This window comes from Pinus tabuliformis, chromosome 8 (assembly GCF_031772625.1).
Source record: "Pinus tabuliformis cultivar Carrire ecotype Pingquan chromosome 8, CPIR1, whole genome shotgun sequence".
NCBI classification, from domain to species: domain Eukaryota; kingdom Viridiplantae; phylum Streptophyta; class Pinopsida; order Pinales; family Pinaceae; genus Pinus; species Pinus tabuliformis.
Genome location: NC_142294.1, coordinates 1,975,000,714 through 1,975,142,313, shown reverse-complemented (window position 1 = coordinate 1,975,142,313; position 141,600 = coordinate 1,975,000,714). Strand labels below are relative to the sequence as shown.

The 141,600-nt window shown below is 40.3% G+C and overlaps 1 protein-coding gene across 1 annotated transcript; it reads right to left on the bottom strand.

The window, feature by feature from the left end:
• Positions 1-47,493: 47,493 nt before the first annotated feature.
• Positions 47,494-107,371, bottom strand: LOC149244362 (uncharacterized). The gene is made up of 23 exons (XM_089371518.1): positions 107,303-107,371; positions 107,051-107,206; positions 106,739-106,945; positions 91,576-91,704; positions 62,707-62,901; positions 53,142-53,205; positions 52,910-53,042; positions 52,701-52,758; positions 52,154-52,408; positions 51,842-51,946; positions 51,658-51,747; positions 51,390-51,551; positions 51,203-51,262; positions 51,009-51,107; positions 50,648-50,826; positions 50,101-50,359; positions 49,731-49,847; positions 49,551-49,637; positions 49,276-49,437; positions 48,995-49,054; positions 48,801-48,899; positions 48,434-48,612; positions 47,494-48,162 (listed from the first exon to the last, which is right to left on the bottom strand). The coding sequence occupies exons 1-23, from the start codon at positions 107,369-107,371 to the stop codon at positions 48,006-48,008; spliced, it is 3,081 nt and encodes a 1,026-aa protein (XP_089227644.1). The 3' UTR covers positions 47,494-48,005.
• Between the last annotated feature and the right edge of the window lie 34,229 nt (positions 107,372-141,600).

Below are 141,600 nucleotides of genomic sequence, written 5' to 3'. Positions count from 1 at the left end.
CATGCTGGTGCCTTGTCTATCAAAGTCTGCCCCGGCTCTCAGGCCGCCTGAACCTCCACAGTGTGTTGTTCATTTCGCTTTTGTTGTGCTACGCGCTTAGCTTCAGCCTTCTACTTTTGGATAGTGGCCTCATTGCGCCCCACCGCATCTGGTCTGCGCCATTCTAGTGGCCAGGTATCCAACACCGCATCAATGGCTTCGTCAATGGCAAGGAAAGGGAGTTGTTCCATGTCTATTCAGGGTCCTTGCATGCCCGGATGTAGACAAAGTGCATGTCCGCTTTAAACTCGGCAATGTGCTTCACATTGTCATATATTTCGTTGGACAGACGAGGTTGCTGGGTGATCCATTGTCGAACGTTTGCATCCATCAGTATCCAGAAAATCTTAATGCCCTGGATTCTTGCAACGTCTCTTATCACCCATAGTGACACATATTTGGTGGCTTCTGGCCAATCCTAGTCCAAGGAGGGAAACTGGCTGTCTTCAGGTAAGTCAGTGGTAACCAGCACAATGGACAACAGTAGCCACACATAGTGGAAGGTCTTTCCCTACTCTTTGACCTCCCTACAATTGGTCAGGAACTCTTCACAAAGGAATTATGCCCAATTGAACCATTCTCCAGTTGTGCATTCCTCAACGAGCGCAATGACTATCGTTGGAACCTCATTGCCACGACATTTCTGCATCACTTTCCCTGCCAGCAACTAGATAGCAATGCAGACTGCCTTTTCTGAAATACTATCAATAACATACCCTCACTGCCCTTTCTCAAGCTTATATTTCTTTTTCAGGGTTTCTGTCATCGTCACATCGCCACTCTTATCGACAATTTCCCTGATGTCTCTTCCTTCGCAGGGAAGCTGTGAGATCCTATGAATGAGTTCTGCCGTGATGTGGATGGGTTTGCTAATCCATAAGTATCCATCATGTACTAGATAGAGCAACTGTCTGATGACCAATATTGTAATAGGGGGCCAGAGAAAGTGGGGAATGGACAAGAGACAAAGCAACTCGGCTTTCTCCACCTTTCGCAGCCATTCCTTTGGCTAAAGTGTCATAGTCGTCCCTTCTGCACTCTGCTCCATCAATTTGCTAGTCACCAAATGGGGAAATTTTGTTGTATCTGCAAGGTCCCAGTCTTCAAATTTCATCATTGAAATACGGCCAATCACTGTGCTTTCATTTGGAACCCTTTTTGGAAGAGACGGGGTGATGAGTATATTGTCAACGTCAGCCAGATTGGTAGGGACCTTAGCCTTTCCTTTTTGCTTGGAGGAACATACTTGGGTCGTCACACTGGCTGGATAGTATCCTCGTCGGGGTTTATTTCTTCTACATATGTCGGAGATCCCTCTTCCTCCTCGTCACTTTCAATTGTAAATTTTGCACTTTTCTTCCATTGTGAGCTTGCTAAGCGCGGATTTCACAATGACCTCCTTACTGGTCCTAGTATCTGGGGTCCTTCTTGGTCCGCAATGTCCTGGGTGATTTAGGGAGTTTGGCTGCCTATGGCGTGGGATTCTATGGAATCTCCTTGGTGTGGTTTATCAACCTGAGGAATGACTCTCAGAATTCCTTGGGCATTGCCTGAAACCACGGGCTTTCTTCCATTAGTTTGTCATTCATCTTTCTCTCGGCTTGAACCCAGGGCATCCTATCCTTTGAATGATAAAGCTATATTGTGTGCCCATTTACTTGTTTGTTATATATTATTTCAAATTCAAAGTCGGTCATTCACCCTCTTCGTGGCTCATGAATGCAATTTTTGCGGTTATCCTTATGCCTTAATTGCCCGCCGCCAGCTCCTCTGTGTCTTAAATGGGACATCTTATCATGAACAGTAACTGCAATAGTCACCTTCCATCCCTCCCCCGTGGCAGCGCAGCCCCTGGTACACGGATGTGTCCTATGCCTGTGACCGACCTTGCGTCCCGCGGCCAAATTGCGTAGCTTTCTTACAACATATTTTATAGTTTCACGCCCTCTTCCAACTGCATGGAGTGCTGAGACTGGGGCTCCTACAGATAGTCAGGTGGTCGCACCCGTCGTGCAAATCTTTTGCTTCCCTACTAGCTCGGGCTGCGGGCACCATTTGCGTTCCATTGAGTCTAAGATCGTATTGTAGTATATGCTTCCTTATGCCCGAGGGTGCAGTCGCAATCATGCTAGTAGGGTCACGGCTTGTCCTACTAGTGTAGGAGAGCTAGCCATGTCTAGTCCCCTCAATAGCTCTTTCGCATGGCCAATGTGGGTGACTTCTAATTTTATTTTATCAATTTCTTCATCCATCCTCGCACTTTTCTTTCGTAGGCTGGCCCCTGTTTCCTCTAACTCGTGAAGTTTCATTTTTCTGCATCGAACAGCTTCCCATAACTGTCGAATCCCTTCACATAGGTCTTCGTGTTCAGGTCGAACTGTAGGGGTAATGGCCCGTCTGGCCATGGATAGAGTTCTCTTGGCATACCCTACTCTATGTACGGTCTTATCGACCCAGCAAACCACTGTTACATGCAGATTTCATTGGGTAAGTGGTTGCGCAACGTACAACCATACCCTTCATTGTAGATGGATGACCACCTTGCTCCAACGTGGCTGCCACGCATGTCCTTAAATCCGTACCTAGAACCGCCTTCTACCTCTCAGCTTCCTCTATGCACACCACCTTGGTGCGCGCGATGCTTTTTTCGACATAGCAAGCTGCTTCTGGGCTACGATTGAGGTGCCAGGGTTGATGAACTGCCCTCATTTGTTGCATCATTACCCATTGGCCATTGTCTTACTTCAGTGGTCATGCGTCACAATGATCTAATCATCATATTATAGTTGAGTGTTATGACTTCATGCAATAGATTCTGCCATCGTTCAGTCTCCTCATCTGAATCCGATGTGCAGGAACTATCGCACTCCCATGAGATTCTTCCATCCTCTGTGGGATTCACCCAATCCTGATCTTGCACTATTATCTGGTAGATGCAGTCCAGTTCATCGTCACTGTCCTCATCGCGCACCGGTTTGGTGTAGCGTTCTCCTTCAGCTGGGTCTAGCGGAACTATTACCCGTAGTGACTTCTTTTCGAACGTCATTTTCTGTCTTTTTAAGTTGATGACCCCATTCATGTCTGTGGCCCAATCGATTCCTAGAAATGCAAGGTAGGGATTACTGTCATCAACAATTTCTATTACCTCAAAGTCTGTCTGCATACTTATGCCTTCAATGTCCACTGTCACCCCTTACAATCGCCCCATTAGTAAGATCTTTAGCTAGTTGGCCATCCTTAGTTGAATAGGAGACTACTGCAGTGCAGGCCTACCCATGCCTTCCCACATTTGCTTAGGCAACCCTAAATCCATAATGACCTAGTCCATTTCATACTCGGCGATTTGCGCTGTCATTTGCATCTCCCGTCCAATTCGCAGAGCATGTCTTCCCAGTTTTTGGACTACGTGCGGCTTGCTCGACCCTGCGCACTTAGTGATCAGCTCTTGTAGTCCTTTAACGGTTTTACTGTCACACAAAAGCTTCATGCATGTCTCTAAAAAGATAGTAAGCATAGAGGGATCAATCCCTGGCTCAATTGGGTATCTTCTACCTGGAGTAGAGACTTCTGTGAATCTCTTCTGAGCTTCCTTAGGCGTCTTCTTCCCCTGTTCCTCCTCAAAGTCAGGTTCCCTTGTACGGGCATCGTGCCCTTTCACATCTTCTGCAAACTCTTTCCGTGCATCTCCTCCTGTGGTTGTGCCACTCCTCAGTACCATGTTTATGCTGGGGTCTTCTTCGTGTGGTTCTGACCTCATCATTTGGACATTTTGAGTTGAAGTGGGCTGTAACACTCCATTTCATGCATCTGGGCAATTAATGTTGGACAATCTACCATTTCATGGTCAAACTGCTCACAGTATGGACAAGATACCCTGGTTGGGTTAGTGCAGTCGCGAGCGTAGTGTCCTGGTCCTCCACAGTTATAACAGATCAGCTATCCACACCCTCACCCCAGACCCATTCCTCTTCCTCGATCGTGTCCTTGAAATCCCCCGCGTGGCCCTACGACTGGGTCGAAACCTCGTGCTTCAGTCTACACTCAGTAGGCTAGGGTCCTTTCCATCATTAAGTCATAACTTTGACACGTTCGCTCATCATGACCCACTAATCTACAAAAGTTGTAATATAGCTGCTGCAGGGTCTGGGTATACTTCTACAACAGGTGGTAGTTGTCTATTGCGTGCTTTCCACCCACTTGACAAATCGCGCACCAGAACATGGGTGCCGCACTTGGCCTTGCTTGTACCTCCAACTTTAATGGCATCCCCCCCCCGCCAGATAGTTCACGAAGACGGGGCAGTGGTCCTTGTCGTGTCCTTGACTTTTGCATTTAATGCATCCTACCTCTGTACACACCTCCAACTGAGATGCCCTTTCTTGCTTCAAGCTTTGTATTTCTAAGCTTAGGTTTTGCAGTTGTGCGTGGTTTTGCTGAACTCCCAACCCTGGATCTTGTATTGGAGTTTCGTGCAACCTCATTGATGTCTCTAATGCTTTAGCTTGGGTTGAGATCTTTTGCTATGATAGCGCCATCCTCAGATGTGGTGTCAAGGATGCCACAAACCATCCACAGTGATGTGCATCCGTCAATGTCATGTTAGCCTCACGGATGGTGCTTTTCAATCGCTGATCTAGATCCCATGGTGTTTCACCTAGTAACATCACGATTTCTTTGAACCCAATGACCAACTGTGCCTCTAATTTTTGCCGACCAAATTCTTTGCTTAATGGATCCTGGATCGCCTCTATTCCCGCATTCAGATGATCGCTTGAGTACTTTATATTCCACGTCAACATGTGGTCCTCCAGCACACTAACCAGAGTAGCCTTTTTGATGTTATCATCCGTTATGCCTTAGGCTTCCCATACAGCCCTTACCACAAACCAGAACTAACCTGCTTCCTCATTTCCTACACCCTTAAATACTGGCAACTTGACTACACTCGCCATCCCAACCTTTAGTGGTGGCAAAGGTGGAGTCAGTGAAGATGTATTTGATGTAGATGAATTAGGTGATGGCATGGATGGAGGTGGTATCAGTGGAAACCACCCCTTAATCAACGGACTGCACTTCTTGGAGAGAACCCCACGAGCTCCTCCTCACTTTCTCGTGAAATAGAAATCAGAGGACTATTCTCTAATCCTTCGGTTCCTCGGTAACCTCTTCCACTCCGCGTTATGCCAGACATCAATAAATGCACATAATCTGTTTTTCACACAACAACATTTTAATCCAAGTATTCAACGATTTGATATACTTATCTTGTGATCCTTGGAGAAAGCACCTTTCTGCTTCACTATAACTCACAGTTGTGTCTATCGCAAACTCAGTGATAAACCCTCCTATTACCTAATGCAACCAATGATCTAGTCTGCATGTGATTTTATCTTCCGATGCTTCTAGCTGGCGCACCAATTCTGGAGTCCACACAATAGGTTTATCTAATTTGCACCTCCCCATGCTATCGGCTAACCTTGTGATCCACTCATATAACTCTATCGGAAATGTTGCGAAGAAGATCTTGTGGATATCTATGTATATGTAATGATCCAACCACTCTTCCTCCGATATTCGCAAGTTTCTGTTTTCCTAAACCACGAACTCGTGAAGCTTCTAATCCAACCAATCTTCAAGCTCTTTCTTTGTAGGGTTCTAGTGTTCTGACATCAGACATCCCTTAGGCAGATTCAAGTCCTGACAATGGAACCATTTGTTGGCTTATATGGGCCTGACCCAGGTTTGGAAGAGTTATTTAGCCAAATAAATCCCGTAGCTACCGGCCCTTTCAGCAACAACCCGCAGAGTGCGGACTGAGGTCTCACCCGAGGTAGTAGAAGAGAGTGCTAGAACCAAGTTTCCGCACCCTTGGGATGTCTTGATGTGTTCTAGAGGGTTCACGCACTGTTCCAGGGCCTTACACCACTGTGCTTCCACGTAGATCCGAAACCGGCCAATTCCTTAATACTTATTATTTAATGAGTTGTTATAGATTAGATTTACTTTTTATGGTCTTTAAGCAAACATTTAATAGAGATAACCAGTGCGCACACCCAGAAAAGATATAGATTTTCATAAACTCCTAACATAAGCATAAACGCACATATCACACAGAAATATCAACCATAAGTTAACCAAATCCACAATGTTTTTGATTCAACACAGTATTTCAGAACCAACTTATCTTTATTCAACTCTTTCACCAATACCTCCAGATCTGTCATACGCACTCAGTTGTAGGGGTCCACGCACATAACTGCTGACTCTACTAGGCCTCTGCGCACAAAGTTGCAGAGCCTCTATCTACCCACCAACACCCTGGACTCGATCTTACAGACGCTCCAAAACGTCTTGCCTCATAAACCCATTACAATTCAGATCAATAATGCATATTAAAACTAACTGCCTCCTAACCATAGAGCCTTGCTCTATTTATACATTTCCAAGGTCCACGGACCATGGGCAGGCTAACTCAATTTACATAATTTTTGGGTAGACAACCCTCTGACTTGACTCATTACACTTCGCACTCTGTGCATCTCGCGGAGCCTTTACCATATCTTTACCCAAAATTTCGGGCTTTGAGCCCCAAAACCATTACGCAAGGCTTCTGCTACGCAACACATGTGTGACAATAAGAACAATAAAGTAAAATAATTTGAGATTGATCATAATGAAGACTTTTTGTAATTGACTACATTATTATTAATCACATTTTCTATCATTCAACACTATTACATTGTCACTTTGCATTCAAAATTTTTATTTCATCATTTTTCACCGTCCAAGTTATTAATAGTCTCCATCATCTCATCAAACTGAAATAACTCAGAAAATTTAAAATTAAATGACTAGATTAATCTTAGATATTTTTGGCATATTTAAAGTGATCAAAAGAATTAGGATTAATATTAGACATATTTAGCATATTTAAAATGATCAAAATAATAATGACGCTCAACGAATTTTGTGTGAAAACACGACTGGAACCAACCTAGATCCATATTAACCCCAAACCTATCAAGCACCGAGAGAGATCAAATCTCTTGGGGTGCAAACCTTGTTTCTAAGGTCCACGGACCATGGGTAGGCTGAATCAATTTACATAATTTTTGGGTGGACAACCCTCTGACTTGACTCATTACACTTCGCACTCTGCGCATCTCGCAGAGCCTTTACCATATCTTTACCCAAAACTTCGGGCTTTGAGCCCCAAAACCATTACGCAGGGATTCTGCTACCCAACAAATGTGTGACAATAAGAACAATAAAGTAAAATAATTTGAGATTTATTATAATGAAGACTTTTTGTAATTGACTACATTATTATTAATCACATTTTCTATCATTCAACACTATTACATTGTCACTTTGCATTCAAAATTTTTATTTCATCATTTTTCATCGTCCAAGTTATTAATAGTCTCCATCATCTGATCAAACTGAAATACCTCAGAAAATTTAAAATTAAAAGACTAGATTAATCTTAGACATTTTTGGCATATTTAAAGTGATCAAAATAATTAGGATTAATATTAGACATATTTAGCATATTTAAAATGATCAAAATAATAATGACACTCAACAAATTTTGTGTGACAACACACAAATGGAAGCAACCTAGATCCATATTAACCCCAAATCTATCAAACACTGAGAGGGATCAAATCTCTTGGGGTGCAAACCTTTCCTCAAGTACAAAAAATTGAGGAAAGGTTTGCACCCCAAGAGATTTGTTGACACCTAATCATCACGATTGGGTGAATAAATATAATTGATGTAAATAGATAATAAGAAATATGAACAGTCATCGGGAGATGAAGTGAACAGTCTCCCTCATGTATATAATAAAGACCAACCTGAAGGAATAATATGAATTGAATTTTGTGGAGTTACTACCTGGCCTGACATGGTATCAGAGCAAGTCCTATTTTTAGTATTCCTGCCCTTGTAACTCCATTTTCTGCCTATTTTCCTATTCTGCCCATATTTCAGAACTGACACCCCTGACCTGGTAACAACAGGTTATCAGAGGGAGTTTTTCGAAAAGCGTTCTCCGCATGATTGAACGTCCTCGGCTGAAATCCTGCGCTCATCTCTTTACAGTCTACCGCCTTTGATTTTCAAGATGTTGGTCACGGTTGATCGAACTCATGCCATAGTGTGAGTCATTTTAATTATACACTCATCTACATCATCTGCAGCCTCCATCCATCCTAGTGTGAGAGGCCAACCAGGAATGCCTCTGCCACTTCTCGCAGCACCGCTAGTGTAGAGAGTCGGAATCGAACGTTGCTCTTCTTGAAGTCACGGGCGATTTCTTTCAGGAGTTGGGTACCCTTATGATGCTTTAACCTCTCACGCAGGGTGACAATAGTAGACTTCATCATTGCTGCACTTTCCCTCGCACCCTTTGTTTTCCTCGGAGCCTTCGGTGCCTTCCTTGGATCTGTATGGAGTGAATCACGAGATCTAGTTCTGTATGGAGGAATGCTATGGTCTCAGAGGTCTAGTGTTGTGAACGCTATGCTCTCATGCTGTATGGTATCTGGTTCTGTATGGAGTAATGCTATCGTCTCACGTTGTATGGTATCGCTGCTAATATGATATATACCTCTATTGAAAGCGCTATACAGTTTTTGTGTATTTACGCTTTTTGTATTTACGCTGACATATATTTCAGCTACTCCAGAATATATTTAGGATGGTATATTTAGGCTGCCATATATATACACAGTTACTCATCATATATTTACGCTGCCTGTCATATATATTCTATACTTTAACGTTGTCCAGTTGAATGCATATTGACATTTGAATTTGTTGTCTGATCATATCAGAATTATATGTTTTTCCCATTAGGAGTAAAAAAAATTTGCAACAAAAGTTTTTTGATACAGTGTGCATCCAATCATATCCATTATGGGAATAGTTCTCACTCACAAGGAGAACTATCCTGAGTGGTCCTGGATGATAAAACACACACTCCTTTTCAATGAGTTGTGGAAAGGAGTGTGCATTGGAGACAGAGACAAAGAGCTAGAACAACCTAACTCAAACCAAGAGCTTTCCATTTGGGAAAGTAGGAACAACAAAGCTTATGCATTAATCGCAGCATCTGTAAATGAAGAGGTGAGTCGCCATATTTCACCATTTTCAACTGCTTTTGAAGCCTTACAAAAGCTAAAAGAACTCTATGACTCACATTCTACACTTGAAGTTGTTCAACTCATGATTAAACTCTTCACTCTTGAATTGCAAAATAATGATCCTCTTACTCTTGCATCCGAAGTAAAGTCTATAATGCATGATATCAAAGTCACTAACGTCGAATTGGATATTCCTCTTATCACTTCTCTCAAGGCACTTTATCCTACTTACTCCAATTATCTTAATTCATTACAAGCAAAAGGAAATCTCAGAGATATTACTTTTGACTCTCTTGTGAAAAAATTTGCTGAAAGAGAGAAAGCTTTTGGAAAGAAGATAGCCCCTAAATCTTTTGAAGAGGCTGTGTGCCTTGCTCATAAAGAAAAGAATCCTACTCAAGATTCTTCTAGAGGAAGAGGTGGTCGAAGAGGAAGAGGAAGATACTTTAGAAGCAAGGGGGTAGACACTCTCAAGGAGAAAAGGCAGATTTTCACTGCGTACGCTACAAAAGAAATGGATCACATGATGCCTCTACATGCAAGTTACCATGGGACAAAATTGAGCAACAAAGAAACCAACAGAAAGTTAAAACTAATGACACAGATAAAGGTAAAGCACCTAAATCTGCTCATTATGTGGTGGCACAATGTAATATTGGAGTAAATGAAGATTTATTTAATGCTTCACTTGCTTCTTGGAAAAATGATTGGTTACTTGATTTAAGAGCAACTTGCCACATGACTCATAGAAAAGATTATTTTGAAGAATTTACTGGCAATGTTGATGGAGCAGTATACTTTGCAGACCAATCAAAAATCAAGCCATCAGGGCTTGGCACAATCAGGCTTAAATTGCCTGATCTTCCAGAATTTCTTCAACAACATGTTCTATATCTCCCACAGCTGAAGAGAAACTTGCTATCCTTGGTCCACATCCGCCAGCAAGGTCACTCTATTCATATGTTTGATGGCAAGCTTGAGCTGAGAAAAGCATCTAACCACTCACTTGTCATGAGGGGAATAGAAGAAGAAATGCTTCTCAAGCTACAAAGTACCTCTGCTCATGCACAACATTTCTCATACAATTCTCATTATGAAGAAGGTACACTTCCATCAAGTTTATTATGGCATGCTAGATTTGGATATTTGAACTATGACAGCCTCTGCTTGTTGAAGAAGAATTATGTTGTTGGTTTGCCTACAATTCCTAGGAAATTTAAGGAATGTGATGCTTGCATTCTAGGAAAGCATAACAAACAGTATTTTCATGATTCACATTCAAGAGCACATAGAAAACTTGAACTCATTCATTCAGATTTATGTGGTCCAATGCTTGTTCCTTCTACAAATGGAAATAAATATATGATGATATTTATTGATGACTACACCAAAATGTGTTGGGTTTATTTATTGAAGAACAAATCTAATGCTTTTCAAACATTCAAGAACTTTCATAAATGGATTGAAAATGATGCACAATCTCATATTGGGTCTATTCCCACTGATAATGGAAAAGTATACACATCAAATGAATTTGAAAACTATCTTCGCCAACATGGGATCAAACATCAAACAACTGTGCCTTATAATCCCTAATAGAATGGTGTAGCTGAAAGAATGAATAGGAAAATCTTAAATATGGTACGCTCCATGCTCTTCTTCAAAAATGTAAAAATAATGTTTTGGGCTGATGTTGTTCTATGTGCTACATATATAAAGAATAGATGTCCATCTAATGATATTAGAAACAAGACTCCATATGAAATGTGGTATGGGCATGTTCCTTCGGTAAAGCATATCAGAGTCTTTGGTTCCACCTGTTATGCCTTGATACCAAAGGTACATAGAAATAAACTTGGTGCAAGAAGTCGTAAGTGTATCTTCCTGGGGCATTCAAACACCTCCAAAGCATACCATCTCTATGATGAAGTCAATAAAAAGTTTGTTGTATCTAGAGATGTAATTTTTCTTGAATCATCCAAAACTGACAATGTTGTTGAGCAGCAACTTGATCGCTTGGATAGATTCGCAAATGAAAAATCATTTCAAGAATTTGATAATCATATTCCACATCTTGAAGGGGGGATTCCTATGCTAGATCAACATGTGGAATCTTCTTCTGAAGAACTCTCTCCCCTGCATGAAACTCCAACAACAGATGATGCTTTAAGTGATGTGATTGATAGAATTGGGAGATTCAATCTTGATTCAGTCCCAACTCAATCAATGGAGCAGCCTGGACCATCTGAGAAAGGTCCCCAAAAGTGGCTGACAACGACACTTGAAAGTGTTCATCCTAATGAGGTTGGAAAGACAGGAACTAGAAATTCAAACCGGCAAAATGGAGGTGATGTAGATGACTCTAATTGACCTGTTGATATGGATGTTTCTTATGATTGTGAATTGAACTTGTCTACAGATTTTGAACCAAATTCCTTCAAAGAAGCTACTTCTCATGATGAATGGAAAGAAGCAATGCAAAAGGAGTATGATGCCCTCATAAATAATGGCACTTGGAAGCTGGTTGATCCTCCATTAGGAACCAAACCAATTGGCTGCAAGTGGATCTACAAGAACAAGTATAAAGTTGATGGCTCACTTGACAAGCACAAAGCCAGGCTTGTGGAAAAAGGTTTTGCACAGAAGGAAGGGGTTGATTATGAGGAGACTTTTGCCCCCACAACAAAATGGGCTACAATCCGAACACTCTTTGCCCTAGCAGCTCAAAACGGTTGGAAAGCCCATCAAATGGATGTAAAAACTGCTTTCTTGAATGGAGATCTAAAAGAGAATGTTTTTATGTCCCAGCCTGAAGGATTTGTTGTGAAAGGACATGAACATAAAGTATGCAAACTTGTGAAATCCTTGTATGGCCTCAAACAAGCACCACGAGCCTGGTATGAAAAACTAACTGAGCATCTTCTGAAACTCAATTTCAAACATTATGATCTTGATGATGCAACTTTTCTTGTCAATAAAGTTTGAAAAACAGTTGTATATCTTGTGGTATATGTAGATGATCTTTTGATGACAGGGAACAATGAAAGCTACATTGCATCCATAAAGAAGGAATTGGGGAAAAGTTTTGAAATGACTGATTTGGGCTATGTTCATTACTATCTTGGTATTGAAGTAACTCAACATCCGAATTCCATATTTATTTCTCAAAAGAAATACATTGGATATATGTTGAACAGGTTTGGCATGATATAATGCAATCCTCTTACTACTCCAATGGAACAAAATTTAAAGCTCACATCTATTGAAGGAAAAGAATTTGAGGATGCAACAAATTATAGACAACTTGTAGGAAGTCTCAATTACCTAACTACTACCAGACCAGACATTTCGTTTGCTATTGGAATCCTCTCCAGGTTTATGAAAAATCCTTGTGAAGGACATTGGTCAGCTACAAAAAGAGTTCTAAGGTACTTGAAGGGAACTCAAGACTTTGGAATCAAGTATACACAGGTGGACAACTTCAGTTTGATTGGATACTCTGATTCAGACTTCAATGGAGACAAAGAAACTGGGGTATCTACTTCAGGATATGCTACGAGTCTTGGATCAGGAGCTGTCTCCTGGAGATCACGCAAATAATCAGTTCCAGCAGATTCCACAACAGAAGCAGAATACATGGCAGTAGCTAAGGAAACAAAAGAAATTGTGTGGCTCAGGAAAATTCTTGAAGATTTGCAGGTAAAACAAGTACAATCAACTCCACTCATAATTGACAATACCTCTGTAATAAAGTTGGCCAAGAACCCAAAGTTCCATGATCGAACAAAGCACATCAGTACTAAATATCATCTGATTCAACATAATGTTGAGGCCAAAATAATCCATCTCCGTCATTGTTCCACTAATGAGCAAATTGCAGACATCTTCACCAAAGCGCTTGGAAGAGAAAAGCTTGAACGATTCAGAATGATGCTTGGACTCACTAACATCCCTTCAGATTAAGGGGGGAATGTTGACACCTAATCATCAGGATTGGGTGAATAAATATAATTGATGTAAATAGATAATAAGAAATATGAACAGTTATCGGGAGATGAAGTGAACAGTCTCCCTCATGTATATAATAAAGACCAACCTGAAGGAATAATATGAATTGGATTTTGTGGAGTTACTACCTGGCCTGACAAGATTTGATCCCTCTCGGTGCTTGATAGGTCCAAGATTAAGATGGATCTAGGCTTGTTTTTAATGTTGTAGTATATTAATTTTAATGATAATACACTTCAAAGTGAATAAAAATTATTAGTGAAAGTATCAATATTAGTATGTGAAAATATTAATATTTGTATGCTAAAGATGGGAGTGAATTACATTCCATATTAATATCTAACTACATTGGATATATTCTGAATTCAATTATAGGAAACACATTGCCAAAAATCTTGAGATAATAAAAGAAAATAAAATGAATATAATAAATCTATAGATGTCAATATAGTAAGCATATATTTTCATACACAAGTATATGGTTGACGCATATTACCGAAAGAAATTATATAATGAGTTATATTATCAAACTTAATTCTATAGACAATTACATGTGAGTATAGCTACATTTTAACACCTGCCTATCATGCATCGAGAGGGATAAATCTCTTAGAGTGCAAAAAAAATCACAAATTTTCAGAATTTGATGTTTTTTTCACCTCCAAAATTTGAAAAGATAAAACTGTAATGATAGATTACTTTTATTCATTCCATTTACTATCAAAAAATAATAACCATAGATAGAACTAAATTACCGCCATTTTTTACTCTAAATATGTTAAGCAAACAACATGAATCCAACTTTGTAATAAGAGCTACAAACACACATTATAATGAAAAAAGAAAAGGTCCCACAACATTGAATGCAATAGCAAATACCCTCTACATACTTGTTGGTAACCTTTGCATATAGGTTGGTCATTGGTGTACCTAAGTGAGATTGCTATGAACCTTTATTAGTCCCTACCTCTAGCATGGTGTTGGCATTTTGGCACAGGTGTGGCGCTATGATACAGGTGTTGTCCTTGATGACAACTCTCTTTTTTATGACAGATCTCTGTTCAGATTACAGAATGAAGAAAAATCTCATATACGCAGGTTAATTAAGTCTAAGTTGCGTATACACGCAAGTGATCTGCATACTAAGTAGCGTATACGCAGGCGAGCTATATACTAAGGCGCGTATACACGCATATGCATGAACAGAAAAGGGCATATATGTCGGGAAGCTTCCCTTTGGTCCGTGGTAGTTAGTCCTCGGTACTTGAGCCTATGTATTTGGACCAAAGTATCTCGACAGACGTGTTGATCCCTAGTTTCTAAGTTGATGGTATTGGATTTCTATGGTTTGGCCCTTGGTATTGAGCAAGGCCTAAGGCTATATAAGGAGAAGAAGATCATTAGGCAAAGACATCTTTTGAAAAGGCTTGAATATCTGAAAAAGAAAGAGATCTGGTATGCAGGTTCTGGGTTGCTTGATCTAAGCTAAGGAGAGATCACTTCGGTTGATGGAAGACTAGATCTAAGGATAGATCGGGATCTAATGATTTGAAATGCACTATTATGATATGGTTGATTATGCGTATTTCTAGATCTGCATACTGATGCAATGTTATGTTCTGGGTCTAACTGATGTCTGGTACAGCTGCAAGTTGAGAGAATTTATTTTAAGATCTGTACGCAGGTTGGCTTCGGTAAAAGAGCGTGTATACGCGGGTTTCTCTCATTGAAGTAGCGTATATCTTTTGGAGCTTTATTTTTGGGTTACAGTTGGGTCTGACTGTTATTGCAGAGTTCTGTAGTCTACTCTGTGTTCTGGTAACTGGTGTTTGACAGGGTTTCAGTGGTTCAGTGATTGATGATGCTAGTATTGGATGTTTTGTGCTTCAATGATCCGTTGTGAAAGTTGAATGATTTGTGGTCTTCAGATTGTAATGTTGTGCTTCAGGAATATCCAGTCTGAAAATGTATGAAAGGTGGTACCTGAAAGAAAGAAGATTGTAGGTCAGCACCTACGTACTAGTATCTTGGCTAGTACAAGAGCAAAGGGGGTTGGAGCTCCCTTCCAAGGAAGTTTGGAGAACGAGAGAAGGTTGTAGCCTGCGTACTGGTATAAGGCTGCACCAGTACAAAAAGATTGTAAACTGAAGTTTCATATTAAAGAAAGATAGAGACGACTTGCAGCAGGTGGTTTTCACCCACATTGGGTTTCCACCTTATATCATGGTGTTCATGTGTGTGGTTTTTGTGTGATCTGTTCTACTGCATCTGTTTACTCTTAATATGGTGAATAATGTCCTTATGCACTTAACTGAAGATAAACTGACTAAATTATAAGATTTCTGGTTATACGTTGTTTTCCTTAGACACAGTTGCGTGTACACGCTGGTTCACTTAACTAAAGTAGCGTATATGTTTCTGAACATTGAAAAAGTTTTATAGTTCTGATAATACTGATTCACCCCCCCTCTCAGTATTATTTCCAACAATTGGTATCAGAGCAGGTCCTTCAGAGAAGCTTGACCGCTTGAAGGTAGATCGTTCATCATGAGCAACTACGAGAAAGAAGCATCAATCAGGCCACCGGTTTTTGATGGGACAAACTTCAATTATTGGAAGGTAAGAGTTACTACATATCTTCAATCTCTTGGTACAGAAGTTTGGAACATCGTAGAGACAGGCTACACTTTTCCTTCAGCTACTCCTACAGATCCAGCCGAGAAAAAGAAATATGAAACAAATGCGAAAGCAGTCAATACTCTATTGGGATGCATCTCTCAATCAGAATTCATGAAGGTAATGCACTATAAATCTGCAAAAGAAATATGGGATAAAATGGTCACGAGCTATGAAGGAGACGATCAGGTAAAGCGTGCTAAACTTCAAACTCTCAGGATTAAGTATGAGACTCTCAGAATGTATAATGATGAAAGTGTGGCTAACTACTTCCTTAGGGTAGATGAGATTGTCAATTGCATGCAAAACTTGGGTGAAGAAATAAAAGAGGCTATTGTGGTTGAAAAGATTCTAAGATCTTTGTCCCCCAAGTTTGAATCTAAAGTGTCTGCCATAGAAGAAAAGGAAAATTTGCAAATTCTTACTATGTCTCAGCTTCACAGAATTCTAACCGCTTATGAAATGAGAAAGGGAGGTCCATCAGACAGAAGAGAAGCTGCCTTCAAGACTTCAGGCAAAGAAGATTATTATGAAGCAAGTCACCTGCCAGAAGATGAAGAAGAGGAATCAAATTTCGTCAGAAATCTTCAAAGGGGTTCTGGAAGGTTCAGAGGTAAGTTACCTTTTAAATGCTTTGCTTGTGGAAGAGTAGGTCATTATGCTGCCAAATGTCCTCACAAAGATAAGAATGACAAGGGAAAGGAACCTGTTAAATGGAACAAGAGACAATATGAAAAGAAGAAAAGCTACTACACTCATGAAGATAGTGATGGACTTTCAAATAGTGATGAAGATGAACAAGGTAATAGATATAAACTTTTAATGGCTTTTGAAGATGATGACTACATGGATGCTATAGATGTAGAAGGCTTTTATGAAGAAATGAAAGATCTCAAAGTTCGTTTAGAAGAGAAGAGTGCTATTATTGATTCTCTACAATGTCAACTAGATGAAAAGGAAGAACATCTTGAAAAATTGGAATGTGAGATTGTTTGTCTTAGAAAGGAGATTGAGAAAACCAAAGCAATTAATCTTAAGTTTGTTAAAGGATCTGAAACCTTGGATGAGATTATCAATGTGCAGCGATCTCCTCTGATCAAGACAGGTCTTGGATATAATGGAGAAACATCTCAAGCCTCTACCTCTAAAAGTTATCTTGATGCAGCAAGGAGAAGCGAGCAAAGGCCAATTAAAAGTCATCAGGTGAATCAGGGACAGTTTGCCTCAAGAACAAATAAAGACCATCAAGAAATTAGGGGACAAACTGCCTTAAGGACAAACAGAAGCTACAATCAGCCACAGGTAAAATCTTCCCAATTTGCTCCAAGAATGAATAGAAGCTACAATCGGTTGGATGATAGATCTGATTATCGCAGAAGTTTCTTTAATGGCCAATGCTTTTCTTGCCATAACTTCGGTCACAAAGCAGCTCAATGTGTTGCCTACAAAACAATCATGACTAGAGAAGCTCAAAAGCAAGGGAGAATGACTGGAACCATGAAAAGGACTTATAACAACTTTTCGGTTCTTGAAAATGAAGTTGAATGCTCTATTTGTAATAACTTTGGTCATGAAGACTCTGAATGCAGGAGCAGGTTCCGGAAGACAACTCAGAAGGAACAAACCTCAAATGTTAGAACATGGAGAATAAAAGAATCACAACCAGAAAGATGTGGGATAGCCTTTTATGCAGAAGGTCAAGAAAGTCTATGGTACATTGACAGCGAATGTTCGAAGCATATGACAGGGGACAAAGAAAAGCTTGAGTCATATACCGCATTAGAAAAAGGGAAGAAAGTTTCTTTCGGGAATGATATCTCTGCAGCCATAAAAGGAAAAGGTATTGCTCCGTTGAAAGAGGAGGTCAAAGCAGGAAATGTTTTATATGTTGATGGATTGAAGCATAATCTTCTGAGTGTCAGTCAGATGTGCGATCAAGGAACTGAGGTAATATTTAGATCAAATGGATGTTGTGTTCGTGATCTTGATACAGGTAAAACAGTGATCAAAGGAAGAAGGACTCCAAATAATCTATATATCTTTGAGGAAAGACAACAATGCTACTTAAGCAAGGATGATGAACATTGGCTATGGCATCGGAGGTTGGGGCATCTAAGCTTTTCACAAATAAGGAAAGCATGCAAATATCAGGCAGTTCGTGGTCTTCCAGATATCAAAATTCCAGACAATACCATATGCAAATCTTGTCAGTTTGGAAAGCAAACCAGAACTAACTTTCCAGAGAAGGAAGGATCAGCTAACATGCCTCTCGAGCTAGTCCATACAGATGTATGTGGTCCATTTAGGAAGAGGACACCTCGAGGAGAAGAATATCTGATATTATTCATTGATGATTTCTCCAGATTTGTTTGGTTAGGGCTCATGAAGCACAAAGATGAAGCATTCGAAAAATTCAAATCCTTCAAAGCCTTGGTTGAAAATGAATCAGGACACAAAATTAAGTGCCTCAGATCTGACAGAGGTGGGGAGTTTACCTCAAACGAATTTTTCGATTTCTGTGAAGAACATGGGATAAGAAGAGAATTCTCTACAGCTAGAACTCCTCAGCAAAATGGGGTTGTGGAAAGAATGAACAGAACAATCCAACAAATGGCTCGTGCTATGCTGGATGAATCAGGTACTCCTGCAACCTTCTGGGGTGAAGCTGCACATGCTGCGGTTATTATTCTTAACAAAACAAATGTCCGAGTAAACAGCACTCAAACACCTCATGAGCTCTGGAGTGGTAAGACTCCTTCGGTGAAGCACTTCAAAATCTTTGGGAGCAAATGCTATATTAAGAATACTGATGAGCAACTTGGCAAACTTGAACCAAGAGCAGATGAGGGAATTCTTCTTGGTTATTCTCCACATAGCAAAGCATACAAGTGCTACAATAAAAGACTTGGCAAAATTGTTGACAGCATTGATGTAGTGGTTGATGAGAAGGGATATATTCCTAGGCAAGTTCATCATGAAGACATTGAAGAATATGAAGGCTACCCTCAAAGACGGAATGATGAAGAAGAAGAACCTCAAGAAGAAGAAGAACCTCAAGAAGAACCAGAGGAGCAGACAAGAATAGAAGAGAAGACTCCATCTAGATATGTTCAAAAGAATCATCTGGAATCTCAGATTGTGGGGCAGAAAGAAGCAGGAGTACAAACAAGAAGGACACTTGCAGAAGCTTCAAGCTATTTGGCATTACTCTCCTCCACTGAACCACAAAATGTGAAAGAGGCATGCAAAGATGAATGTTGGGTCAAAGCAATGGATGAAGAACTTGAGCAGATCGAAAAGAACAACACTTGGGAATTAGTTCCTAGACCAAAAGATAAGAATGTAATTGGAACAAAATGGGTCTTCAAGAATAAATTGAATGAAAATGGAGAAGTAATTAGGAACAAGGCCAGACTTGTTTGTAAAGGGTATGCACAGCAAGAAGGAATAGATTTTGAAGAGACCTTTGCTCCTGTGGCAAGACTTGAGGCTATCCGAATGTTCCTTGCTCTCTCAAGCTTTCAAAACTTCAAGGTATTTCAAATGGATGTGAAATCAGCCTTTCTGAATGGAGACTTAGAAGAAGAAGTATATATTGAGCAGCCAGATGGTTTCATTCTTGGGAATGATCCAAACCTTGTATGCAGATTGAAAAAGACTCTCTATGGACTCAAACAAGCTCCAAGGGCTTGGTACTATCGGTTGGACAAATATCTTCACCAACAAGGCTTTTCAAAAGGATCAGCAAATAGCAATCTCTATATAAAAGTTGAAAATAACAAATTGCTAATTCTTGTTGTTTATGTAGATGATATTATCTTTGGCAGCAATGAAGAGACTATGAGTCAAAATTTTGCCTTGGTTATGCAGAAAGAATTCGAAATGTCACTACTTGGAGAATTGACATATTTTCTTGGATTGCAAATCCAACAAAATGAAGGAGGTATCTTCTTGTCTCAAACCAAATACCTCAAGCAGATCTTGAAGAAGTATGGCATGGAAGAGTCAAAGCCAGTATGTACACCCATGGTTACAGGATGCAGCCTCAGTGCAAATGATGAATCAGCAGCAGTTCACCAACCCACTTATAGATCCATGATTGGGAGTTTGCTTTATTTGACAGGTACCCGACTAGATATTACACATGCAGTAGGAATTGTTGGAAGATTTCAAGCCAACCCAAAGGAAACTCATCTTCAGGCAGTCAAAAGAATCTTCAAGTATCTTCAAGGGACCCAAAACTATGGCTTATGGTATCCTAGAAATACAGATCTCACTCTTCATGCTTACACAGATGCAGATTGGGCTGGAAGTGTGGATGATAGGAAAAGCACAAGTGGTGGTGCTTTCTTCATGGGTTCCAGATTAGTATCTTGGTTCAGCAAGAAACAGAGTTCGATTGCCTTATCTACAGCTAAAGCAGAATATGTGGCTGCGGCATCTTGTTGCACACAACTTCTTTGGATGATGCAGACCTTGCAGGACTTTCAAATCACTTGCACTCCACCAGTCTCTATCTTATGTGATAATACAAGTGCAATCAGCATTTCAAAGAATCCAGTCATGCACTCAAAGACCAAGCACATACCAATCAAGTACCATTTTCTTCGGGAACAAGTGCTTGAGCAGAAGGTCAAGTTGGAGTATGTTCCTTCTAAGGAACAAGTTGCTGATATTCTCATAAAACCACTACCCAGGGAAACTTTTAAATATCTCAGACAAAAGCTGGGAGTAGTTGATGCTTCATCCTGCTGTTAAAGCTTGTCTGTTCTATAGAAAAGTTGGTATACGCAAGTTACGTAAGGGATATCCGCGTATATACACTGAAATATGCGGGGTAAGTCGCGTGTATGTTGTACGCATGTTGCAGAAAGTATATCCGCGTACATACGCAGGTTTATGCAGGATAAATCGCGTATATGGTGTTCTGAACAGCAAGGGCAAACTCTGGTTTGAAAAGGTCTGAGATGGGTATGTCAGAATTCTTCAGACACAGTTTCAGGAGGTGCAGCAGGCACAGGTTCAGGGGGAGCAGCTTAAAAGTCTCATAAAGCATTGTTGGCATTTAGATGTTTTGGTTGTTGGTTTCAGGAGAAGGAGCTCAGAAAGAAATCGTGGTTGCTAATCTAAAAGATGTTTATCAGATGCTGCTGGTGACTTTCATAAGTCTTGGTCTAGATCTGTTGTCTCTCTGTCATGTATCTCTTTTGTGATATCTCTTTTATGGTGTCAAGGTCATGTAACGGCCTATTTTGGTTTCCCCACTATGCCTGGGATGAATGATGTAATATAATTGGTTGTTTCTGATGTATCCCCTCTTGGTAGGGAGTATGGATGTATGTATTGAGTCTTTTGGTGATAGGAAGGTCCCTTATGGTGTATAAGTCTTGGTTCTTGTTGAAGAACATCTTTTGCAGATCTGGCCTACAGTCAGGGGGAGCATGATTCAGCACAGCCAAGCAGAGGTATCAGCATGTACTCAGGGGGAGCACAGCCCTTTGCCCTTGATGACAAAGGGGGAGAATGATTCTAAGGATCTTGAGGTTGCCATCAAGTCCAAAGGGGGAGATTGTTGGCATTTTGGCACAGGTGTGGCGCTATGATACAGGTGTTGTCCTTGATGGCAACTCTCTTTGATGACAGATCTCTGTTCAGATTACAGAATGAAGAAAAATCTCATATACGCAGGTTAATTAAGTCTAAGTTGCGTATACACGCAAGTGATCTGCATACTAAGTCGCGTATACGCAGGAGAGCTATATACTAAGGCGCGTATACACGCATATGCATGAACAGAAAAGGGCGTATATGTCGGGAAGCTTCCCTTTGGTCCGTGGTAGTTAGTCCTCGGTACTTGAGCCTATGTATTTGGACCAAAGTATCTCGACAGACGTGTTGATCCCTAGTTTCTAAGTTGATGGTATTGGATTTCTATGGTTTGGCCCTTGGTATTGAGCAAGGCCTAAGGCTATATAAGGAGAAGAAGATCATTAGGCAAAGACATCTTTTGAAAAGGCTTGAATATCTGAAAAAGAAAGAGATCTGGTATGCAGGTTCTGGGTTGCTTGATCTAAGCTAAGGAGAGATCACTTCGGTTGATGGAAGACTAGATCTAAGGATAGATTGGGATCTAATGATTTGAAATGCACTATTATGATATGGTTGATTATGCGTATTTCTAGATCTGCATACTGACGCAATGTTATGTTCTGGGTCTAACTGATGTCTGGTACAGCTGCAAGTTGAGAGAATTTATTTTTAGATCTGTACGCAGGTTGGCTTCGGTAAAAGAGCGTGTATACGCGGGTTTCTCTCATTGAAGTAGCGTATATCTTTTGGAGCTTTATTTTTGGGTTACAGTTGGGTCTGACTGTTATTGCAGAGTTCTGTAGTCTGCTCTGTGTTCTGGTAACTGGTGTTTGACAGGGTTTCAGTGGTTCAGTGATTGATGATGCTAGTATTGGATGTTTTGTGCTTCAATGATCTGTTGTGAAAGTTGAATGATTTGTGGTCTTTAGATTGTAATGTTGTGCTTCAGGAATATCCAGTCTGAAAATGTATGAAAGGTGGTACCTAAAAGAAAGAAGATTGTAGGTCAGCACCTACGTACTACTATCTTGGCTAGTACAAGAGCAAAGGGGGTTGGAGCTCCCTTCCAAGGAAGTTTGGAGAACGAGAGAAGGTTGTAGCCTTCTGCAGGTTGTAGCCTGTGTACTGGTATAAGGCTGCAGCAGTACAAAAAGATTGTAAACTGAAGTTTCATATTAAAGAAAGATAGAGACCACTTGCAGCAGGTGGTTTTCACCCACATTGGGTTTGCACCTTATATCATGGTGTTCATGTGTGTGGTTTTTGTGTGATCTGTTCTACTGCATCTGTTTACTCTTAATATGGTGAATAATGTCCTTATGCACTTAACTGAAGATAAACTAACTGAATTATAAGATTTCTGGTTATACGCTGTTTTCCTTAGACACAGTTGCGTGTACACGCTGGTTCACTTAACTAAAGTAGCGTATATGTTTCTGAACATTGAAAAAGTTTTATAGTTCTGATAATACTGATTCACCCCCCCTCTCAGTATTATTTCCAACACATGGGACTATAGCGATCGATCGATTTCAAAACTAAGCCAACGGAAATTTTTGCATGCCAAGCTACCTTGCCTACCTCATGAATATAAGTTAATTGCATGAGTCACTGAATGCACCTACAATGTTGTTAATGCAAAGGAGAGAATATAGTGAAGCAAAGCCACATGGTTTAAAATAAGCATGTATAATATTAATACCCCATGTCTAAAGTTTCCAACAATTCCCCTATGTGCAGATTAAATTATTGAAAGTTCCCAAGGTTCATGATTTGAGTACATAAGTGTTTTTGTGAAGATTTCATGGTGGGTCCTTGTGAGAGCCATGTGGAAAGTAAAATAGGTGAGATAATAAGGAATGCCTATGGCACCTGAGAAAGCCAATGAGATAATTTTTAGATTTGGTCTTGTCAGTCCTCCGTCGGAGATCAAAACTCTTTCTGCATTTCATTTTTAGGTGTCTCGCTCCATTCGCTCAACTGCATTCTGCTAGGGGCATGCCATAATCTGACAGAAGGGTCTTGCCAGTGATTACCCCTCATGCTTTGTACCTCCTAGCTCAAGTCTGTTCATCAAAGTTCATTAAATGACAGTCAATATTTGGTATTTTAATGGGAAAAAAATCATATCAGTCATAGGTCTAGGGTTTCATAAGTCGTGTTTTCAGAGTACCCAAACAAGCTAATAGGCCAGAGGGAGGTTCAACAAGTTTCATCTCCAGATTTTCATCATCCATAATGCTCAAGGGTGATTCCTCTTCAAAACTCTGTTTTGAAGAGGAAATTGTCAAATTAATGTTTATGATAAATATGTAAAGTTCTCCAACATGAAGCACTTGAAAAGCTGGTTCTGGTCATCCTTTTCCAAATGCCATGACAGCTACTCCTGCAAAAAATTGCCAAAAATTTCATCATTTTAGTCAAAAATCCAAAAAGAGAATGTGAAATACAGAGTTGTATTAAGTTGTGGAAAAAGTGCCAAAATGAAACATTGCAAAGTGGGTTTTGAAGAAAAAAAAATCAAACCCATGACTCCATGCCTTTATATAGATTTTCTCATAAGAATCAAAGTCATTTTACATGCCAAGGTCGGAGAGAAATCATTTCAAAGGAATTTGGTGAGCCAGCACGCGTTTTGGGTGAGGTTGGAGGTGTCTTGACAGGCGCGGCGCATACAGTAGGTGGCGCAGCGCACTGGGCCAGCGCGGTGCATTGGGCGCATTCCTCCAGTGCTAATTTCAACGGGCACGGCGCACAGGTAGCACGCGACGCATAGAAAGAGCGGCATAGCACATACAGTATAACACCCCAAAAATGCACGAAAATCCTCTAAATCGCCATTGAATTCCTTCGATGTGCCAGATTTCAAACATTTCACAATAGCAGTCCAACACAGTCTTGCAACCCGCATTCATTTCTCCAAGCAGTTTTCACAACATCAATTATGTCATTTGATTATTCATCCGACTATGAGGTGGAAACTCATAGTGACTCACCCACGGAAGAACGTGCACCCTGGAGGCCTCACGAACGTGGCAGACATGTTAGAGAAGAACTGACTACCCTCACAGAATTGCAAGCTTTCCCTTTTGCCGTCTCTTGTTTTCGGTTTCAGTCATGCTATGAGTTTTGTGAAAAGGTTGCAAATGTTCAATTCCACCATGAGTTGGCTCGCCTATTTGTTCTACATTTACATGGTGCTTAAGTTACTTTGGTAGGGGTTACTTTCACACTTACATCGGACTCTATTTCATTAGCTACCGGCATGCCTAATATTGGAGAGCCATGGAACAAGAGACAAAAGGTTGACCGACAACATTATGAGCCATATGTTAAACCTGCTTTCTTGAGGTAGCTTAAGAGGGTATTTCCCTTCCGATATCTTAAAGATGAATATGCCCCTCTAATGAAGTTAATTATGAAGTATTTCAGTTGTGAAGACTGTTTCTCCCGGTTATATGCTTATCACATCAGGTTGCTCATGCATTTCACCCAGGTACGCATGATGAACATCCCATATTTCATATGCTGAAACATAGAGAGGATGACCGCCCTTGTGCAACACAAGACCCCTGAGCAACAGTTCAACAGCATTTGTCACTTTGCTCTCATCAAGATTTTGGTGGTGCATCAGCTTGATTTACAGGGTATCACTTGGGATGATTTCATCTCTCGTGACTTCTTCCGAGCTTCACAGGGACCTTCAGAGACTAGATTTGAGACAGGGGAACCTTCTCATCAATATGAGCACCATGATACCGCCAGTGTGCTGGTATTCGTCACATATCAGAGGGGCACTAGACAATTGTTTGCAGCAGTAAAGCGATTGTTATCTCCACCCGGGGTGGAAGGGGCCTCGCTTCCGACATCAGCACTACAGGTATAGGACAGAGGTAAGGAGCCAATGCATGATGAGGGGCCATCAAGTGAACAAGAGACCGACTTCGTTCTCCTTCATGATGATGATACAGATACGGATCCGCAAAGTGCACAGCTTAAAGAGATCATCCAGGAGCAGCAAACAGAGATCCAGGCCTTATCCCTTGACTTGGAGAGAGCCAAATGGAATATGAAATATCTGGAGCAGAGGAACAAACAACTTTAGGATCGGCAAGCTGAGATAGAGTTGCAACTAATCAAGGAAAACTGGCAACACATCATGGCAGCACAAGGTAGACCTATGGAGCAAAGAGATGAGGACTGGGAGTATTTTTTAGAGAAAGTGAAAGTTCACTTGAAGCAGTTGTTGGAGAAGGATAATAGGGAAAAAGCAATGCTGAGGCGCATGACTCACCATTACATGGCCCGAAACATGAGCTCCAAAGCGAGAATCAGGAGCCTAAAGGCGAAATTGAGGAAGGTGACAAAAAGACAAAAGAGGCAAAAAGAGAAAGATTGGCTTCGAATCTTGGATGAGGCTTCTTTGGTCCAGCATGACATGTGATAGAGAAGGTACAGCCCAAATTTCAAGAAATTTGGAGCACATTTTTTCATTTTGAAATTTTGTGCACAAAAAAGAACTTTTTTCTCCCTTTGCGCCGCGCCACCTGCCACGCGCTTTCGCTAAGGAGCTCCAAATGACAAAAAGTTTATATTTTTTTATTTTTCATGGAAAATTACAACTTCTGGTGCATGGCCAAGAAGTTTGGGTCAATTTTGAGTCCTTAGGAGGTCAAAAACACCCAAAAAATGACCTCTCTACCCCTATTTTGACACACAGGAAGCAGTGTTGGGAGATTGCAGTTTTGAAGGGGAAAATGGAATCCAAATTCAAAAATTCCACTTGATTTGGAAAGTAGACAGGTAGGGCTTTCCAACAAGAACACTTGGGCTCAATTTGGACTACAGGAAGTGCCTCAAAACCCGCTCCAAAGTGGCACAACGCATACATATTTCAGCGCGGCGCACAGAGACCCAAAGGCCAAAATCACTTCCGCTCCGCGAGAATTCGATTTGCAATTTTCTCCAAATGTGCCCATTCATTGAAATTACATTTTTCTCGGCATCAAAGGAAAATTTTAAAAGACATTTTCATTAAAGTTTGGCTTCTATCCAAGTGGCAAAGGAAGGCGAGCAGTCACCAAAAAAATCTACGCTACATTTTGTTTTTTTTGTAACGCTGCACCTATCGCTAATGGTTGGCTTTTCATTTCCAGTTTGTAATGATTTAAAAAAACTCCCCAACTTTGGGTCGATCCAATTTTTGATAGTGAAGCTTATTTATTGTATGAAAAACCATTTGCAAAGGGTTGGTTGGAGTTTCTGGGAAACGGTGGGAGAGAAATTCAGTTACTCACTGTACATTTTGACAGAGAATTAATGAAAGGTTGCAGCTCTGGTTCATGAGATTATTGTGGCGTGAGTTTAGAAAATGTATTTTCTTTCTATTTCATATGTATTTCGTTATGTTTCACTGTTCATTCATATTCATTTCCAGTGAAAGCTTCTAAGTAAGAAAAGGTAGAATTAAGTTTACTGCTCTGCCTTGGGAAAGTTTTCACGTTCTATGTTTTCTTCTGTTGAAAAGGATTCATGTATTTATGCCCTTTTCACCCTCTTAAACAATCTCTCCACTTCATATTATTTCAAATCTAATTGCTATACTTTCTGCCTGTCTTGCCTCACAAAATAATTTGCGTCTTTGAGTTAAATTCTCTGCTCATGTTGTTCCTTGGTCCCATACATCCCAGAAAACTCAATCATTCATCAAAATACCTCTTTCATATTTATTTACCTAGCCTAAAATCAATATCCATTTTTAGGTCATTCTCAAACCCTATTCGTTTAATTTTCACTGAGCGTGACCCGGAGAGAGCCCTCTCTTGTTCTGGTAGGGCTAGCTACCAGACTGAGCGTGGTTTGTGGTTACCCTGAATTTTGCCTTCCTTCAGCCTAAGGCATATTTAGGCTCTAACATAGTGGCGACTCTGCTGGGGATGAAATTCTTTGTTTGTTAGTCTTCTTCATTGCGTAAACGGCAGGCTTAACCTACAAACACCCCATACTTTTGATAATTCTAAGCTTCCGGATGATAAGTTTAGGATTTGATAGGCTGAGTAAGTTGTTCATGTCCTTTTGATTTTTTGAAAATAGCACGCTGGCTTCAAGAAGATATACCAGAGCTAATCTAGATCCAGATCCTCCTCATATCTACGAAAAACCCCAATTTGATTCCAAGACTTCTTCATCAAGAGAGCTCTATAACTCCCGTGTTCAAATCCCATTCATGTCCTGACATTTTTGAGTATCTTGAAGAGCTTGATTTTGATGAGTGGTTTGAAATATCGTTGTTCGAGACCAAATCCGAAAGGGCTGTTGACTCTATTGTCCCCAATCCACAGTTTCTTGCAGACCTAGAAATTGAAAGGGCTAACCGGTCAATTGATAATTATATTGTGACACAACTTCAAACTCCAATTGTTAATTCCCTACAAACTGCACACACTCCTCCAACACCTCCAAGACCAAACCCACCAAGAGTGATGGCTGCCTGTTTTGCAACTCTTGTGCTGCCTCAAGTTTTAGATGATATGCCTGCAGATTATCAAAGCAAAATTCCTTTGTTTGATGGCACTCCTAACAACATTACCACTCAGCAACATGTGGACAAAATGGTAGATTTCTGTGACCTTCATGAGATTGATGCAGAGAATGTGACAATGAGACTCTTTTTACAAAAATTTGCAGGTGAAGTTAGGAAATGGTTCATGTTGAAATTTGGTACCGGAGGACAGGTGGTTCCCTTAGGCTTTGATCTTTGGCCTAGGGAAAAGTGTCCAAAAGAATTTAATTTTTCTCCTAAAGTGACTTTATAATTTTATAAAGTTAAATCTAATTTACAAGTGACTTTAAGTGATAAAGTTATTAAGTCTAATTTTAAAGTGACTTTTATAAAGTCAATGAAAAATTAGAAAGGAAAAGTGACTTTGGAAATAAATGACTAAGTGGGTCTTTATTAAAGTGGGGTGAATTAAAAAATAGAAAGTGAGATTTAAATGAGCATTTAATCTCAACCATTGATCTAAATCTATTTCAGCCATTGGATTTAGAGATCACCCAAAAGTCACTTGGATCACCCAAAAGTCACTTGGAGTTATATTAAAGGAGGAAAAGGAGGAAAAGGTCATTCATTCTTTCATGAGCAAATTGGGAGAAGGAGAGCAAGAGAGCAAGAGAGATTTCTGAGCAGGAAGGAGAAGGAGACAGCAGCTTGGCACACATTCCAAGGCAGCAGTTGAGCAGATTTGTACAGCTGATTCAGCACATAGTGAAAGGCAGATTTTTGCACAAAAATCGAGGAGAAGTTTGCTGATTTTTCTGCACACAAAACGGAGGTCGTACAGCATTTATTGCTGTCCTATTTGCTGTAATTTCCAGATTGCTGTGAGGCACGGGAAAGGAGATAAGTTGTAAATTTGCTTGCTGATTTTTTGCTGAATAATTCTCACTGTAAAAAGACAATTTTCAGAAATAAAGAAGAGCTCTCAAACTGGTTTTCCCCAAGAGTTGTAGGGGGTTTTTCCAGGGTCAAGTTGACCAAAAATATCAGTGTTTTAATGTGTTTTAATGGCTGTTTTTAATTGCTGATTTTTAATTCTGCAATTTCTAGCATTCTGAAAAATTTCCAGAATTTGTGTTTTCAGCAATATTTATTTTTTTCAGTCTGTTAAATGTATGGTTATGGGAATGAGCATTTAACTACATGGGAGAAATAAGGAGAAACTGAAAACCGGGGTGGGAAAACAGAAATTTTTACATGGTATCAGAGCTTGAGTGCTGAAGGGCAGTTTGGGACAGCAAAAGGAAAAATTACAGTTGCTGATTTTTCACTCAGAAAATTCCAGCAAGCTGATTTTTTCATAAACAACAGTTTTATCTTTACTACAGCAGTGCTATTTTTCAGTTTTAGGACAGCAGGATGTCATTGGGATTGAGGGTGGAGGATAGGCTGGATGGGCATATAAATTACAGCGTTTGGAAGGAGAGAATGCAGAGTATCTTTGAGGAGGCAGAAGTCTGGGATATCATGGTGCATACCGCACAGAACCCTGTTGTTGTGCCCACTGATGTTACTCAGTTGGCTGAGTATAAAAAGAAGAACAATAAGGGTAAGAGGCTGATTCTAGACGGAATCAAAGACCATTGCATTCCTCATGTGAGAGGAAAGAGCAATGCCCATGAGATGTGGATAGCATTGTCCAATCTCTACCAGAGTACCAATGAGAACCGGAAGATGGTCCTGAAGGAGAAGCTAAAGAACATTAAGATGGGTAATGATAGTGCAGCTGGATATCTCACAAAGATTACCAATGTGAGAGATGAGTTGGCAACGATTGGAGAGGCCATTCCATCCACTGAGTTGGTGCGTATTGCAGTGAATGACCTCCCCCGTTCATGGTTGAACTTTGCTGATGGGGTTTGTGCACGTGAGACCCTTCCCACATGGGAGAGGTTTTGGGATGATTGCATTCAGACAGAGATCAGGAAAGGACAGCTTGGGGCAGCCAAGCCAGTTGAGCAGGATGAGGATGTAGCACTGGTGGCAGGAGGCAAGAAAGGCAAAGGGAAGAAGCAGGCTTCCACAAGCAGTGGTGGGGGCAAAGGAAAAGGTAAAGGTAAACCGGGGAACACACAGAAGGACTATTCCAAGGTGAAGTGTTGGAATTGTCAAAAGATGGGATACTATGCAGTTGTGTGTCCGGAGAAGAAGAAGAAGAAGGGAAAGAACCAGGACGTGGCAGCTTCAGCTGAGATTGAGGACTTTGCAGGTCGTTTTGACCGGGAGTTTGCGTTCACTACATGTGAGTCCTCTAGTGCAGGATCACCTGCCACACAGGTTCAGAGGGAGCATGCTTTTCCCTCGATTAGCGGAGCATCTACAGGTATTTGGTATGTGGACAGTGGGGCTTCACGTCACATGACAGGAGTCCGTGAGTACTTCTCAGAGCTTTCAGAGAGTGGCACTGATATTGAGGTAGTACTCAGTGATGACAGAGTTGTTAGAGCAGTCGGGGTGGGGACAGTGACATTTCAGAGGGAGTCCAAACCTCCCTTGAAGGTGTCAGAGGTTCTTTATGTGCCAGGGATGAGGAAGAACCTCATATCCTTCTCAGCTTTGGAGGACAGAGGATATGATGTACTGTTCAGGGGAGGACAGGTGTTGATGTATCCCAGGGACACTCCAGCTGATTCAGCTAGAGTGATAGGTGTACGCCATGCAAAGGTGTACAAGTTTGCATTTCAGCCCCTTTTGGCATTGAGCAGTAGTACCGACAGCAGAGCTAGCAGTTCTGAGCTGTGTGAGATTTGGCACCGCAGGATGGGACATATGTATCATGGAGCCTTGAGGACATTGCGGGAGATCACTACAGGTGTGTCAGATTTCAGTACTGATCACTTTGATACTTGCAGAGGTTGTGCGATGGGCAAATTTGCCAAATCCCCTTTTCCCAGCAGTGACAGCAGAGCGACGGGGATACTTGATTTGATTCATTCCGATGTGAGCGGTCGGATGTCTCATGTTTCCTTGAGTGGGTATGAGTACTATGTTTTATTCATTGATGATCACTCCAGGAGGACCTGGATTTATTTCTTGAAGACCAAGAGTGAGGTCTTCAAGCAATTTCAGGAGTTCAGAGCTCTTGTGGAGACACAGACAGGCCGAAAGATCAAGTCCTTGAGGTCGAACAATGGAGGAGAGTACACCCTTGGAGAGTTTGTTGACTATTGTGCGGAGGCAGGCATTAGGAGGGAGTTCATTGTTCCTTACAACCCCCAGCAGAACGGGGTTGCGGAGAGGAAGAACAGATCCATCATAGAGGCTGCCAAAGCTATGTTACATGATCAGGGGTTGCCATTGTTCTTGTGGGCAGAGGCCTGCAACACAGCTGTTTACTTGCAGAACAGGAGTCCGCATCGTGCCTTGGGGCACATGACTCCGGAGGAGGCTTTCTCTGGGAAGAAGCCTGATCTTGGTCATCTTCATATCTTTGGATGCATTACATACTCCTATATACCCAAGGAGAAGAGGACCAAACTAGAGCCCACCGCAGAGAAGGGTATCCTTGTGGGCTACAGTGAGACCTCAAAGGCCTTTCGGATTTACATTCCTGCACAGAGGAGAGTTGTTGTCAGATGGGATGTGAAGTTCGAGGAGGACAGGGCCTTTAGGAGGTCACGGGAGTTAGAGTATCTGGATCAGCCAGACCCTCAGCAGCAGTTGAGTCAGTCGCAGGGATCCAGTGGGCAGGGATCAGGAGGATCCGGAGGTACATCTATGAGGATGTCAGGTACGTCAGTGAGCAGTGGCTCATCGAGCCAGAGGGGTGGTGCTCCGGGCAGCATGCAGAGCAGTTCACAGAGCAGTTCACTAGGGAGTCCACTGATGAACAGTTCACACGGTACCTCAGCTTCTACAGGTTCAGGTGCAGGCAGGAGGACAGCAGACAGACAGTCAGGAGTTCAGGCTACTGATGATGATGAGGAGGAGGAGTTTCATTCTCCGGTGGAAGAAGTGCGCTCAGGGAAGAGGAAGCCCAAGTGGCTTCAGAACACCTTGAGAGATGCCACATCTGTTGCTGAGCCGAAGAGGCCGGTCAGAGAGAGTAGACCACCTGAGAGGTTTTGTAGTTATATGGCGATGGTTACCAGCATCCTTAACTCTGAGCCTTCTAGCTATGAGGAGGCAGCTAGCCAGCAGGTCTGGAGAGAGGCCATGCAGGAGGAGTATTCTTCTATCATGAAGAATGATGTTTGGGAGGTGGTGCCGAGGCCTGAGGGCAAATCCGTGGTTACTTCCAGATGGCTTTACAAGGTAAAGCATGCTGCAGATGGCAGCATTGAGAAATTCAAAGCGAGGTTTGTGGCTAGAGGGTTCTCCCAGGTAGAGGGAGTTGATTATGAGGAGACCTTCGCTCCCGTGGCTCGATATACTTTGATCCGCTCCATTATATCGATAGCAGCAGAGATGGGTTGGAAGATCCACCAGATGGATGTGAAGACCGCATTTCTCAATGGCTTCATACAGGAGGAGGTGTACATTGAGCAGCCACAGGGCTTTGAGGTGCATGGGAAGGAGTCCCATGTGTGTAGATTGAAGAAGGCCCTTTATGGCCTGAAGCAAGCCCCTAGAGCTTGGTACTCCAGGATAGATGCATACTTGCAGGGGATGGGTTTCACAAAGAGTGAGGCAGATCCGAACCTTTACTTTATTGTGATTGGTGAGGAGCCTCTCATTCTGGTGCTGTATATCGATGACTTGATCATTACAGGTGCAGAGAGACTCATAGAGCACTGCAAGAGAAATCTTGCGGCGGAGTTTGAGATGAAGGACATCGGCTTGATGCATTACTTTTTGGGTTTGGAGGTGTGGCAGGAGGAGGGGCATTTCTTCCTGGGGCAGGGGAAGTATATTGTGGACATCCTTAGCAGATTCCACATGGAGGATTGTAGACCCATGTCGACACCGATGATCACCAACTGGAAGAAGCTTCATGCTTCGGATTCCGAGTTGGTGGATCCCACATTGTACAGGCAGCTGATTGGTTCCTTGATGTATTTGGTCAACACTAGACCAGATATCTGTTTTGCAGTCAACACGATGAGTCAGTTTATGTGTGAGCCTAGGAAGGTTCACTGGGTGGCTGCAAAACACATTTTGCGGTACTTGCAGGGGACAGTGGATTATGGTCTGGACTACAGGCAAGGAAATGGAGTGAGATTGGCAGGATACACTGATTCTGATTGGGCAGGTTGTGCTTCTGATAGGAAGAGCACTTCAGGGTGTTGTTTTGGGTTGGGTTCAGCAGTAGTGTCATGGTTCAGCTGGAAGCAGTAGTCAGTAGCACTGAGTTCAGCGGAAGCAGAGTATATGGCAGCCAGTCTAGCTAGTTGTGAGGCCATCTGGCTTCGCAAGATGTTGTTTGGCTTATTTGGTCAGCCGTTGAGACCTTCAGTGATTTACTGTGATAATCAGAGTTGCATTAAACTCACGGAGAATCCAGTATTTCATGACAGGTCAAAGCATATCGGGATCAGATATCATTTCATCAGAAACTATGTTCAGAAGGGAGCTGTGAAGCTTGAGTATATTTCCACTGATGAGCAGTTGCAGATATCCTTACCAAAGCCTTACCATGGGGCAAGCATGTCTACTTCAGAGACAAGATGGGTGTGGTGAGGAACACCTTCCTCGGTAAGAGGGAGTGTTGAAATTTGGTACCGGAGGACAGGTGGTTCCCTTAGGCTTTGATCTTTGGCCTAGGGAAAAGTGTCCAAAAGAATTTAATTTTTCTCCTAAAGTGACTTTATAATTTTATAAAGTTAAATCTAATTTAAAAGTGACTTTAAGTGATAAAGTTATTAAGTCTAATTTTAAAGTGACTTTTATAAAGTCAATGAAAAATTAGAAAGGAAAAGTGACTTTGGAAATAAATGACTAAGTGGGTCTTTATTAAAGTGGGGTGAATTAAAAAATAGAAAGTGAGATTTAAATGAGCATTTAATCTCAACCATTGATCTAAATCTATTTCAGCCATTGGATTTAGAGATCACCCAAAAGTCACTTGGATCACTCAAAAGTCACTTGGAGTTATATTAAAGGAGGAAAAGGAGGAAAAGGTCATTCATTCTTTCATGAGCAGATTGGGAGAAGGAGAGCAAGAGAGCAAGAGAGATTTCTGAGCAGGAAGGAGAAGGAGACAGCAGCTTGGCACACATTCCAAGGCAGCAGTTGAGCAGATTTGTACAGCTGATTCAGCACATAGTGAAAGGCAGATTTTTGCACAAAAATCGAGGAGCAGTTTGCTGATTTTTCTGCACACAAAACGGAGGTCGTACAGCATTTATTGCTGTCCTGTTTGCTGTAATTTCCAGATTGCTGTGAGGCACGGGAAAGGAGATAAGTTGTAAATTTGTTTGCTGATTTTTTGCTGAATAATTCTCACTGTAAAAAGACAATTTTCAGAAATAAAGAAGAGCTCTCAAACTGGTTTTCCCCAAGAGTTGTAGGGGGTTTTTCCAGGGTCAAGTTGACCAAAAATATCAGTGTTTTAATGTGTTTTAATGGCTGTTTTTAATTGCTGATTTTTAATTCTGCAATTTCCAGCATTCTGAAAAATTTCCAGAATTTGTGTTTTCAGCAATATTTATTTTTTTCAGTCTGTTAAATGTATGGTTATGGGAATGGGCATTTAACTACATGGGAGAAATAAGGAGAAACTGAAAACCGGGGTGGGAAAACAGAAATTTTTACAGTTCAGAGGTTTGCCGACTGCACATATCGCTACCTTGGCCAACCTACAAAGACAATTTTTAGACTGCTGGGAAGTGAAAAAGAATCCTCTTCAAATTCTGGCTGAATATGAACAAATCAAATGAAACGCTGGTGAGTCGGTCCAAGACTACTGCATTAGATTCAATTCTGTTTATAATGAAATTCCCAATCATCTAAGGCCACCTGTGGGACTAGCCATGATGAAGTTTCCAGATGGTTTTGATGCTGACATGGCTTATCAACTAAGAGAGAGAGAGCCGGCCACAATGGAAGACATGTAGAAAATCGCGGTCAGCATTGAAGCAAATCTGCTGACCAAGAGGGCTAGAGAAAAAGCAGAAAAGAAGGTCACAGTAAAAGAAGAGTCTTCCTCGATGGATCAATTACTCAGGAAGGTAGAGTAGATGCTTGAAAGGGTGAAACTCGACAAACCTGAGCCACAAGTTAGAAATCCTAACTTCCGTGGCCAGTAGCAGCCACAATATAGAATAAGGCAGAGAGATCAGCGAGCCCAAGATCAAACAACACAACAGGCAGTACAGCCACCTCTTCAGCAAAATTTTGTGCATGGACCGGAGTCTGATGAGGAAGGGAAGGTAATAGGGGAAGAGAACCACTTCTTTACTCCTGATGATTTGCCTATTTACATTACTGAAGAGGAGGAGTATGCAGAAAGTTCAGCTGCACACAAAGACGCAGATTTCATTCTAGCAAGTGACACAGTTTTGGAAGAAGAATCAGATGAGTATCAAAGAGGCTATATGAATTCTCTATCCGCTCAGCAGCGGCAATATTCACTTAGAAATAGAGATGTGCCGGTTAACCCAATTCAGAAGAGGAAGGAAGTTTCGGCATCAAAGAATGATTCATCAGTTACACAAAAGAAAGGCAAAGAGGCACTCAATCCTGATAGTAGCAAATCACCATCAGCAGAAAAATCAAATCAACAAATTGTATCGAGAGAAAAGGAAAAGAAAGAAGTCCCAGTCAAAGAGGTAGAAAAAACTTCCGCTTTTAGTTTAGAAAATGAAATTTCTAAATTGAAGGTATCCATTCCCTTGACTGAAATAATGAAGAACAACAATTATAGAGGGCAAGTTTTTAAAATTTTGAATTGTGATCCAATGTCTGATATGGTGAATGTCGAAGATGATCAACCCAAAATGATTTTTGGGCTAGCGTTGAATGATGAGTCTCCAGATAGTGATGTGCCACCTTTTTATATCAGTTTAAGATTGCATGATTTTGTGTTACATAATGCCATGTTTGATTCTGGAGCTTCTCACAATCTCGTGCCCAAGGCTATCATGGATAAGCTGGGTTTGGACGTCACTCGAAAATACCATGATCTCTATTCGTTTGATTCCAACAGAGTAAGATGTATCGGGCTCATCAAAGACTTGGTTGCGAGTCTGGATCAAATCCCAATGAAGAATGTTTTGATGGATATTGTTGTAGCGGATATTCCTCCCAGGTTTGGCATGCTTCTTTCCAAGTCTTGGGCAACAAAATTGAAAGGGACACTACAACTAGATTTCTCCTATGCAATGATCCCTGTGTTTGGCCAAATGAGGAAACTGTATCGGGAACAAAAAATGAAATACATGATTACAAGCAAGGAGAAACCCATTAATCATCCAATTAATTATGTACATACAGATCTAGAGTCTTTTGTTTTGTATTCAGATAGTTCTAATGATATTGATAGTCAGTTAGTAGAAGCAGAAAGTATTCCAGAAATAGTAGAAAATTTCAAAGAAGTTTTGAAGAAAGAAGGACGAGAACAACAAAAAACCATTGAGAAATCAGCTGAAGGTAATGGACAGCAAACAAGAAAAACAGAGCCAGCAGAATTTCAGCACTTGGAAGAAGAGGAAGAAGGTTTGTGGACCATGGATTTCGATGGTGCAGTGGGAAATGATGGTGCTGGAATTGGTATTTGGGTACGCAGTCCTTTCTCCGCCCTGAACAAGGTGCCTAGTAATGTGTGGGTATGCTCCTACAAATTAGCTTTTGATTGTTCAAACAATGAGGCTAAGTATGAAGCTCTAATTGTTGGCCTAAAAATTCTAAGAAAGCTGAATGCTAAGAGGATTGCAGTATATGGCGACTCCGAATTGGTGATTAAGCAGGTCAGAGGCGAATATCAAGCAAAGCATCCTCGGATATGGGCTTACCGGAATGCAGTCCTAGACATCCTGAAATTATTTTCAGGATATACCTTGACATGTGTGCCTCATGTTCAAAACAACATTGCTGATGCTCTTGCTAAGGTAGCCAGTAGTTTGAAGATTCCAATGAACTCCAATAATAAATTCGAAATCCATGTCAAGCATCGTTCGACTATCCTCGAAAATCAGAGATATTGGCAAGTTTTCCAAGATGATGAGGAGATTGATGATTTTCTACAAAACAAAGGTAAGTTCAAAGAGACCTCAATTGATGCAGAAAATGATGATGGTAAAGATGAGGTGCAGATCAATCAAATGGACATGTTGTAGCTAAAGGATAACATTATTCCTAAAGGCTTGATACCTTTAGAAGAACTCTTTGATCAAGATGATGTAGCCCGCAAACCAACAGTGCAGCCAATAGAGAAGGGTGTTGAACAGGTCCATATCGGAACATCTACTAATCCTAAAATGGTAAAACTGTCTAAAGCATTTCCACAAAAGATGAAAGCCAAATATATCAGTTTGTTGTCTTCATTTGCTGATGTGTTTGCTTGGGACTATTCTGACTTGAAGACATACGATACCAATATAATTCAGCACACTATACCCATTAAGCCTAATCAGAAACCTTTCAGACAAAAGTTGAGAAGGCTAAATCCAAAACTGCTGCCATCAATTGAAAAGGGGATAAACAGGTTGTACAAATTAGGAATCATCGTTCCCATCAGATTTTCAGACTGGATCTCTAATTTGGTGCCGGTACGGAAGAAGACGGGTGAGATTCGCTTGTGCATTGATTTTAGGAATCTCAATAAAGTTTCATTGAAAGATAACTATCCACTGCCTAAAATGGATCATATACTTCAGCGAGTAGTTGGAGCATCTCGTATGTCACTACTCGATGGTTATTCTGGATATAACCAAATTTCTATCCATGAAGATGACTAAGACAAGACAACGTTCACCACTCCGTGGGGAACTTTTCATTACGCTAAAATGCCTTTTGGTTTGAAGAACGCGGGTGCCACCTTTCAGCAGGCAATGGACTTGGCTTTTGCAAATGAGAAGGATGTCTTTTTGGTTGTATACCTTGATGATCTGACGGTGTTTTCCAAATCTGATGAAGAACACATGTATCATCTGAAAACTGTCTTTCAAAAGTGCAGAAAATATGGTCTATCGTTGAATCCGAAAAAGAGCTTGTTTGCCATGGAGGAGGGCAAACTACTTGGGCACATTATCTCAAAAGATGGCATTTGTATTGATCCAGCACGTGTACAAGCTATTCAGCAAATCAATCTACCCCGAAATAAGAAGGAGATTCAATCCTTCAATGGTAAAATGAATTTCTTACGCCGCTTTGTACCTAATCTTGTTGAACACCTAAGAGAGATTACAAACATGCTTAAGAAAGACAGCCAAGTGAAGTGGACGGAAGAGGCTGTAAAATCGTTCAATTTAGTCAAATTGGCTCTTTCTTCAGCTCCAATCCTAATCAGCCCGGAATACACTCAGGATTTTATATTGTTTTCATTCACTTCGGAGCATACTATGGCAGCCGTGTTGATGCAGAAAAGAGATGATCACGAGAGACCAATTTCTTTCTTCAGCCGAACTATAAGAGATGCAGCCTTAAAGTACAACATCATTAAGAAGTTGCTGGAAATCAACAAGAAGAGCTGGCATAAGAAGTTGGTCAATGCACTTTGGGCAGATCGGGTCAGTCAGAAGAAATCCATTGGTATGTCCCCCTTTGAGCTTGTGTACGGAGTTGACACATTGTTTCCTACCTCTCTCGTAGCCTCGGTAGCCAAAATTCTTCAGGAAGCCGACAGTGAAGACGATCCTATGCAGAGAAGATTGAATCAAATGATCCATTTGCAGCAAACAAGAGAAGAAGTTTTCCACAACACATCCAAGTTGCAGGAGAAGATTAAGAAAATTTATGACATAAAAGCAAAGGCGGACAAATTTCAGCTGGATGATGTGGTGCTGAAGTGGGATGCAAGGAATGAGGAAAAGGGTAAGCACAGTAAACTCGAGAATCTCTGGAAAGGTCCCTTTAAGATCGCAGCATATCAGGGTTAGAATGCCTTTCTTCTGAAGGAAATGAACGGAGAAGATTGTCCAGGAGGGCCGATCAATGGTCAGCTACTCAAGCGGTACCATTTCTAAAAAAAATTATGTTGTTTCCATTGTCATTGTAAATACCATTTTATTTCAGTTTTGGTTTGAGTTTGTCTAGTCAGTCTTTGAGTCATTTTAAGTCCAAATTTTAGTCAGTTCGAGTCAAGTTTCAGTCAATAAATGAGTCACGAGTTTCGTGTCATTTGTTGAAATAATGACTCCATAGCGCAATGGATGAAGGCACTGTCTAACTCCTCCAGAGATCTACTGTTCTTGGCACCTCTGAGGAGCTACCATCCACCATTGGAGCCAATGTTAGAGTCGGTCTTGTTAGTCCTCCGTCAGAAATCTAAACTCTTTCTGCATTTCATTTTTAGGTGTCTCGCTCCATTCGCTCAACTACATTCCGCTAGGGGGCATGCTATAATCTGACGGAAGGGTCTTGCCAGTCATTACCCCTCATGCTTTGTACTTCCTGGCTCAGGTCTGTTCATCAAAGTTCATTAAATGACAGTCAATATTTGGTATTTTAATGGGCAAAAAATCATATCAGTCATAGGTCTAGGGTTTCATAAGTCGTGTTTTCAGAGTACCCAAACACGCCAGCAGGCCAGAGGGAGGTTCAACAAGTTTCATCTCCATATTTTCATCATCCATAATGCTCAAGAGTGATTCCTCTTCAAAACTATGTTTTGAAGAGGAAATCGTCAAATTAATATTTATGATAAATATGTAAAGTTCTCCAACATGAAACACTTGAAAAGCTAGTTCTAGTCATCCTTTGCCAAATGCCATGACAGCTACTCCTGCAAAAAATTGCCAAAAATTTCATCATTTTAGTCAAAAATCCAAAAAGAGAATGTGAAATACAGAGTTGTATTAAGTTGTGGAAAAAGTGCCAAAATGAAACATTGCAAAGTGGGTTTTGAAGAAACAAAAATAAAACCCATGACTCCATGCCTTTATATAGATTTTCTCATAAGAATCAAAGTCATTTTATATGCCAAGGTCAGAGAGAAATCATTTCAAAGGAATTTGGTGAGCCAGCGCGCGTTTTGGGTGAGATTGAAGGTGTCTTGACAGGCGCAGTGCATACAGTAGGTGGCGTGGCGCACTGGGACAGCGCAGCGCATTGGGCGCGTTCCTCTAGTGCTAATTTCAACGGGAGTGGCGCATCAGTAGCGCGCGGCGCATAGAAAGATTGGCGCAGCGCATACAGTATAACACCCCAAAAACGCCCGAAAATCCTCCAAATCGCCATTGAATTGCTTGGACGTGCCAGATTTCAAACATATCACAACAGCAGTCCAACACAGTCTTGTGACCAACATTCATTTCTCCAAGTAGTTTTCACAGCATCAATTATGTCATCTGACTATTCATCCAACTATGAGGTGGAAACTCATAGTGACTCACCCACAGAAGAACGTGCACCCCGTAGGCCTCACAAAAGTGGAAGATATGTTAGAGAAGAACTGACTACCTTCACAGAATTGCAAGCCTGCCCTTTTGCCGTCTCTCGTTTTCGGTTTCAGTCATGCTATGAGTTTTGTGAAAAGGTTGCAAATGTTCAATTCCACCATGAGTTGGCTCACCTATTTGTTCTACATTTACATGGTGCTTAAGTTACTTTGGCAGGGGTTACTTTCACACTTACACCGGACTCTATTTCATTAGCTACCGGCATGCCTAATATTGGAGAGCCATGGAACAAGAGACAAAAAGTTGACCAACAACATTATGAGCCATATGTTAAGCCTGCTTTCTTGAGGCAGCTTAAGAGGGTATTTCCCTTCCGATATCTTAAAGATGAATATGCCCCTCTAATGAAGTTAATTATGAAGTATTTCAGTTGTGAATGTCGTTTCTCTCGGTTATATGCTTATCACATCAGGATGCTCATGCATTTCACCCAAGTATGCATGATGAACATCCCATATTTCATATGCCGAAACATAGAGAGGATGACTGCCCTTGTGCAACACAAGACCCCTGAGCAGCAGTTCAACAACATTTGTCACTTTGCTCTCATCAAGATTTTGGTGGTGCATCAGCTTGATTTACAGGGTATCACTTGGGATGATTTCATCTCTCGTGACTTCTTCTGAGCTTCACAAGGACCTTCAGAGACTAGATTTGAGACAGGGGAACCTTCTCATCAGTATGAGCACCATGAGACCGCCAGTGTGCTGGTATTCGTCACATATCAAAGGGGCGCTAGACATTTTTTTGCAGCAGCAAAGCGAGTGTTATCTCCACCCGGGGTGGAAGGGGCCTCGCTTCCGACATCAGCACTACAAGTACAGGACAGAGGTAAGGAGCCAATGCATGATGAGGGGCCATCAGGTGAACGAGAGACCAACTTCGTTCTCCTTCATGATGATGATACAGATACGGATCCGCAAAGTGCACAGCTTAAAGAGATCATCCAAGAGCAGAAAATAGAGATCCAGGCCTTATCCCTTGACTTGGAGAGAGCCAAATGGAATATGAAATATCTAGAGTAGAGGGACAAACAACTTGAGGATCGACAAGTTGAGATAGAGTTGCAATTGATCAAGGAAAACAGGCAACACATCATGGCAGCATAAGGTAGACCTATGGAGCAAAGAGATGAGGATCGGGAGTATGTTTTAGAGAAAGTGAACATTCACTTGGAGCAGCTGTTGGAGAAGGCTAATAGGGAAAAAGAAATGCTGAGGCGCATGACTCACCATTACATGGCCCGAAACTGAGCCCCAAAGCGAGAATCAGGAGCCTAAAGGCAAAATTGAGGAAGGTGACAAAAAGACAAAAAAGGAAAAAAGAGCAAGCTCAGCTTCGAATCTTGGCTGAGGCTTCTTTCGTCCAACATGACATGTGATAGAGAAGGTACAGCCCAAATTTCAAGAAATTTGGAGCACATTTTTGCATTTTGAAATTTTGTGCACAAAAAACAGGTTTTTTCTCCCTGTATGCCACGCCACCTGGCGCGTGCTTTCGCTAGGGAGATCCAAATGACAAAAATTTTATATTTTTGGATTTTCCATGGAAAATTACGAATTCTGGTGCATGTCCAAGAAGTTTGGATCAATTTTGAGTCCTCAGGAGGTCAAAAACACCCAAAAAATGACCTATCTGCCCCTATTTTGACACACAGGAAGCAGTCTTGGGAGATTGCAGTTTTGGAGGGGAAAATGGCATCCAAATTCAGAAATTCCACTTGGGTTGGAAAGTAGACAAGCAGGGCTTTCAAACAAGCACACTTGGGCTCAATTTGGACTGTAGGAAGTGCCTCAAAACCCACTCCAAAATGGCGCGATGCATACATCTTTCGGCGCGGCGCACAGAGACCCAAAGGCCAAAATCACTTCCGCTCCGCGAGAACTCGATTTGCAATTTTATCCAAGTGTGCCCATTCATTAAAAATACATCTTTCCCCACATCAAAGGCAAAGTTTAAAAGACATTTTCATTAAAGGTTTGCTTCTATCCAAGTGGCAAGGGAAGGTGAGCAGTCACCAAAAAAATCTACGCTACATTTTGTTTTTTTTGTAACACTACACCTGTCGCTAATGGTTGGCTTTTCATTTCTAGTTTGTAATGATTTAAAAAAACTCCCCAACTTTGGGTCGATCCAATTTCTGATAGTGAAGCTTATTTATTGTATGAAAAACCATTTGCAAAGGGTTGGTTGGAGTTTCTGGGAAACGGTGGGAGAGAAACTCAGTTATTCATTGTACATTTTGACAGAGAATTAATGAAAGGTTGCAGCTCTGGTTCATGAGATTCTTGTGGCATGAGTTTAGCAAATGTATTTTCTTTCTGTTTCATATGTATTTCGTTATGTTTCACAGTTCATTCATATTCATTTCCAGTGAAAGCTTCTAAGTAAGAAAAGGTAGAATTCAGTTTACTGCTCTGCCTTGGGAAAGTTTTCACGTTCTATGTTTTCTTCTGTTGAAAAGGATTCATGTATTTATGCCCTTTTCACCCTCTTAAACAATCTCTCCACTTCATATTATTTCAAATCTAATTGCTAGACTTTCTGCCTGTCTTGCCTCACGAAATAATCTACGTCTTTGAGTTAAATTCTCTGCTCATGCTGTTCCTTGGTCCCATACATCCCAGAAAACTCAGTCATTCATCAAAATACCTCTTTCATATTTATTTACCTAGCCTAAAATCAATATCCATTTTTAAGTCATTCTCAGACCCTATTCATTTATTTTTCACTGAGCGTGACCCGGAGAGAGCCCTCTCTTGTTTTGGTAGGGCTAGCTACCAGACTGAGCGTGGTTTGTGGTTACCCTGAATTTTTCCTTCCTTCAGCCTTAAGGTAGATTTAGGCTCTAACAATAATAATAGTAGTTTGATATTGCAAAAACTATTATGCATGTTTAAACTAATGGTGATGTTCTCAAAAACTCCATACCCATATGTCTTGTCAGATATATATATATCTATATATATATATATATATATATATATATATATATATATATATATCCACTTGCAATTAATTTTGTTTGTCAGCCTAACCAACTTCACATTTTTATACTCCTCCACATGACTATTTGTTTTTTGGGCTTGTTTGGAACATATGTACTCGTATTCTTTTCACATAGGTTTTCAAGTCTAGAATAGAAGCGTTTTCCCTATGGAAATTGAAGTATGAAGACAAATCATAGATCCAATGCAAAAATCAAGAAAATGAAATCATTGTTTGAAAGACATTAGACAATGGACTTTATAGTTGGAAATTAAATCATTCTTGTGGACAAGACTAATCTCCCTAAATCCGGTACCCAAATCTATAAGAAAACAAAACACAAATATAAGGATTTCCCTAAGTCTATTGCAATAAAAGCATAGATGAAAACACTAATGAAAAGAGTGAGTTGAGAGATTCATACTTGTTTATTGGAGTTTGTCATTTCTTATTCGAATTTCCATAGCTTCCAACCTTGTCCTCGGTGCTCACAAAGAAAACACATGTCCCTTGGTCCCCACCCTTCCCACTCCACACCCTTCCCCCAAAGTTTTCTATTGATGCTCATCTCACCATGCAAGAAATTGGTAACGGAATTCATGAGGCAATCTGCAAGGCTCACTTGAAGCCAATATAGATAGATCTCAAAAAGCCTCTAATAATTGAGCTTGTGCATGACTCCCAATTTTAGTTGTCTCTAGGGCAGTTAAATTCGAGCTTTAGATTATGTCAAAAGGATTATATCATGTTGCCTAAAACCCCCTTTAACACAAAATTATTTGTTCCATTCCACATGAGTAGGTTGTCTTCAAAAGCCCAAGTCCAGAGACTATTTCACTTGGTATACCCTCCATCATTGCTTGTTTAGAGATTCACACAAGTCCTTTAAGAGTTTTATAGAGTATAAAATTTAATTATCCATGAGAAGTTTAAATTTTTATTATCCATAGAGTTTTTAGTTATCCATAGATCTATAAATTTAATTATTCATGAGATGTTTCAATTTTGACATAAAATCATCCCCTCTAAATATTTCCATGTTGTTGGATCCAAGGTTATCACTTCCCCACCCATCCCCACATATATAAATCTAGGATAATCACCCCTTGATCCCCCCATCCCTCAACTCCCCCACCCCACTTTCTCACTCCACAACCTTCCCGAAATGTTTTGTATTTATGTTTTGACTCTCCATGCACAAAAGTAAGAAAGGAATTCATGAGGTGATGTCCAAGGTCCATGTGAAGCCAATATAGACAGGTCTTGAAATCCTCTAATAATCAAGCTCATGCATTACTCCCAGTTTTAGTTGTGTCTCTAGGGTCGCTAAATTGAAGTTCTTGAGTCTCAAGAGGATGATATCATGTTTTCTGAGAGTCCCCTTTAGCACAAATTTAGATTTGTCCTGTCAGCTTTATGGGAATCAAAGCACCACATTCCAAATTTTACATCAGTAGATTTAAATTTTGAAATAACCATCCCCTTCAAATCTTTCTACATATATAAATCTTGGGTAGTCACCACTTGCTTCCTCCCCCCATTCTCACTCCACACCTTTTCCCTAAGGTTTTCTATTGATGCTTATCTCACCATGCAAGAAATTTGTGAGGTGATCTAGAAGGCCCGTTTGAAGCCAATATAGATAGATCTGAAAAAGCCTCTAAAAACTAAGGTCTTGCATTACTCCCAATTTTAGCTCTCTCTCAAGGGTGGTTACATCCAAGCTATAAAGCATCTTAAGAGGATGATAGAATATTGTCTGAGAGTCTCCTTTGGCGTATAGTTGATTTGCCCCATCAACTTTGATGGGCACATCGAAGGACCACATTCCACATTCCACATGAGAAAGTTGTCTTCAAAAGCCCAAGTCCAATGACTATTTCACTTTGTATGTTCCCTTTCTATTTAAATTTGTGGATGACATTATTGCTTGTTTAGAGATTTACATAGCTCGCTTAAGAATTTTATTAAGTACAAAGACCATAAACTTGTCTTTAATTATCCAAGAGATGTTTCAAATTTAACATTAAGTCACACCCTCCAAATCTTTCCACATAGTTGGACCCAAAGTTGATACACACTACCCAGTTTTGCCCACAACCAAAAGAGATCTTTCCAACACCCTTCCCCCTACAAAAAAAGACCTTAACACCATTCCCGAAAGGTTTTATATATGTGAGAAATTAATAAAGTAATCATGAAGCAAAAAGCTCATTTGAAGGAAAGAATCCTCTTCCTCACACCCTCCCACCAAGGTTTTATATTGATGTCCATCCCATCATGTGAGAAATTAATGAAGGATTCATGATGCAAAGCCAACTTTAAGGCAATATGGAGAAATCTCAAAGTCTCTAACATGTAAACTCATGCATCAATCCCAATTTATTTTCACCTCTAAGATGGCTAAATCCAAGCTCCGAACTAACGGGTATGATATCATGTTTCATGCAAATTGAGTTGTCACGTCAATTTTCCTTGGTGTCAAAGTATCATATTCCACTTGATTAGCATACCTACACATTTTCTTCAAAAAATTAAAATCCATTAATTATTTCACTTCATATATACTCTATGAAATTCATGGATGAACCATTACATGTTTGGAGATTCACACAATTCCTCAGGTAAATAAATTATGTTATATCCGCGACAATAAAATCAATTATAATTTAAAACCACAATTACTTTTGGCAATCCATAATTATTTCATAATATACTTTATTTCATATATAAATTAGTTCACCATGTTCCAATTCAAACAATCTCATTGTCACACAATCATTGTTCATTCATTCTTACTCCCTCCTAAATACAATACATCACTAGGTGTCCTTGCATTAAGAGATCATCTTTAAAAACAAAATTATTGAAAATCCCTCAAGTCAATCATCATCCATTTATTCTTAACTACTATTAAATGCATCACAACTTTATAAACAAATGTTATCATATCATTATTCTAGATCCATTTTGACCATCTTTATAAACAAAATTATTCAACATCCCTTAAGTTGTATTCATTCTTAACTACTACTACTGAATGCAACACAGTTTTATAAACTAATGTCAACATGTCATTATTGCAAATCCATTGAGTCCTATAAATCTTCATTCTTAACTCAATATCTAGATCAAATGCCTTAGAGAACATCAGTTCACCCGCCAAGGAAGATACTTCTCCTAAGGATATTGATAAAATCCCTCCTCAAGATAAGAAGGAAGAAGAGGCCACTTTCGAGGAAGAGAAGGAGGTCATTCCCTCCTCTTCTTCTCCTAATTTAGATGTTCTAAAAATCAAACAACAATCTTCCCTTCCATTAACAAGAAACATAAAAGATCGAAGTAAGAAACCCCCAAAATCTGGTACCTCTGCTGGTCTCATTAGGGTCAGTCCCTATAAAATCTTAAAAAATATTGTTTTTGTATTATTTTGTGCAAGTAATTTGTAAGAATCTACTCTTGTTCTCAAGTAATTTGTAAGAATCTTCTCCTGTTCTCAAGATGCAGTAAGCTCAAGTCTTGGGAGGTTTAGTATTGAATCTCTATCTTCTTTTTGTGTTAGGAAAATGATGGTTTTTTACAATCATTAAAGAACTTTTTCCTATAATATTCATTCTGTTGTACTTCAATTGTGTATGCAGCCATTCTCGTCTTAGTTTAAAAACAAAAAAAATGTTAAATATATATAATTTTTTAAATCAGTAAAATAAAAATATATAAATTATATATATATATATATATATATATATATATAATTAAAAAAAATCATCATTATTATTCAAAATGTATTGGTTCACAAGTAATTTAGCAGTGGCTGTCATAGCATAATGCCCTGAGGCCAACCTTATCATGAAGAGTAATCTACAGGAGGGTAGGGGCCTTTCCCGGGATCTTGTTCCAAGTTAAACTGCAGAAAAAATTGCATCCAAATTTCATTCATGCTTCTTGGTCCTTGAAATTCACATTGGTTAGAAAAGGTTGAGGCAGCGACCTAATTCCATTTAACTTTACTGTGGCAAATTTACATTTAAACTGCTGGTCTATTTGCTTGTGTACTTTTATACAGAGATGCTATGAGTATTAAGACATACTCAAAGCCCATGAACAAACAAATAATGTCACATGGTGAATTATATTGGGAAAATCCAAATTCACATGATAAACAAAAGAAAGCCGTAATGCTAACTCTAAATCTAAGGATGTTGCCCGTTTATGTCACTTCAGAGTGGGGCAATTCAAAAGATCTAGTATTTATCCTGCGAGTGAAGAATAACTGTTCAGTATTAATGAGATTTTTCAAGGTATGAAAAAACTCAACTAGAAGTTGACATATATTTTGTCAAGAGCTATTTACATGAACAGCACCATCAATACCAGGTTTCCACCCAACTTGAAGAATGCGCAACCTTTAATTAGGGTCCTGAAGTAATTCTGGTATGCATGTTGATCAGTTGTTGGGGCTGCAACTGTCTTCAACAGGTAACTTGGCATGCATGTTGATCAGTTGTTGGGGTTGCAACTGTCTTTTACAGGTAATTTGGCAGGGATTAAAAAAGCAACATAGCCAAAAACTGGATCTGAATACTTCTCATGAACAGCTCTCAGCTTATTTACTCCCGCATTTAGGTGAAAGTCAACCATGAAATGCGCACATTCCCTGGAACAATGCACATAAATGTCATTACCTCAATGTACAGAGTTAACAAAATGTTCACACACCTCCAGACAGTCAGTATTAGATACAATTCAGACAGGATGTCAGTAGCTGAGTTCCAACTTATAGTTGACCAAGACACAATGTTCTGGCCATAGCTGATCAACAATGCCTGCCTGTAATTGATGAAGAAATAAAAAATGTCCAGGAGTAGGAATTCTTTAGAAGGATAAAATCACTAAAAGCATGATGCCTTAAAAATGAGAAGTCTTACTTGAGGTCCGATTCAGAGTAGCCTGTATGAAGGGTAAGTGTTTTATTCCAACATGGATCCTTCCTCAAAGTGCATCGAGCAGTATAGACAGCAGCAGCAGCAATCATTGATGGACTGTACTTAATCATTATGTACTGAAGCAAACACAGTTCAACCAAGAAGAATGCCAGATTTTCCATCTGAAGCATTTTGATAATAGATTTTATGACTTGTCAGTACAGCAGAGTATTATTAGGACTACAATGAAGAAAAGTAATTTAAACCAAGAAGAATGCTAGATTTTCTGAGGCATTTTTGAAAGCAGATTTGATCAATGCCACAGAGGATTATTTCGACAATATAAAAGAAGTGTGATTCAGATCTTTACCACTTTGTCGGGACCAGCTGCCTTCAGAAACCTGAGGAGGAATACATATTGAGTGGGAATTGTAAGCTTGAACTTCAATTGTTTTAATATTGCAGACTCCTGCGAAGATTTATTATCAATCGATCAGTCAAACTAAATCTTTGGAGACTATGTTGCAATCCAATGACAAAGAATTATCAGTTAGAGCTAATTACCATGGCCACTATCTGTTCTGGCATGCATTCTTTTGGGAAGACGCAGATGAAGTCATTGACCTGAAGCCAAGTATGAACCAGCTCTTATCAATATTCTGTTACCCATTAAGATATATTTATTGCGCTGATTTCAAAATAAAGGGTAATCTTCACTACAAGTAGAGATTGCAGTAGTGTATGTACTTTTCAGCAGCGAACAACGTCTTCTATAAATTAGATATATACATTAAAGGTTTCCTTACACCCATCCTTACTTTACAGATGCCACTAAGCCATCCTACCTCTGGAGGCCAGACTTCTTCATATTTGCTAGCTATAAACAATGCAGCGATACCCACTAATGGTAAATTCCTCCTTGCAACACTCTGAACAGAAAGGTATCTATCAATGATGTTCACAGTGAGATACAACGTCTCTGGCATTAGCTCAAATTTCAGATGCACCTGAAAATTTAAAATTTTGACGTCAGACCTAAGAGATAGTCCAGACTCCATATAAACCTCTTTTACATCTAAATTTGACAGAAAATGGAACTAGCATATGAACAAAGTTGTACCTCCATCAACCAATCAATCACGATTGCCCTCATCTTTGCGTTGATTTTAACCTGATTTCTCATATAATCTGGAGGTACGCAACTCATCTGGGCATACATGAATACCAAATTTTAGTTAAGGAAAATAAAATTTTGCCTTCACACTCACAAGAAACTGCAATCATTGACAAAGAAACATACCTCAATTGTCCTGTAGAATTTGTATATATCTTCAACGTATTCAACAACCGCCAATTGGTTTTCAATGTTTCCATCATCAATGCTAGGAAGAACCTGATGGGAATCCCTGAATGCATCCTGAAATACCCTTATCAAGATTATTAATCATTTTCAGCCAACTTACATCATAAATAAACACAACACTAACTTGAGGCTATCAAGATAACTAATCATTTTCATCCAACTTACAACATGATTAAACACAAAGCTATCTTAAGGCTATAAAACTTGCTAGTAATTTGGAGTGGACATGGATACTCTTTGGTTTGTGTATATTTGTTGAACCAGTACCAATTACCAAACAAGAAAAGTATAAGAGAGTGACACAGACCTCACTTTGAGCTGTTAGCATTGCAGTCAATGATGGTGCAGTGTGTTTCCTTCCCCCTTCTTGTGCACTTGAGTCTATGTTATCACTGATACAAATGGCAGCGTAATTGCTGGTGGTGCAACTGTCATCATCAGGTAAGTTGGCAGGGCTTAAAAAAGCAACATAGCCAAAAATTTGATCTGAATACTTCTCATGAACAACTCTCAGTTCATTTCCTCCTGCACTTAAGTGGAAGTCAACCATGAAGTGTGCACATTCCCTGGAACATGTAAATCAAATGTTATTCCTTAACAAGGTACAGAGTTAACTAAATGTGCACACACCACAGACATTTTGATGTGCACATTCGTTCATCTTTCCCATATCTAGAATTAGATACAATTTCAGACAGGTGACTAAATTAGTGTTGTAGGTGGTCCACTATGTTTTGGCTATATAATCTACAGATTGCGTAATTCATGAAAATGCCTATGTTATTTAGGAAATAGCATCCTTTAGAAGGATAAACGCATTAGAAGCATGGTGCCTTGAGAACTAGAAGACTTACTTGAGATCTTCTTTAGAGTAGCCTGTGTGAAGAACAAGTGTTTTACTCCAACATGGATCCTTCTTCAAAGTGCATTGAGCAGTGTAGACAGCAGCAGCAGCAAGCATTGATGGACTGTATTTGATCATTTTGTAATGAAGCAAACACAGCTCAACCAAGTAGAATGCTAGATTTTCCATCTGAACCATTGTTATAATAAATTTTATTTCTTAGCAGTAGAGGATTATTAGGAAATACAATGAAGAAAAGATATTTAAACCACAATCTCAATTCTCCAGGGGCATTTTGAAAGTCAATTTGATCAATACATCAGAAGGTTATTCTGACAATACAAAAGAAACATTGGAGTTCATCACTTTACCACTTTGTCAGGACCAGCTGCCTTCAGAAACCTGACAAGGAATACATATGGAGTGGGAACGGAAAGATTGAAATTCAGTCGATTTAATATTGTATGCTCCTGCCAAGTATTATTATCAAAGTATCAGTCACACTGAATCTTTGAAATCTATTGTAATTTAATAAAACAGAAAGACATCAGTTAAAGATAATTACCATGGCCACTATCATTTTGGATGTGTATTGGTATCCTGAGATGCGGATCAATTCATTGACCTGTAGCCAAATATGAATTGATTCTTATTATGTCAATATTCAAGAGCCAACCAGGTATTCTATCAATTAGATATAGACAAAAGGTTTCCTTACACTAATGCTTATGGATGTCAGTAAGTCATCCTACCTGAGGAGCACGGGTATCTTGATATTTGCAAGCCATAAGCATCGCAGTGATACCCACTAATTGTAATTCCCACTTTCTAACAATCTGAATAGAAAGGTATCTATCCATAATGTATACAGTGAGATACAATGTTTCTGGCATTAGTTCACATTTCAGATGCACCTGCAAAATTTAATATTTCAGAGTAAAGCCTAAGAAATTGCCCACATAAAGCTCTTTTAGATCTAAGATTGGCAGCAAACAAAATTAGAATGGAACTAATCTGTACCTCTATCAACCAACTAATCAGGATTGCCCTCATTGTCTCGTTGATTTCATCCTGCCTTTTCATATAATCTGGAGGCACACAACTCGTGTTCTGGACATACGGGGCTGCCAATGATTACTAAATGAAAATAAAAAATTTACCTTCACATTCACACAAATCTTCAATCATTGATAGAGAAACATACCTCAATCTTCCGATAGAACTTGTATATGTCTTCAACATATTCCACAACTTCCAATTGGTTTTCAAGGTCTCCATCATCAATGCTAGGGAGAACCTCTTGCACGTCCTGAAATACCCCCATCAAGATTATTAATCATTATTATCCAACCTACATCATAAATAAACACAAAGCTATCTTACAGCTATAAAACCCCTTAGTAATTGGGTGTGGATGTGGGTACCTTTGGCTTGTGTATATTTGGATTTGGGCCAGTAGTTAATTCAAAACAAGAAAAGAATCAGAGAACTAATAAACTTAATCAATAAGACATACCTCACTTCGAGCTGTTAGCACTGTAGTCTGTGACTGTGCTATAGGTTTTGTTGCTTTGAGTTGGCTAGGTGCTTGTAATCCCCCACCTTGTGCACTTGAGTCTATGCTATGACCGACAGAAACGACAGTGTCCTTTTGCGTAGCAGTGTCATTCTGAACCTTCCTTCTGATAATACGCCTCTGTTTGTTTCCCCGGATTACCTTTGCCTCTGCTTTCGCTCCTGCCTTAACGACAATATCATGTGGCTGGAATTGCTGGAGTCAAAATCGGGAAACTAAAGAGTGAGATTCCATACTTGGGCTCACAGAAAATAGAGAACAGAATGAGGGCTGTGGAATGAAAACAAAGAGCAACAAATTAAACATGCCCAGAAAAACAGAATACTAGGCAGGAAGATCGATAAAGCAGGTGGCTGAATACAGAGGTTTTGCCCGGTTGGTAGTTCAATTCCCTGGGAGATTGTCCTTTGAAAACCGTAGACCCCGTTTAAGAGTTCTACAAGAAATCAATCTTTCAGCTTGCTTAATTGACTCTGATTAAACTTACCTGAGTGCTGGGATTGGCTCCCTTGTTGGCATTGACAACCAAGTTTACTCTAGACCTCCTGAAACAGTAGTTAATCCAATAGTGGAGTACATGACATTAGAAGCAGAAGCTACCAAATAGAATAACAAAATGGAAAGAAGCAGAAACACAGCAGCATATTGATTCAATTTATACATGTAAAGGATAATAAATGACATCAAACAACATACTCCATCACGACATCTTTGTTGATATTGCACTTGGCGTTCCGAGCTCCCACCAGATTGCCAATGTCCCCTAAGGCTTTCCTATTTTTGTTGTTGGCTTGCAGCGCTTTTTGATTGGGTGCCGCCATTGCAGGGCCTGCCATTTTCCACGCACACATCTTAGAAAAGAAGAAGAAGAAAGCTTATTTAGTCTAAGCACTTGTAAACAATGCAAGTTTTCAAGAAACCCACTTACCTTTTGCTGCCACTGCTGGATTGGTAACAATGCACCTGTTCTCCATCTCGCAGCGGTCTTGTTCCTTCACCCAGAAGTACCAAAAACAAAATCACAAAATTAACAGTCTATATTTCGTATTCCAAAGGGCATCTACCAGATCGAATTATGGGTTACCCTGACAAAATTTTAATTTAGGAGTGCTGGAATTTGCTAATGCCGATTGTTTTGGCAGATTGAATACAACAAGAACACGCTTATGCTTGGCTTACTGATCCCCGAGTTATTCCCAAGACAGACTTGGCTCCCGTAGTATCAGACTGAGTACACCCTACTTTCCAAAACGAAAATCAGATGGTTGTTTAATGATCTCAGTTTCAAAGTAGTTACACATCAAAATGTACTAGGCAGGCCAGCCTAGATGTTTAACAGCTTAGCAGGCAGGCCGATCATTTGATTCTTTCATAACATCATATCCATTCGAGCCCCAAACTCCAAATTCTATACATTTTGGCAATGACAATTTTTGCAGAGAGACACCGAGGAATCTATAATATAAATTCAAGAGCAGCTTTGTTCATGGCATGGAGCCAACCTGTGCTAAGAAAAAGGAACGACAAGTGACTGAACGAGATCAAGTATAGAGATTTAACTTAGATGGAGTGACTTTGGATTGGAAATTCCAACGGGCATAACACTCTTCCTCCTCTCTTCTTTTAAAGGTAATTTGCTCAAGACATTGTAGTTCCTAACGGCTAAGGGTATGTTTTGGGTAGTTCCTAATGGATCGGGGTACCGGTACTTTTATTTCCAAGAGATTAAGGAAAATGATATAAATAAAAATTATTTAATTCAATAAATTTATAAAGAAATGAAATTTATAAATGAATTATATTGGTTGATGTTATGATGTGATTTTGTATTTTGTTTTTGCGATGAATTATTTTGGTTGGTTCGAAAGACAAAACTTCTCGTGTGTGATTAGTCCCGAAAATTTCTCAATTCAAGCATGAATCGCAAAAGCCTAAATTCAAAAAAAAAAGAAATTTTCAATTTTTTTTAACAAATTAAATAGTAGTAATTTATATAATAATAACATGTTATTTAAGTAAAGTTTATAAAATAATAATATGGGTTTTATGTAAAGTGTTTAAATTACATAGTAGTAATTTATATTACAATAACATTGTGATTTACATAAAGTTTATATAATAAAATGAGTTTTACTTAAATACTTAAAATTTAGAGAAAAATTAGTAATTAATATTCTATATATATATATAATTTATTTGAAAATATTAAATTTTATATTTATAAATTTAAAATTTAAATGAGTTTATATTAATATTATAATTTTTGTTTTAAAAAATGACTTAAAGTGTTTTGAATGGATAGTGATCACCGGTTTGAAATCCATTGGTAATTCCACCTTTTAATCTATCAAAAAGAAAGAAAGAAAAATGGTTTAAGGAAACTATCTTTAAGTGTCATTTTATTGTTTGAATTCCCCTCCCCTTTTATTTTTATTTTTGGTAATTATCTTGCCATATTCTAATAAAGTGTATCATGACAAAGTATGGGATTTATGGTTAAGACCTAGTGGCATGAGTGTCACTTGTCCACATATATAGTACAACCATAATCACAAACAACTTCAAGTCACATTCAAAAATCATTATTTCACCCCTAAAATATAAGGTGTATGATAAATGTATATTTGAGATTATATAACACTTTATAATGTATCTTTAGTTGATGATGATGATGGTTAACGTCCACTGAGACCAAATTGGTCTATCGGACCTATAATTTTCTTAGTTTTTAATTGTTTGGCTCCTCGTCTTTCTTGGCGAGATTGATGCTATAGCTTTCTTTTTTTTCTCTACGGTCTTCCAACTTCCTGTATCTTGCATCTCCTTCATCTCTTATGGTTCTTGAGACATTGGTGTGTTAGCTTCACGATCTATTGTGATCGTCCTCTTGAAGATAGACGGAGAAGAAGTTTGGTCTAGGAGATCTGCTTCACTGTTAAATGAAGATTTAGTTTGTGCGGTATTCGAATCCTCATAATTGTTGATGCTTGAGGGGTTGTCAAGTTCACTTTTTTGTTGCTGGGCGGGGCTTTCTCCCTGCTTGTCTTGAGAGTTGTTTCTTTCTTGTGATTCAGAGTTTTCTCTAGAGTATTCTTCTTTGATGACAGTGTAGTGTTCTTTTTGTGCTCCTTCCCACCATGTAGATCTGTGGTGGTTTTTTCTAGCAGAATTTTTCTGGGAGGCTTTTGGGCAATTTTTGGCTAGATGGTCCGTCTCAAAGCAGAATCAACATCTGAAGAGGACACTTTCATAATCGAGTTTTTAGTTCCACACAGTCTTTACTTGTTAGGTTATTTCAGCCGGGAATCCGGTGCTGAAGTCCATTTCCACACAGATGCGTGCATAGGTGGTTCTGGCATATTCCTCTGTTTCTAGGCACCTGCAGTAAAATTTCCCAATAGCATTTCCAATGGCTTTTAGCGAGGAGAGATTCCAGAGATGCAAGGGTAAGCTTGGCAATCTCACCCAAACTGGTGCTGAGGTTATGACTAATGTTGAGGGATCGAATGATGGGTTCCATGGCTTCATGAATAAGCCTGAGTTTTCCCAAAACCAAGGGCCGGAATCTAGAATACATTGTCTGCTTTCAGGATTTTCAAAATCTACTATAAAGAAACCCCTAGCACAGGGGTAGATATTAATTTCATCAGAAATGACAGGCTTCCATACCTCCGAGATCCAATTGTGGAGAGCTGTCAACCGCGGCCAAAAGCCATTGAACCAGTAGATTAGGGTACTTTCGGAAAACTTTAAAGCCTCATCGAGTTAGGCCTGAACCACCTGGACAGTGGGAGCTGGGGCTTCACTTACAATATGGGCAGGAGCTTGCCCTCCAGAAGTGGACGGAACTGAGCCAGCAACTATTTTCACGAAGTTAGGAGCCATATTTAGAAGATTAGATCTAGATCTAGTCGCAGAAGATTAGATCTAGAACCCAGCGGCAAAGAAGATTAGATCTAGATCTAGATCTAGCCGTAGAATATTAGATCTAGAACCTAGCAGCAGAGTCTCAGTAAGTCTTTTAATCTGCAAGAAACCCTAGTAGGAAAAATCCTGAATCAAATCCTGCTCCAGATAAAAATAAATCACCGCTTCATGAACCACTCGATCCGGAGATGCCCACATAAAGGAGGACTTGCTCACAGATCTATTTTCGCAGATTTGAGATTGGTGATCATTATGGAGAGTGCCCAAAAAATAACGCTTAAGAAGAGCACCACATAGAAGCAGATCTGGAGCCGCAGATCTGCTCATGCAGAGACAGAAAAAACCCAACCGCAGCACAGACGGAAGAACCCGCAGCCTTAGACAGAAGAACTAACGCAGCTGCAAAAAACCTACCTAATACCGGAAGAACTAACAGAGTTGCAGAAGAAACATAGCCGCAGAAGCCGTAAAAAAAAAATTAACTCTGTGACACTGTATGGTGTATAATGTGAAACGCAACTTCGGAAGAACTAACGCAGCCGCAGCAGACTGTATACCACCGCAGCCGAAGAACATCTACCTGCAGCCGAAGAACATCTGAAACGCAGCCGCAGCCGCAGACGTAGAAGAAACACAGCCGCAGAAGAAACCAACCGCTAAAGATCTCCTATACAACCAAATATTTAATCCATACAAGAACATTTGAAACTATATGATGATGATGTTTTATTAATATTTTTTAAAACTATTTCATCTTTAAAAAATCCAAGAGTGTGATTAATTAAATACATTAAGAAAATAAAATTTTAAAATCAATTATTTAGCTAATCATTTCAATATATGATTAAATTCATAATAAATCTCCTACCTTAATTTAATTATTTTGATTTAAAATTTCATTAATCAAATTATAATTGTGGATATTATTAGAAACACATATGATATCATTATATAAATGACATTTTTAAAATAAGCAAAAATTTTCTTCAATTTCTTTCAAATCCTTTTTCAAAAATATGATCTAATAATATAATATTATCATTATATTTGATATTTATATGTTACTTCCCCACCTGGTTGACTTTATGATTAATCATGATACATTAATGGGATGTGATGGACATGGGAAATAGAGGTTGATGCTTGTATACACTTGGCTTGGGAATCTCATACTTCCCCATGCACACAAAGAGTATTATCCTTGGATCTACCTAATAGATTTGTGGTTCAAGGAGGTGGGTGACCCAACTTGGGCTTGTCATTTCAGAGATATTGTGCTTGTCTAGACTAAATTCATAGCAATGACAAGAGTTCTGACAAGAAAATCGAGACTTTCTGGAGAAATTCAGTAAAAAATCCCCTAATCTTCTAGTTAATTGGGATTATTCACATAAATTTTCATTGTTGGTTCAAGACAGAAGGCTTCTTTGTCATCTAGAACTTCATACTTTTCTTAGATAATTTTATTTCTTGGGCTAGAAGCACTCCCAGAAGCAGGCTTCCTTTGCTTGGCAAAGTGAGAAGAACCAAAAAGTGGTTAGAAGGAAGGAAATTGAGGCAATTGACTTCTTTTGGGTCATTGAGGATATCTGCGGGGTGGTCATCTCACGTAATCGCTCTAATGTTCACATCCTAGGTTCATGGCTTTAGTCTTAGGTTAGGGTTAGATTTACAATCGTTTATTGCCTTTTCCCACTTCTAGTTTCTCCCCTCTCTCGTAGTTTTATCTTTCTTATTCCAAAGCTGTCACTACAACAAAACAAGCAATTTTTGCTAGATTTAGCACCAGATTTTAGTGCATTTTTTTTCTCAATTGGGATGAGAAGCCTGGCGCTAAATCTGGCTCTATTGTACAATTTTTAAAGTGTCATTTTTTGCGCCAAATTTTGCATTCTTTTTTGCATTATATTTTGCACCAAGATTTGCATTTGGTTTTACAACACGTTTTGCTTCTAGTTTTGTGCCATTTTTTGCATCTATTTTTGCATCATTTTTTTCTTTCTATTTTGTGCCATTTTTTGCTTCTAGTTTTGTGTCGTAATTTGCATCAAGTTTTATACCATCTTTTGCATCTGATTTAGTGTTTTTCTTGCATCCAGTTTGTGCCAATTTTTGCATCTAGTCTTATGCCATTTTTTGCTTCTAATTTTGTACTTATTTTTACATCTATTTTTGCATCAATATTCATGCCTTTTTTTGCATCCAACTTTGCACCATATGTTGAACCTGATTTAGTGCCAAATTGTTCATCTATTTTTGCACCATTTTTTGCACCCACTTTTGTGTTTTATTTGTGTCCCTTTTTTACATCCTATTTTGCATCATATTTTCCATCTAATTTTGCATCATTTGTTGCATCCAATTTAGCATTATTTTTAACACCATTTCTTGCATCCACTTTTGCATCTTTTTGAGCATCTAAATTTGCTTCCTATGTTGAACCATGTGTTGTGTCCACCTTTGCATCCCCTTTTGTGTCTAATGTTACATTCAATTTTGAACCATTGTTTCGTCTACTTTTGCATTTATTTTTGCACCAAGTTTTGAATCATTTGTTGCGCCTCATTTGGCATCCAATGTCGTATCTCAATTTGCATCCAAATTTGAGCCATTTTTATGCCCATTTTTGCACCATTTTTTCTACTTTGTGTCCAATTTCGCACCATTTTTTATGTCCAATTTTGCATCCTTTTTCGTGTCTAATTTTTCATCCTTTTTGGCATCCAAATTTGCATCTTTTTTTTCTGCCATATTTTGTGTCTACATTTGCATCTCATTTTGCACCTAGATTTTAGTTTTAATTTTCATCTAGTTATGAATCATTTTTGGAATCCTTGGTTTCACCCTTTTTTAGTGCCATTTCACATCTTGTTTTGTGTCTTTTCTTACATACTTTTTGCACCCAATCTTGTAGCCTAGTTTTACACCATTCTTTGCATCCTTATTTTGGTGTCTGTTTTTGCATCCTTGTTTGCGCCCAGTCTGGTATCCTATTATATGCCCTATTTTTTTCCTTCTTTGTGTCTAGTGTTGCACCCTATTTTAATTCTACTTTAAAACCATTTTTGTGTCATTGTTTGCATTTTGTTTTGATGGCTAGTTTAACATCCAATTTTACTCCCAATTTTGCATCCATGGTTACATCCACTTTTGGCTTCTCGTTTACAGTTTTACTTTTATTCCATTTATGACCCCCTTTATGGGTTCATTTTACTAATTTCAATTACATGGTGAAATATATTACAGATTCTAAATGTCATTTTTCTATAGGATTTAATGCACGGTTAGATGAACACAAAACCCTCTCAGTTCATCCTAGAAACCTAGGACAAACCAAGTAAGAGAAATGTTGTTCTAAGTCTCAAGAATATTAGTAGATCAAGATGTAGAGTAGTGATTAAGAAGAAGAGAAGGAATTCCTGTGAGTCTTGCATGTAAGTCTTGTTGGATTTTTTTAGTGTAGCTAGGAAGCACTCCTAGTTAGCTCCAAAGCTTGGTCCTACACATAAGAGAGTGAACGAATCAACCTTCACAACATAATATCTTGATAATCGAAACTATTAGAAACATATAAATATTACTGAATAAATAAATATAAACCAAAATCCCATACATTCATTAATTAAATAGAAGAAGTAAAGAATGAATAACAGGATATGGAAGAAAGAACAACAAATCTAGATTAATAAAGGAGTTGGAGGAGAGTTACATCCATCAGATGCAGTTGCAGCAGCACCTCCCCCAACTCCTAGCTCCAAAACTCTCCCTCTCAAGATAGCTCTCAACAGCGTGACAATACAAGAATTCCCATCCTTTTCTCAATGGCCAAGCCTCCAATATATAGGAAAATGAAGGCTATGAATATTTCCAAAATTCCTCATTAGTTCAATTTGGGCAAAATATTTTGGGTGAATAATGTTCGTCATATAAAAATGGCCTTTTTCACTTTTTAGATGCTTTTGTGCTTAGGAAAAAGCTTCCCCGTGCTTTATGGCTCTTTTTCTGCTTTTGTATGCTTTTATTTTTTAGGAAAATTTAACTAAATATAAAGATAAAGAGATCACATTCCACCATATTAGTTTCCGAAAGTGAACAAGAGTTTCAAATTCTAGTTAACTCGAGATTTTTTCCTGTGGCTAAGTGAGAATTTTGGTAACAAAAGTTAAATGAAGGGGATAAGTTATAGACTAGGATAACATGGTATTCATGGTACATAACTTGTATTATAGTCTTATATAGTCTAGGAGAAAGGGGTATTTCAACCAACAACATAGTATTCTCCTCCAAGCCTATGAGGAGGTATTTTCATGTATAACACATTTAAGAAGATATCACAATTCAAATTGACAACTTAATATTTGTAAACAAATATAAGGGTAATTGAGACATTCATAAAAAAGGTAGCAGTATCCTCATATATAACAATTATCCATCAAAAACTCATTGACAATTTTCAATATACAAATATGACTACTAAATCAACATTTATCACATATATCATTATTCCAAGTTAAATTCACAACATTACATCCAAAAATAGTAATATCATCATACATAATGATTCTCCATCAAAAAGAACTGACAATTTTCAACACATATATAAAGTAACAAGATAATACTAATAATATCCTCATCGTCTTTAATCAAATCAACTAAGATTCAAATGTGTAATTATCATATAAAAATCTTTCGTGAACACCATTATTCTAAGGTAAATTCACAACATCCATCCAAATATAATAATATCATCATACATAATAATTATCCATCAAAATAATGTTGATAATTTTCAATATACATAAAATGACAAGATAAAAATGATAATATCATCATCATATTTAATCAAATCAACTAAAGTCAATGTATGATTACCAAATCAAAATGTTTCATAGATATCATTATTTTAAGATAAATTCACAACATCCATAAAAAAATAGGAATCTTGTTGGCTTGTTGGGGCATGACCCAGGTTTGGAGTTAATTAGCCAAACAAATCCCTGTACTACTGGCCCTTTCAGCAACAGTCTGCAGAGCATAGATTGAGGTCTCACCCGAAGTAGTATGGGGGGGTGTTGGAACCAGGTTTCCACACCCTTGAGATGTCTGAGGAGTTGATTTGGTCAAATTGTGAGTCCCTTCACACAGGTTACGTCGCACACTTCCCTATCCTTCGCACCCTGATATATTTGCCTACGTGCAACCTTAACCAGGGGTTGTGGGGCTTTCACGTTGTTGGAGAAGTGATCTGTACTATTTCCCTAAGTCACTCCTGAAATCTCACTTATCTTCTTATAACAATTAGTTATCTTCATGTAAACAGATGCCTTATAGTATATTTTCTTATTCAACACATTCATATGAGTTCACGTGGTAAATAAATGGTAAACTTGCAACTCATACCCAATAATACACGAAACAAGAAAAGATACAAAGAAATATGGTAAAACTTCTCTTTTATTAATTCTTCCAATAGTTATAGACTCGACCTGCCTTGCACACTCAGCTGGAGGGGTCTTCACACTCACTTGTGGACTACTAGGCCTCTGCGCACTCAGCTGTAGAGCCTTCTCCTACTCTACAATCCAAAGACATGACTTACACTTCGACTCAATGCTTTATCAATTCCTTAGATTCATCATGCTTCTATTAGATGTCTCCTTCTCTTAGAGCCTCGCTCAATTTATACAATCCCATGGTCCGCGGACCATGGGTAGATCTTTCAAACTGACATTACATTACAAAACCAAGGGTGGACAACCTTATGACTCTATTAGGACTTCGCGCTCCGCGCCCACAAATCGCGGAGTCTTTACAATGTAATTAGTCAAAACTTAGGCTTTAAGCCCCAAAACATGCCTTGGGGGGATTCCACACCCAACAGGCCCCTAACACAAACATCCTGACTCGCCCTCAAGTCACTCTATCCGTGCGGAGATCTTTCCGCAGTGTACCTCCAACTCTGCTCGAATAGCTACAAGGTCGGCAGTGCACTAAGCGGCTACCTGTTTAATCTCTTGTACATGTTGTTCTGAGACCGCGGTGTTGGAACTACTCCCGTACATCTGTTCCTGTGTCCCCTGCATCTGTGCGAGATTGCCTTCAATTTTTGTTGTAATGAAAAAGGCCTCGTCGATCCAAGGTTGAACATGTTGCTTCAAAACTACCTCTCTGTGTCACGTTGCGTCCACCTGCTCTTTCAGCACTTTGTCTTGTTGCATTTGCGCGAGCCTCTGAGTGAGGACCACCATATGCGTGGTCCTTTTGACGCTGTCATATTGCCGTTGGAGCTCACATGCCTCTGTCTCTAAGCACTGGATGTTAGGGTCCTCCTGCAGATTGGTGAGGACCTCGAATGACTCTTCCAACATTCTGGTGCAGTCCCTTACACTGTTGGTCTCCTACATCCCTGATGTAATAGTGTTCACGTGCTGTTCTCTTAATTCTAGAGGGGTGGATGGCTGCACCTTCAACCGCAGCTCTGTTATCTAAAGGTTCAGCTCTAGCTGAACCTTGGCCATTTCTTCTCGCGCCTCGCGCACCCCTGCTGCTAATCTTTGATTGCACACCTCTGTTGGTGCTTCTACTGGGATGGCCAGCTCAGGGACCATCTGGTAGGCTTCTTCCAGTGCTTGTACCATCTGCATGTTCTGCGACACGACCTCGTCGCATTGCAAGCTCAACTCCTCCATGTTAATGTTCTGCTCACCCAACACCTGCAATGTGTGGCTCTCCCTAGCTCGCAGTTTTGCAGTAATCCCATCCTGTAGAACATAGATTTACTCATGTGGGAGTGTAACCATGTTGACCCCTATCCCTTTTAGTGTACTAACAGTAGGCCTGTCGGCCTCATTTTTTGTAACCAGTGCTCCTTCTAGTAGCACTATTATGTTGGTTGTCCGAGCACGTAGCATTTGCTTGGCTGCAGTTGTCCCTACTGTGAGGCTGGTCAAAAGCGTACCAATCTAAGGAGTGTGCATCTGTAACTCCTGAATCTACGCTCAGAGGGAACCCAACACAATCTGATGCTCCTCTGTGAAGTTCTGGAGGGCCTCTGTGGTGACGTTGCACACCGTCTCTCTTATGTCATGCAGATCCCCCTCAATAAGGGTGATCGGGTCGATAGACAATTTAGATGCTTTTACCTTCCTGCACAGCCCCATACGCTCACTCAGGTGCTAGCGCTTCAGTTGTGTTGATGTTGTTTGTGGTACTATGCCGCCCTCTTCTTCCTTTGTTTCCATCTCTTTCTCCTGCTCTAGCAGAGGTGACTTCTGGCCCTGTTACACAAAATATTGTCACCATGACTTTCTGTAGTCAGTGTGAGTCTATCACCACTCATACTGTCCTCCTTTGCAAGTCTCAAACCTCAGCTCTTCATGTGAAGCCTTAAAAATGAGAGAAAGTCTTTGAAAATCTCTAAAACTCTAGTTCCGCACTTTCTCTTACCATTACCTGCAGTTCTGCACCCCTTGGTCATGTTACCTGCGGACCTGCCTACTCTGTCTCTAAAGGAGTGGGTGAGGACCCCTGTAAAAGTCAAAAAGACGCAATTTTATTCTTAAAAACTCACTTTGGGTTAATTCTGGACGTTTCTAGAAGGAATCTTGACGTGGTTGGTTCGCTCCTAGGTGGTTCATGCATCCCATAACTAAAGGAGCTAACCCCTTGACGAGAGGAGCTTATCCCTTTAAAGGAGGACTCTATCTCTTTGAAGGTGGACCTGGTAACTTCCCTCCTCTGCACTATAAATTGAGGCATTGGGCTGGTTGCTAGGGAGGTTGAAAGCTGAACATTTTTGAGGGTAAATGCTATTGGAATTTAGACTTCCTACTTGAGCTTGAGAGGAGAGATTACATACCTTTTGGCTTCTTTGGGAAGAGAGTGAAACTTGTCAAAGTAGAGGAGATTCTTGCTGGACCCTGGGAGGAACTTGTACAACATCAAGGCACCAAGGTTGTAAAGTTCTTCTTTGTTTAAAGTTAATACAACAAGATTCATTTTTCTCAATAAATTGTCTTCTATGGTTTATTTCATGAATTCCTTGATCATCATGATAAATATGGTTTATTATATTGGTTATGCATGTGTTATTAGATGTGTGCCTATATGTGTTTGCAGATTCTTTAAAAAGGAGCTCATTTGGACGAACGGAGCGTGGCTTCCACAAACTAGCATTGGACTTGAGGTAGGGTCTGAAACATCTCTTGGCTTTTATTTATAAATCGCATATTTAGAGAAAGATAGAATTTGTTTGGTTTGCTTGTCGCTAGATATCATTAGATACTAGGGAGATCGGTCTTGTCCGCAAGAACGATTTATCCGCCCGACAAAATGGCGACTCCGCTGGGGACTTGAATTTTTGGTTTTTGCCTTTGCTTTTACTTTGACTTGAGAAACTGTTTCTTTGTTTCTGGTTTTTGCTTGATGTGTGTGGGATTGGGTAGGTTCATTAGATCTTGAATTATTTTTTGTTTTTCACGCTTTTGGAAAAGGACCGCATACTCTGGTTGCAACACAGTGCGGACATCCCCGCACTTTTGTTTTACACACAGAGCGGTACCGCACCTGGTTGTACTGGGGGCCTGCGGACCCTGTCTAAATTTTGAAAAACCTAAAATCTTTTCATTCAATCAGCTTAGGAATTGTTTATGTGTTTTAGCCTCTACCTAGATCTGCACGTGTCTTGTCAGAAACTTTTCGTAGGTTAATTCCATTGGCATTTAGGTTTTAGGTGAATTTCTAGAAGTTTTGTGTGCTTGGCTTGATTTTCTTTTGGTCTTTGTAGTAACTCAGAGCTTAGAAACCTTAGAAACCTCAGATCACCCTAGTTTTTGTTGGTCTTCTTATGATTCTGACCGATTTGTAAAATCTGCCTTTGGTGAGGAATACATCTCATTTTTCTCTTTGCGAAGCTTCGAAAGAACTTGTTTTGAAAGTTTTGGATTTCATTTTAAAAAGAAAACAAAAGCTGGTTGTTTTTTGATTAATTTGTTATTCTGAACAAGTTAGTCCTTAGTTTGCTGATAACTAAGTAAAACATCCTTGAAAGGAAATTTTGTAAGCTTTTACTTCAATTAGTTTTTTAGAATTTATAGATCTCAAGATTAGATTTTTTAATAGTTTTGAGTGAGTTCTAGAAAAAAAAAATCTCTTTTGAAAAGTTTGTTTTCTGTAGTTTTTGATTGTTGAATAAAAATGATTTTTTTGTGAGCATAATTAGTAGTCTCGTTTTTGAGTTTATTGAAAAAGACAAAAAGTTCTTTTTATTTGTTTGTTAAGGAAAGATCTGTTTTTTCAAGCATTTGCATTCTCAACTCTTTCTTTAGCTAGAAGTTCATTGAAGAAAAAGGATTGTTTATCATCTTAAGTGCATTTTTAGTGTTTTGGAGTCGAGTCTTCACACCATAAAGTTTCATCTCCACACCTTTTGACTTAAGAAACAACCATAAAAATAACGCTTAAAGTAAAATCTAGCAATATTTTTATTTCTCGGGCTCTTTATCACCAACATAGCTTAGGCTAGTATCTTGGAGTAGGGAGTAATTAACTCTCCAAGATAGTAAAAACAAACAAGTAGCTGTATCTTGTGGTAGGAGATAAATTCCAATTGTTACATCTATGCTCTGGGAAGCTCCTCTTAAAGGAGTCAAGCACGAGGTCATATCCGAACCAGTGGGGTAATCAATCCTTCCTCATTGGGAACGATAGCAGATATACATGTATTAAAAACGGTAAACCTCGGATTAACCATTGTCGAGGAGCCTGGGGTCACTTGTTGGTAAACCTTGGATTATGTCAAGGAGCCTTCAAGGGGATTGAGCTTGCTACTCTGCCCTTGCGTGTGTATTGGATCACAGACTATTCCCCCAGGTATATTTGTTTCCGTTGGTAACCATAGTGACCATATTCTATAGGATTCTTTCCTAAGGTGACGGTGGAGGGAAGATCCCACTGTACCTGGAGCAGACGTCGACTAGACTCACTTGGATTTTCTGGGGGGTTCTCTTCACTCGAGATGGTTTAGTAGAGAAACTTGTGCCAGTCTATTCATTAAGCAGGTTGTCAGGGTAACTGTTCCAACCGCCATTTCTGTATTGAATTCTGCGACGTTGGATTTCATCACCAACTAGTGTTTTCGGTATGGAAAGTTACTGTTTGTGTGTGGTTTGACCTCCTAGATTCTTTAGGCGTGTGATTCAAAATTGTTTGGTTCTTTAGAGGCTTTAGGTGGTTTTCATTGAGATTTTTCTTTGTTTGCGTGTGAAGTAATTAAAATATTTAATCATGGCTGAATTACCGAGGAAGTCCCGTAGACTTCGGGGCCAACCTCCGGATTTTTCACCAAGCTAGCTTGAAGGGCTATGAGCCCTTGTAACTCCTAGTGACAGTAGAGTTGGGTCACCTGAATAAGGAGAGTTTTCTTTAGTTGTGCATCCTGATTATCAAGTTCAAGCACCAGAGTATATTATTGAACCTGTTTCATTTTCCGAAGTTACTGGTAGTTTTTCTTCTACTAGTGAGTTAGCTGAGGAACCTGAAATTTCTGAACCTGAAATTGAACCTGCTGCTACTCCATCATCAGGATTTGCCTCTCCAACTTCCAGTGGTCCTGGTTCACCCAGGGTAGAAAGAGTCATTACCCAAAATCTTCCTTCTAGACTTATTGTTATTGAAGAAATTGTTACTCCGGAAGAAGGTATACCTATCCCTGAAAATCAACCAGCTATAGAACTTAGGGAGCGTGAATCGATCTTTTACAGTCCACCTAGGAGGGACGCTTGGTATATTTCATTGACCAATTTTTTGGAAAACCCGGGACTAAGTTTTTCACCACCTCGCATTCCTTTTCATCCAACACCTAGGGGTTATTATCCTCCTTTGAATATGTCGAGACAGTCATCCATGTTTTCTCAATCTCCAGAAACATTTTTATATGGTGGTCCTTCTATTCCCTCTGGGTATCAGTCACTTACTGGTACTTTTTCGGGAGCATCTCCTCAACCTTTTGAACAAGGGTTATCAACTAGTAATAACGGAACTAAGCCGTTGAGTGTAGAAGACATTCTTATGATGTCAGGTACTATTCCAAATCCGAAACCTCAAGGTAGTCAGTTACCGCCTGGGGGGCAACCTCAAGGTCCTCAATTATCACCTGGGGGGCAACCTCAAGGTACCCAATTACTGCCTGGGGGGCAACCTCAAGGACAGTACATACCTTCAGGACAGTACATTCCTCAGGGTCACCCCAGACTCAGTATGTACCTCAAGGTCAACTCCAGTATCAATATGTACCTCAAGGTCAACCCCAGTATCAGTACGTGCCTCAAGGTTATCAACCTCAAGGTCAGTACCCAACCCAAGGTTTCCAACCACCTTCAGGTCAATCATTTGTCCAAGGAGCTGGAAATGTACCTTTGAATTATCAACCCTACCCTCAACCCGGTTATGGTCCTCAATATGCTCAACCTTCTATGGGTCCATACCCCGAAATGAATATAGTGTGGGATCCATCTCAATCTCAACAGATCTTGCAACCGAATTTGCAGTTGTCATCTCAATCTGGACAACCCTTGGTTTCTGGTTCAACCCAGCAACCTATCCAGCCTACTATTCAAACTTCTGCACCAGTTGTAGTTTCTCAGCCTGGGCGTAGTACACCTCGTACTCCACCTCAAATGGCTGCTGCAACTGCTGCAACATCTGTTCAATCTACCCCACCTACTTCTGGAGTATCGGCAGCTCCGGTTTCTACTATCCCTGCATCAACTCCTCAAGCATCTTTACCTCAGTCTGGACCTACAATTCAAACTTCGGTTCAGATGCCTGTAGGACAACCTGGTTCAAGTACGGTTGTCACAAGTCAACCTCAATTTACTTATCAACCGTACCAGGGACAGTACCAATTCGGTCCTGCTATGCATAACCCAGTCTATAAGTATCAACCGTACCCTGGATATACTTATCACCAACCTCAACAACCCCAGTATGGTCCGGTTAATCCTGGCTTTCCGGGAGGATATAATATCCCAAATGCAATTCCAATTCCAAGTTATCCTGGATATCCTCCTCCTGGGGCTAGTCTTATGACCCAGATTTTTCGTGACCCTAATCGTCAGTTACCATTCATTGTAACTTTGGACTTGCCTGATTTGTCGCACCTTACGAATGATCCGATTAATTATCTTCCGTTTTGGTTGCCAATGCCAAATAAGTTGCCCAATGATATTCCTAAATTTGAAGGTAAATCAGGAGAGGATCCGTCAAACCATGTGATGACTTATCACCTCTGGTGTGCATCTAACTCCATTTCAGATGATTCAATTCGTTTACGGCTTTTTCAATGCACTCTAATTGGTCTTGTAGCCAAGTGGTACATTGAGTTACTGCGAGCCACTTTTTATAATTTTAGTAAGCTAGCTACTTCATTCTTAACTCATTTTCAATTGCCAGTCCGATATGACAATGGCACGGAATTATTAACTTCATTAAAACAGTCAACGTCCACTTATATTTCAGATCACATTCATGAATGGAGACGTCGACGACGTTTAGTGAAAGTTTTTATTCCAGATCAAATCTTAGCAGAATGGTTTGTTAAATCATTATTACCAAAAATCACTGAGGATGTAGCTAAGGAAGAAGTCGTTACTGAAGAGCAAGTAATTTCTCAAGTTCAATACCTTGACCTTGTTTATACGCAATCGGGTACGTTACACAAGAAAATCCCCGATATTCCTAAACAAAATCAAATAACTGCAGCTCCTTCAGGGTCTCATGCCGTTGACAGTATGATTGGTTCAGTTAACACCAAAAGTAAGAAGAAATCTTCTAAGAATTCTTCTCCTATCATAACTTTACCAGATTCCCCGATAGGAGACTCTTCCGTGGAAATTTCTACCGATATTCATGTTGTAGAGTCATCTACGGCCAAATCAAAATCCGGCGGTAAAAAGAAGGGGAAGAAGAAAAATAAATCAGATAAAAATTCGAAAGAGAAACTAGAAAAAACGGAATCTACTGATGAGAAACATAAACCTCGTTATCCTTGTCTCATTTGTGACGAAGAGCATTTTACAAGAGACTGCCCTCATCGCGCTGAGGTGGCGAAAATCGTCAAAGGTTCTCAAACACCTGTTATTTTGAAGGATCTTTTTCCTAGTCAAGACAGTAAGATGATAGGTTCTTCCTCAAATGCCTCAGAAGAACCCATAATGATGATGTCCCATGTTAGGATTGTGACACGATCGCAAGATTATGGAAGTAAAAGTCCTGTTGGTGGTAAGGAAGCAGAATCTTCTAATTCGAACCCATCAACTTCAACTCCCGGTTCCAATCCACTACAGATCGAGAAACCTAACCCAGACTTAGTAATCAAACTTCCCGACAAGGGTATACTTCGAAAGTCAGCTTTCAATCCACATGTGAGAGCTGCTCAAAACTATAACATTGTTGAAGATTTAGCTATTTCACCTTCAGCAATGTCAGCTTTGGAGGTGCTGCAATCATGTCCAGCACAGCGTAAATTGCTATTGTCGGCTATAAGAGCTGTTGATATTCAGGACTCGAACCTTATAATTTTCGATTTAGAAAATAGTACACCTCGCTTACCTCATCAAATGGCTTTCTAGATTCTAGTGTTAGTCAAAAACAGACCTTGCTATAGGACTGTAATTGATGAGGGAGCTTCAACGTGTATTATGTCGATCCAGTGTTGGAGATCACTTGGTTCTCCTACACTTAATCAATCCCCAATGATTCTAAAGGCTTTTGATGGCCGTGGGTTCCATCCTTTTGGCATTCTACAGGATTTACCTATAGGGGTTAAAGGCAAAATTGTTAATCTAGATGTGGAAGTGCTTGATGCCCCTTTAGATTACAACCTTCTCTTGGGTCGTAGTTGGTCTTACGCTATGACTATAGTTGTTTCATCGGTCTTTCAGCTTATAAAGTTTCCTCATAATGGAAAGATCATAACTACAGACCAACTAACTTACTTTTCATCCAACCCAGTCTCTTCTGAAAGTATCTAGCATGTTGGCAAAGCAACTATCCCTTACAAGGATGTTGGAGTAGGACTAGTTAAAGATTCTGATTTACTAGGAAGTTTCTCTTTTCCTCCTCCCAACGTATCGCCTTCTACTACAACCATTCATATGATTTCATCAGACACTATTGTTTATGATGATCCTTGGATCATACCTTCCGAATCTAAGATAGATTCATTTGGTAATGCTATGCCTTTGAGTCCGTATGAAATTGCGTATTAGGCTGTACAGTCATTTTCTGACCCTTCTTCAACCGAAATTGACTTAATGAATGTGGTCCATGAAGAATCACTTTCAACATTAAACTCAGATTCAACAACTTTTTCCGAACTTGTTCATACTGATGAGCAGATCCGTGAAATCTTGTCTGTCGATGATTTACCATGGGAAGGTCTTCATCATAGATCTTCGTTTTTACCTGAGATTGATCATTTTGAAAATTATTTTTCATCTATTTTTACGACTGATTACGTCAGGGAACCTCAGAATCCATTGCAAAATCCTGATTCTAAGTTAAATTTGGGAAATATTTCTCGAACAGTTCCTATTGACATTTCGATTAAACCTAGAATTGTTGAAAACATTCATATAGGTGCCTCCTGTACGGAAGATGAATTTCAAACATATAAGGCCCTATTTCAAGAATTTTGAGACGTGTTTGCCTGGTCATATGAAGAAATGCCAAGAATTTACCCAGCAATTGTTGTTCATGAAATCAAAACTTACCCGGATGCTAAACTCGTCTGGCAATGTTTGCGTCAGATCCACCCGCGAAAAGCTGCTGCTATTAAAGCAGAAGTTGAGAAATTACTTAAAGTAGGTTTCATTTATCCAATTACCTTAACAGATTGGGTATCGAATATTGTTCTTGTTAATTAAAAGAAAGGAACAATAAGAATATGTATCGATTATAGGGATATTAATCGAGATTGTCCAAAGGACAATTATCCAACTCCCTATATCGATCAAATCATTGATGATTGTGCCGGCAGTGAAATATTCTCCTTTATGGATAGTTTTTCCAGTTACAATCAAATCAATATTCTACTTGCTGATCAACCAAAAACGACTTTCATTTGTCCATGGGGGATGTTTGCTTATTGCAAATTACCTTTTGGGTTGAAGAACGTCGGAGCAACTTTTCAAAGAGCCATGTCTTACGCGTTTCATGACATCAAGCACATTGTGCAACCCTATCTCGATGATTTACCTGCTCATTCATTACGTAGAGCTGATTATCTCATTCATTTACGAGCAATCTTTATGAGATGTAGGCATTATCGAATTAGGTTGAATCCACACAAATGTGTTTTCTGTATAGAAACGGGTCAGTTACTGTTGGGTTGTGTTATATTCTTTCCACGTAGTTAATAGGGGGTTTGAAGGGCACCCGTAACCCCACTTTATGGGGTCCGGGGCAGTGCCCCGGAAAATTTTGGTTTTGGACCATATGTTAGGTTGGGCGGACCCACCTATGGTTTTGTGCATGATTTTCGCACATGTTTTTTGGACGCGATGGTTTTCGGTCCATGGTATTGGATGCGATGGTTTTCGGTCCATGGTATTGGATGCTTCGTCATGTATAAATATGTATTGTAACAATGAAAGGAAAATAATGAAAAATCAAGCTGGTAGTCCCGGTTTTGGGATCCAGGGAAAAATCTCTGTGCATATGTGTTTTATGGGTTATGCTCTCGCATTGTTTATTTTCTTTGTTTAAGAATTCGTATGCAGGTAATTTCTGTACAGGGTTAAAACCTACATTTGGTATCAGAGCTGTTTTGGCTTCAAGGGGACGCCTTTGTTGCTGAGGGGTTTCGCTCGAGCCTGTGGTAGACCCCGTTCAGTGGGAGATCTGCGAGATCGATTCCGGTGGTGAAAGAAGATGGCGAGCAGTGGAAAGATAGAGATTGAGAAGTTCAATGGTCAGAATTTTGAGTTGTGGAAACTCAAGATGGAGGATCTGTTGGTGGATAAAGATCAGTGGATCGCGGTAGATCCAGGTACTAAACCATCGGGAGTGACCGATGAAGAATGGAAGAAGTTGGATCGGAAGGCAAAGAGCACAATACGATTGTGTGTCTCGGATTCAGTATTGCTGAATGTATCAGGGGAAGCTACGGCAAAGGCTTTGTGGGTCAAGTTAGGGACTTTGTACCAATCTAAGTCTCTGGTGAATAAATTGTTCCTGCGGAAAAAGCTGTATAACCTGAGGATGAAAGATGGAGACTCGGTGACAGAGCATCTGAATGCGTTTAATACTATGGTAAGTCAGTTATTATCTGTTGATATTAAAATTTCAGATGAAGACAAGTGCATCAGTCTGTTGTGTTCTCTACCAGATTCGTGGGATAGTCTGGTTATTGCAATAGGTAGCAATGCAACTGCTTTGCAGTTTGATGAAATAGTCTCAGCCTTGCTGACGGAGGAGATGAGACAGAAAAATATGGACAACCAGAATGGTGATGCCTTGCCTGTACGAGGACGGTCCCAGAACAGAAACAAAAATAAGTCATCGAGTGGGAGATCTAAATCTCCAGGAAAACCTACAAAGGTGGTGTGCTGGAAATGCGGAAAGGAAGGGCACTTCATAAGGGATTGTAAATCTAAAGCTCCTGATAAAGGAAAGGGATCTGATGATGCTCCTTCTGCATAGGCGAAAACCACCTCAGATGATCCAGGTGGATGTTGGTGGCCACCCACCAACCCATTTGGACCCCCACAACTGTCTCTCTCAGCATTTTCAGTTTCCTTAGTTGTAGCACAGTTTACTATTTTTAGCAGTTTTTCGGGTCCTGAACTTCCGGAGCCGTTTTGAGGCCCTAAACGACGTTTTTTTGGAATTCTGGGGCGACCGAGCCCTATGTTGCCCCCCAAAGTGGTAGTACTCGGATAGATCTTTCTAACGAGCTATCGTACGCGTCAAACGGAGATCGTATGCCAAAGTTACGACCCCGGGAAATTGATGTACCAATTTACCCAAACGGGGCCCACAATTTGGCGTTTCATCTTCTAGGGTTAGGTTTCGGTATGTGAAGGGTTTTCCATTGTTTCTCAACAATAAATAGGCCTTCGAGCCTCATTGTAAGACAGTTCGGAACAGTTGAGAGGCATGTAGCCGCACATCTATTCTCAGAGATAGCTACCATCGCCCTAGCTGGTTTATTCCCATTTCTGGTTGTATTCAGTATTTTCCATTAATGAAATGAATCATTATTTCCGCTGCATCTATGTGTTTATGGTTATTGCATCTCTGTATTTATGGTTATCTCTGTAATTTGTTGCGTTCCTGCTTAAATCCGGATCATCAGATGAAGGTGGGGATGTGTACTTGGCTTCTTCAAGTACACATGTAGATCATGAGGCATGGTTGATTGACTCAGGTGCGTCCTTTCACTTCACTCCCCATAGAGAGTGGTTCTGCGAGTATGAGAAATACGATGGTGGTGATGTATTCTTAGGAGATGATAGGAAGGCTAGAATCATTGGTCGGGGAAAAGTAAAGTTGAAGTTGCAAGGTGGAAGGGTTAGAACACTTCCGGGTGTTCTACATATCCCTGCATTGGCCAGAAATCTGATTTCTGTAAGCAAGTTGGATGATGCAGGTGTAAAGACGGTGTTTGAGAAAGATACCTGCAAGATGGTTCGAGGAGCACTGATATTAATGCGGGGAGTTTGGATTGGAACTCTGTACAAGCTGCAAGGTAGCACTGTTGTTGATGGGTGCAATAGTTTTATGGTTCCTGAAAATGGATTAGAGAATCTAGTGGTCTCTGGAGAGAAGACCATGTTGTGGCATCAAAGGCTTGGACATATTGGAGAGAAGGGCCTTCGAATACTTCATGGTAAAGGTATGGTAGAAGGTATGAATAATAGCTCTCTGGATTTTGATTTCTGTGAAAATTGTGTATATGGGAAGCAGAATCGGGTGAGTTTCCCCTCTGGTGGTAAGAGGACGAAACATATATTAGAGCTTGTGCACAGTGATGTGTTTGGACCTGTGAAGGTTCCATCACTGGGTAAGTCTATGTACTATGTATCATTCATAGATGACTTCTCAAGGAATACATGGATATATTTTCTTAAGAAGAAATCTGAAGTCTTTGACAGGTTTAAAGAATTAAAGGCTCTGGTGGAAAATCAGACAGAGAAGAAGACAAAGGTGCTGAGGACAGATAATGGTGGAGAATTTTGCAGCGAGGAATTTGAAGAATTTTGTAAGAAGTGTGGTATAGCACGGCAGAAGACTACTCCATATACACCTCAACAAAATGGAGTCGCAGAAAGAATGAACAAGACATTGATGGAAAGGGCAAGAAGCATGCTCAGTGGTGCCGGGTTAGGACAGGAATTCTGGGCAGAGGCAGTGGATATTGCATGTTACCTGATCAACAGATCACCTTCATCAGCGTTGGAGGATAAGACTCCACAAGAAGTATGGACTGGTAAGAAACCCTCTCTTTCACATCTAAGGGTATTTGGATGTGATGCATATGTACATGTTCCAAAGGAGAAACGAACCAAGTTGGATAGTAAATCTGAAAAGTGCATCTTTATTGGGTATAAGGATGGTTTAAAGGGTTATAAGCTTTGGAACCCAGTCACACGGAAGGTTGTGTACAGCCGAGATGTGTTGTTCAGAGAGGTAAAAGATGTTATTCAACATGAAGTCCAACCAAAGGAACCTGAGAAGATAGAGTTTGAGCCAAAGGAGGAAGAATCAGACTCTGCAGCAGAGGAGGAATCAGAAGATGAAGAGCCACAAACTCCGGTTGTGAGAAGATCAGTTCGAGAAAGAAGGTAGCCAGAAAGGTATAGTCCATCTGCTTTCAGTTCAAATTTTGCTTTGTCTGTTACTGATAATGATCCCAGAACTGTGAAGGAAGCAGTGGATTAAGAGGATGGAAAATTCTGGAAAGAGGCCATGGTCGATGAAATGGCATCTTTGCACAAAAATGAGGCTTGGGATCTGGTGGAGTTGCCGGCTGGAAGGAAACCCATTGGCAGCAAATGGGTGTTCAAGAAGAAGACAAATGCAGAAGGAAAGGTGGAGAAATACAAAGCTCGGTTGGTAGCAAAAGGTTATTCCCAGGTGCCGTGAATTGATTTTGGTGATATTTTTTCTCCTGTTGCCAAGGTAACTTCTATTAGATTACTTTTATCTGTTGCTGCTGCTTTTGATTTTGAGGTAGAACAGATGGATGTGAAGACAACATTTCTTCACGGGGATTTGGAAGAGGAAATCTACATGAAGCAACCTGAAGGCTTTGTGGTGAAGGGTAAGAAAGAACTGGTATGCAAGTTAAAGAAGTCTCTGTATGGGTTAAAACAGTCACCAAGGATGTGGTATCAGAAATTTGATACATTTATACGGGGACTTGGCTTCACCAGAAGCAAGGCAGATCATTGTGTGTATTTTAATTGGTGACCGTATTATTTATCTGGTCTTGTATGTGGATGATATGTTGCTAGTTGGAAATGACAAAGAAATTATCCAGGATTTGAAGACCCAATTGTCCTCCAAATTCGACATGAAAGATCTTGGTGCTGCAAACTATATTTTGGGCATGGAAATTAAAAGAGATCGGTCAAAGAGGAAGCTCTGGTTAAACCAGAGGAAGTATGTCGAGACAATACTCCAGAGGTTTAATATGCAGGATAGTAAATCGGTGAAGGTTCCTATTCCTGTAGGTGTGAGGTTATCTGTTGAACAGTGTCCCAAGACACAAGAAGAGGAAGAGGACATGTCCCGTGTTCCATATGCAAGTGCAGTGGGTAGGCTGATGTATGCAATGGTCTGTACTAGACCAGACATTGCACATGCAATGGGAGTATTGAGCAGGTTTATGTCAAAACCTGGGAAGGAGCACTGGATAGCAGTGAAGCGGGTTTTCAGGTATTTGTGTGGCACTAGTGATTATGGTTTGTGCTACCAAGGAAGACCAGGATTGGACAGAGTGTTGGATATTCATGGCTTTGTTGATGCAGACTGGGCTGGAGATCTGGATCAGAGAAGATCTACAAGTGGGTATGTGTTTAACCTATTTGGATTTGCAGTCAGTTGGATGAGTAAGAAACAATCTGTAGTGGCACTATCAACTACAGAGGCAGAATACATGGCAGCCACTCATGCAAGCAAGGAAGCAGTTTGGTTGTAGAGATTGTGTTCAAGTATGGGGTTAGTACAGGGAGCTATAAGAATAGACTGTGACAACCAAAGTGCAATTTTCTTGGCAAAGAACCCTGCTTATCATTCAAAGACAAAGCAAATTGATGTTCAGTATCACTTTGTGAGGGATATGATAGAAGACAGAAAGGTGTTGCTGGTAAAGGTGGACACTTTGAAGAATACTGCAGATGCATTGACAAAATCTGTGAGCTCTGAGAAGTTCTCTTGGTGTAGAGAAGCAATGGGAATCTCAAGGCTGAAAAATGACTAAGCTCTCCTGTGGCCCCCTGTGGAAAGAAAACAACAAGTGGGAGATTGTTGGGTTGTGTTATATTCTTTCCACGTAGTTAATAGGGGGTTTGAAGGGCACCCGTAACCCCACTTTATGGGGTCTGGGGCAGCGCCCCGAAAAATTTTGGTTTTGGACCATATGTTAGGTTGGGCGGACCCACCTATGGTTTTGTGCATGATTTTCGCACATGTTTTTTAGACGCGATGGTTTTCGGTCCATGGTATTGGATGCTTCGGCATGTATAAATATGTATTGTAACATTGAAAGGAACATAATGAAAAATCAAGCTGGTAGTCTCGGTTTTGGGATCCAAGGAAAAATCTCTGTGCATATGTGTTTTATGGGTTATGCTCTCGCATTGTTTATTTTCTTTGTTTAAGAATTCGTATGCAGGTAATTTCTGTATAGGGTTAAAACCTACAGTTACTGGGATTTGTTGTTTCGAAAGCCGGCATTCATGTCGATCCCTCGAAGGTTGAAGCTATTGTCAAATTGCGTCCTCCTTCGACTCTTCGCCAACTCCAAAGTTTGCAAGGGAAAGCAAACTTTTTACGTTGATTCATTCCTAACTACGCCGAGATAACCAAGGGTTTTACCAGGTTGTTGAAATAGAATACTCCATTCTTTTGGGATGAGATAGCTGACAAATCTTTTGATGCACTAAAACACGCGTTGACCCATGCACCGTTATTGCATCCTCCCAACTACAACCAGGACTACTTCTTGTATCTCGCCGCCTCTCATTCCACCATTGGGATGGTGTTAGTTCAGGAATATGAATTCTGTAGTGAACATGTGATTTATTACCTTAGTCAAACCTTAAATCCAACTGAGCTAAAATATTCACATGTGGAGAAATTGGCCCTGGCAGCTGTTCAAGCTGTCCAACGTTTTCATTATTACATTTTACTACGCAAAACTACACTAATTTCCGACTGCAACCATATGATCTATATTTTGACAAAACAATTGCTAGGGGGAAAGTATTCCAAATGGATTGTGATCCTACAGGAATTTGACTTGGAGTTTGAAAAATCTAAGTCAAAGAAATCTTTAGTTTTTGCGGAGTTGATGTGTGACTTCCTGCGTGCTGATACTGAAACTGTGGCGGAAGAGCCTATTGCGGATGAATCCTTGTTTTTAATCAGCACTCTTGATCCATGGTATGGAGATATCATAGTTTATCTCCAAACCCAATCCTTTCGGCATGAAATTTCAAGATCTCAATGTCGGAAAATACGATTCCAGTCCCAACAATACAAAATTATTGGAGATACACTTTGTCGTCGTGGGGCAGACTTTGTTTTCCGACGTTGTTTAACTCATGAGGAAGCTGAAAGGGTTCTAATGACTGTCACCCTGGAGCGTCTGGTGGTCATATGTCTAGGTTTGCCACAGCCCAAAAGACATTGCGCGCTGGCTATTTCTGGCTGTCTTTGTTTAAATATTGTATTAACGCGGTCCGAAATGCCACAACTGCCAAATTTTTGATTGAAAGATGCGCACTCCACCTGCTCCTCTCCACCCTATAATTGTCGTTGGTCCTTTTGCGAAATGGGGTATCGATTTTACTACATGTAACCCTCACTCGGCCAGGGGGCATGCATATATCATCCTTGCGGTAGATTATTTTACCAAGTGGGCCGAGGTGATACCTACATTTTCGGCAGACGGCAAAACTGCTGTGATTTTCATTTTCAATCATATAATTGCTAGGTCCGGTGTTCCACAAGCGATTATCACTGATCATGGACGTCATTTTTGAAATATTATGATGACTAAACTAACAGATCAACTTGGCCTGCGTCACGATAGTTCTACTCCATATTACCCACAGGCTAATGGTCTGGTTGAAGCCATCAACAAAGTTCTAGTCATTATGATCTGACGAATCATTGGGATTCATAGGTCGAATTGGCATAACATTTTATTTTTAGCACTTTGGGCTTATCGAACCTCAGTAAAAACATCAACTGGTTTCACTCCTTTCCAACTAGTTTACGATTTGGAAGCTGTGTTACCCATTGAATGCGAAATCTCGTCATTGCAAATGGCCATAGAATTACTTCCAGCCACTTCCGAAGAGGAGAAACGTTTGTTGTACTTGGCTCAGCTAGATGAGAATCGACGTGATGTTGCACTAGCAATCGAAGCTCATGCCAAACGTATTAAAGCTCAGTATGATCGAAATGTTACACCTCGTAATTTTTTGGAAGGAGACCTAGTCTTACTGTACGATCAAGCAAATGATAAGTTAGGCGTTGGAAAATTCGTACCCATGTGGCATGGTCCTTATGTTGTTAAGCGAAAGCTGGCAAAAGGGGCCTATGAAGTGGTAGACTTTGACAGAGTCTCTTTAGGTAAACCCAGAAATGGTCTTTACCTAAAGAGATATTATGCTTAAATCTAGGTGTGGAGATTTTGATTAGGTTAGTTTTCTTTCTATCTGGTGTGCCTTCGATTAGAAAAGTGTGCTTAGTTTAGAGAGTGTTTTTGTCATTATCCCTGCTTATCTTGATTTTACTCTAGATATTGCAGATGTCGACGTCTCTTCAAACATACATTGGTTTTTCTGTTGGCGCTTGTTGTAATACACGGAACATTTCTTCCGTAGCTTGGGTTATCTATTCACCCTCTGATGAGTTGGTATCTTGCATTGGGTAAGCCTCGGTCAAACAATGAACAACATTGCAGAGTATAGTGCAGTGATTGAGTTATTATCTGAATCCATCTCATTTGGAATTCGGAGTTTGATTGTGAGGTTAGATTCTGAACTCGTTGTATTGCAGCTTAATAGAGTTTATACCATTAGAAATCCAGTGTTATTGAGATTATTTTTGAGAGTTCGTCTCTTGGAATGTGAATTTGACTATATTGAATATCAGCATATTCCAAGATATTTAAATACATTAGCAGATGCAATTGCTTCTCAAATGTTAAGTAGACATTTGCAATAATCAAACAGTAAATTTAAAAACATTCCATAACATGTTTTACAAGATAGCCAGTAATAGTGACATAGCATAGCATAGAAGTGTGTCATATATACATCGTCTTCGATCATAGGTTTAAAAAAACCTTATGATTAGCAAAAATGATAGTACAAAAAGCAAAAATCTCATATGAGTCTACAACAGGTGATCATCCTATCACTAGTGATGATCATGATAAGAAACCACTGTACGGGCCACCCTACAAAGGAACCTCTTGAAAGGTCCTGGGACCCCAATCACATAGCGTTGTAGCCTAAGAGGAATGTCATCTATGCTAGTCTCTGGAATGTCTACTGTCAAATGCTCTAGATGGTTTTCCAATTCGGCCAAGGTCTCTGTAGATTCGTCCTGTGGGGCTGGTGCTGATGCAGCTGGTTGTTTCCTCTCATAAGGCTGGAGAGTGGCTGGTCGTTGTGGACCTACATCTGCATTTGAAACTTTTTACTACCAGTTTTGGGACGATTTAAAAACAAAAAAAAAATTAAATTAGAAAATGTTGAAAATGATTTTACCTTAGTCATCCCATTGCTCTCCTGGCGGAAGAGCCATGTCTGGGTCATCACGATAATCCATCCCAGCATAAGGAAAATCCTGAATCAGGAAAACTTGGTTCTTTAACCAATAAAAATACTCAGGAGGAGATCGAACAACCTCTGAACCCTCCTTAGGATGACGGGCCATAACTGTAACCCAACGCATCAGTTTGGGCTCTTGGGGAAGTCTAGCTCCAATGGAAGGATGCTGTGGGACCAACATTGGGACCCTCTCTAGACCAAAGCTCACAACTAAGAAACCATATCCAAAGTTCTTTAGTTGTCCGTTCTTTGCTCTAGTTAGTTGGCCTTTTACATTAGCCAACACAGCTTCGCACCAGTTGAAGACGGTGCCTCGAAAGCAGTCTACTACCATCCGCATTTGGGATCTAGTGTCCATATGTAGTGCTACGCTTCCGCAGAGTCTGGTGACAATAAATGCAATCACTTTGAGTTCAGGACGGGAGATGGTTTTGATATCAATCCCTTTTTCCTTGGTTTGGTCGTTACAAAACTCTAGCCGGAGGCTATCGATAGATTGGCCACCTGGCCTAGTCCCGAATAGAGTCAATTGTTCACCTCTCTTAGGAAAACTAGTCAAAAAGTAAATGTCTTCCGGTTCCATTTCAAGCTGGTGGCCACCAATAATGAAACACTAGTCTTGCACATTCCACCTGTCTACCAACCACTGCAGAAAGTCCACTTGGGCCCTCATGCCAGGTATGGCCCAGAATTTAAATAAATCACATGCCTTTAATGCATCAATTGAAGGTTGATGATTGATTGCGGCGAGGTCTACATCCTCGTGCTCCCGTTCCCACTAGCTAAGCATAATGTATACCCTACATTGAAAGAAAAGGTGGATTATAACATTTTAAATCGAAGTTTTTGGGAAAAAATTGAAGAATTTGGGATTTTAGAACATATGCCGTGTGGACCGCACCCTCTAAGTTAGAGACAGTGCGTAGGTCCACACTCTGCCTAAACAGCGGGTGCGAGCCCCTGACTTTTTTCTGCATGCGAAAAAGTCGGGGTCTGCAGGTTTCGCATGCTGCGCCTGCGGACCCCTGCGAGAGGTCTTTTAAACCACAATTCTTCCTAAAAATCAAAATATAAACGTAAAAACAAATTTTAAACAGTTGAAATGCAAGAGTAAAGTGATGTGGATTACCTGGAGGTGACGGTGTTTGATTCCAATGGACGTATTTTCCACAATCTTCACGGGAAATTTCTTACCCAAAAGCTCTCTTTCTCACTCTGAAGTCAAACGGTAAAAATGAATTTACAAAAGCGCTTTTTATAAGATTTTTTGAATAAATGAATTTTTAATTTGTTTATTTTTCACTATAAAGAGGCAACTTTTGAAGCATTTTTATTTATTTTAAACAGGTATGAGTAATGTTTGAGTTTTTGTGCAGGATAATGGATTTTTCAGGCAAAATTAATCATTTTCAACAAAAACATTAGAGTCACCCTTAAGCTCTTTTCTGACTCCTAAAATATGAAAAGATTGTCGAGTTTTTCTTTTTAAGCTCGTTAAAACGGAATTAAAAATACGGTCCACTTATAGCTCTTTTCTGACCGTATAAACATGAAAAGAATGCTGGATTTTTGTCGTTTCAAATTCGATATTGGTTATAAAACGACGTGTCATTGATCGCTTTTTTACTTTTTTCAGACCAGAGACACTAATTATGAAAAGTACTCCTTGATTGTAATGGTCAAGCGGTTCTCTCAAGTATTATTTTATACTTTTTCAGGCTTGGGAGACACAAATTTACGAAAAAGGACAACCATGGAGTTTTCTTAAGTTTTTTCAGACTCTCTAAAAATGAAAAACGCCGAGTTTCTCCTATACGAGACTCATTAAAATTTAACAGTAAAGGACCTATTCAATTACAAACAGGAATGGACCACTCCTTCTTAGGGTTTGAATATAAACTAAGATGGACTCATCCGAAGGATGAGCTTATAATCAAGCAAATGTTATCCTCCTCGAGCTTGTCAAAAATAAAGAGGTACTTGCCAGAAATGGTGGGGGAAAAGAGAGAAAAATGAACCTGTTTGTCATACTTTGTGTCTCAGAAAAACATTTAACCACTCTTGAACACGACACTTTTTTTTTCACCTAGGTTGGGAAATCCTTTGCCTAATAGTTAATCAAACCATATTGAAAGTCTTCAGCCGGTTTCTGGGTATTAGCTTTAGGTCAATTGTCACCAAACCATTTTCAATGTTGTTATGTGTTCAAGAGGTCAGTGCAAATAAACCATTCATCTGAAAAATATCTATCATCCATCTTGACCATCCCTGAGTCAGTCCTTGCAACTATATTTCTTCAATCTTGATCTATGATTTCGTGTTGAGGGCTTGCCTACGACAGATCACTTTCTATCGACTTCAGCTCATTATCTAGAAAGATGATCTAGGAATTGTCAGTACCTTGGGATCTGCATGCCTCAATGGCAGGTTTCTCACCTTCGACGATAGGTTGCATCATTGACCTTTGATCAAAGGATTCCGTGACATGTTCGACATCAACTCATCTATTCAAATTTCATGGATTGTACTGAGTACTTAGAGAGCTATTGACATTAATGGTAGTTTCTCTCACACTTGTTAACAGTTTACATCATTGACTAGTAATCAAGTGGTTTCTACCATGTTCGACTTCGACACATTCATTCACATGGATAGAATCGTACTATTTCGGGAAGTAGAAATCAAGACCCTAGATCTAGTTTCCACCATCCAGGCTGCGAGGAATTTTGTATTCATTATACAGTGGACTATTCATAAACAGATGGTTGCGCCCATACTGTGTCTACATGTGTCTATACTTATGATGTATTACAAGATCATTCCTATATCAGAGCAGTTTAGTTAGTTTTCTAGTCAGTTTTGATCTGAGTATGGGAATGCCTACCTCAGCGATGATATGATCTCATATATATATTTTGTATTGAATGTTTTTACAGGTTCCAACTAGGCTCTCCACAAGATGATCCTCGAAATGATAAAGTACTTCACTCTTCTTAGATGATAAATGAAATCCTCATCTACTACAAACTTAGCACTTTATGGGGCAATCTGTTACACAAAATATTGTCACCATGACTTTCTGCAGTTAGTGTGAGTCTATCACCACTCATACTGTCCTCCTTTGCAAGTCTCAAACCTCAGCTCTTCATGTCAAGCCTTAAAAATGAGAGAAAGTCTTTGAAAATCTCTAAAACTCTGGTTCCGCACTTTCTCTTACCATTACCTGCGGTCCCGCACCCCTTGGTCATGTTACCTGCAGACTTGCCTGCTCTGTCTCTAAAGGAGTGGGTGCGGACCCCTGTAAAAGTTAAAAAGGCACAAGTTTATTCTTAAAAACTCACTTTGGGTTAATTCTAGATGTTTCTAGAAGGAATCTTGACGTGGTTGGTTCACTCTTAGGTGGTTCATGCATCCCATAACTAAAGGAGCTAACCCCTTGACGAGAGGATCTTATCCCTTTGAAGGAGGACTCTATCTCTTTGAAGGTGGATCTAGTAACTTCCCTCCTCTGCACTATAAATTGAGGCATTGGGCTGGTTGCTAGGGAGGTTGAAAGCTGAACATTTTTGAGGGTAAATGTTGTTGGAATTTAGACTTCCTACTTGAGCTTGAGAGGAGAGATTACATACCTTTTGGCTTCTTTGGGAAGATAGTGAAACTTGTCAAAGTAAAGGAGATTCTTGCTGGACCCTGGGAGGAACTTGTACAACATCAAGGCACCAAGGTTGTAAAGTTCTTCTTTGTTTAAAGTTAATACAATCAGATTCTTTTTTCTCAATAAATTGTCTTCTATGGTTTATTTCATGAATTCCTTGTTCATCATGATAAATATGGTTTATTATATTGGCTATGCAGGTGTTATTTGATGTGTGCTTGTTTGTGTTTGCAGATTCTTTAAAAAGGAGCTCATTTGGACGAATAGAGCGTGGCTTCCACAAACTAGCATTGGACTTGAGGTAGGGTCTGAAACATCTCTTGGATTTTATTTATAAATTGCATATTTAGAGAAAGATAGAATTTGTTTGGTTTGCTTGTCGCTATATATCATTAGATACTAGGGAGATCGGTCTTGTCCGCAAGAACGATTTATCCGCCCGACAGGCCCTCGTGTGCCTTCTTTACTACCTTCTATGATGTTGCTGCTACGGCCTTTTTCTATTCTGCTACTGCCTGCACAGCATCCCGTGCCTCCTGCGCTTTTACTACCACTTCTTCTTTCCTTTTCTTTTCTTCCAGTTGTACCATGCATAGTTTTGCCTCCTCCTTCCTCTTCTATGCAATAGACTTTTCCACCGCAACGATGTTTGGGGTGTGCCATTCCGACAGCCACATCTCCAGTACATTGAAATCACATCATCAATGGCTATGAAGGGTATTTTTCTCCACTTCTACACAGGGTCCTTGCGCGCCCTGAGGTATATGTGGTGGAAGTCGCTTTAAATTCTACAAAAATTTACAGGCTATTGTAGACAGTGGGTGATAACCGTGGCTTGTAGTTAATCCCCATTCTGATGTTCATCTCCATGAACACCCAGAATATCATATTATCACGGATCTGGTTTGCGTCCTTAGTGGCCCATAGTGAAGCATACGTCATGGCCTCTAGGAGATCCCTTGCAATCGTGGGGAATTGGCTATCCTCCGAGAATTCCCTCGCCACCAGCACTATGGACAGCAAAAGCCATGCATAGTGGAACATTTTTCCTTGTTCCTGTGCCTCACAATAGTTTTCCAAGAACTCCTTACATAAGAACTTGGACCAGTTAAATTGGAACCCCTCCACGCACTGCTCAGTAAGTGCAACTACCGGTGTGGGCACCTCGTCTGTGCGACACTTACGCGTGAGGTTAGCTGCTAGTATCTAGGTCGCAACTTTAATTGCTTTATTGTTGATGTTGGATATGGCATAGCCCCTTCTCTTCTTCTCTAGCCTGTATTTCTTTTTCATGGCCTCCACGATGGCCAAGTCACTGCTCTTCCCCTCCAAAATATCTGCGGGGTCCTCTCGTTTACATGGGAGCCGAATAATGCTATGGATTAAGTGGTCCGTGATGGGGATGGGCTCCTCTAGCCACAAACACCCACCATGCACCAGGAAAAGGAGCTGCCTGATGATGAAGATCGTCACTTGGGCGCGGTGGTAATGTGGCACCTAGAGCAGGTTTAGCAACCCTACCTTTTCAATTCTATGTAACCACTTTCGTAGCTCCAATTCTATAGCTTCTTCTGCGTTTTTCTGCTTAGGCTTCATGAGCTATACGGTCTCTAGGTGAGGGAATTTCTTGTGGTTAGCAAGATCCCAATCTTCAAACTTCAAGTTCGACACCCATCCCAGGTGCATACCCTCAAAGATGATGTCATCTGGGAGGAGCAGAGTTTGGAGAGAGCTCTTGCTCTCGTCAAGGTCCTTGGGCACTTTTGCCTTCCCCTTCGTGGGGGGATATATGCAGGTAGCTTTGTTGGAGGGTGCGCAGGCTCAATTTCTTCCTCCATGCCCTCATCCTTATCTTCTTAAATTATGAGGTCCTCCAGGTCTTCTTCCTCCTCGTCAGTTTCCAAGTTAACTACTTTCCCTTTTTCCTCCATTGTTAATCTAGTGCACAGCGGGTTGCAAGGGGACACACGCACTAGAATCATCAGCTGTTTGTATTTTTTTAGCCTCGGTGTGTGCAGTGATTTAGGGATTTCAGCCACAATCCCAACGCCTTCAGGGGCATCTTCTACAGTTAGGGCCTGCGTGGCCTCTTTGGCTGTCATCTCTGCAATTTCCCTAGCTTCTTTAGATGTTGCCATCTTTCTCATCCAGAAATCACTCAATTAGGGGCTCAATCAACACTCTGCATAGGGCAACCAGGTCTCGGCTCAGAATATGTGGGGCATAAGACAGCTCAATTCGCAAATGACCAAGTGTTGTTTTTTGGGCAGCCCTTTGTAATTTATAGCGCCTTTTGAATATGAATTCGATTGTTCCCTCCAAATCTGGTCCATTAATGCTCCCTTGGCGACAGATTTTCCCAAATCTTGCCCATAAATCACATCTTAAATGCATGTCGCCCGCTCCATTTGGTCTCAAGTCAAGCATCACATTGTGAATAGTGACTACAATGGTCACATTCTAGTCAACACGCGCGATAGTGCAACCCCCCTTACACAGTCGTGGACCCTGTGACACTTTTCTCCTGCACGTAGCTCCCACATCGTGTAGCTCTCGGGCAAAGTTGTTTATAGTCCCGCACCTCCTTTCAACTGCTTGGATTGCTAAGATTGTACTTTCCATGGCTAGTCAAGTGGCCACACCACCTGTATAGGGTTTCAACCAGTCATCTATCACTCTTCCTAGAAAACATCCTCCTTTTATTGTTACTGGCTGCATCACGCACTTTGTCATCTGCAGCATGCCACCATGGGTGATCCCTTTCGTAATATGCGGTCTAATCCAAGGCATCAGGCTAATCAACTCTCGGCGGTAGTCCCCAAATTCGTCAATGTGATCGTGTGCACCCTGTTTTATCACCCTGGTTTTCTTATCGAGAAAATCCTTCTTTATTTCATCCTTAAGCTTCTTGACTTCCGCTTCCACCAGAGCACTTTTCTCCCTTAATCGCACCCTTTCTTTCATAAATTCTTGGAGCCTAAGATCACCCTGTCGAATTTCTTCCTCAGGTCCCAAGCGTTCTGCTTTGTTCAGCTGCGTGATCCCTTCTTCCAAGGCTTCGTGAGCCATCATATCTACCGATGCGGCTATGCGCGGACTAGGCATTTTATACTCTATGGGGATTACAACATTCGCTCCATACTCTAACCTTGGAGGCGTCTGATCTGTCTATTTCTTGCACGTTGTCCTATAAGCCCATAGAACCGTTGGTACATGCAGGTCCCAATCAGTCCATTTCACATCATATACCTTGTTTAGCGCTTCACATACTCCGTTGAAGGCTTCCATGTGGATAAACTTCCACCCACTCATTCTTTCCATACTCCATTGTTCCCACCTTAGGGGTCATTCGCGCAATTGCCTCGCTCGCACATGCTTACTGACCTTGTCTCCTAACATGAAGTTTGTGTGCATCCGTAGGTTTTGTAACATATGCCTCTATCCATCTGGACAAGTGTGCGCATGGATCGTCTCATCTGGCAAGATTGTCTTTTAATCACATATGATGCTTCCCAAATCATATGTGCATCAGTATCCTACATTCGCGCCAGTCCTCGAAGCTTCCTTGGCGCGTACCACACCACCTCGCAGGTGTAGCGCGTAGTACCCATTTCAAAGCCTTGAAATGTTGTTGTTCCGACACTTCTCTTTTGAATCAGTTCAGGAAATCATCTACCCCACTTAACCCATCATACATAGGTAGATCCCTTAATTCCGTTGATACGTAGCGCAATGATCTTGTCATCATGTTGCAGTTTAGCATGGTTACCTCGTGTAACTGGTTCTGCCATCACTCTATCTCCTCGTCAGAATCTGATGTACATGATATTTGGCACTCCCATGAGATTCATCCATCCGCGGTGGGATTTACCCATCCTTGCTATCATGCATTTATCTTGTAGATGCAGTCTAGGTCATCTTCGCGTTCATAGTCACACACTGGCTCCGTGTAGCGCAATCCCTCTGCAGGGTCCAAAGGTACAAGTACGTGTAGGGACTTTTTCTCAAAAATCATCTTGCACTTCTTTAGATTTATCACCCTGTTCATGTCAATGGCACATCTATTCCTAATAGTGCAGGGTAGGGATTGTTGTCATCAACAATATCTATCACTTCAAAATATGCCAGTGTGCTTGCTCCTTCAATATCCACGGTAATTCCTGAAATCTTCCCATAGGTAGGATCTTTTGCTGGTTTTCCATTCGTAGTTGGATAGGAGACCATTACAGCATAGGTATTCCCATGTGCTCCCATGTATTTTTGGAAAAATGTTCACGTCCGGTCCTAGGTCTAGAATCACTTGGTCCATCTCATATTCACCAATTTTTACAGTCAACCTCATTTCTCTTCTTGTCCTGGTCGCATGCTTTCCAATCTTCCTGACTATGCATGGTTCTCCTGGCATGGTCCCATCGCATCTATTTATGAGTTCCTGCAGTCCCTTTACCACCTTGCTATCATGGAACAACTTCATGCATGTTTGTAGGAACATCGTGAGCATCGAATGGTCCATTTCTGACTCCAGTCTATCTTTGCTTCCTGAAGTGGAGGCATCATCGAAGCTCTTCCGGGCTTCCATTAATGTTTCTTTAGCACGCTCCAAATCAAACTCTGGTTCTTTCGTCGGAGCCTTGCAAACCCAAGTACTATCTTCAGGGTGCTTGCCTTTATCATCCCCCATTGTCATCCCACTTTGGAGCACAATTTTTATGTTCGGGTCTTCCTCACATGGCTCAGACCTCATCATTTGCAAGTTCTGAGTTCTCCTCCACCTCAGCCTTGTCTGCACCCCTGAAATCTGGTTCGTGCCATCCTTGCATTCGGGTCAAGGGGCTACATTTTGGCCTAAACTCTGTAGGTGGGAGTCCTATCCATCATTAGCTCATAACTTCTACAGGTGTGCTCATCATGTCCCACTAATCTACAAAAATTATAGAACAACTGTTGTGAATTCTACGTGTACTTCTGCAACAGATGGTAGTTGTCTGTAGCATGCTTTCCTCCTATTTGACAAATTGTGCACCACAAAGCAGGCGCCGCACTAGGTCTTTCTTGTGCCTCTAGTCTCAAAGGCATTAGTCCTCCTCCCGCGAGGTAATTTGCAAACAATGGGTAGTGGTCCTTGTCATGACCCTGACCCTTACATTTAACACACCATACCTCATCATGCACCTCTAGGCGAGCTGTCCTATCATGTTTTAGACTCTGCATCTAAAGGCACAAGTTTTTCAACTATGCGTGGATCTGTTGAACTCCCAGGTTATGATCTTGTATCAGGGTCTCATGCAGTCTCATCACAATCTCTAAGGCCTTGGCCTAAGTTGTTATCCTCTATTATGATTGTGCATTCCTTAAATGCGGCGTTATCGATGCTATAAACCATTCGCAGTGTTGTCCATCCTTCAAAGTCGTATTAGCTTCACGAATTGTGCACTTCAGTCTTTGATCCAATTCCCATGGGGTCTCACCTAGTAGCATCATGATCACCTTTAACCCAATGATCGACTGTGCCTCTGACTTCAGTCTGCTAAATTCTTTGTTCAGCGGAGTTTGGATGTTTGTGATCCTCACATTCGGATTGTCATTAGAATGCTTAATAGGTTAGTGCACAATCCTGCAGAGCACTGACCAACGTCGCTTTCTTATATTGTCATCCATAACTCCCTGCACTTCCCATACAGCTTTTATCATGAACCAAAACTGGTTTGGATCTTCATTTGCTACTCCCTTGAACATCGACAACTTTATCGCGCTTGCCATATTAACTTGGGGTGGTGGCAAAGGTGGTATGGGCGAATATGAAGGTGAAGACGGTGAAACTGGCAGTGGTGTGGGTGGGGGTTGTATGTGTGGAATCCTCTGCCTTATCAAATTCATCTCACTTCTTGGTTAGACCTTCATGATCTCCTCCTCATCACCTCGCGGAGGTGAAATCAAGGGGCTAGTTTCAAATTCTGCACTACCCTCGTTTTTGTAAATTCTCCCACTTTTCGTAACCCCAAACATCAATGTATTCGCATAACCCATTTTTCACACAACAGCATTTTAATCCAAGTGTTCAAAGACTTAACGTTATTACCTTGCAGTCCTTTGAGGAAGCATCATTCTTCCTCACTATAGCTAACTGAAGTATCTACCGCGAACTCAGTAATGAATCATCCTATAATTCAATCAAGCTAGTGATCAACAATCCGCGCAATCTGATCCCCCAATGCTTCCAATATATGAACCAAATCTGTGGTCCACAAAATAGGTATGTCGAGCTTGCACCTTCCATGGCTATCTGCTAGCTTCATGATCCACTCGTATAGCTTAGTAGGGAAAGATGAGCAGAAAATTTTGTGGATCTTTGTGTATAGGTAGCAGTCTAACCGCTCTTCTTTTGATAGTCGCAGATTCCTATTCTCCTGCACCGCGAACTCATGAATATTCCTATCCAATCAATCTTCAATTTCTTTCTTAGTTGGATTCCAGTGATACAACATCAGACATCTCTATGCAGATCCCGTTCCTGGCAATGGAACCATTTGTTCACTTGTTGGGGCTTGGCCCAGGTTCGGGGTTAATTAGCCAAACAAATCCTTGTACTATTGGCCCTTTCGGCAATAGTCTGCAAAGCGTGGACTGAGGTCTCACCTGCAGTAGTATGGGAGGGGTGCTGGAACTAGGTTTCTGCACCCTTGAGATATCTGAGGGGTTGATTTCGCCCAACTGTGAGTCCCTTCGTGTAGGTTACTTTGCACACTTCCCTGTCCTTCACACCCTGATATCTTTACCTATGCATAGCCTTAACCAGGGGTTGTGGGGATTTCACGCTGTTGGAGTAGTGATCTGCACTATTTGCCTAAGTGACACTTGATATCTCACTTATCTTCTTATAACAATTAGTTATCTTCGCGTAAACAGATGCCTTATAGTATATTTTCTTATTCAGCACATTCATATGAGTTCGCACAGTAAATAAATGGTAAACTTTCAATTCATACCCAATAGTACATGAAACAAGAAAAGCTACACAGAAATATTCTAAAACTTCTCTTTTAATAATTCTTCCAATGGTTACAGACTTGACCTGCCCTGCGCACTCAACTGCAGGGGTCTGTGCACTCAGCTGTGGGCTACTAGGCCTCTGCGCACTCAACTATAGAGCCTTCTCCTACTCTATGACCCAAAGACACAACTTACACTTCGATTCAATGCTTTATCAATTCCTTAGATTTGTCATGCTTCTATTAGATGCCTCCTACTTTTAGAGCCTCGCTCTATTTATATAATCCCATGGTTTGCAGACCATGGGTAGATCTTTCAAACCGACATTACATTACAAAACCGAGGGAAGAAATCTATGACTCTGTTACGACTTCCCGCTTTGCACCCACAAATTTCGGAGTCTTTACAATAGACTTAGTCAAAACTTGGGTTTTAGGCCCCAAAACATGCCTTGGGGGGATTCCACGTGCAACAAATCTCACCATACACAATAATTCTTCATGAAAAATATGTAAACAATTTTCAACATAATCATAAGGTAAGGAGATAGTGTTGATGTTATCATCATCATTATTCGAATCAACTAAAATTCAAATGTATGATTTCCATATTAAAACATCCCAACTAAATACAAAAAATAATGCATGGCTAGCTAGCAACATGAAAATCATAGTCAAGATCATCCTCATGATCATTTACATGATCATCATATTAACCATCCTGATAATCTCATCCACATAATCATCACCAATTCCATCGCCATCCTCACTAGCATCTCCTTTGATATATGATGTAATATAAACATAATCTGTATCATCATCTTCGTGGTCATTACCTAGAGCTTTCTGGAAAAAAAAGTCAATATTACATGTTAGTACTAATTCTATAGCACAATGCATACTTTTTGTTAGAATTCTAACCATAAAATGAGGTAGGACATAATAACATTTAATAGTACTAAAAAAATGAAAATATGATTTAAGATATATTGGAGATCCAACTAATATTACACTTGTAATTGACATCAAGTAGTAGAAGAATTTTTCATTACATATGAATTAGGCACCCATTTGTTCTTCATATTATATTGTGAATGTTTCTTATGATGTCCATGCACGATTGGTAAAATAAGAGTTACTGGAAGCTTTATTTCAAATTAGAATTGTAATTTGGATTAGAAATAGAAGAAATTTTAACAAAAAAAGAATGTCACATGAAAAAGTAAATTGTTTTTAATGAAAAATAAGTCGCATAAAATATGAATGTCACATGAAATATTGAGTTGTTTTTAATGCATGTACTTTTCTCTATGATAAAATGGATCCTAATGTTCGTTCAAGAACAAATGCTCATAAATAATTACTTCATTTTATCCATTATCACACTAAATCCATTATACCTAGTGATGATAGTGATTCCATTCAAATTTCTTTGAACTCCCTAAATATAATGTAAAAGAGAAAACTCCATGACCATGACCATGACCACAACCTCCTCACTTGCCTCATCCACCATCAAAGACAATGAACTTGGAGTCATGACCATGATAGCAACCCCTTTCTTGCCTCGTGTCCACCATTAGAGGGATTGAACTTGAAATTAAGAGTGCTCATGTTTTCTTTACTCTAACTAATCTCCAAGGAATCAAACCTTGATTAATATATCAAGGACTCCATCAAGGAATAGATTTATCATAGGCAAAGCTCAATAAGCTTTGCCAAAAGAGTGTGAAATAACACTTATCTTTGTTTTATGAAATAACTTGAGTGAGTGGAATGAATGGTGGGAAACACTTACTAGGGAAAGGAAGATTTTTGGTCCATCCTTATTTCTATTATTATTTTTGCTTCTTAGAATGGAGGGAAGTGTTTAAAAAAATTCTAAAAAAATATTTTTAATTAAAAAAATAATATTTGCTTGTGTTTTAGTTTTTCTTTTTTAATATATATTTAGTTTTAGTATTTTTTTATTTTCTAAAAAAATATATTTAGTTTTTGGTATTTTTTTATAACAAAAATTATATTTTGTTTCTATAAAAATGGATTTTAAACATTCCATTCATGCTAGTTTGTGATTTTATGATAAAAGTTTAAATTATATATATATATATATATATATATATATATATATATATATATATATATATATATATATATCTATATATATATATATATATATATATATAGATATATATAAGTAACTTAATGCCATGCGCTGTGTAGTTGATATGGGTATTATACATCTCTTCCTTGCTAAGTTATTGAATGTGCTTGTGTTTTCTTAATGCAATAAAATTAATTGAGCTCTTCATTATATCTTGAGATGTTCAACTTGCACCTCATATATGACAATAAAGTTAAAATATGTTTGCCTTTGTCCTTTGTAGATATTTGTCCCCATTAATCTTGGTCTTAATATATTAATTATCTTATGGTGGCCTTGAGTGGTCACTCCCATTAGCTGCATGTTTTTTAGTTTTTTGTTAGTGACATTTCTTAAGCTCGATAACATGTTATTTAATTTATGAGAATGTGCTATTTTGCATAGTATTGTTAAATATTAATATTAAATATGTTGGTTTTGACCACTTTGATTTCATGCACTTAAGTCAACCAAAAAATGCTCCAATTCCTCCATTTAACACATATTAGGCCACATGACATAGTAACTCACCTTCACCCTTCTCACTAAGCAAAATATAACAAAATATGTAAATAAATGTGAGAAGAGTCAATTTTAATAAGCTGGAGAGTGGCATTGTGACCCATATAGTTTACCTATTAATGAGCCTCATCAACATTATACTTCCTTTCTATGTAAATTCTCCATGAAAATAGTCTCATGAAACATGAGGGGCCTCAATAGTAAAGGAAAACAAAGGCTCCTAAGAGAAAAATGGTATGCATAGCACCCATCAATAATGTTGATATAAGAAACAAAAATATTAAGTGAGGTTCTACCTCATATAATTAGCAAATGGGGGAGTGTTGTAGTGGCTAAAACCACTCTCCAAAATTTGGCCTTAACCCTGTTTTGGATCCTCCCTACCAACTTTTCACAGCAGCTTGTCTTGCTTCATCAAGTTCACAAGCTTCAGTGTTTTGCTTGCACAAAGGTAGCTTGTTGATCATAGCTCGATGCATTCCCCTCACAGGCTGATCACTCGGACTTGGTCCAGCTGCAGGCTGAGTAGCTCCCCCAAGAAATTGTGCAATTCTAGAGGGAAACCAACCTTCTCTCCAGAAATTACATAATCCTGACTAGCAGCCTGTTGGGCTCCAGAATTACGCAATTCTGGCAGTCAACACTCACAGTGAAAATTGTGAAATTTTCCCCAGCAAGGCTGCTCAGCCCAGAATTTGCACAAATCTGGGCAGCAGTCAGCTACTTTGCCCAGAAATTGCATAAATCTCCTAGGAATCTAGCCTTGCTCCCAGCGAGAAATGCGCATTTTCTCCTAGCATTCGAACAACCTCTTACATGTACAACTGAGTTGACAAGTTCCCTCCAGAACCGAGCAAAACAGACTTGCATGCATGGGTTGTTTCTCCCAAGGTAGCATGCAAAGGCATCCCTTGTTTCAGGGATCTATTTTTAGCAGTTGGAGGTTACATGCAAGGATCATTTCAGAAACCTCCCACCAAGTGTTGCTTTCCCTAGATTTGTGGCATGCATGTCACAACCTTGATGTTATCAAAACTCATCAACCGAACGTCGCAGAGCTCATTCCTCACATCGACCTTGCAGCTCTGACATCCCACATCACATCTAGGAGCTGTTGGCACACTCATCTCAGTTGTTTTGGGGTAAGCCCACTTTCCATGACTTGTGTTGCATTTCTAGTGTTTTTTGTGTTTCGCTTCATTTGAACGTTGTCTGCTTGATTTCAGTTAGTGCTTGCTATCGTTTTGATACATACTAGCTTGTACTAACATCGTTTTAGTTTTCATTTCTATCTCACTGTTGTCGCATGCATGAAGTTGTTTTTCACGAACAATCGTAGATTTGGCGACTCAGCTCACCCACATGCATGTTGTTCCATTTTCTAAATTTGTCATTCACTGTTTGCATGCATGATCATTCACTTATGCTTACACTTAGTATCACCATGCATTCGCACTCACATTCACGTTCAGTTGCCCGTCGGCGAGTCTGGGCAACCATGGCCCAGAATCTACCTTCAGTGAGACAACATTGCGTAATCCAAGGAAGGAAGGCTTTGTATTCCTCTCCAGAAATGCACATTTCTACCCAGGTACTGTCCTAAAGGACTATTTTGCACTTTTATGAGGTACAATGACTGTTGGCCCAGAAAATTGCGCAATGCAGTCACTGAGCCTGCAACCATTGCCAGTTGAGATTGCGCATTGCGCAATTCCTACAGTCAATAGCTAGACTGGACTGTGCATTATGTAGTTCCAGCAGTTAGTTAGTCTCCTAGCAGCCCAAACTGTGCCTTGCACAGTCTTGGCAATGAATCTCCCGACCTCCCAGCCAAAATTGCGTAACCTTCATGATCAGTCACACAGGTATGTTGAAAGTTAGTTCTCAATTTCATTTTGGTTTTCTACTAGCAGATTATTTGCCATGAGTGTTTCCATGTCTCCAGTTATTGCAGGTGTTCATCTGCCTCTCAATAGTGCAGGTACAATGGTTTCCAAGAGAGCATAGTCAAAGACACCATTCAGATCACACTAGGAGATGCAGTTGATCAAATGTCTATGAGCTTGCCTACTCACGAAGATATCAAGTTGTTTGTAGAAAAGGACATCAAGGTATGACAACAACAACATCACAGTGAGCAACATCATGAGTAAAAGTTGAAGGAAACATACCGAATGCAACGAATGCAAGAGAAAGGTTGTTGACAACACAGAGGCAGAACAAAGTTGCAAGATCAAGCAGATTCATTGGTGATGAAAGCAACTTTGGAGACTCAAGCTATGAGGTGATGGCGTGAAATGAAGAACACGTGAAGACAAAGAATGGAACAAAGAAGGAGTTTCATGTGATGAAGCAACAACTCAAGGAAGGACATGAAGTTGCATGGACAGATGAATGAGTTGCAGTAGGAATAGGAACAACAATGGGTGCAACATGCATGCATGGGTGAAACTGTGCCTGTACAAGTTATAGATCTATCCCAATAGCTGGCACGGAGTAGACATGGTGAGCAGTGTTGTTGATCACATGCAATGGATTCAGCAGCATGCATGTCATTGTTCTCATGCATTTGATCCAACTCATTCAAGACACACACCAAGGTGAAGACAAGAAGCAAGTCCAACTAGAGCTGAACATGTACTTCAGCAAGTTGATGTGCATGACCACCAACACACACTTGAAGATCAACATAGGCACCATGCATGAGTGTGTTGCCAATTCTGCCACACCCAAGAAGACCATGTGCATGTTAGCAGACGAGTTGGATGAATGGGCCGAACCAATGCACTTGTTGCAATGGAGGCAAGAGTTTGCTTCAGCAAGATGACAGCATGGGGTGCATGCATACCATCACAGATGACCAAGCTTGGCATCAGATCACCACCTTCACCATCACAAGCATGTCAAAGAGTTGGTCTCACCACAATGGACCAAGTGTCTGTGATGTCTTGCATAGCTTTCTCAAGACATGTTGTCTCACATGAGTACATGTGCATTGTAATGTAACGTCATGTCAAGTGTAAGTGAAGTGTCAATAGTGGAATGTAACAGTCATAGAGTAGATGAAGAGTCATGAGGGTAGTTGAACTATCACAAAGGCGAATATCAAGGGTCACCACACCCTTTTCTATAAATAGAACATCATAACTCATTGTAGAGGGTTTTGGTCAACCAAGCTTCTGATAAGACTATATTGGAGAGAGCTTGGACAGTATTGTAACACGCCTTGGCTTCTCCACTACACAGATCTAGTTCATCTCTTTGGAGGAGCAGGCAGATGTGGCTGTAATGTTCCACTATTGGGGATAGTGGGTTTACATGGATGTATTGTTGTGACATAGGCAAGTTCCTTCTGTGGACCCAGGCAACCTCTCTAGCCCTAGAGTGGGTCTAGTCACTGCAAAGACAATACCAAAGAAAATTTCCTTAGAAACATGGTCTTATGAAGGCATACCTTCAGTTTGTCGTTCGATGAAGTCCTCGCCATGTTGCTCCAACTCTTGTTCTTCTATTCACTTATACCTGAAAACAACATGTAGAGAAACACCACAAATGCAATAGAAAACGACCAAATAGTCTACTTGAAGAGTCAAGGAACCTCAAGCTATCGACATAAAATTCAACATACGATATAGGAAACAAGATATTGATTTGTATAAATATGAATCAAAGTAAAACTTACAATCGAGCCTTGACATTGTAAGTCTCCTCATAGGGTCCCGTCGGCATGTCTCTGTAAGAATTCACTTGTGAGCCGTCTCCCAAGGGAACAAATAACTCTCTCTTTGGTTCAAAAGATTGATGCTAGAAACTCTCAAACCAACTCTACTCAAACATCTCTCAAGCCAAAATACATGTGAGGGTACTTCCACACTCCAATAACACTCTCTACCTCCACTCCTCTATTAGAAACTTGAAGCTACCAAATTACATCTAGCTATCATCAAGTTACATCCGAGCTAGCTAATCTCATTCATGGAGGAAACATTTATAGGAGGGAGAGGTTCCATAAGAGATGGGAGGAAGAGTTTATCCCTTAGGGAGGTTGCACGAAAGGTGGAACAACTATCCCAAAGGAGAGAAGCGAGCTCATTTGACCCAACAACCAGTCCTAGGACTGCCCATGAAGCAGTTTCATCTCGAAACTTCGATGAGTTGTTAAAAATCTTGCCAAAAGTAGATCATCGTGGGTGAAACATAGGGAAAGAGTGACAACTTCACTAGGGATAGTGAAAACTTAACCATATTCATGGGTAAGACAACTGATGACCTGCGAGAACCCAAAAACTTAAGTATAAGGGGTCTGCTTCAGGGATAATGAACTGAGATATTCTTCCTGAGATTACAAGGAAGGTATTGACACATAATTGGCAACATAACATAGACTAGATGTCAGTAATATTGACCAGAAGTATCCGGGATTAGGGAATGTGGGGTCGGTGATGAATTACTATATAACAGATGCCCCCTAAAGCATGAAGTCCGAGAGAGTGGGAGGGGTGAAATGCTTTAGGAATCTAGAACCGAAACAGAAAATCCTTGTGGAGAACTTGCAAACGCAAGTACAACTGATATCTCTGATACATGAGTACATAATGAAAGGAAATACATGTTTATAAGGCATGGGTGCAACCATCCAGAAGATAAACATAAATGGCCTGTGGTATGGATGCAACCATCCAATCTGAAAGACCACAAAAAGGACTCAGGTATGGTCATAGCCATCCAATCAAAAGAGTCATGTATGAATCAATCCACGCAACCTAGACTTGTGTAATATGAGCCCAGGGTCTTGAATCCCAACCTAATCATGGTACAAATTCTAATATGCGAATAAATGTGCTGAAGTCGAGCATACTAGAAAATCACTTGATTACCGACCAATGATGTAAACCATTAATAAGCATGAGAGAGACCACCATTAATGTCAATGGTTCTCAAGGTATTGCTAGTACAATCCACAAAGTGTGAAGAATGATCTGAAGTCAAACACTTGTTAAATCACTTGATCGAAGACCAATGATGCCAGCCTATCGTCGCATGCAAAGAACTTGCCATTGAGGCATGCAAGCTCCAAGGTACTAGAAAGGAGTCTCTAAATCAACTTCTTGGATAATGAGCTGAAGTCGACAAGAAGCGATCGATCAAAGGAGGGCCATAATGTTTCCCACATCATCGACGTGAGACAAAGGAATAAGATGAGGTGGATGATGCAAAGAATTAGAGGAAGGTCTGTAAGGATACAAACTGTAGAAGGATTAAGCTCTTGAAAATATCGGCGACATGACTTCAAAATTTGGCAGCATTTTGGTACCAAGTGATCAAAGGCCATGATGACGTAGCAAGGACTGGATGGAATGAGGCAAAATGAATAACCCAAAACCCGGGAGGCCAATGATAGATTGAGGATATCCCATCCCGAAACGAAGCAGAAAGAGTGTCGATGTCCAAAAGTGACAAGCTGCCATAATAACTAACACAACCAATAGAATGCTTCCAAATTCCCCCCCACCAATTCTGGCGAGTTCCCCACCTATTTTTGAAACACAAGCTTGAAGGATATAGCATATGTTTGTAATGTAAGTTCATCCTTCGGACAAATCCGATCTAGTGATTTTTAACGAGCCCTAGGAAGGAGAAGCTCAGTCTCATCATGGTGACAAGTCCAATGTCATTAGGGTTTAACGAGTTTGACATAGGTAAAACTCAGAGTCTTTTTCATGTTTAGAGAGTTTGAAAACGACACGGAAAAGAAAACTCCAAAGGTCCCTTTTTGTAAATTTGTCCCTTGAATCTGGAAAGGTAGAAAACAATATCTGAGGGAACCTATTGACCATGATAGATCAACGTATACATTTTTTGTAACTAATCTATCCCAGTCAATAAAAAGGATAAACTTATACTGGGTAGATGATGCTTTGTAGCCTTTAACGAGTTCAAAGTGACAAGAGGTCAGCAATCTTTTCATGTTTCAAGAGTCAAAAATAGCTTAAAGGTGACTCCAAAAGGGACTTTTTCGTGTTTTTACCGAGTCTGAAAAAGTATAAAACATAACTCGTAAATTCATCACCAGAGTTCGCGGAAACCTGTCGCTGCACAAAAACAAGTGTAAGATCTATTTTCGATATAAAAATACATGAAATATTCAAAAATAGATTAAAAAAACCCTAATTTACAAACCCTAATTTTACAAAAGGCTTATAAAAAGAGTCATTAGGTAAAAATCAATTTACTTTTCACTGTTTTACCTCAGAGTGAAAATTTTACCCTTGTGCATTTGTGATTTCAACGGTCAACTGGAGGAAGATTAGAACTTTGTCGGCAAATTCGTCTGGTTGAAGTAGGCAATACACGATTCCCTGCATTTTTCTATAGATTGTGATTCATTTTTTAGTGGTATTAGTCACCATTTAGGAGGATTTAGGGTAAAGATATTCGCAGCTGTCATCGTGGGTCGCCAGCTTGGGACCCCAACAACCCAAAATATTCAATGAGGATAAAATGAGGTCTTCGCGACTGTACACTGAAAAGTCGTGAAGATCCTGAATTTTCTGAACGGTGGATTTTGGCTCGGCGCACCTGTTAGAAAAATAGGTGCGACGAGCACCAATATTCAATATTTCTCAAAAACTAAGCAATTTCATGGGATTTTAAGCACAAATGGAGCACTTATAATCGCTTATGTGTGTATGCAAGATAAAACCATGGTGATTGAGTGGAAGGAACGGGAGCACAGTGGTGATGATGAATTAGCCATGGGGGACCAAAACTATCTGGACATGCTCTGGAATTGTGAGCTTCTGAAATTCTTCATGGTTCCCTATCTGAGGGCGCAACCGGACCTACTCCAATATCTTGTTGGAGCGTGGGATCTGAATGAGGGGAAATTCAAAATTCGAGGGTAGGAACTGGAAATTGAGGCAGCAGACATTTATTTCCTAACAGGGTTGTCACGGAAGGGAGAAAGGCACCACATGACTGGGACCCGTATCATCGAAGAAACCATGGATATGCTTATCGAAAGGCTATGTCTGGAGGTAGATAAGTCAGATAAGGGCAGAAAACTCAAGACTGCAACAGTTTAAGTCTTTTCTCTTCAAGCTCTCCTCTCTACCATCACTAGAGAAACTAGCTCATGGGCCCCACAGGAGGCCACCAAAACCCAACTCCGGTTGACAGCTGACTGTTTGGATCCCACTATTTTTAACTGGGCCGAGGCCGTAGCAGATAACTTAAAATGACAATTAAAAAAGTGCCAACGAGGAGACATCATACAGTTTGGGTATGGGTCTATTCTCGTATCATTCATCCTCGAGCGTCTTCCTATCTTCTAGAGATAGGAAGCAGAAGTAGCATGGCCACCACTGTGGGAGCCACGTATGAATCAGTGGGCGATGCTGATGCCCCGAGGAGGTGGGGCTCAACATATGTGATGGATACCCGAGTTTTTCCAATGGCTAGATCACCAACTAGTTTTCTTCGAGGACTGGCCATATGCTGGGATGGAATTCAGGGGTGATCCAAATTTAGTGCTTCCCCTAGGGAACACTGGGATAACAGAGGTAAAAAATTCATTTGTTGATTTTTTAAAGGTTTTGTAATTTTTATCATTTTTCATATATGTTCTGATCATTATGTTTCAATTTTGTAGATGTTGGGCCGAAAAGGCCCGCAAGTTTGTCTCCTATTTCTCGGAGAGCTGAACAGGAGTTCGAGATCCCTCCCCCTAGTGGATATGTAGAGGACAATATTTCCCATGACCTGGAGGGGTTATCGGAGGGGATCCCAGACAGAGGCAACCCCTCTAGCCCTATAGTGGGTCTAGTCACTGCAAAGACAATACTAAAGCAAATTTCCATAGAAAGATGGTGTTATGAAGGCCTACCTTCAATTCATCGTTCGATGAAGTCCTAATCGTGTTACTCCAGCTCTTGTTCTTCTAGTCACTTATACCTGAAAACAACATGTAGAGAAACACCACAAACGCAATAGAAAATGACCAAACAATCTACTTGAAGAGTCAAGGAACCTCAAGCTATCGACATACAATTCAACATACGATATAGGAAACAAGCTATTGATTTGTATTAATATAAATCAAAGTAAAACTTGCAACCGAGCCTTGATGTCATAAGTCTCCTTGAAGGGTCCCATCAACATGTCTCTGTAAGCATTCACTTGTGAACCATCTCCCAAGGGAACAAATGACTCTTTCTTTGGTTCAAAAGATTGATGCTAGAAAGTTCTCACACCAACTCTACTCAAACATCTATCAAGCCAAAATACATGTGGGGCTACTTCCACACTCCAATAACACTCTCTACCTCTACTCCTCTCTTAGAAACCTTAAGCTATCAAATTACATCTAGCTATCATCAAGTTACATCCAAGCTAGCTGATCTCATTCATGAAGGAGACATTTATAGGAGGGAGAGGTTCCATAAGAGATGGGAGGAGGAGTTTATCCCTTAGGGAGGTTGCACAAAAGGTGGAATAACTATCCTAAAGGAGAGAAGCAAGCTCATCTAACCCAACAACCAGCCCTAGGACCACCCATGAAGCAATTTCATCTCGAAGCTTTGACGAGTTGTCAAAAATATTGCCAAAAGTAGATCGTTGCCGGTGAAACACAGGGACAGAGCGATGACTTCGCTAAGGCTAGTGCAAACTTGACCATGTTCGTGGGTAAGACAAATGATGACCCGTGACGACCCAGAAACTTAGGTAAAAAGGGGTCTGCTTTAGGGATAATGAACTAAGACATTCTTCCTGAGATTACAAGGAAGGTATTGAAACATAATTGGAAACATGACATAGAATAAATGTCAATAATATGGACCGGTAGTATCCGGGATCAGGAAATGTGGGGTCAATGACAAATTAATATGTAACAATTGTATGATTGGAACTTACACTTCTTTATATAATAAGAGCCATCATGTTTTCATGGATATGTTGTTATTGTAGTTGGACTGTTTTGGTTGCTGTAGCAATGTATGTTGTTTAACTTACGTAGTTGTGTATGAACTATTTCATATGTAATTGTATGAATCTTGTTGCAGATGTGTTGTTGGTTTAACCATCACTTTGGATTGCCAGGTGACTTTCTTTCTAGCTTTGTGATGCATCTTTTCTCATGTGTTCCCTTCCCATCTGAGTATTTTTACAGGTTGTTCAAGGGGCACACTCATCTCAACTCACCTATGTTAAAACCTCTCATGCACCTTCCTTGACTCACTACAGTGGTCACACCCTTGTTACTAATAGAGTTATCTTACTTGCCTCTGTGTGACATCGAAGTCAAGGCATTGCTATACGACCCATTACTAGGACTCCTACACCAAGTGATCTGAGGTCTAATTGGGACTTCTTAGAGGGGAGATCCCCTTGATGTGTTGGCAGGTCTAGCACCGTCAATAGGGAGGAATTTCCAAGTAGTAGTGATTGATGCTTAAAGATACTTGGGTGGAATGGCTATTATTTGGAATGATCAAGACATAAAGGTTACCAATATGTTTACCTATTTTCGCATTATGGCAATACAATTTTAGTTAATTAACATCGAGGACTACTACGATGTATCCAATGTCTATGACTCCAATATCGCAAATGGTAAACCTCTATTTCTCAATTCTCTTTCCAACAAAAGTAATTTATACTCCCCATCTCCATGGATTATTGGGAGAGAATTCAATATTATCAAGTGTCTCGAGGAAGGATGAATCACAATGTTTACCAAGAGATTTTGTAAGCTATATCATCAAATCCCTAAAGTAGTCTCCATTAAATTTCTCAAGCAATGAGTCTCCTGTTATAGGTCTATTTGGGCACATCACTCCCGACAATCAGATCAGTGTAAACAAAGTCTATAAAACCCTAATTCGATTGCTACATGCCCTAGACATGCCACCTCATTGAGTGCTTTCATCCATGAGAGTTTCCTAACTTCAAACCCTGCTGAAGTGCTTCCTTGGGTCATCGGCGCACCCCTAGTCAAGGGTAAGTGCTCTGCAGAGCAGGTAGCCCCATTCAAGGCTATGTTACAGAGCATATAAGCCCACTCAAGCCTTCATTGGGTGAGAATCGTAGAAATGTTCATTAGAACCTGATTATATTCCTTCGTTCTAGAGCATTCTAGAAGGAACCCAGCTCCTATCCTCTCAATATGAGCTCGACTTAGGATAGCCTTGGATAATCTAATCCTCTATCCTCTCATCCCTTTGAACATGGAAACTAATCATGTAATTATGGAAAACCATTCAATGCCATATTAATGACAAAGCCACTTGCATTCATTTATAAATTGGCTTCCCATCATAGAGCCAAGGGGGTTGGAGCTTGGATTTATAGAGAAATATTGTTGGTTTAGAGACTTGAAATGATTGTTAAGTAATGTTATGCTACTGGATTGATGTTTCTACTGGTGTGATGAGGGTTTGGAATAAGCTGGATGAGTGAAATGAGATTGAACCACATTGGGTGTAACTTATCCTTCTATCAATCAATAAAGTTGTTTGTTATTTTTCCAATACTTTTGTCCACATCTATGATGAATGTATGTTCGAATGTTGTCGATTCCATTTGTTTACAATAAATATATCATATGCTTTGATTGTTGTCGTCTTATGTTTATGTTGGTAGGTACCAATTGAGTGAATTCAGTTTGAGCGGGAGCGACGTGAGCAACTCAAAGGGGATCAAAGGAAGCGAATGATCAAAAGTAGGTTCCGTTATATTATCTGTTTATTGTAGGAAAATGTTAAACATCTTTACTTCAGTTTTTCTAAGGGTAACTACCCACTTAGGGAATATGTACTTATCTGTAGGTATAAATTTCGTATAACAAATTGATGGCCACTGGAGAACGACCATCATTCCTATTAGTTATCCCTTGTCTTAGCAGCACCAATAGACTTTGCTTGAGTTCATTTACCCATATTCAATCATTTGAAGCTTGTTTGGTTTAAATGTGTGCTTATTTGTGTGCTGATAGTGCTCTCTGGCATCAATGCACTATTGTTCTTGACACAGTGCTCTACAAAGCAACGTTAGCCTAGAGACAGTGCTATGCAATGCATTGTCTCGCACTCAGGGCTATATTGGTCCTTGTCAAGCCAAAAACCCATCTTTTTGCTTGATTTTTTCCAAACTGTTTCACATCTTGTTTGATGAATGGTCAATGTTTCTCTGTCTCTGAAGTCCAAATTAGCTTTTCTTTTCCATGCCCACTTTGGCTTTGTTTGTTTAATGTTTCCTTATGTTTTCTTTATCATTGTATAATAAATCCCAAAGTTAGCTTACATTGGTTAGTCTTTACTTTTCTGAAAAAGAATTGTCGAAAAGACTTCATTTCTTTGAAAAAGAAATTGTCGTAAAGTCGTCATTTCTTGTGAAAAGCATTCATTGATATTTTGTGTATTTAGTTTCTTTATGTTCATCTAAACATTAAATGAATGAAAAGAAAAACATGCATAATTCATTTAGAAGTTTGTGTGTGCTTGTAGGAATGGTATAGGGAAAGTTGCATTGGATGTTCTCTATGCTCTTTGTTTAGAGATTATGATTGCTCGATCCCTTTTAGTTATGGTTTTCATTGTTTAAATCTAATGAAAAGAATTTTTCTCATCTTAGTTTCATTCTAGTAGTTTCAAAAACATCATGTAGTGAACCTGAAAGGAAAAATTTTAAACAAGATCAACTAAAATTTATCTTAATTAACCTAATGGAGCATTGTAACTTAACGCATAACATTTAGAGGTCTAGTCTAGAGAGGTGTTCCAACATCATTAAACATAGAAGATGTCACTAACGGTCTACGATACATTATGAGTGTGATACCTCATTCCACGTACGTAAGTATATAGTAGATTGTCCACGTAATTTCGGGTATATCGGGCGGTGTTATAGTAAAGAAAGTATAAGGGAATGCTCTCACTTTGTGGTTTTGCATTAAATAGTGCTAATACAGATTGGGCCTCCATGTACTTTTGGGTATATTTTGGAGGACTACATTAGGTTGCTATCCATCCATAGGTAACCGAATCGGTCGCCTTGTATAATGTGATACACAGAAAACAACATTCGGGGAGATTACTTGCATGTATGTTAAGTCCTTGGTTTCCTGAGTTTTGGCTTGAGGGGGACTGACCCAGGTTCAATGTTAATTAGCCAAACAAATCCCTACACTACTGGCCCTTTTGGCATTAGCCTACAGAGTGAGGACCGAAGTCTAACTCGAAGCAATATGGGGGGGGGATGCTGGAACCAAGTTTCCGCACCCTGAGATGGTCGTGATGTCACTTTATTCCTTCTATTCCTACCTTCGTGCAAGTCACTTAGTTCTAGGGTTCTATCTACCTAAAACCTTATATCTCCCCTCAATACCTCTGTGAAAGGGTACGACTGACGTCCGTGCAACCTTGACCTTTGATTCATATACTTTCGCACTGCTAAGGTAGCGTATTACTCAAATTGTCAAGTTATCTTAAGAATCTTACTTATCTAATTAGATACTAATAGTTAGCATCACGTAAACAGATATTCTTATATGCTTTCAACTATCCAACATAATTATACACATTCGTGCACCATATAAGCATTATAAAGGAAATTCATATATAAAATGACAAGATGCATCAATTGGAATAAAGACACGGAAATTGAAGAATACTTCTCTTTGTTGATATCTTCCAAGTGATTACAGATTCTATCCACCCTGTGCACATAGCTGAAGGGTTCCGTGCACTTAGCTGCGAACTTCCTCCCTAGACCTCTGCGCACTCAACTGCAGAGCCTCTACCTATGCTACGACCCAAAACTTAGACTTCTACTTCAGAGCATTGTCTCTTTTATATGTTAGTTCAACTACCTCCTTCTAAAACTACTTAGAGCTTATCTCTTTTATATAATCCCATGGTCCGCAGACCATGGATAGATCTCTTACAACCGAATTTACTTTACAAAACTAAGGGTGGACAACCCTTTATGACTTATGACCACAAAATGCGAAGTCTTTGCAAGTTTAGTACAAAAGCTGACCAAAAACATGGGCTTTTAGCCCCAAAACTGTCCTTGGGGGATCTCATTCCCAATAGGCCCCCAACACCAACATCATGACTCGCCCTCAAGTCACTTGGTAGGCGCGGAGATCTTTGCATGAAGCCCTTCCAGCTCGACCCATATGATCGTAACCTCGGCCATGCACTGAGCTACCACCTGTTTCAAGTCTTCCAATGTTTGCTCAGTCACTACTCCTACGCTGTTAGCCTGAAGATTTTTTTGTGTTGCCTGCAAAGTTGCAAGCTTGCCTTTGACAGATCCTTTTACTACATAAGCCTCATCCAACCAAGGCTTTAGTCTTGCATTCAACACTGCTTCCTTGTGAAGCGCTATGTCTACTTGTTCCTTCAACTGGTTGGCCTCCTGCAGCTTGGCTAGTATTTGTGTTAGCGCGACAGTTCACACTGTGCCCTTAACCTCATCATAGCGCTATTATAGCTCGCGCGCTTCCATATCTAGCCTCTGTACATTGGGTTCCTCCTGCAAGCTTGTCAGGACCTCAAATGATTGCTCAAACAACTGCGTGTAGTCTACTACTGCACTATTCACCGCCGCTATTGCTTCTGTGATAGAGGTCACCCGCTGTTCCTTCACTTCTGGTGAGGTTGAAGGCTGGGCCTTTAACTATAACTCTATAATTTGCAAGTTCAACTCCAACTAAACTCGTGCCATCTCAGTCTGAGTGTCATGCACCCCTATGGCTAACTTGCAGATGCGTACCTCGACTGGCTCCTCCTTCGGAATGGTCAACTCTGGCACCATTCGGCATGCCTCCTCAACAACCTGCATAATTTGCTTGCTCTGATTGGTCACCTCAGTCTCAACGGCAATGGCGGCATTTCATTGTATGGCAATATGCTCATTGTTGATCCACTATTCACTAATCACGTGGAGGGCGTGGTGCTCACGAGCCTTCAACTCTGAAATCACTCCATCCTGCAAGAGGTGGATTGTTTCTCACGTGAGCATTTCCAGGTTCAACCCTACCCCCTTTAGGACGCTGACAATGGGCCTGTCAGCCTCATTTTCCATTGTCAGTGATCCATCCAGCAGCACTATCGCATTGGAAGCCTTCATGCGTAGCATATTGGTAGCCTCTGAAGTGCCAATAGCCAAGTTGGTAGACACCGTGCTAGCCTATGACGCGCGGGTCTGTAGCTCCTGTAACCCTATCTAGATATACCCCAGGATGAATTGTTGTTGCTGTTCAAATTGTTGTAGGGCCTTCACGGTGACATCCCTTATTATATCACCGATATCATGCAAGTCACCCTCTGTTAATGTGATGGGGTCTAGTGAGGCCTTGGTCACCTTTGATTTCTTCGGGGACCCTCCCTTCTCCAGCTCCGCACTATGCTGTTTAGTCTCCTCTTATGTCTCAAGTGAAGGAGACCTCGTGCCTTTGTCAAAGCCTCGCTCTGTCCCACCTGTCGGCTTCCATGTCTACTGCATGGCCTTGCACTCCACCTGGGCCTTATCAACAACCTCATTTTTCCTCTTTTTGGCCAGCTATGCCATCTTGAGCTTGGCCTCCTCTTTCTTGTTCTATGCGGCGGACTTGCTCCCACCCACCACCAAGTCTATGGTAGTGCACCACTCCTCCAGCCATTGATGGCATCATTCATTTCCTAATATAGCAAGTCGTACCATTTATGTGTAGGGTCCTTCCGCACCATGATGGATACTCAATGGAAATTGGCTTTGAATTCAGCATAGCCCTATAGGTTGGCGTACACCGTGGGTGACAATTGCGGCTTGGGATTGATGGCCATCCCGATGTTCATCTCCATCAAGATCTAAAATATCTTGCTATCCCTGAATCGTTTTTCATCCTTGGTCACCCACAACGAAGCGTACTTCACTGCTTTTGGGAGGTCTAGCATGACCTAAGGGAACTGGCTATCCTCTGGCAGTTCCCATGCTACCAACACAATTGACAGCAAGAGCCACGCATAGTGGAACGGCTTGCTAATCGCTTGTGCTTCATGACAATTCACCAGGAACTCTCCGCGAAGGTAGTCCGACCAATTGAACTGGACCCCTTCAGCGCACTATGCTGCTAGCGTGATGACAGGCATCGGTACCTCATCAGCGCAACACTTCCTCATCACATTCCCTACAATAATCTACATGGCTACCTTCATAATGGGGTCGCAGATGATGGATATAGCGTACCCACATGGCTTCTTCACTATTTTAGATTTTTCTTTCATTGATTCTGCAAGAGCCTGCTCACCACCTTTTCCACCAAAGATCATGGCTGGATTCTCTCTTGTATATGGAAGTCATGTTATCTGGTGAGTCAACCTATCTGTGATGGGTATCAGCTCCTCTAGCCATAGACACCCATCATGCACCAAGCATAGCAGCTACTTGATGACCAAAACTATCACCAAGGTGCGGTTGTAGTGCGGCACCGAGAGAAGGTTGAGAAACCCTCCCATTTCTACTCCCTTGAGCCACCTCCATCGCTCCAATGCGGTCATTCCCATATTCGTATCAATGTTGTGGTGCATCATTTGCTCGGTCACCAGGCATGGGAACTTCTCGTGGTCCTCAAAGTCCTAGTCTTCAAGTTTTAGCAACGGCACTCATGCCAAGCGTGGATCGTCAAAACAAAATTTGTCCGATAGTAGAGGGGTTTGCAGGGGAGTCTGTATCTCATCGATTTCCTTTTGTATCTTGGTCTTAGGCTTCTGTGGAGGGACATACTCTGAAAACTAAGTATAGGGTATGTACCCTAGGCTTCAACCTCCTCCACTTCAGCTCCCACATCTGTTGGGTGTGGAGCTTGATTATTTTCTGTATTCAAAGGTATCGCCGCATTGGACCCCAGTTCAAAATTGGGCGGAAACACTGCCCATAAAATATTCACTGTAGGGGGGGTCCGAGGGGGGGAGGGCGGCTGCAACCTTTTGGGAGCCCCCCCCCGACGGGGGGATCAGGGGCGCTGCCCCTGAAGCTAAGAATAGATGTAAAATTGCCTTGTAAAATGTTGTAATTTTGTAGTCAATCTGGGCCATTTATTACGTAGAGATCTGACGGTAGAAGTTATTTTTAATTTAGGGTTTTTTGCCCTAGAAGGCAACCCCTCGCTATATATGAGGGAATTGTATTGCGTCTATGTATATCTATATTCTAAGAGAGGAAGAGAGAGGAGATTGAGAGCGAAGAGGGAGTTAGAGCAGATCTGCTGTAGGTTGTATCTCTTTAGTTTGTTGGATAATATAAAAGGAAGGACTGACTGTTGTTGTGTGTGGAGCATGATTGTTCAGAGGTCTTTGTTTCAGTTGGTTGTATACCCTAGGAAGTTTGTACACCCCTCCACGCGGGGGGGTGCAGGGGGGACTTGTCCCCCTGCGGGGGTCCGGGGGGGCCAATCCCCCCTGGATGGGGGGTCCGGGGGCCAGGGGGTCCCCTGGCGGGGGCTCGAGGGCAGTGCCCCCGAAACTAAAAATAGATGTAAAATTGCCTTGTAAAAGTATAGTAATTTCTAGTCAATCTGGGCTGTTCATTAAGCAGATGATCTGACGGTAGAACTTATGTTTAGTTTAGGGTTTTTTTCCCTAGAAGGAAACCCTCTCTTTGTATGAGGGCATTGTATTTGAGGTTGTGTAATAGATGTGTATTCTGTGAGCGAGAAACAAAGAGGTGAGACTGTGAGAGAAAACAGAGGATATTATAGCGGATCTGCTGTAGGTTGTGTCTCTTCATTTTGCTGGATAATAGAAAGGAAGGACTAGCTGTTCGGGGTGGACGTAGCCCAAACTGGGTGAACCATGTAAATCTGTGTCTCTCTTGTTTTATGCGTTTTCTGTGTTTATATTTCTACAACATTTTATGTGTTCCATTGCTCCGTAATATATAATTTTCTAACAGCTGTTTCTCCGTGGACATAGCCCAAACTGGGTGAACCACGTATATCTGTCTCTCTAGTTTTATGCATTTTCTATGTTTATTTCTGCAATATTTTATGTGTTTCATTTCTCTGTAATATATAATTTTCTAACAACTGGTATCAGAGCCGAAGGTCTATTTGGCTGATAAACTCGCAAGAGAGAAGGGTTCCTGGTTCAAGTGGGAGCAATGGTGGAAGATGGTAGGTGTAGGGTTGAAAAATTCAATGGCCAAAACTACCACCTGTGGAAGATGAAAATGGAAGATTATCTGTATTAGAGAGATCTGTACCTAAAATTGAGTGGAAAGACAAAGACGCCGATGAGTATGACAGACACAGAATGGAATATTCTTGACAGAAAGGCACTTGGAACAATACGGTTGTGCCTAGCGGCGTCGGCAATGTTTAATATTTCAAAGGAAACGACAATAGAGGGTGTAATGTCGACATTGGCCAAACTATATGAAAAACCCTCGGCCTCAAATAAGGTATTTCTTATGAAGCGTTTATTTAATATGAAGATGTCAGAAGGTGGATCTATCGCTGATCATTTAAATGAATTTAATATTGTTACTAGTCAGTTAAATTCTATAGGGGTAACTTTTGATGATGAAGTTAGGGCTCTGTTATTTCTGTGCTCTTTGCCAGAAAGTTGGAATGGTTTATTTATGGCCATCAATATCTCTGTCTCTAGATCTAGTACTTTAAAGTTTGACGATGTTTTCAGTGCAATCCTTAGCGAGGAATTGTGACAGAAAAGCTCTGGTGAGACATTAGGTAATGCTTTGACTGCAGAGACTAGGGGAAGAAAAATGGAAAGAGGAAAGAACCCAGGATATTGCAGTAAGTCAAGAAAAGGCAGATCCAAGTCCAGATCAGGGATAGTGTGCTGGAAATGTAGGAAGAAAGGACACCTGAAGAAAGACTGCAAGTCTCGGAAGGGAAAAGAAGCTGACACGCTGCAAGAAAACAATCATGAAGCGAATGTAATAGGTGATGTGTTGCAAGATCCTTTGATTCTTTCATTGGAAAATATTATTGATGCCTGGGTGGTAGATTCAGGGGCCTCTTTCCATGCCACACCTGATAGGAAACATTTTTATGATTATTTTCAAGGAGATTTTGGACAGGTTCGATTGGGTGATGATAAACCCTGTAAAATCATTGGAATGGGTACAATTTTCATAAAACAGAAAAATGAAAATCAGTGGCTATTGAAGGAGGTAAGGCATGTTCTAGATCAAAAGAAAAATATGATTTCAATAGGGCAGTTGGGAGGTGAAGGTTGCATAACTACTTTCACAGATAAAACCTGGAAGGTCACTAAATGATCCCTGGTAACAGCGAAAGGAGGAAAGGTTGGTACATTGTATTTATACAATGGTATTTATAATTCTGTTAATTCTTTAACCTCTATAGGAGAAGATAAGACATTTTGGAATTATAGGTTCGGGCACATGAGTGAGAAGGGGATGCAGATTCTTCACTCAAGAAATTTGTTGCTAGGTTTGAAGCATGTTGATTTAAATTCTATAAGAATTGTGTTTATGGAAAATAGAAAAGAGTCAGATTCCTTAGAGTTGGGAAAGAAAAGAAAAGAGAAAAATTAGAGCTTGTGGATACAGATGTATGGTGACCTGCTCAGGTATCATCTCTCAGTGGTTCTCGTTACTATGTCACTTTTATTGATGATGCAACTAGAAAAATCTGGATTTATTGTATTCAAAATAAATCTGATGTATTTGATACTTTTAAGAAATGGAAAGCTTTGGTTGAAAATGAGACAGGAAAAAGGTTGAAGTGTCTCAGATTAGACAATGGAGGTGAATATTGCAGCAAAGAGTTTAATAGGTACTGTTCAGATAATGGAATTCGTAGAGAGAAGATAGTTCCAAGAACACCACAAGAAAATGGTGTGTTAGAAAGGATGAACAATACAATCATGGAGTGTGCAAAGTGTATGAGATTGCATGAAGGATTGCCTTTACAATTTTGGGCAGATGCTGTAGATATTGTTGTTTATCTAATAAATAGAGTGCCTTCAAGTTCCTTGGATGGTGGTATTCCAGAGGAGGCATGGACAGGTAAAAAGGTAAACTACTCTTTTTTAAAGACTTTGGTTGTGAAACCTTTGTCCACATTAATAAAGAAAATAGAACAAAGCTTGAGGAAAAATCAAAGAAATTACCTTTATTGGATATGGTGTTAATGATTTTGGTTATCGCTTTTATGATTATGAAAAACACAATATCATTAGGAGTAGAGATGTCAGATTCAATGAAAAGGTTTTGTATAAGGATCAGCTGCAGGAAAAGAAACAGGAAAATGAAAACAGAGAATACACAGTGCTTGATGAGATCACAAAAAAAGTGATGGTGCCTGAACGTCATAATGATCAACAGCCAGAACAACAACCACAACCGCAACAAGCACTTCAAACCCCTGAAAGTGGTGTTGGAAGATCTACCAGGATAAGTAGACCCCCTGAACGATACTCTCCTTCATTATATTATGTATTGTTGACTGATTCTGGTGAACCAGAATGTTATGAAGAAGCAGTGCAGGTAGAAACCAGGAAGAAGTGGCAGCAAGCCATGAAAGAAGAGATGGACTCCTTAGCACATAACCACACTTGGGACTTAGTCAAGTTGCCTACAGGTAAAATAACATTGCAGAATAAATGGGTTTACAAGTTGAAGGAAGAATATGGAGGTAGAAAAAGGTATAAAGCTAGACTTGTGGTGAAAGGGTTTGCACAGAAAAAGGGTATAGAATTTGATGAGATATTTTCTCTTGTTGTGAAAATGACTTCAATCAGAACTATTCTAAGTCTAGTAGCAGCTGAAGATTTGCATCTTGAGCAATTAGATGTAAAGACAACCTTTCTCCATGGGGATTTGGAGGAAGAGATATATATGTAAGAACCACAAGGATATGAGGTAAAAGGGAAGGAGAAACTAGTGTGTAGGTTGAAGAAAAGCTTGTATGGCTTAAAACAGGCTCCAAGGCAGTGGTATCTAAAATTTGACAGGTTTATGTCTGAACAAGATTATACTAGGTGTCACTCTGATCATTGTGTTTATCTCAAAAGGCAAAACGATGGAAGCTATATTATATTGTTATTGTATGTAGATGACATGCTTGTTGCGGGTTCTAACATGCAGGAAACAAATGTGCTCAAAAGGAAATTGGCAAACTCATTTGCAATGAAGGATTTGGGTGATGCAAAACAAATCCTTGGTATGAGAATAACTAGAGACAGGAAGAATCGCAAATTAACATTGTCTCAAAGTGAGTACATAGAAAAGGTGTTGAAAAGGTTTAATATGCAGAGTGTAAAAACAGTTAGTATACCTTTGGCTAGCCATTTCAAATTAAGTAAGGAGGCGCGTCCCAAGACTCAGGAAGAAATGGCTCATATGTCTAAAGTTCCATATGCATCAGCAGTTGGAAGCTTAATGTATGCAATGGTCTGTACAAGTACTGATATTGCACATGCAGTGGGAGTTGTAAGCAGGTACATTTACAATCCAGGAAAAGAACATTGGATGGTGGTGAAGTGGATTCTCAGGTATTTGAGAGGTACCACAAATCAAGCATTATGCTTTGGTGGTTCAAACATTGCTCTACAGGGATATGTTGATGCAGATATGGCAAGTGACAGAGATACAGGAGGAGCACCACAGGATATGTATTTACTGTAGGTGGAACAGCTGTCAGTTGGGTTTCAAAAATCCAAAGTGTTGTTGCACTTTCAATAACAGAAGCAGAGTATGTTGCTACTATAGAGGCTAGTAAAGAAATGATTTGGTTACAAAGGTTTCTGGATGAATTGGGTAAGAAGCAGGAGTTGGGCAGGTTATACAGTGACAACCAGAGTGCCATACATCTTGCAAATAACTCAACATTTCATTCCAGGACTAAACATATATAGCTCAAGTACCATTTCATACGATCAGTGTTGGAAGATGGAGAGTTGAAGTTGGAAAAGATACACACTAGCCAGAATCTTGCAGATATGCTAACAAAAGTTGTAACCAGGGAGAAACTGAGAATCTGCTCAGTTTCAATTGGTCTTCAAGTATGATAAAGAAGATGAGAAATAGCCAGGTCCAAAGTGGAGTCCTTTTCCAATAAATCAAGCAGCGGTGGAGTTGCTATAATCAGTCTCCAAGTAGGATATTGTTGGGTGTGGACCCTGATTATCTTTTGTATTCAAGGGTATTGCCACATTGGACCCCAGTTCAAAATGGGGCGGCAACGTCGCCCGTAAAATGTTCGCTATGGGGGGGTCCAGGGGGGGTGGCTGTGACCTTTTGGGAGCCCCCCCCCCTGGTGGGGGGATCGGGGGTGTTGCCCCTAAAGCTAAGAATAGAGGTAAAATTTCCTTGTAAAATGTTATAATTTTGTAGTCAATCTGGGTCGTTAATTAGGTAGAGATTTGACGGTAGAAGTTATGTTTAATTTAGGGTTTTTTTCCCTAGAAGGCAACCCCTCTCTATATATGAGGGAATTGTATTGCATCTATGTATATCTGTATTCTGAGTGAGAAAGAGAGAGGAGATTGAGAGTGAAGAGGGAGTTACAACGGATCTGCTGTAGGTTGTATATCTTTAGTTTGTTGGATAATATAAAAGGAAGGACTGGTTGTTTCTCCGTGGACGTAGCCCAAACTAGGTGAACCACGTATATCTATGTCTCTCTTGTTTTATGCATTTTCCGTGTTTATATTTCTACAATATTTTATGTGTTCCATTGCTCTGTAATATGTAATTTTCTAACAACATCGTCATCATCCATCGAGATGTCTTAAATGTCTTCTTCCTCTGGTTCTAAGTTTATGGCCTTGCATTTCTCCTGTGCAGTGGATTTTGGTGGGTTTCTCCTTGGTGACGTGCACAACGGTATGGCAGGATGCTTGCCCTTCTTGTCCTTCATGGTTTCCTTGGTTGGGGTCAGCTTTGGTCTTGGCATCCTTGGCGATTTAGGGACTTTTGCCAATACTTCGACCACTTCCGAAGCAGCTACTTCTCGCTCTATTTCCATATCCTGTGCTAACTCCTCTACTACTTCTTCGATATTTATAATTTCTGCGGGTGCCAACATAACACTTCCTAACAGTGCTCGCGACATCTCTGGAAAGTTTGCAAATTTGGGAGTCTCTTTGAAAGCCTCAAAGAATTCTCGGTTCATGGGTTCCTGAGAGCTCAACAACTCAACTCTCAAAATGCCAAGTGTTTTTCATTGGACAGCCACTTGTAGTTTATAGGCAATTTTGAATTCAAATTCGACCGTTCCCCCAAAATTCAGTTCACTAATTCTAGATTGGCGGTAGATTATCAAGGATCTAAGCTATAAATTTTGTCTTAGATGTCGACCGCCTGCTCCATTTGGCCGTATTTCAACCATCAAATCATGAACAATGACTTTAACGGTCACTTTCTAGCCGACCAGTGCAATTTCTCCCTAGGGAGTGCAGCTCCCTCTGTCATGCTACGGACCCTATGACACTTCCTTGCTTCGCACCATCCTCCAATCGCATAGCTCCCCAACTGGAGCATTGTAGTTTATAGTGTCACACCTCCTTTCAGCTACCTGGAGCTCTAAGACTGTGCCACCTTCATCTAGTCACATGGCCGGACCGCCGGTGTATGGCCTCAATCAACTTCCATTCACCTTTCCTGGGAAGGGCTCGCCATTCAAATTGACCAGTTGTACCACTCCTCCATCGGTAATCTCCTTAATGACACAGGGCCCTAAACAGTGCATTCTTAATTTCCCTAGAAATTTATCAAACTTACTATCATATAAAAAAACCAAGTCATTTACCTTAAAGGTTGCAGCTTAATATGTCAATCATGCCATGCCTTTTTGTGCAGCTTTTGGACTTGTTGGTGAAATCGAGCTAGAAATCTCTCTTCCTCAAGTTCATCCAACTATACGAGTCGTTCCTCTAGGGCTCCACAATCCATCATACCTGTGAGCACTGCTATGCACAAACTAGGCACAATATATTCCATAGGCATTACTGCTTCAAAACCATAGACAAGCCTAAAGGGAGTTTGTCTAGTCAACTTATTGCATGTTGTTCGATAAGCCCATAGTACTGTAGGTACGTGTAGGTCCTAATCACTTCAATGAGCATTGAAAACCTTGGTCAGTTCATTTTTTAGCACTTTATTGAATGCTTCCACCTTCCCATTAGCCTACGGGTGATAAGCTGTGCTCTTTTGGTGATATATCTGAAATTCCTTTATTAGCGTGCTGATCTTCTCATTTAGAAAGTGCATAACATGATCACTCATCAAAATATTTGGACATCCAAATCACGTTAGTACATACTCAAAGAGGAACTCTGTAGCAGTTGCGCCTGTGCAATCTGTTAGTGTCAGTGTTTCACACTGCCATCAGTGATCAAAATATTCTCTTTTTCATTTCATAGTAGGAGTCCCATACTGATGAGTTTGCATTCCATTAGGTCATGGATTCACTGATGGTAGGGTTTACTTCAATTTTCCCTCATGATTTGTACTTGCTGATCCTCTTCCATATATTTTAGTCATGGCTCATGTTCCCTTTGCAATTCATTTCATTAGGTCTTAGGGTTTGGTCTCATTAGGTTTTAGGGTCCCACCATGGTCAAATCCAATAATTACATGCCAATAATGATCATCAAGGACATGAGGAGGCCAATAATGATTATCAAAGCCATAATTTATCATTTTGAAAGCCTAATGTAGTTCTCACCTCAAAACTTGTTTTGAGGTGAAAATAGGGTATTTTGTTTTTATCTCCATTAATGATGTAATTTTATGTTTTCATATGTAATATTGGTTCCCAGCTGCTCCTAAACATCTTGTGATGTTTCCAAGCACCTGCCACTGCAAAAAATCAGGTTATCATGAGCACAAATCCACCTGCAAAAGCAAAAGAGAACAAGCACTAAACCCTAATTTCCTCTCCCACTGAGCTAGGGTTGGCTATGGGATCAGAGATATCTGAGCAGAGGAGGCATAAGGGATATCAGAAGGTATGAGGCCATTTCATATCATCAAACATCAGGTCTCCATCATTTGTCGAGAAGTCATTCCAAGGAACAAGCCATTCACCACACATAAGGGACAGTTTTTCTTCAAACTGTGTTTCTGAGAAAGAAAAGATGAATTTGACAAATGTGAGAGAGGTTTTTGTTCATCATAGACCCAAGAAGAAAAAAATCCTTTAGTTTGTACACAGGTCTCATGGTTTTAGAGAAATGTCAGAAATACAGTTGCTACAAGAGAGTTTATGCACTTCTCGAGTGACCTTGGGGAAATAAAAATTTCTCCTGGATAAGGTAATCAAATGACTCGCTTGATGAGTCAAATGATAACTAGACAGAAAGGGCTTTCCAATTAGCTATCATGAGCTCAATTTGGAGTTCAGGAAGACCTCCAAACATTGACTCAAATAGCACTCCGCATTTTGGCAACCTCATTTTGTACATTTTGACCAGTCTTGGGATATTGGACTTTTGATAGGCAAATGAACTCAAAATTGAAAAATTAAAGATGTTATGGAAACTAGATGAAACAAGCTTTCAAACGAGCTATCCCACACCCAATTTGGACATTGGGAAGGCCTCCGAACATTGCCTGCAAAAGGCATTGCGCTTAGGAAGAAGGGCGATGCGCTTAGGAGAAAATTTCTCAGTGCAATTTATAACTGGTGCTGCGCTTAGAGAGTGGCGTTGCGCTCTTGGGTAGTGGCACTGCGCTTAGGCCAACCAACACCAAAAATTTCCCAAACTTCAATTCTTTGCTAAATTTCCTCCAAATTCTCCTTGTGCAAGTAAGTATCACTCCTCTTCTTTCCATTTAGTTTGCATGTGTAAAGATTTTCATGGTTTTCCACTCTCTATATAGAACCCTAATTCTCACTATAAACCCTATTTATTTGGTTTTCCCCATTACTCAACCTCATAACTAAAACCCTTATCCCCATCACTTTTATCATATTCTACCAGTCATTTATCACTCTCTAAACCCCCTTCCTCTTATGTTTTGCTCATAGTTTCCTACATTCACTCACACCCATCCCTACAATCCATTGCACATACCATTCATCTCATACATTGTCAAAACTGTGCAAACTATCAGAGTGATTAAACCATGGACAGAGGAAGTGATTTTGAGTATGATGAGGAGGAAAACACAGGCAGTGACACCTCAGTAGGCAGAGCTAGGCAATAGAGAAAACCACACAAGGGAGGAATATAGACTCAAAATGTTGGCAGAAGCCTCCTTGGCCAACCAAAGCACTTGATGGTGGTGCTCCATGCCAAATTTGGGAAAATTTTGAGGAGTTTTTGCATTTTTGAAATTTTGAAATTCTTAACACAAAAAATTTGCCCAGAAGTGCAGCGCCACTGGCGTTGCGCTTTTTCCTGGGGCATCCATTGGAGAAAAAGTTGACATTTTTGGATTCAGAATGATGAGTACATACACCCTGGAAATTTTCAAAAGTTTTGGAGTAGATCTGGTTCACCAAAAGGTCCAAAAACTACCAAAAAATGATCTTTCTGCCTCTTTTTGGACACACAGAAGCAGTCTTGGGAGATTCAAGTTTGTAGGGGGCAAATTACCTCCAAATTCAAAAATTCTAGATGTTGAAGAAATGAGACATGAAGGTCTTTCCAATGAGCTATCATGGGCTCAATTTGGCTAAGGGGAAGGCCTCCAAAATCAGGTGGAAAGTGGCATTGCGCTTAGGACCAGTGGCGCTGCGCTTAGGGCCATTTTGCTCAGGGAACTAAAATTCACCTGTTTTGACTGTGAATTTGATTTCTCTCTCCTCATGGATGATTTCACTGATGTAATTGATGACATGGCATGTAAATGTAATGGTAAAATAGTGTTAGAGGGTAGATTCATTAGTTAGAGGTGGTTTTGAGGCAAATGAATCAGTTTCCCCTCTTTTAGAGGCAAGTTGTTTGACTGCCTATATTCCAGTTCTTTGTTGGGAAATGGTTGAAACAACCCCTCTTCTCATGGATTCGACCCCTGAAGGTTAGGATGAGTAGTTTATATGTCTATATTATGTGTTTTCTTGGTCATTTGGTGGGGTTGGATTTAGCTGGATGCTCATGTACTAAACACTTATCATTTTTTAATAGTTGTGGTAGGAAACTAATAAAGTTGTAGCTATTTTTATGGGATACCTGTGGTATGGCCTTTAGCATGTGTTTCTTCTTCTGTTAATATGTTCTCATGTTATTTATGTATGCATATTTCATATAATTACTTCTGATTGGTTGTTTTCAAGTCAGATAGGTGGAATACATTAGGTTTTAATGCTCTGCCTTGGGAAAACACCAATATTTCATGTTTTCTTCTGTTTAGGAAGGATTCTTGACTTGATCAGGCCCTTCTTAGCTCCTCACCAGTCTAGCCTTTCACCCCATCAAGCTTTAAGGTGCTGAAGATCATACCTACCTTGCCCCATAGAATCCCCTGCAATTTTGACTTAGTTTCCCAGACCCAAATTGCCCAACTCCTCCTGATCTGGCAAAATACCAACAAATTCAATCAAAACTCTTGAGCTACTATACCTAGCATAAAATCTTGCTCATTATCCAGTCATCTTGACAGATATTCATAAGGAGAGAGCCCTCTTCTGGCCTTGTAGGGCTAGCTACAAGGTTAAGCTTGGTTTGTGTTTACCCTAGAATTGTCTCCCTTCGGCCTGAGGTCAATTTAGGTGATAACATAGTGGCGACCATACTGGGGAAGTAGTTTTATGTTCCTCAATAAAATGTATCAAGTTTAGATCTGATTATTGATGGTGGACAACGATCATACATGAGAAGGCTGAAATCATTCACCTAGTGACTCTAAATCAGTTTCGATATCAGATACAAGGACTCCATTAGAGGATTAACCCGACCAGTAGAAACATGAAAGGAAAATATGGAAAGATCAGATATTCAAGTTGAAATTTCATCCAAGACATTATGTTTTTTGTTATAAAGTATTTCTTCTCTTTTCCCGCGAATGTCAAGAAGGATTTACAAAGTATACTGTATTTGAGAAAAGATCCTAGACCTGCATTTGTTTCTTTCTCTTTGAATATTTTGAATACAAAATGTTCGCATGCCTTTGATCTTGATCAAGATCCTTCTTCCGAATCTTATGATGACCGTCTTCAAACTAATGAGCCTAAAGAGACCAAGACTGACTCTACAGCTTTTGTATATACTCCTATACCTTGTAAAATTCCAGATAGATACAAACCTCTGATTTTACCTCCTATATCCCATGCTTTCCCTAAAAATCATTACCTATAGCTACCAAGATTTGATGGTGAATGTGACAAAATCACTGCTGAGAGACATGTACTAAATTTTGAGTCTTTTCTTGACCTTTTTGAAGTTGATGAAGGAAAAGTCAATATTTGGTTCAAAACCCTACCTGATGCAAGCATCTCAGATTTCCAGTAGTTTGTCAAAGCTTTCCTCAACAAGTGGGTGGTCAGACAAAACCATTTCTTGATTCTAGAAGAGTATAACCAGCTAAAAAGACAGCTAGGGGAGGCAGTGAAATAGTTTTCTACGAGGTTTAACCAAGTCTATTTTTTGATGCCTGTTAATATAAGACATCCTCCTGGATCCACTCTCTTACACTACCCAAATGCCTTTGATCTGGAAATGGAGTTTTAGCTGAGGGAAAGGAACCTTGCAACACTTGAAGAGATGCAAAATAGTGCAGTAGATGTAGAGGCTAATTTCTTGATTAGAAGGGAAAAGTTGAATGAAGAAGAGATGAAGAGCATAGATCTAGAGGAACCGACATCTTTAGAGGTAAAGCTTGACATTTTGGTAAGTGCAGAGGAAGAGATGATGCAAAAGATCACCACAAGGAATGAGTGTGATGTTCAAGACCATGGCTCGTTGATTGAAGAAAAACAAGTGGTTGATCCAAAACATTTCCTTTCTTATCCCAGTTGTCATAGATATGATAATGATTTTTTTATAGATCATCTTGGAGAAGAGAGATCTATTGATTTGACATGTATGCTTGATGATGTGTTTTATATTGATTATTTCCCTAAGTTTGATCAATATGATGATGATTATGTTCTCCAAATAGAAGGTAGTCTTGCAAACAAATCAACAACTGGTTTGTGGAAGGAGGAAGTTCACTTTCAGTAGCTCGAATACAGTGATCAACTGTTACATATCAGCCATGGAAGTGAGGAGGAAAGTGCAGAAAATTTTGAAGTAAGTGAAGGATCTTTGCCTTTTTGTTTTACTTCATTTCAGTTCATCAAAGACAACTTTCATGCAATCAAAAATCAACTATCGATAAGTTTTGATCTGGACCATCTTGAGGGCAATGAAATCCTTGTTCAAGACTTCTCAAATCTATATTTGTAGCCTCCAAATGATATTTAATTTCAGGTTGCAGATTAAGACTTGGAAGCTGGAACATATGATCAAATGATGCAAGATGAATCTGTACCATTATGTTTTGAATCATTTCAGTTTTTGAATGGAATTTTGCATAGCATATCTTCAAATGAGAAACCTGCAAAAAATCATACAATCTCATTGGAACCAATAGAAAATGGGTTGCAACATTCTTGTCAAGTTTTTCACAATCCAATAGCTAATGCGTTGGATGATGTCTATAGTCAAAGTCCTTCTCCATTAGCTAACTATGAGCTTGAAAAAAGTATTGATACAAACTTGATCTGGTAGTCGGTTTCTTTGTCATTTTCAGCAGGAGTCTCGTCACAAAGCTTAAATGAATGTTTGCATTCATTGTATGAGAAGAAGCAAAGTAATCCATTGGATGAGCTAAGTCCCAGTGCACATGAATTTCAAGATCCTTATGCAGCATTTTTGGAGTCATATAGAGCATCCATATTATTTAATATGGGAAAATTGGATCTGTTTACAAGTTTTCATGGGAGTTGCATTGCAATAGTTTTCTCTTCTTTCTCATAAACAAGCACTTGCGAAGAATTCAAACATCAGCTAGAATGCTTACTTGGTTGTATTGGTTGTTTCATTTCACTGATCAGGTGATGAATGAAACAGTTAGAGTAGGTTTTATTGAATAAGCTCCACTTCGAGCATATTTTCCAGTTTGTTAGTTGTGTTTTAGTATTGAGTTAGTTTCAAGTCAGTTTGTGTCCTTGAGTCATTAGTATTCAATCATGTATTTATTTATTTTATTTTTTTTACCCCATGCCCAATGGATAAGGCTACTAGGTCTATGGTGTTCTTGGCACATCCAAGGAGCTACCATCCCCATTGGAGGCAATGTTAGTGTTAGTGTTTCACACTGCCATCAGTGATCAAAATATGATCATTTTCATTTCATAGTAGGAGTCCCATACTGATGAGTTTGCATTCCATTAGGTCATGGATTCACTGATGGTAGGGTTTACTTCAATTTTCCCTCATGATCTGTACTTTCTGATCCTCTTCCATATATTTTAGTCATGGCTCATGTTCCCTTTGCAATTCATTTCATTAGGTCTCAGGGTTTGGTCTCATTAGGTTTTAGGGTCCTACCATGGTCAAATCCAATAATTACATGCCAATAATGATCACCAATGACATGAGGAGGCCAATAATGATTAGCAAAGCCATAATTTTTCATTTTGAAAGCCTAATGTAGCTCTCACCTCAAAACTTGTTTTGAGGTGAAAATAGGGTATTTTGTTTTTATCTCCATCAATGATGTAATTTTATGTTTTCATATGTAATATTGGTTCCCAGCTACTCCTAAACATCTTGTGATTTTGTGAAGCACCTGCTATTGCAAAAACTCAGGTTATCATGAGCACAAATCCACCTGCAAAAGCAAAAGAGAACAAGAACTAAACCCTAATTTCCTCTCCCACTGAGCTAGGGTTAGCTATGGGATCAGAGATATCTGAGCAGAGGAGGCATAAGGGATATCAAAAGGTATGAGGCCATTTCATATCATCAAACATCAGGTCTCCATCATTTTTCAAGAAGTCATTCCAAGGAACAAGCCATTCACCACACATAAGGGACGATTTTTCTTCAAACTGTGTTTCTGAGCAAGAAAATATGAATTTGACAAAAGTGAGAGACATTTTTGTTCATCATAGATTGAAGACGAAAAAACTCGTTTAGTTTGTACACAGGTCTCATGGTTTTAGAGAAATTTCAGAAATACAATTGCTACAAGAGAGTTGATGCACTTCTGGAGTGACCTTGGGGAAATCAAAATTTCTCCTAGCTAAGATGACCAAATTACTTGCTTGATGAGTCAAATGATAACTAGACACAAAGAGATTTCTAATGAGCTATCATGAGCTCAATTTGGAGTTCATGAAGACTTCCAAACATTGACTAAAACAACACTCTACATTTTGGTAGCCTCATTCTGCACATTTTGACCAGTCTTGGGATATTGGACTTTTGACAGGGAAAATGAACTCAAAATCAAAACATTATAGATGTTATGGAAACTAGACTTGACAGGATTTCCAACGAGCTATCCCATGCCCAATTTTGACACCGGGAAGGCTCCAAACGTTGCCTGTAAAAGGCACTATTAGGGTCCCACCCTAACCTGCAAAGCAATACCCAAACATAGAATTTGCGAAGAAAAGATACCGAGATCACAGAATATGCGAAGAAAATATACCCAGAACACAGAATAGCAATGATTTTATTATTCAGAGAGAAATGTTCACAGGCCTCTTCGAGGGGGCAACCTCCAATAGAGCAGAGCTCGATCACAAAAAGAAGACACGATACTCCTCGCAGGGAGTCTCTATCCTTTATATATGACTCATACATGCAATACCACGGGCCAATACCGTGGGTTTTATTAGTACCACCTATCTAATACTACCACCCATTTACCATCTATCTAATACTACCGCCCATTTGCAACTAACTGTGGTCCCGTCATTAATTGCGGGTTAACCACTTACAAATATTAATATGGGCTTTATTGACTCTTGACTATGTCATGGGATCACGTCATAGTCAAGAGTCAATAAAGCCCATATTAATATTTGTAAGTGGTTAACCCGCAATTAATGACGGGACCACAGTTAGTTGCAAATGGGTGGTAGTATTAGATAGATGGTAAATGGGCGGTAGTATTAGATAGGTGGTACTAATAAAACCCACGGTATTGGCCCGTGGTATTGCATGTATGAGTCATATATAAAGGATAGAGACTCCCTGCGAGGAGTATCGTGTCTTGTTTTTGTGATCGAGCTCTGCTCTATTGGAGGTTGCCCCCTCGAAGAGGCCTGTGAACATTTCTCTCTGAATAATAAAATCATTGTTATTCTGTGTTCTGGGTATATTTTCTTCGCATATTCTGTGATCTCGGTATCTTTTCTTCGCAATTCTATGTTTGGGTATTGCTTTGCAGGTTAAGAGCATAACAAGTGGTATCAGAGCACTTTCCAGGGCTCGGTGGGATCTCCAAATTTTAGCAATTTTTTTTTTTGGCTAGAGACGTGTTCCGGCGTCTTTAAACCACGGGATCTGTCGTTAAGCGCATAAACCTGCGGATTTGGGGAGGCATGCACGCAGGAAATACAAGAGGTGGTCACGTCTGTTGGACTCCCTTGTAACCCCTGTGGGTACCCCTTCGAGTAGTAGCGCATTAGACAGAACCGCGCACGGACTGTCTTCCACATACCCTCTGGGTATATAGGAAGCCCCCTAGCTACCTTGAAGCCTCACCATAGATAAACCTTCGACCGTCTTGTGGCTACAGTACACCGAGAACAGCACTTGGAGAGATTACTCGCCCGTACGATAGGGTAGTCGGGTTGTACGGCTAAGGGTACGGTCGATCCTCCTTCGTTAGAGCCCTGAAACATTGGGCCGAGTACTACTGTCAGACCCTTATGTATATTGCGATATGTAGCACCTGACACTCCCCAAGACCATAGTTCCCTTTCGATCGAGGGATCACACATCATCTATTCCAGATCAGCAGCAGCAGTTGTTCCACCATTCAGATCTCTCAGATCCACCAGATCGGATATTCCAGATTAGCAGCAGCAGTTGTTCCACCATTCAGATCTCTCAGATCCACCAGATCGGATATTCCAGATCAGCAGCAGCAGTTGTTCCACCATTTAGATCTCTCAGATCCACCAGATCAGAGTAGTTGTGAAGGGTTCCTGTACCTGGATATAATTTTCGCAGGACTTTTGGCGGCATTGAAATTTTGAGGATTTGGCGACTGCAGTATTGATCAGGAAGGAGTAAAACTCCGTTAGGAGTTTTTCAAAAAAAAAAAAAAAAAAAACGAGTATGAGATTTTTCCGAAGTGCTTATTTGTGATCTAGCCCATCAGCATCAGGAAAACGAGCTAAGCACGGTGGTACCATTCAAGTTCTTAGAAAAAAAAATTTTGGCGGTCCCAATTTTTCATCAAGTTGGTGTATGGTAGAAACTAGAGCTCAAGCAATGGCCAATGAAAGACTAGACAAACTTGAAATAGATATGAACGAGCTCAAAAATATGCTTGATGGACTATCAAGCCTGGTACGGCAAGCACTCGATAAGGGCAAGGAGCCATCTCTTGAGGAACCCTATAATGACCATATACACCATGAGGGTGAGTCTAGCCACTCTCCTCACGTCTGGCACACCCATCCACCACCTCCCAAGTTGGATAGTCAGCGACCTCCCAAGTTGGATATGCAGAAATTTGATGGTTCTAACCCGTCCGCATGGCTCGCACAAATGAACCAGTATTTCAAATTGAATCGTCTCCAAGATGATTGGACTAAGATTGGAGTGGCGACCATGTACTTGGACAATGAACGATGGCAATGGGCGGAATGGCATCAACGTCGCAATGCACCTTTTTTGAGTTGGGCCCAATTTGCCAAAGCTCTTCAAGATCGCTTTGAACAGGGAGACTCCTTTTTGGGCCATCTCACTAAGCTCCGACAGACGGGTACAGTGGATGAATATATCACCGCTTTTGAAGCCTTAGCCTTCCGCACTCAGCATCTCTTAGATGAGTTCTACACGGAATGTTTTATCAGTGGTCTTAAAGAAGCCATCAAAGCTCAAGTTCTACTCCACCACCCTCCCACATGGACGGAGGCTTGCCAGGTAGCCCGTAAGGTGGAACGTGCCATAACAGCCCAATACAGCCGCCCCAATTTCCCCACTAAAGGTCGTCCCCCACAAGCTCACACCACGACTCAGACACTTAAGGTCCAAAAGGTGTCACCTTAGGAAATGGACGAAAGAAGGAAGCAAGGACTATGTTACTACTATGATGAAAAATATTCCCCTGGTCATAAATGCAAGGAGCCCAAGTTTTTTCAAATAGATGCCACTGACTACAGCTCCACCGAGGAAGATCCACCTCTTGAGGAATCGGAGGCGATCGAAGAAGACAGCCAAAAGGAGATTGTATCTGACGACCCAGTTATTTCGCTCAATGCGTTGGCAGGAATCTCTTCCCCTCAAACTCTCAAAATCAGGGGTTTTCTTAAACATCGCCCAGTAATAGTCCTGATTGATAGTGGAAGTACCCATAATTTCATCCATCAAAAAATCGCCGAAGCAGCGCACTGTTTTGTAAGGGCAGTTTCTAACTTCCAAGTCCAAATTGCAGATGGGGGCACAATGAAATGTGAAGGCCGCTGTGAAAATGTCAAACTTCAAATGGGGGATTATCAGTTGAAAACCCACATGTTTGCCATACACATGGGGGGATGCGACATTGTCCTAGGTGCTGAATGGCTCCGCACCCTTGGGCCAATCACAATGGATTTCCAGGAGTTATATATGAGTTTTAAGCAGAACAACTCCACACATACCCTCCGTGGCCTCCAGGCGGGAGCCCCCTCGGTCATCAGCTCGCATCGGATGGAAAAATTGTTAAAAAAGGGCCATCATTGAGTGGTAGCGCAATTTAATGCCATCCAGGTAGTCGAAACCAGACCTCTGCCAATTCATCCTGAGATGCAGCAGATTTTAAATACCCATCGGACGGTCTTTGACAAACCTCATGAGCTTCCACCCTCGCGAGGGGAACATGATCATAGCATCACCTTGGTTCCAGGGGCTCACCCCCCAAATGTGCGGCCATACTGATATCCGTTCACTCAAAAGAATGAAATAGAAAAAATCATCAAGGAATTGTTGGAAGTAGGTGTCATTCGTCCCAGCATTAGTCCTTATTCATCCCCAGTGGTCATGGTCCTCAAGAAAGATGGGGAGTGGAGGATGTGTCCCGACTTCAGGGCCCTCAACAAGTTGACAGTCAAAGATAAATTTCCCATTCCGGTGGTTGACGATTTGCTGGACGAACTCAATGGGGCTCAATTCTTCACCAAGTTGGATCTTCGCTCTGGCTACCACCAAATTCTCATGAAGGAAGTTGACATTCCCAAGACGGCTTTCAGAACTCATGAAGGCCATTATGAGTTCCTGGTCATGCCATTTGGTCTCTGTAATGCCCCTTCTACTTTTCAGAGTCTTATGAATCACATCCTCAAACCATATCTCAGAAAATTTGTTCTTGTCTTCTTCGATGACATTCTCATCTATAGTGGCACCTGGGCGGCACATCTTCAGCATGTAGATCTACTCTTGCAACTGCTCCGCAAGCATAAATTATTTGTCAAAATGTCTAAGTGTGTGTTTGGCATGGAAGAAGTTGAGTATTTGGGCCACATTGTGGGGCGTGAAGGTGTCAAGGTGGACCCCAAAAAGATCCAGGCAATGCAAGAATTGCCTCAACCTAAGACTTTGAAGAGCTTGAGAGGATTTTTGGGTCTCACAAGCTATTATCGTAAATTTTTCCGCAACTATGGCCGCATAGCGAAGCCCCTCACTCAACTCCTAAAGAAAAATTCCTTCTTCTGGTCCGAGGAAGCACAACAGGCATTTACAGCGCTCAAAAACGCCATGTGTACCACTCCAGTCTTAGCACTACCTGACTTCACCAAATCCTTTGTCATTGAAAGTGATGCTTCGGGTACAGGTATTGGGGCGGTCTTAATGCAGGAAGGGCGACCATTGGCCTTCACAAGCCAACAACTCAGTGGGAGGAATCTGGGCCAATCTACCTACGAGAAGGAAATGATGGCCATCTTACATGCAGTCGAGACCTGGCGACCTTACTTATTGGGGTGACGTTTCCAAATCCGCATAGATCATCACAGTCTTAAATATTTTTTGGAGCAACGCCTATCCTCCCCACAACAAAACAAATGGTTAGCCAAAATGCTGGGATATTATTATGAGATCATTTACAAGAAAGGGAAAGACAACAGGGTAGCAGATGCATTATCGCGCCAATTTGAGGAGGAAAGTACTCTGCTCACAATTTCCCTTCCCATTCCAGACTGGATTGAAGAGGCTCGCAGGGAATGGTTTTCACACCCAAGGCTCTCCCAACTCATTTCTCAATTGCAGGTAGATCCTAATTCCAGCACGGGCTACTCGTGGCAAAATGATATTCTTTGCTACAAGGACAGAGTCGTCATATCACCAACATCTACCCTCAAAAGTCGACTTTTGGCAGAATTGCACTCATCTCCCATTGCAGGACATTCGGGCTTTCAGAAGACGTATGCTCGCACCAGAAGATCATTCTTTTGGACAGGCATGAAAAAGGACGTCCTTACTTTCGTAGCCGAATGTGATGTCTGTCAACGCCACAAAGGGGAAACCGTCAACACGCCAGGCACCTTACAACCATTGCCCATTCCGGCCTCAATTTGGACGGAGGTTTCTATGGATTTCATTACAGGTCTTCCAAAGTCAGGGAACAAGTCAGTCATCATGGTGGTTGTGGACCGACTGTCGAAGTATGCTCATTTCTGCGCCCTACCTCACCCGTTTACACCAACCTTGGTTGCTCAAACTTTCATGGATCAGATCTTCAAATTACATGGCATGCCCACTTCAATAGTGTCCGACCGCGACCCGATCTTCACCAGCAATTTTTGGCAGGAACTCTTCAGACTACAAGGCACTCAACTCAAACTCAGTACTTCATATCATCCGCAAACAGATGGTCAAACCGAAGCTGTCAACAAATGTCTAGAAACCTACCTTAGATGTTTCACTTCAGAGAAGCAACACCTTTGGGCACAGTGGTTACCTCTGGCTGAATGGTGGTATAACACCAACTATCATGCTACCACCAAAATGACTCCCTATGAAGCAGTATATGGTCAACTTCCGCCTTCCCCTACTTCTTATCTCAAGGGATGCTCCAAAGTACAAGCAGTGGATCAACTCCTACAACACCGCACAACCATGCTCGCCCATCTTCGCGAGAATCTTCATCAAGCTCGGAACCGCATGAAGCAACAGGCCGACCAACATCGCTCAGAGCACCAATTTCAAGAAGGGGATCAGGTCTTTTTGAGGCTGCAACCATATAAGAAAACATCACTCAAAGATAAGGGTTGTCAAAAGCTCGCTCCAAAATTCTACGGACCATACCAAGTACTTCAGCACATTGGAGAAGTAGCTTACAAGTTGGCTTTGCCACCTACGGCAAAAATCCATCCAGTTTTCCATGTATCGTGCCTCAAGAAAGTGATTGGGAACAATTGCCGAGTTCAAACCAGTCTACCTGAGTTAGACGAAGAAGGGTCAATCTGGCTTCAACCTGAACAGGTTCTAGACACCCGAGACAAGCACCTGCGCGGCCGCATGATTAAGAAGGTCCTCGTCAAATGGAAAGACACCTCTCCGGAAGATGCAACTTGGGAACCAGCCACTATTCTTCAGTAGTTTCCGCAGCTTCAGCCTTGAGGACAAGGCTAGTCTTAAGGGGGAGGGCATGTTAGGGTCCCACCCTAAACCCCTTATTTATGTCATGGGATCACGTCATAGTCAAGAGTCAATAAAGCCCATATTAATATTTGTAAGTGGTTAACCCGCAATTAATGACGGGACCATAGTTAGTTGCAAATGGGCGGTAGTATTAGATAGATGGTAAATGGGCGGTAGTATTAGATAGGTGGTACTAATAAAACCCACGGTATTGGCCCGTGGTATTGCATGTATGAGTCATATATAAAGGATAGAGACTCCCTGCGAGCAGTATCGTGTCTTGTTTTTGTGATCGAGCTCTGCTCTATTGGAGGTTGCCCCCTCGAAGAGGCCTGTGAACATTTCTCTCTGAATAATAAAATCATTGCTATTCTGTGTTTTGGGTATATTTTCTTCGCATATTCTGTGATCTCGGTATCTTTTCTTCGCAAATTCTATGTTTGGGAATTGCTTTGCAGGTTAAGAGCATAACAGGCACTGCGCTTAGGGAGAAGGGCGCTGTGCTTAGGGGAAAATTTCTCAGTGCAATTTATAACAGGCGTTGTGCTTAGAGAGTGGCACTGTGCTCCTGGGTAGTGGTGTTGCACTTAGTCCAGCCAACACCAAAAATGCCCCAAACTTCAAATATTTGCTAAATTTCCTCCAAATCTGCCTTGTGCAAGTAAGTATCAATCCTCTCCTTGCTATTTAGTTTGCATGTGTAAGGATTTTCATGGTTTTCCACTCTCTATATAAAACCCTAATTCTCACTATAAACCCTAGTTATTTGATTTTCCCCATTACTCAACCTCATAACTAAAACCCTTATCCCCATCACTTTTATCATATTCTACCACTCATTTACCACTCCCTAAACCCCCTCCCTCTTATGTTTTGCTCATAGTTTCCTACATTCACTCAAACCCATCCCTACAAGCCATTGCACATGCCATTCATCTCATACATTACCCAAACTATGCAAACTATTAGAGTGATAAAACTGTGGACAGAGGAAGTGATTTTGAGTATGATGAGGAGGAAAACACAGGAAGTGACACCTTAGCAGGCAGAGCTAGGCAACAGAGAAAACCACACAAGGGAGGACAATAGACTCAAAATGTTGGAAAAAGCCTCCTTGACCAACCAAAGCACTTGATGGTGGTGCTCCATGCCAAATTTGGGCAAATTTTGAGGAGTTTTTTCATTTTTGAAAATTTGAAATTCTTAACACAGAAAATTTGCCCAGTGGCGCTACGCTTTTTCCTGGGGCATCCATTAGAGAAAAAATTGACATTATTGGATTTAGAATGGCGAGGAAATGTACCCTGGAAATTTTTAGAAGTTTTGGCGCAGATATGGTTCACCAAAAGGTCCAAAAACTACCAAAAAATGACCTTTTTGCCTCTTTTTGGACACACAGAAGCAGTCTTGGGAGATTCAAGTTTTTATGGGGTAAATGACCTCCAAATTCAAAAACTATAGGTGTTCCAGAAATTATACTTGGATAGCTTTCCAATGAGATATCATGGGCTTAATTTGGCTAAGGGGAAGGCCTCCAAAATCAGGTGGAAAGTGGTGTTGTGCTTAGGGCCATTTTGCTCAGGGAACTAAAATTCACCTGTTTTGGCTGTGAATTTGATTTCTCTCTCCTCTTGGATGATTTCACTCATGTAATTGATGACATGGCATGTAAATGTAATGGTAAAATAGTGTTATAGGGTAGATTCATTAGTTAGAGGTGGTTTTGAGGCAAATGAATTAGTTTCCCCTATTTTAGAGGCAAGTTGTTTGACTGCCCATATTCCAGTTCTTTGTTGGGAAATGGTTGAAACAAACCCTCTTCTCATGTATTTGTTATGAAACCAGCTCACAAAAAGATAGAAAAGATAGCTGAGCGTCTTAGAATTCGGCCTCTTCGAGGGGGCAACCTCCTTTACATTACACAAATGAATAATTATTGGATGATACAAATGACAAGACCTCCTTTCTATATATAGGAGTCTAAGGGGTCATAATATAATCAGAGCTGACATAACAATAATAATGTAAGGGCACAATAATAACAATAGTGGGATTCTATGGGGCACAATGATAACAATAGTGGGCATCTATGGGGACTACATGGGTACAACAATATAATAAGGGGGTTGTACTAATAACAATAAGGGGTTACACTAGTAGTATAGGGGCCTAATAGTATTCGACCCTTGAAGGTTAGGAGGAGTAGTTTAGATGTCTATATTATGTGTTTTCTTGATCATTTGGTGGGGTTGGATTCAGTTGGATGCTCATGTACTAAACACTTGTCATTTTGTAGCAGTTGTGGCAGGAAACTAATAAAGTTGCAGCTATTTTTATGGGATACTTGTGGTATGGTATTTAGCATGTGTTTCTTTTTCTATTAATATGTTCTCATGTTATTTATGTATGCATCTTTCATATAATTAGTTTTGATTGGTTGTTTTCAAGTTAGATAGGTGGAATACATTAGGTTTTAATGCTCTGCCCTAGGAAAACACTAGTATTTCATGTTTTCTTCTGTTTAGGAAGGATTCTTGACTTGCTTAGGCCCTTCTTATCTCCTCACTAGTTTGGCTTTTCACCCATCAAGCTTTAAGGTGCTGAAGATCATACTTACCTTGCCCCATAGAATCCCCTGCAATTTTGACTTAGATTCCCAGGCCTAAATTTCCCAACTCCTCCTGATCTAGCAAAATACAACAAATTCAATCAAAACCCTTGAGGTACTATACCTAGCATAAAATCTTGTTCTTGATCCAGTCATCTTGACTGAGATTCATAAGGAGAGAGCCCTCTTCTGACCTTGTAGGGCTAGCTACAAGGTTAAGCTTGGTTTGTGGTTACCCTGGAATTGTCTCCCTTTAGACTGAGGTCAATCTAGGTGATAATACAATCCTTCACAGGCTATGCCTCTGCCCAATGTGTCAAATATTCTATCACGGTGATAATGTACCTTGCTCCTATATTTCCTTGCGGCCAAATGGGTCCCACAAAATCTATCACCCATTTCTCATAGGGTTGCAACGTCATTTGTAGATTCAAAGTCATCTCATCCCTCCAAAATGGCCTGCCAGTCCTTTGACATACATCACATGCCTTGCAATATGATTTTGAGTCCTGATGGAGGGCTAGACACCACAAACCTAAGCATAGAATCTTCTGTGCAGTTTCTCTTCCTACATAATGTCCTCCCTCAGTGCCTCCATGAGCATCCACGAGGATGCTACTTCTTTCAAAATTGGGTACATATCATCGCAATATATCATCAGACCCCATTTTGTATAGATGCCTAGAAATGACACAGAAATCTGTCATGCACACCACTAATTCCTTCTTCTACTGGAAAATGTATGATCCGGGGCATTTCCTATCGTTAGGAAGTGTATTATATCCTCAAAATGACCATCCATGATGCACACTACAAATAGCTATGCGTCGGGCAATCCATGCTCCAAATTAATGGGTTCTTCCCCTATTTTGATGCATGACAGATGGTCTGGTCCCACGTTCAGTCGTCCAGGCTTCACAATAACTTCAAAATCATACTCTTGGAACAATAACAACCACCTGCAGATTCTCCCCCCCAACACAGGCTTATTGACCAGGTACTTCAGCGCAAATTGATTTGTATACATCTTAAAATGGCCTCCCAACAAGTAGTTCCTAAACTTTTGGAGAAAATATACCGTAGCTAACCCCTCACACTCAGTAGTGGAATAGTTCTTCTCTACCTTGGATAACCTTCTGCTTGCAAATGCGATAGGATGGTCCAAGTCGTCTCCACTCTCCTATGTCAGTACTGCTCCTAGCACATACACGATGCATTGACATGTACATGAAACTCCTTCTTCCAATTTGGATAGACTAGGATCAACGCAGTGACCATCTTTTCTTTCAATAAATCTAGGCTCTTCTTACAGTCCTCATTCCATAAGAATATGATGTCCTTCTTCAACAATTTCTCCATAGGTCACCATCTGGAAATAACCTTTGATAAACTTTTGTAATATCCTATGTGTCCTAAGGTAATGCATAACTTCTTCACACTCCTCAGTTATTCTGTTAGTGTCAGTCTTTCCAGCCTTCCTCTAGTGATCAAATGTGCTCTTACAAAGTGGTTTTGAAGTGTCCAGGTCAAATTTTGTCATTTCAAAGAGTTTTCAAGCAAAATTTGGTCACTAGACCTTAGGTCTAGGGTTTGCTTTCACTCCTTCTAAATTTGCCCAAATGTCGGTCCATGTCATCATTCAGCTGAGTCTATCATCATTCATAGGGTTGTCATCATCATGTTAGGTTCCATTGAGTCATTTTACACCTCGTTCATGCTTCAGTTGCGCCTAGGCAAGGTCATTTCCCTCTCCTAGGGTTTTGAAAGCTAATTTCTCTTGGATGGTCAAATCATCAGCAAAACTTATATCCTGATGTTTGTACACCTTCCCCTATCCTTAATGTACCTTATTAAACACTTCCCATCACTGAGATCCCCCAAATTCCTCATTTTCGCACAAACCCTAGTTTCTTGCCACAACTTGGCAATTTTCTAGGCTAGGCCTATGTTTTGCCCTTTTGGACCCCTTCCCCTCGCTCGATCTCTGAGATTCCACTTTCCCCTACTTACTAACATCCCTCCCTACTTCCAAAAATTTCCCCAAGAATTTAGAAGCCTCTTATCCCCTTCATTTCGCTTCATTTCGACAGAATTCCTTGTTTCACACATCGGGATAAGTTTCCCTCAAAAGATGTTTCAGAGCAATCAAAGATCAATTTTGGAAAACTGAGAGAGGTTTTTGTCCAAAACATGCCAAAGAAGAAAAACCTCGTTCACTTTTTACACAAGTGTCATGGTTTTAGAGAAATTTCAAAAATACAATCGCCAGATCCAAGGAGGTTGAGCAAAGCACTAAAACAGAGAAAAAGGCCCGATCCACTTCAAATTTTGGCTGAAGCCACCTTGAAGGAGAATGGTGCTCAATGATACACCCTCAGCTCAAAATTCAGAAAATTTGGAGCAATTTTGGTCAATTTTGAATTTTTTTTGCAAAAAACAGGTTTTTGCCCTCAACGTGTAGCGCGTCGCGCGCTACCCTTAAGTTGGGGAGGTCCATTTCACAAAAACTCAGCATTTTTGGATTTTTCACGACAAATTACACTTTCTCAGCCACTTCCAAGACATTTCATGGAGATTTGAGCCCCCAAAAGGTCAAAAAACAAGCAAAAAATGACCTTCTGCCACTTTTTGGACACACAGGAAGCAGTCTTGGGAGATTGAATTTTTGGAGGGGCAAATGGCCACCAAATTGAGAAATTCCACTTGGGCGGGAGAGTTGACATCCAGAACTTTCCAAAAAGCCCACTTGTGCCTCATTTGGATGCCGGGAAGTTCCCCAAAAGTGGGCTCAAAGGCGCGCTAAGTGTTGAGAAATGGCGCGCTACGCATCAGGACATTTTCTCAATTTTTCACCTTCAGCTCAGGAAAACGCAGCATTTGACCAGTTTTGACTTTTTGGTGGGATTTTTCATCCTCCTTGATGTAATTTCATGTTGACATGACACTTTTTTACCTATTCTAGAAGATTCATTCATAAAATGGCAAAAAATTAATGAATGAATTGGTTTCCTAGCTTATAGAGGCAAGTTGTTTTGATTGCCTAGATTGTAGTGCTCAGTTTAGAATTGGTTGAAACAGCTCCTAGGATGATGAGCTCGACCCCTAGAGGCAAGGGAATGTGTTAGCTTTCCTATATTATGTATTTTCTTAGTCATTTTCATGGTTGGACTCTTGAGGGATAAGCTTAGACTGTATTACACATTGTATCTTTGCAATTTTGGCAAAGGAAAGACCAGGGTTTTGCAGCACTATTTGGGATTCCTGTGGTTATTTGTGTTGATGGTGTGTTTCTCTCATGTACTTTTAAGTTTGTTATGTGTATCATTTTCTTACTATTCTCTTCTGCAAATTAAGTAAATGAAGTGTTAAGGTAGAATTCATGGTTCCTATGCTCTGCCTTTAAGTTTGCTTAATATCAATGTTTTCATCTGTTTAAGGAGAACTCTCGATGGTTTCTTGCTCTCCTTAGCTCCTCATCGGTCATATCCATCCATTCACTTATTTCAAAGGCATCAAGACAATCTCCTACCTTGCCCCAAAAAGACCTCTGCAAAAACTGTGTCTCATCCCCGCACCCAAAATTGTCGTGCTCAGTTTTCCAACAAAACCCTAAAAGTTTAAAATCAAACTTTCCCCATCAGTTTACTAGCCTAAAATCAGTGTTTGTTATTGGTCATCTCAGCCCTTTGAAGACCTTTTTCCGAGATAGACCCGGAGAGAGCCCTCTCCTGTCCCCGTAGGGCTAGCTACGAGGCTAAGTGGTTTGATGTTGCCTTGGATTTTGTCTTTTTCAGCCTGAGGCCAAATTCAAGCGCTAACATATTGGCGACCATACTGGGGAAGAACAAATGGTTTGCTGGTTGATGTCATTTGTTTTATAAGCTATAGACAGAGCCTGAAGTTATGCCAGGTAGCCTTCGAAACGCTTTTGCTTTGCATTAGCAGAAGTAGATAAACGCTGCTTCAGTCAATCTCCGGTCTAGCTTGTAATCGTGACATCTAACTTGTTAATTACCCCAGTACATGTATCAAGTTCAGATCTAATTTTTGATGGTGGACAACGATCAAACACTGGCAAGGCTGAAATCATTCACCTGGCGACTCCTTTCACTGAAGAATCCAGCAACCTGTGCTTCATGGTGACTTCACTGCAGAGAGATCAGTAGCTGTGAGATTTTCAAGATGGACCGAATCACAAGAAGATATGCTCCCATGAGCCGAGATCACATTCCAGGTTTTCCAAATAAAATTCTGAAGGTAGATTGGTCAAGGAATTTGCCTACATTTAAAGATGATGGTAGGAAGGACACTGCTCTACATCTGGTTAGATTTCACATGCATATTCGCAAGTTGAAGGTTGATTTTTCTGAAGATTGCTTGATGAAGATATTCTTGGCCACTCTAGAAGGTAAAGCCCAATCATGGTATGAAAGTTTGTCGCCTGCTTGTATTTACTGTTTCAAGGATTTTCATGCCTTGTTCATTGAAAGATATCAAGCATCTTATCCATCATTAAATTCAGTTCAAGACTGTTGCAAGCATGCTTATAGTTTTATTGAAAGCCTTGAGAAGTTTTATGAAGATGATAATTTCATGGATGAAGAGATCATGGAAGCCCTGTATGAAAATCCGTTTCAGTAGCACACAGAAATCTTAGAGGATACTTGTCAAGATCAGCAGGTTGAAGATGGTCATATGGTGAAAGATGATGAAAGAGAGGGTTCTATTTCAAATCTTCCCATAGAAGAAGACAGCGTACAGGGTAGTCAAGATTCAATTTCAGAATGTGATGCAGTCAAGTTAGCTATTTCAGATCAACATTCAGATCATGATGACCAAGAATACCTTGTGATGAATCCTGAAAAGGAGAACTTTGTTGTTGAGATCATAGACAACGGTATGGATTCAAATGTTCTCAGTCGGGCTGCCAGTCTGTCATTAGAATCGAGTCTTCATGAGGAGGTAATCCAGTCATTTCATGAAAAACAAGATGAGATCTTTGTTCAAGTAAGTGAAAAATCTTCTGTCAATAACTCAGTGGTAAATCATAATTTGGATAGTTTGATTGCCATGTCATATGAAGATGATCAACAATGTTTCCAAGTTTCAGAAGATCAGGATTGTCATTTAGATTTTTCATGTTTTGAAATGTTATTTCAAGAAGACAAGACTTGCTTGAGCAAAAGGAAACAGAAAGTCTTATCTCCTCTGTCTGAAGATGAGATAGATCAACTCTTGAACAGTCATGTTACAGCCCAAGCTAAAGCAGATTTGCAGTGCACACTTGGTCAAGAAAATGTCGGTAAAATTTCTTCTTCTTTTGAAAAAGATGACTATCTTGTAATCCGTTTTGTAGATCAGCAAACAGATAAGGCTGTCATGTTTGATAATCTTGAAGATTGTTTTTTGTTTAAGAATGACCTAGATCATGAGGTTGAGAGAGACAATATGCCAGAATTTTTCATGGTCAAGGAGCCTACAGCTAGCACTCAGATGGCAGAAGCACATACCTCTCTGTGCATTCCTATCCCTTGGAAATCGATTGCCCTTTCAGATCAGAATGAAGAGAGTACTTGTATTTTTTCAGTTGGATCTCCAAACAAGATAGTGCTTTAGGATTATCAAGATCCCTGCAGCATCCTTTTGCAAGAAATAAAGAAGATAAATGTTGCCTGGTTCATTATCATAAGCTTTGGTTTCAGTGGTTATTTTGAGTTGCCTACAGGTTCATCGTTCCGCCTGCTCGAGATAAGCGAGAGCAAAAATTTGGTATGTAGCCATCTACTGGATTGGTTACATTGGAAAGCTCATTATACATGATTGTACATATTTCATTAGTATGCAGGTGGTTGTCATCATGATTCCAAATCTTGATGGACTGCTGCCCTTCAATAAGCTCTGTATGTTCTTGTTTTAGTTAAGTCAGTCATGAGTCATTTGTGAGTCAGTTTTCAGTCATGTTGGTTTCATAATTGAGTCGGTTTGAATCAAGTTTCAGTCAATAAATGAGTCAAAGTTTTGTATTGTTTGTCAAATAATGACTCCATCGCCCAATGGATGAAGGCACTGTCTAGTTCTTACAGAGATCTGCGGTTCTTGGCATCTCCAAGGAGCTACCATCCCCATTGGAGCCAATGTTAGTGTCAGTCTTTCCAGCCTTCCTCCAGTGATCAAACGTGCTCTTACAAAGTGGTTTTGAAGTGTCCAGGTCAAATTTTGTCATTTCAAAGAGTTTTCAAGCAAAATTTGGTCACTAGACATTAGGTCTAGGGTTTGCTTTCACTCCTTCTAAAGTTGCCCAAATGTCGGTCCATGTCATCATTCAGCTGAGTCTATCATCATTCATAGGGTTTTCATCATCATGTTAGGTTCCATTGAGTCATTTTACACCTCGTTCATGCTTCAGTTGCGCCTAGGCAAGGTCATTTCCCTCTCCTAGGGTTTTGAAAGCTAATTTCTCTTGGATGGTCAAATCATCAGCAAAACTTATATCCTGATGTTCGTACACCTTCCCCTATCCTTAATGTACCTTTTTAAACACTTCCCATCACTGAGATCCCCCAAATTCCTCATTTTCGCACAAACCCTAGTTTCTTGCCACAACTTGGCAATTTTCTAGGCTAGGCCTGTGTTTTACCCCTTTGGACCCCTTCCCCTCGCTCGATCTCTGAGATTCCACTTTCCCTTGCTTCCTAACATCCCTCCCTACTTCCAAAAATTTCCCCAAGAATTTAGAAGCCTCTTATCCCCTTCATTTCGCTTCATTTCGACAGAATTCCTTGTTTCACACATTGGGATAAGTTTCACTCAAAAGATGTTTCAAAGCAATCAAAGATGAATTTTGGAAAACTGAGAGAGTTTTTTTCCAAAACATTCTAGAGAATAAAAACCTCGTTCACTTTTTACACAGGTGTCATGGTTTTAGAGAAATGTCAAAAATACAATCGCCAGATCCAAGGAGGTTGAACAAAGCACTAAAACGGAGAAAAAGGCCCGATCCACTTCAAATTTTGGCTGAAGCCACCTTGAAGAAGCATGGTGCTCAATGATACACCCTCAGCTCAAAATTCAGAAAATTTGGAGCAATTTTGGTCAATTTTGAATTTTTTTTGCAAAAAACAGGTTTTTGCCCTCAACGCGTAGCGCGCCGCGCGCTACCCTTAAGTTGGGGAGGTCCATTTCACAAAAACTAAGCATTTTTGGATTTTTCATGACAAATTACACTTTCTCAGCCACTTCCAAGACATTTCATGGAGATTTGAGCCCCCGAAAGGTCAAAAAACAAGCAAAAAATGACCTTCTGCCACTTTTTGGACACACAGGGAGCAGTCTTGGGAGATTGCATTTTTGGAGAGGCAAATGGCCACCAAATTGAGAAATTCTACTTGGGAAGGAGAGTAAACATCTAGACCTTTCCAACAAGCCCACTTGTGCCTCATTTGGATGCCGGAAAGTGCCCCAAAAGTGGGCTCAAAGGCACGCTACGCGTTGAGAAATGGCGCGCTACACATCAGGACATTTTCTCAATTTTTCACCTTCAGCTCAGGAAAACGCAGCATTTTACCAGTTTTGACTTTTTGGTGGGATTTTTCATCCTCCTTGATGTAATTGATGTAATTTCATGTTGACATGACACTTTTTTACCTATTCTAGAAGATTCATTCATAAAATGGCAAAAAATTAATGAATGAATTGGTTTCCTAGCTTATAGAGGCAAGTTGTTTTGATTGCCTAGATTGTAGTGCTCAGTTTAGAATTGGTTGAAACATCTCCTAGGATGATGAGCTCGACCCCTAGAGGCAAGGGAATGTGTTAGCTTGCCTATATTATGTATTTTCTTAGTCATTTTCATGGTTGGACTCTTGAGGGATAAGCTTAGACTGTATTACACATTGTATCTCTACAATTTTGGCAAAGGAAAGACCAGGGTTTTGCAGCACTATTTGGGATTCCTGTGGTTATTTGTGTTGATGGTGTGTTTCTCTCATGTACTTGTAAGTTTTTTATGTGTATCATTTTCTTACTATTCTCTTCTGCAAATTAAGTAAATGAAGTGTTAAGGTAGAATTCATGGTTCCTATGCTCTGCCTTTAAGTTTGCTTAATATCAATGTTTTCATCTGTTTAAGGAGAAATCTTGATGGTTTCTTGCTCTCCTTAGCTCCTCACTGGTCATATCCATCCATTCACTTATTTCAAAGGCATCAAGACAATCTCCTACCTTGCCCCAAAAAGACCTCTGCAAAAACTGTGTCTCATCCCCGCACCCAAAATTGTCGTGCTCAGTTTTCCAACAAAACCCTAAAAATTTTAAATCAAACTTTCCCCATCAGTTTACTAGCCTAAAATCAGTGTTTGTTATTGGTCGTCTCAGCCCTTTGAAGACCTTTTGCTGAGATAGACCCAGAGAGAGCCCTCTCTTGTCCCCGTAGGGCTAGCTACAAGGCTAAGTGGTTTGATGTTGCCTTGGATTTTGTCTTTTTCAGCTTGAGGCCAAATTCAAGCGCTAACAGATTCCAAGTTCAGTATCACTGAGATCTTCGTGGGATCTACCATTAGTCCCTGTCTGCAAACCACATGCCCCAACAGGGTCCCAAAAGGAACAAATAACAGACACTTCTTCAGGTTGAGCATGATCTGGTATCTTCAACAATTATCCAACACTAGGCCTAAACTGGAAACATGGCATTTCACCAGCCC

Bases quoted from the DNA above. Each gene is read 5' to 3' on its own strand.
- LOC149244362 (XM_089371518.1), bottom strand. From the start codon at position 107,371: ATGCAGGTTGTTGAGGAGGCATGCCGAATGGTGCCAGAGTTGACCATT. The intron at 51,748-51,841 runs GTATGTTTCTCT...CCGTATGTCCAG, and splicing joins AGTTCTATCGGAAGATTGAG to AACACGAGTTGTGTGCCTCC. The intron at 51,263-51,389 runs GTAGGATGACTT...ATTTGGCTACAG, and splicing joins AAGATACCCGTGCTCCTCAG to GTCAATGAATTGATCCGCAT.